The following is a 116,398-nucleotide window of genomic DNA, read 5'->3' as shown; positions in this document are numbered from 1 at the left end:
TTGTACTCGTGTCTTTCTCTCTCTGCAGAGCTGCTAAGGAACCACCAGAGAGGAGAGGGCAGGGCTGGGGAAGAATCTAGGTGGAAAGCTCACGAATACCATAGGGAAGGGAGACACTTATTCTAGGTAAAGTACAGCCCCATGCTCCTAATAATTAAAAACCTACAGCCTTAGAGGTTTTGTTGTGTTTTTTTAAACAAAGACATAACCCTATTTACAGCATAGCTTGAGCACATTCTTTTTGAATTATCTTGTCAGAGAACCATAAAATTAACTTTCTGCTAATACACTAGCCTTGATAAGATGCTAAGGCATTATAATGATGCCCTTAACACGGATACATATATAGATATAGATACACAGACAGATGGATATCTATACCTATGTTGGTTTAAGGCTTTATCATAGTGGTAGAATGTGTCAAAATTGGGCCTGAAACTAGTGGTAACCAAAGTTAAGAATGTTCTGTAGCTTAACCTAAACTGGACCTTTGGTAAAACTTTAATCTGGCTTTTGTAACTCATTTTAAAGTAAAGAAAGTTAGTAAGGGCTATGTGAATTCAGTCTCGAGGACAGAGTGAGAGGCAATCCTCCGAAGATCTTTTTGCCATTGTTTTTAAGAACAGGATTAAAGGCAATGAGATCAGCCACATGCTAAACGGCGACAAATTTAGAGACAAAAATCTAATTATAATAGTAGCTCATTAATGTTAAAAAAAATCCTACTTTCTGAAAGCAATAATATTTACTGAGTTCCTCCGATGTTTGGGGCACCCAATGAAGCCTTGGTCCCCTCCCTCCAGGACTGTTCCTGCGGTGGTCAGAGGTCAGTGGTGGATGACAGAAGGTGTCTGTCCTGAAGGAGTGGACACCCCAGCAGAGAAGGAATCTGGGGGCTGGAGGGAGTGAGGGCTGTGAGGGCCTGGGCGGGGGCAAAAAGTCATGCACCTTAATTGAACATTTAGTACCAGTTAAGTAGGGTTCCTACACATGAGGCCTTACCTGATCAGCTAGATATAAATTTGTTTGGTTCCTGCTGAAATAGACAGTACCCTCAGGTGGAAATGAAAACAACAAGTCTCCCTGATGCTGGTCTGTGTTGCTGAGTGTTTCTGTGGCAGGTGCATGTGTGTGTCTGTCCCCTCAAAGTCAGTGGTCAAAGCTGGTTGAATACCAACATCGAAGAATACATGGTATAGTGTTATTTAGAGGAGAGGGATCTGTTTGATTCTGTAACATGTAAAGCTTCTAATATGTCTTCCAAGAAGGATTCTGGCTCAGAGGATTGCAAAGGAGCATTAGGAAAACTAGAATTACAGAAAGCTGGGAAATACTTTGCGGAGTTTTCGTCACACAGTGGCCTTGAATTAGTGTGTAAAGAATAGTTTTTATTAAGATGAAATCAGTTTTTCCCTTTTGAACAACTATTTTTAAATCACCATTTGAATGGATGCCAATTCTTAGCCTGCAGGAGTGCCCGCATCTTGTTCCTGCCTTAGGGAGGGCGCGTCACCAGGTGAGAGGCGGCCTCCGAAGAAGCAGGCACGGCTTAGACTGGAAAGGTGGGCCAAGTGGAAAGGTAGTGTGATGGAACAGAACCTCCTTTTGCACAATCCGAGTAGCAGGACCAGGTATGGAGCATGTGAAGAACTCAAAAAGGTCCGGTAAGGACTTTATTGTGACAGCAACGAGATGTCAGTAAAATAAATTAGATAAGAGTGACATGTTTAGATCAGATTCAGAAAGGCTATTGTGGCCTGCAGCGTGAGAAGAGATTGGTTGGGGAGTGAGCACTCCAACAGGCAGGGAGAGCTGGAGACTGTCGCGATTATCCAGGGAGATGCGACAGTGGTCTGAGCTAGTTAGCGAGGTTGGAGAGAAGTGAATGGATTCCAGAGGGAGGGAGAGTTTGATGGGACTTGGACCCATCAGTCAGGGGCTGAGTGGTGGTTGTTCAGAGTTCTGACTGGGTGAAGGTGCCGTAGTTCATCAAGTCAGAGAACACAGGCAAGGAGCGGGTGTGAGGTTGGTGTGCGTAAGAAGGAAATAAATTCAGATCTTGAAATCTGGAATACTGAATTGCAGAAACGAAGTGGCATAGAATAGGAGGAGAGCAAAAACAAAAAAGGCTGATAGAGGACACAAAATTAACTTGAATGAAGACAAAATTCACAGCACTTAAATTGAACACTTAGTACTAGTTAACGTGGATCTCTACAGGCCTTACATGATAGTTAAGTGGAAATTTGTTTGATTTCTGCTAAAATAGTACCCTCAAGTGGCAATTAAAACAACAGCAAACCATACATCTCTCAAATGCTGGTCTATACATCAAATATTATATATTTACAAGCGGGGAGACCTGAGGACAGGCCCCAGGTTGACTGTCTTAAGGAGTTATTTGTGAGCTATAACCGATTCAAACTATTACAATACTTAAAGATGAGTTAGTGAGGATAAAGTTAAGTGATTTGGTCATACCACTGTTTCAAAAGAAAATTTGAAATTCAGTAAGTAAGAAGTTATCACAATTTTCTTTTGAAATAGTGCTATGACCAAATCATTTAACTTTATTCTGACCAATCTGTGTAAAATAGCATTGTCCCCTCCAGCCTCTTCCCAGCTTACTTTTCTCCATAGCAGCTATCACCCACTGATATGCTAAGTATTTACTTGTTTGTTTTTCTTCTGTCCTCTCTCTTCCCCTTACTCATCTAGGATGTTATCTCTACCAGGAAAAGACTTTGTTTTGCTTACTACTATATCCCCAGCGTCTAGCTTAGTTCCCGGCACATATATGCATTTAGTAAGTATTTGTTGAATAACTGTTTTTGAGTAAATAAAATGAATGTCAATTTGGAAATTCAGCTCTATCAGGTCATATAATGATAGACTATCTTAATAAAGAAAATAGACTGAAAAAGTTCTTAAACTACAGAGAAATTTCTGTAAGGTACTTTGAATGCACTATAGCTAATTTCACACATATATGTGAAATACACGAATATGTATACACAGTATAATGTACTTATGAATGCGACATAGCTAACTGGCCTTTAAATATAATCATATTTAAACTTTTCCATCTTGGCCACTTTTCTTACCAACGTTTAATCAAAATGTGTATTTTACATATTCAAGCTCCACCAAACGAGCTTTTGAAAACCAGTGCATTTGAATGAATAGAAATGTACTTAATTTTAAATGATACTGTTTTTGAATTAACTCTGGACTTCACCTTAAGGGAAAATTTGTAAATATTTGCAAATTAAAACTGTGAAGTCTCAGATGCTCTCTGAGTAAATGAGGCGGTGATATTTCAACAGTATTTTTATAACTCTGAAATAATCTTTAGAACTGTCTTCTTTTTTCTTTTCCTTTAGTGTAGGAGCACTCCAGCCCGAGTTTCTGGAAGATCAATACCCCCTCTTGTGATCCAGAGGTTAGAAGGTTAGATCAGTGTTCTTTCCCGCCCTGTTGATAGCAGGGTAACTTTAATGTTCTGCGTTTCCAGAGTCTCTGTTTACACAGTCTCAGAACCCTGAGTCTTGTGTGTGTGTTGAAGATTGCTCTTTCATCGGAGTGCACGCCCGACCCCCCAGGACTCACAGGTCTCCCAAAGCCTCCACGCCCGCGTGTGAGCTGTGAGCGTTACATCCACCCCTGTTTCTGAGGATGGCATCTACGTTTGGCGACGATCCTCTTGCTAAAGTTCACAAAGCACTTAAAAGTCAGGAGTCGCCGCCTAAGCCAGGCCGCGATGCCCTTCCCGGGGCCCTCGGTGCACGCCCCACGCCGACCACCTGGGAGCAACGGCGCGCACAGCCCACCGCACACTCCCCGCGAGCGGAGCCAGACGGCGGCGGCGGCGAGGCCCGGCCCCCGGGGCAGAGCGCCGCTACCCCAACCTGCTAGCTGTCTGCCGCCCGGTCTCCCACGCCTCCACCCCTCCCCTCCCCTCCCCTCCCCTCCCTTCCCCGCCGGTCCATCCCGGCGCCCGCCGCCGCCTCCCTGGGAAGCTTGTCCCTCGCCGCCCGCCGTAGCCCGGCGCTGCCCGGTCGCCGTCTCCAAGATGGCCGCGGCGCGAGCGGCTCCTGCGGCGGGCTAGAGGCGGAGGCGGAGCCGAGTCACTCCTGCACTCCGGGACTCCGGTCCCCCGCGCCAGGCTGCAGCTTACTGCCCGCCGCGGCCATGCGGGGCTCCGTGCACGGATGAGAGAAGCCGCCGCCGCCGCCGAGCTGGTCCCGCCGCCCGCCTTCGCCGCCACTCCCGCCGCCGCCATGGAGGAGCCGCCGCCGCCGCCGCCGCCGCCGCCGCCGGCGGAACCCGAACCCGAGCCGGAGCGCTGCCGGGCGGCGAAGTGAGTGGGGCTGCCGCGGCGGGCCCGGCGCAGAAAGCGGGTCTCGTCCTGGCCCGAGCTCGGTCGGGGGCCCGAGGGGGCGTGGGGGCCCCTGCTTCCCGCCAGGTGGTGCGGGAGCGTCCAGGCTGCCGGGCCGGAGGGGCGGGGTGCAGCCCTGGACGCAGGGCACGGCGGCCGGCTCGGCCCAGGGACCTCTGCCGGGGCGCCGCGGGTCCGGCCGAGCGCTCAGCCCGCCGGCCCTCCCTGCAGCTTCGCCGCGCGCCGGGAATGCGGCGGGGCGGGAGCGTAGCGGGGGCGCCCCTGGTCCTGCCGGGACTGGGACCCCCCTCCCCTCCCCCTTCCCCTTCCCCTTCCCCCTCCAAGGCTTCCGAACCGGCGCCGCGCTGAAACTACGCCCCTCGTTACTAAGCGAAAATGCTACCTCCCCTTCGCCCCCGCTCGAGTCTTTACTCGAGGTAGACGCTCGTGAAGCAGATGCACACTGGCTGTTTGCCCTTCGTTCTCCTCCTGCCCTCCGTTTGTCTCCCCCCGAATGTGCCTGCTGTCTCTCCTGTGAGAAACTGCATCTAGGCTGTGCAAACAGGTTGGTTTCTCTTTCTGAGGGCCCTTTACCGGCCGTGAGTAGTAGCGTTGTTCAGATTGTTGCTCACACGTGCACATCAAGTGAAGGATTGATTTGTCCAAAACTTTGCTCTCACAGGGAGCTCTAATATGGAACTTTGGTACCCAAAGCATTCGTTGCATTCTGTTCCCTAGGGGCTCTATTAATGAATTCTTATGTCATTTTTCTGATCGGGAGATGAAATTCACCATAACTAAGAATTTCCCTCTTATATGCCTCCGTTTGTATGTTCAAATGCCCTCTTACCCCTGTCTTTTGCATCCCAGTGTAAACTTGCAAACTGCTGCCCCCTGTCCCCTGTAATGAAAATATTTCCACATCTCCTCTTGCATCTTGCTGTCTTGCTCTGTAGTTGCAGGAATAAGGGAGTTAAGTGTCCTCTTTCTTTTTCCTCCTTAAAGAAATTTAAAAAGTCTGCAGCTGTAGTTAGAACTGAGTACAGGAACCACATTCGTGCTTGTTATGACCCAGTCGGCCCAAACAGATTTGTTTTGTTTTTATAAGCTGTGAAGAAAGTCGTTCTTCATTTTCCTTAACTCTGAGGTACTTCCGAGATACTCTTGTGAACTTTTAGGGAACACCTTCTCTAAATAATGGTACATGGTGTAATGAGAATTCATTTTGGTCCTTTGGAATACATCTCACATTTTTAGAACTTTTGTCAGAAAGTTTATCATATAAATTTGTTAGTAGATTCATATTTTGAGTATTTTGACTCCTTTAAGTTTTTCTTTGAAAATAATAATAGCGAACACTTACTAATCGTTTAAAATGTGCCATTTCCTTTGCTTCTATTAACCCATTTAATCTTGACCAACAACCTTATGAGGAACATACTATTACTGTCTCTTTTTAAGATGAGGAAACTGAGTCACAAAGTTAAGTGTTTTGTCCAAGGTTTCACAGTTAGTGCTGAACTCAGGTCTGGCTGCACATTCCTTGCTCTTAACCGCCATGAAGAAGAGAGTTGATTTCATTATACAAACGGGCAGATCAGAAGTTATAATTCTGTATAACTATAATTTGGGAAAAAATGGATGTGAACATCCTTAGGTAAAAGGAACAGAGAGAACTGCAAATGTGCTGTAAAAAATGACTGTTTCTCTAATGATAAAAAGAAACCTTGAGTTTTCAGCCAGGTTTCTGTCTTTGTTATAGTAGCAATAGGTCAGGATAATCGGCTTCATCCAACTTTAAGTGAACAGCAGTGTACGAACAAGAAGATCTTAGAAGTATTTTTCTTAGCAACATTGCAGTTAATTTTACAATAGCAAATCTGTAAAACATTACTTGACAAAGCTGTTATTTTTTCTTTTATATGCCCTCATTGTCACCACCACCTTTTTAATACACAGAGCTGACCTCTGACCAACTTACTGTAGATCATTAGTAAAAGATGCTTCAGGAGTTCTGCAGTTGTTTATTTGAATTTCTTTTACTTATGTTTTTAACCATTTTAAAGAAGCTCAACATTCATTTTCAAATAATGCTAGACGCCACATTTAACGCATAGGAGACCAATAATGTGACTTGTGCTACTAGGTTAACTGGTTTGGGGACAGACCAGAATAAAGCTCCATCTGCCATCTTTGTTCATGCACTTCATGTCGATGTGTCATTGATTAGGAAGGCTGATCTGATGCACAGGTCTTTTGTGGAAAGCAGGCCGGCACACGTTGGCCAGTGCGGCAGTGCGGCAGGTGGCAGCCCAGTGCATCTGCTCAGCGCGTGCTGACGTGAGAGTTATGCAATGACAGGGGAACACAAAACAGGTTGAGAAGTGATAGTGCTCTTATGGTTTTACTGCCTGTTGTCAGTGGTGGATACTTCTTGTCCTTGTTTTTGATAAATAATTCATGATAAGGATAGCAGTTGTTATTGTTAGTGATTAAACTTAGAAATAAGCATTCCTTATAATTTCTTTTTTAAGCTTCTGGGTCAGTTGTAGGAGGATCCTGAGATTATAAGGAGAGCTTTTAAAACTAATTTGGAACAATTTACTTTTGTGATTTCTTGAATCTGCACTTAAAAAAAACGCAGATCTTGGCTATTAAGGCTGATAGGAGACCCCTCCTATCTCCTGTAAGTTTTCATAAAAATGTTTATGTTAAAAATAGCCTCCTTGGGCTTCCCTGGTGGTGCAGTGGTTAAGAATCCGCCTGCCAAATGCAGGGGACACAGGTTCAAGCCCTGGTCCGGGAAGATCCCACATGCCGCGGAGCAACTAAACCCGTGCGCCACAACTACTGAGCCTGCACTCTAGAGCCTGTGAGCCACGACTACTGAGCCTGCGTGCTGCAACTACTGAAGCCTGTGTGCCTAGAGCCCGTGCTCCGCAACAAGAGAAGCCACCGCAATGAGAAGCCCGCGCACCGCAACCACGAGTAGCCCCCGCTCTCCGCAACTAGAGAAAGCCCGCGCGCAGCAACGAAAACCCAGTGCAGCCAAAAATAAATAAAAATAAATAAATTTATTAAAAAAAATAGCCTCCTTGTTCTCATTTATTGGCCCGTGTAAAGTACTTGTTACATGAAATAACTTTTTTAAACCAGTGACTTTATTTACTTTTTATAATATGGTTCTTATAAGTTCATTTGAAAAAATGGGTTTCACTACTAAAAAAGTACTTCAATATTCTGTCCCTCCTAGGTGATTTGATCTCTCCCTCTCCTTGAATGTCCCCTTGGAGCCTGCTTGTTTCAGTCTTGCCATTGGATGTCACTTATTCTCCTTAGTGAAACCCACCTTACCGTGCAGCTGCAGGCTCTCCCGGCAGCATCAGTGATGGGCGTGGCTTGAGACCCTTACTGGGGCAGATACCGTTGGCAGGGGTGGCTTTAGGCAGAGAAGCAGTGACCACACAGCAGTAACAAAGGGCTCCAGTGATAGCAGAAGCTCCTTCATGTTCTGAAATGGGGACAGCTCGTCTTTCAAGAAGGACTTTGTGGTTCCCTTTAGTTGTCATATTGTTAGAAGTTGCTTCTACTTCTTTCACGTGCGTTCTCTTAATGTCTTGTAAATCTTGTTCTGAGCCCTACTGAAATAAGGGGCTATAAAGTCTTGATTGTTTACTGGATACATTGCCTTAATAACTTCCTGTTACTTAATAATTCCTCACTCTTCAGTGATTATCATTTTTACTCCTAGCATGCTGTTGTTTTAGCCTTCGCATTTGACCGGGTGGTATGTATCGTTTATAAAGACACTTTGATGCCTCCAGTCAGTAGGCCATAGGAAATAATTTCTTTTAAAGAGAAAATGGGGGAAATGTTAGAAAAAGAGTTTGGCCAGTGACTGCTGTGGGTCTTTATAAGCTGGCATTCCCTGGGCAGCATAAGGTAAGCAAGGTCCAGGTACTGTGCTTCAGCTCCTACTTGGCTTTGTCTGTACCTGGTGGGTCAGTGTATTCTCTTGCCTGTAGAAAGCCAAAGTATAATTAAGAGATTGATTGGTAATCATGACATCAGCTAGGGAAGTTAGTTGAATGATCTTAGTGACTAATGTTAACAGACCAGGTTGGCGTGCATCCCTAACAGGCGTACCCCCTGCTTCTAGGATGAGAGGCAGGTGACAAGAGTCTTACTCTTAGGTTTTCGTTTCCCTAGACTTCACACAGGCTGTTGTTTTTTTCTCCCCTCTGGTCACTGACCTCCCTCAATTTGTTAGGTTATAGTGTGTTTGATTTTAATCTTCAGTCTTAACTTTAATTAGATTATGACAAACCTTGCTTTTCCTGCTTTACTTTGAGGTATATTGTATCCTTGTCCCTTAAAGACATCTGTTTAAAAAACCCTCAGTGGTAGATTTTGACTAATGTTAAGTCTCAGAGGATCACCTGTCTTCACCCTCCTCATAATCCACTCCTCTGACCCTGCCCCCGACAAAGAATCCTTTGGCGTAGTTTCTGAAAAAGGTGTGGCAAAGATGTCAGTGGTTGGTGCTTTCATAAAATGTTTTTTGACTCTTGTGAGTATTGTGTTCAAAAAAGATCATGATGGTATGTGGTTTTTCTGGATTTGTCATAAAATTAAATTTATTTTTATTTTTTTAATAAATTTATTTATTTTTGGCTGCGTTGGGTCTTCGTTGCTGCGCGCGGGCTTTCTCTAGTTGCGGCGAGCGGGGGCTACTCTTCCTTGCGGTGTGCAGGCTTCTCATTGCAGTGGCTTCTCTTTGTGGAGCACGGACTCTAGGTGCGCAGGCTTCAGTAGTTGTGGCATGCGGGCTCAGTAGTTATGGCTCACGGGCCCTAGAGCGCAGGCTCAGTAGTTGTGGCGCACAGGCTTAGTTGCTCCGTGGCATGTGGGATCTTTCCAGAGCAGGGATCAAACCCGTGTCCCCTGCATTGGCAGGTGGATTCTTAACCACTGTGCCACCAGGGAAGTCCGTAAAATTAAATTAAAAAAATTTAGACCTACACAAGAATTCTGTGCAGCTATTAAAAACCATGTTTTTAAGGAATATTCAGTGACATGGGCAAATGCTCATGATATAATTCCTTCTAGGTAAGTCTTCATACAAGTGGGACCTGAGTATCTACTTTTAAAGAGATTCTCAGGTACTTCAGATTTATACATACGCACCACTGTGTTCAATGAGAAAAGCAGATATACAACAGCATGTGCAGAAGATGGTAGCCAATATTTGACGTGGCTGCTCGGCTCGTATAGATCTCTCCACCAGCTGTGACTGTCCTGCCCCCTCACCCAACCCCGTGGCCTCCCCTCTCTCGATTCTAGCTCCATGGTGCAGGTTGGAGCTGCCCTCGGCTTACGCACTCCTGGCTATAGGGATGGGCGCTTGATGCAAGCCAGGCCATGCGAGTTCTTTCCTAGGATTTTTCAAATTGGAGCTGGGGGACAGAAAAGCTCTTTTTAGTAACTGAAATGTATACTGTGGAGTCCTGAGCCTAGAGCTAGCTCCCTGAAGCTGTAGTCACCATCTCATAGAGAACTCGTTTGGTTTCAGACAGTGACGTTGAACCCCAGAGAAAAGAAGAGACCAAAAGAAGTCTTTGGCTATTGTCCTTTTATGCTACATTCACCCCCATTTTTCTCTTGATTCAATATGTGAATTGATAAATTCTTTATTTCTGCATAAACTATTAATAATTTGAGTTGGGCTTCTTAAAATCCTTATACTTAGTATGAACCCATTAAAAAAAAAGTATATATGTGTCTAGAAAAAAGGTTGAAGGGATACATCCTACTTTTTTCCTAAAATTTTTTACAATGAACGTTACATGTTTTTACTTTACAATAAAAAGCTAGAGAGCCCAAATTCCTGTACATTTATAATTTTAAGTCTCTTTACTTTGCATTGTTCCTAAAGTTGAAATTGATGAGATTCTATATGTTATATAAAGAGACTATTGTTGCCAAATTTTAATTTAAATTTTCCTTTCTAAAATTTTAGTATAGATGCACTGTCTGAGCTGATGATATCCATTTGGTTTTCTTTAATTATTTAGTTCATCCTGGATAACAGAGTTTGTAGTTGAGATACAAGCAACAGCAGCAGTAACAGACAAAGGGCTTGCTCTATGGTGGCCTTTACAGTCGTAGAATTATGACTTCGATCTATAACTATATTCTCAACATGTATGTTATGTTAAAATACTTTCCCGTTTTTAAGAGGCATGGTTGAAACCACTGTATTTTAAAAGGAACGTTATTTCTCTGGAAAGTAGGTGTGGTAGGTACAGTCTTATATTTCCCACAGACCTCACACTCACGTATGGAGTACAAGCTGCCTTTAGATATTTATTCACTAATGGCATAGGCAAAATGAAAATTTGTTTTTGACCTGTAAGAACACTCATCTGTCGTATTTTGCAGACATCAGTAGAAGTGTTAGTCTCCTGGGTCATATGGCTGCCCAATGTTTATAAAGTAGCAGGGGAAGATATTAAGAATCTATTAGGCATTCTTTCAAAAGCGTTTCATAAGAGGATTTCATTTCAGCATAATTTCAGAAGAAATCAACCTTCTGTGGAAAAAAGTAGATGCTAAGCTTTAAAGCTGATCAGATTTGATGTTTTCAGTGGAGCCTTTTTTTTTTTTCTTTTTGCATGTGAGCAGGCTATTTGAGGATACTGCTGAACTGTAGAATGTTCTCAACAGGGCTTATTAGAGGACAACTAGTTTGGAGATGTAAAATTAATAGAAATTGTCAACCTTTTTAGTCTTTCAGTGGAAATAGTTTGGAAGAAAATTTAATACATGCATTAATTTTATTGTACCATTAAAATTCTGAAGTCTTTTTGTGTAGGAACATAAAAATATAGGTATAACTTGGTTTTCTCACAAAATTTTTTTTTTAATAAATTTATTTATTTTTTGGCTGTGTTGGGTCTTTGTTGCTGTGCACGGGCGTTCTCTAGTTGCAGCGAGCAGGGGCTACTTTTCATTGTGGTGCGCGGGCTTCTCACTGCGGTGGCTTCTCTTGTTGTGGAGCACAGGCGCTGGGCGTGTGGGCTTCAGTACTTGCGGTGTGCGGGCTCAGTAGTTGTGGCTCGCGGGCTCTAGAGCGCGAGTAGTTGTGGCGCACGGGCTTAGTTGCTCCGTGGCATGTGGGATCTTCCTGGACCAGGGCATCTGAGCCATGCCCTTCATTTCAGAGGTGAGAAAACCAGCCTACAGAGGCTGCAGCTTCCCCAGGGTCACAGCCTAGGACCCAGGTCTCCAGGCTCTCGCCTCCCGTTCCTTCTGTCACACTGTGCTCCCGTTAGTATCCAGAGCTAAAGGTGCTCTTCAGCTCAGGCCCAACACACCAACCATGGATGGAATACTATGTTTTCTGGATTAATTGGACTTTACAGGGTGGAGAAGTGATGAAAGATTAGCTTTCAGAAAAAGAAAAAAAAATGCAAAAAAAACACCCAACCCTGAAATCTCCCCCAAACTCATTGTACGCAACTTTTTTCCCATGAAACTTTATTTCAAGATCACAGAATAAAGAGGTGCCAGCGCTCAAACCGTTTTAGAGATCTTGTTATTTTTTTCTGTGCTCAGTCTTTAGGTCAATCAGGCAGTAAGATTATAATTTCTGTCCTGGGGTGGTGATGTTGAAACTCTGGCTGTGATTGTGATCTATGGTAGGAAATATGTTTTACAACAGTATGTGGGTGCTGTATAACTGAAACAAAAATTTACGAAACAATGTTTGACCTTGTAATATATGATATATGCTGATAATTCTTGTTTTGTTCTCTTCTACTAAAAAAATTGTTCATCATGACTCATTAAGTTGATTTTATTATCCACAAATGGGTTGTGACCCTTATTTTGAAAAACACGGCTCTACCAAAATTTTTAAAAGATGCTATTGTAAATACTTTGTCCTTTGTCCCTTGAGATTGAATCAGGAGAACAAGCATTGTGCTTATCCACTAAATGATAAAAAGGCATTTTGAAGAAGCTAGGCACGATTGGGATCCGACTGTTTCTTCTTTGAAAACAGCATTATTTCCCAAAGGCAAGAAGAAGAATGCATCTTATCCTTGTGTCTCAAGGTTTTTCTCTTGGTTGCTCATCCTTAAACACAAGGGTTGTAAAGATGAGTTTAAAATTTGGTATTAATTTTACAGTAAAATTTGGGTTGGAATATATGAGTACATTAGATAATTTGTTCATTTTTCTCTGAAACACTAATATGTATTTTAATTTTTTTTCAAGTAGAGCAGTCCTCAAGAAAAGAAAAAAAAGGAACTCATTCTCTCCTGCTCTGTGTGTGTATATGTGTGTGTGTGTGTGTGTGTGTGTGTGTGTGTGTGTTAGGGTACAGCAGTTTTCACTGCAGTGAAGTATATTTTTATTTTTTTAAAAAATTTATTTATTTATTTATTTATTTATTTTTTGGCTGCATTGGGTTTTCATTGCTGCACGCGGGCTTTGTCTAGTTGCGGCGAGCGGGGGCTACTCTTCGTTGCAGTGCGCAGCCTTCAGTAGTTGTGGCTCGCGGGCTTCAGTAGTTGTGGCTCATGGGCTCTAGAGTGCAGTCTCAGTAGCTGTGGTGCATGGGCTTAGTTGCTCTGCAACATGTGGGATCTTCACGGACCAGGGCTGGAACCCGTGTCCCCTGCATTGGCAGGTGGATTCTTAACCACTGCGCCACCAGGGAAGTCCCCAAGTATATTTTTAAGAAAAAGATGACCTGGGTGTTATATTTTGCTCTCCTTCTTTGCCTTGTTAATTCTTCCTCGTCCTCCTGGTCTTCTTTTAAGCATTGCTTACTTCAGGGTCAGCCTTCCCTTGACCTCATACCCCTTCACTATAAGTTAGATTAAGTCCTTCTGTTCTGAGTCTTCCTAGTTCCGGTGGTTTGGCCTCAATAGCCATCAGACTCCAGGAGGGCAGGGACATGGTTGTTTGGCTCACTTTTAGGTCTCAGTTCCTAGCACAGTGTCTAATGATTGGTAGGCTCTCCACAGGTACTTGTTGGATGGAGGAGGCAGTGGATATATTGGAGGGCACAGAGGTGTTGGTACTAGACAGACAGGCTTTGAATCTTACCTTTTAATTAGTAGCCTCTGATTTGGGGAAAGTTACTTAACTTCTCTCAGAGTCAGTTTGCTCATTTGAAAATCAAATAATAATAGCACCTCCTTCGTAGGTTGTTACTAAATTAAATGAGATAATGGCCTTTTATATAAAGGGCTCAGTAATTGTTAGCTCTCTTTATTAATTTCTTTTCTTTTTCTTTTTTCATTTAAAGTGAAAAGGGAGGAAGTCCGTCATAATTAATTTTCATAAAAAGCCATCAAGTATGTTTTGAGGCTAGGTACATTTTAAAATAGCTGCAGTAATCTTTATTCAAGAAACATTTGTTTTTTCTATGTCTGTTGAAGTCATAGGAGAAAGAGGATTTGGGGACCTGGCTTTTCCAAATTCCCTCTTTTGCTTCAACTGTGATTACTTTGCATATTGTTCCTAAAGGTGTTTGGAATTTTGGCGCGAGGGTCATAAATCATGCCACTAAAATCAGAAGTGTTAACACTACAGGTTGAATGACTCCTTTAGGTCATTAGGCACAGCTCAGTCTTTTTTCTCTGGAACTTCTTTTTAGTTGTTTGTTTAACTTGACATGTCTTTACAACTTAGATTACTACTGTTTTCATTTTTTTAAATGTTATGCATTATGTTTAAGAGTAATATTTTCCAAATTGGTCTAGCTGTTGCCTTAGAAAAGTGAATGAAATCACTTTTCTAAATCAGTTAGAAATCTCTCTGATTATAAAAGTAACACGTGTCAATTGTAGAAAAATCTGAAAAGTATAAAGAAGAAAATAGCCAGTCATAATCCTACCACCTAAAAATAGTCACCATTAACATTTTGGCATATTTCTTTCCTGGGCTTTACCTCTTTACCTCTGTGTGTGTGTGTGTGTGTGTATGTGTGTGTGTGTGTGTGAGATTTATATATTGGTTTGGCCAAAGAGTTCGTTCGTTTTTTTTCCTGTTAAGATGGCTCTAGCAGTGCTTAGTTGTCTTTAATTTCATTCCAGACAGTTTTGTTAGGTTGTATTGTGAGGTATACCCTAACATATCAGCATGCATTTAAAGAAAAAACTTATCAAAATTGGTGGATTTTTGTGTAGCCATTTTAATATTGCAGGTGGAAGGAAAAAAGCAACATATTCAGCATATTATACTTTATTATTTCAAGAAAGGTAGAAACGCAGCTGAAACAAAAAAAAAGATGTGTACGGTGTGTGGAGAAGGTGCTGTAACTGATCGAATGTGTCAAAAGTGGTCTGTGAAGTTTCGTGCTGGAGATTTCTCGCTGGACGATGCTCCACGGTCAGGTAGACCAGCTGAAGTTGATTGTTCTCATTAATTGAGAACAATCAGTGTTATACCACGAGGGAGATAACCGAATTCTCAAAATACCTGAATCAAGCATTGAAAATCATTTGCACCAGCTTGGTTACATTAATTGCTTTGATGTTCGGGTTCCACATAAGTTAAGTGTATTTCCGCATGCGATTCTCTACTGAAACGTAAGGAAAACGTTCCCGTTTATAAAACAAATTGTGACGGGTGATGAAAAGTGGATACTGTACAATAATGTGGAACGGAAGAGATCGTGGGGCAAGTGAAATGAACCACCACCAACCACAGCAAAGGCCGGTCTTCATCCAAAGAATGTGATGTTGTGTATATGGTGGGATTGGAAGGGAGTCCTCTATTATGAGCTCCTTCCGGAAAACCAAACGATTAATTCCAACAAGTACTGCTCCTAATTAGACCAACTAAAAGCAGCACTCGTCAAAAAGTGTCCAGAATTAGTCAACAGAAAATGCATAATCTTCCATCAGGATAATGCAAGACCGTGTGTTTCTTTGATGACCAGGCAAAAACTGTTACAGCTTGACTGGGAAGTTCTGATTCATCTGCCATTTTCACCAGACATTGCACCTTCGGATTTCCATTTATTTCTGTCTTTACAAAATTCTCTTAATGGAAAAAATTTCAGTTCCCTGGAAGACTGTAAGAGGCACCTGGAACAGTTCTTTGCTCAAAAAGGTAAAAAGTTTTGGGAAGATGGAATTATGAAGTTGCCTGAAAAATGGCAGAAGGTAGTGGGACAAAAGGGTGAATATGCTGTTCAATAGAGTTCTTGGTGAAAATGAAGAATGTGTCTTTTATTTTTACTTAAAAACTGAAGGAACTTTTTGGCCAATCCAATATATATATTACATATATTATATATATGTTTATATGTATATATATATAAATTTCCCCTCCATACATTTTATCTTTAGAAGCTGCCATATCATGAGCACTTTCCCATGTTTTAAACATATTTAATGACAAACAGTATTCCTCTTTATTGGAATACTGTAATTTAACTGTTTTTGAATTACTTTGACGAGAGTGTTATAAATCCTGACTCATTCCACTGGTGGGATCTCAGAGTTGCTTAAAGAGGCCCTCGGAAGCCTGTACCTGAAAGTATAATACATGGGAGAGTCCTTTTCCACAGGCCCTGAGGTGGCCCTTCTGTGTTGAAGACAGGCACCCTGGACTGTAGCTGATGCTAGGTGCTTTCAGGGAAGCAGCCGAGTAAAACAAGCACCTATCCATAGGTGATGGAAACCTTAAAGTGGGATGGAGTGATTCTTATTGCATAGTGCTGGGGGTAATCTGTGTCTGCCAGTGGGAGCCTCTGTTGTGTAGCAACTGCCGCCTGACTCCCATTGAGTGTTTCCTGATGTTTCTATTCCAGGAAGCTGCTTGTGCTCTTAATTAATTTAACTAGTCCTTTGTTGGACTTTCAGGGTGTTTCCATTTCTTTAGCTGTTATAAACAACAATGTTATGAACATTCTTTTTGGCTCAGTCTTTATGTATATCCAAGATATTTTATTAGAATAAAATCCTGGAAATGGAATTGCAATATTAAAGAGTATACCTATATATATTTTAGGTATAATCTGTTCCTCTGTAAGTACAGAATTTTACATATTGAATTATATATAATAGAGGCAACTATATAGGCAATTCACAGAATTTGATAATACAAAGATGAAAGAGAAAGAGAGGCCAATTGACCAATTAGGTGGGACCTGGTAGGTTCCCTCAGGTTTTTTTATTTTAAATTTTTGTGTAATATTTGCTGTTGTATAATATAACACAGACATTTATAATATATATATGAAATGTGTAGCATGATAAATTATCTAGAAGTGAACTTGCTCTTGTAAAGATCACCTGTGTGAAGAAAGCAGCATCCTAGAGACCCCTTCTGCCCCCCGCACGGTCACTACCCTCCTCTCCTCATTGCCCTGACACTTAGTGATATTTCACATCTTTCATGCAACATGATGTTCATGAGATTCACCTATGTTGTTTTGGGTGATAGTGGTTCTTTTATTTTTGTTACTATAAAGTACTTCATTGTGTAAATGTATCACAGGGTGTTTTTATTCACTCAGGGTTTTGCGGGGGTTTGTTTTTTACCATTGTAATCATTTTTAGGTGTTCAGCTTAGTAGTGTTTAAGTATATTCATTCACACTGTGGCAGATCTCCAGAACTCTTCATCTTGCAAAACGGAGACTCTGTGCCCAGTAAATAACAACTCCCCTCCCTTCTCCCCTACCCCCTGGTCCAGGGAGCTTTCTGGGTTGGAGATCTCCCTACCCTCAGATTTAGCTAGAAATAGGGAGGCCATGAATTTCACTTAAAGTCTGTTTGTGAGCAGACCTTTCAGTACATCCTTACACAAATTTGCCACTCAACGGTAGCTAAATTTGAAACTCCTTTAAGCTTCAGGTCCAGGCCAAATAGACCTCATCCACACTGAACATCTTTCCCGTCCCTGAACATGGCATCTTTTTTCTCAACTTCTTGCCTTTGAGTACATTGGTTCCTGTGTATCAACTGCCCTTTCCTCTCTTTTCTACTGCAGTCATTTCAAATGGCACTTGTCTTCTGAATATTCTCACACTCTCCTAGGCGGATACATAATACTTGTATTATGTGTAAGTGTAGCATAAAACATGCCCTGTCTTCAAGGAATTTATAATTTAGTTAAGGAGAAGAGATAAGGTAAATGGAAGCTTTATAATTCATGGTCTGGTGCAGAAGTGGTGATAAATATACATCTATCATCTACCTGTGTACCATCATTCAAATAGTATAACATGTTTTATATAATGATTACAATGAACTTGTAAAATAGATGTGCATTTTTCAGATGGAGAAAGTGAGTCTTTCAGAGATGTATTAGTTCAGGGGACTTCCCTGGCGGTCTAGTGGTTGGGACTCCTCGCTTCCACTGCAGGAGGCGCAGTTTCAATCCCTGGTCTGGGAACTAGGATCCTGCGTGTTCTGCAGTGCGGCCAAAAAAATAAATAAATGAAACAGACAGAGAGAGAGAGAGAGGGAGAGAGAGGGAGAGAGAGGGAGAGAGGGAGAGAGAGGGAGAGAGGGAGAGAGAGGGAGAGAGAGGGGAGAGAGAGGGAGAGAGAGGGAGAGAGGGAGAGAGAGGGAGAGAGGGAGAGATGTATTAGTTTAGAATACCTGGAGTCAGGACACATTCATCCTTGTTATGCTTCAGAGTCTGTGGTCCTCTATTTTATATGCTATCTCCTTAGGCATAAATGTGAAAGGATGTGGTGAATGATTTAAATAATAGTTTATTATAGCAGTAAAAGATATCAAAAGAATGATTAATTACCAAGTAAATTATACAGGGGTGAGAAGAGGTCCCTCTAGACTGAGGTGGGCATGATATATTATCTGAACATATTGTGAGCGTTTGCCATGTTAGTAAAAATATTAAAACATCATTTAAAAATGGCTCTATAATTCCATTTTATGGTTATGCTATAAACCGTTTAAGTTATGACCAGTTTCTTGCTGTCCTCGGGAGCACTGCAGTGAACCTACTGATACACAGCTCTTTCTGCTCTTCTGGCTGCTCTTGTAAAATCATTTCCTGAATGTAGACTTTGAAAGGAGTTTGAACACATTTAAGAGTTTTAATATCTACTGTTAAACATTTTCTTCTGAAAAGATTATATGAATGTATAGGCCACAAATAGTGCTTACCTTACTAGATTTCTAGCTTTGAGTATTATTATAAAAAGTCTTTGCTAATTTAATAGCCCAGAAAGGGTTACCTTGTTTTAATTTGAGTGTCTGGTTACTAAATAGGTGGAACTATTTTCATGTTTTATTGCTACTTAAATTTATTTTGTGAATTATCTTTTTGTATTCTTTGCTTATTTTCCTGTTGGTATCTTAGGGTTTTTCTTGCCAGTTTTAATGAGTTTTTTTTAAACATCTTTATTGGAGTATAATTGCTTTACAATAATAATGACTCTTATAAATTAAGGACAATTTTTTTTCCAGGTTAACTTTTAATATGTTTAGTTATTATTTTTTTATATTTTGAAGTTTTAAATGTTCACATAGTTAAATATTTTCTTTTAAATTTTCTTCCATTTCTTTAAAGCTAGGAAGTCCAACACATGTAATTAAGGGAAAATCATTTCAGACCCATTTTTTTCTGGAAAAATACCATAAGTACTATTTTCTATATTTTATGGAAAAATACCATAGCTTACGTAAACTGTAAGCCATAAAAGAGCTTATAATGTAGGTTTTATGTATTTTTATATCACTGTAAATCTTGTTCTAATAGCTATGCACATGGTAGATACTGCATAAGTATCTGTTGATGGAACGAATGAGTTAATTCAATGAATTATCACTGACAAGACTTTAATTTTACTGGTTCTTGGCACCTCTTCCTTTGTATTCTCTTTCTGTTCTCATTTTCTGAGAATTTGTGAACTAATAAAAGACAAAGGAGTGTCTTTTTTTAAGGCTCCGTATGCAAGATTTCTATTCCTTTTTGCATCGCTGGATACTACATCTTACATACCCGGTAAGAGCGCTCCTCTTAGAATTGCTCTCTGGGTGAGAGTTGATGTAGAACCTGTCATAAGATCCCTAATTCCCCTTGTTTTAGTAGAAATAGGATTGCCTTCTGTTCAAATCCTGCTCATTTGCTAGCGCTTCTTCAAATTATTTTGTTAGAATTTGAATAATAGATGATTAAAATAAGGTATTTTGGTTATGTAGAGATCTGTACCATACAGTTTCCCAAATTTTTTGCTGTTCAAAATTTCTTCAAGACATGAACAAGTGAGATAGCCCTTTTTTTGGGGGGCTAAAAGCTTGTACTGACCGTAAAGTATATATATTTGAATTCTTCAGCATTCCATTTCTAGGCTATCAGAAAGTACTCTAACTGAAACTGGGTTTTACATGGAGAGTAAGAGAACTATAGGAGTATGTATCTTGCCTTTACGTATTTATTTTTTAAAAAATTGCTTTCTGCCAATCAAGAGGTCCCTGGTTCATATCCGAGGTGTCCCCACAAAAAAAAAAAAAAAGGGGAAGGGAAAAAAAAAAGAAGTAAAATAAATTTATTGAGATATAATTCATATGGCATACAGTTCGCCCATTTAAAGTGTCCAGATGAGTTGTTTTAGTGTGCTCGAAAGTATGTGCAAACATCACCTGGTCAATTTTAGAGTGTTTTAATTACCTCAGAAAGAAACCTGGTACCCTTTAGCTACTGCTGCCTCCCAACCCCCATCCCTCCCAGTCCTAAGCAACCATTAGTCTACTTTCTGTGTCTGTATATTTGCCTGTTCTGAATATGTTATATAAATTGAATCATATAATACATGGTCTTTTATGACTGCTTTTATTTAGCCTAACGTTTGCAAGTTTCATCCATGTTGTACCATGTATGAGTCCTTCATTCCTTTATTTGGCTGAATAATAATATTCCACTAAATGCATATGCTACATTTTGCTTATCCATTCTTCACTCGATAGACATTGGGTTGTTTCCACCTTTTGGCTAGTATGAGTGATGCTGCTATAAACATTCAAGTGTTTATACAGTTGTTTGTGTGGGCATATGTTTTCATTTTTCTTGCATATATATACCTAGGAGTCTAATTGCTGGGTCATAGGTTTTTCAAACTGGCTGCACCACTTGACATTCCCACCAGCAGCGTATGAGAGTTCTGATTTCTTCACATCCTTGCCCATGCTTGTTATTATCAGACTTAAAAAAATTTATTTATTTATTTATTTATTTTTGGCCGCACTGCAGGGCACGTGAAATCTTAGTTCCCTGGCCAGGGATCGAGCCCGTGCCCCCTACATTGGAAGTGCGGAGTCTTAACCACTGGACTGCCAGGGAAGTCCCTTTCTGACTTTTTGATTATAACCATCCTAATGGATGTAAAGTACTATCTCATGGTTTTGATTTGCATTTTCCTACTGGTGGTGAGCGTCTTTTCAGGTGCTTGTTGGCCATTTGTATATCTTCTTCGGGGAAGTGTGTATTCAGATCCTTTCCCCATTTTTAATTGGTTTATTTGTCTTTTTATTATTGAATTATGTTCAGGTATATTTAAAGGAGAACATGAACATTGGAGAAAAATAAAAGATATTAAAAAAAACCCAAATGGAATGTCCGAAGATGAAAAATACAGTATCTGAAATGACAAATACACTGGTTGGGATTATCAACAGAGTAGACACTGTAGAAAAAATTTTGAACTTGTTGACATAGCAACAGAAACTATGCAAAATGTAGTACAGAGAGTACACCGACCAGAAAAAAATGTATAGAACATCAGCGACATATGGGATAATATCAGGCCCTCAGCATATCTGTAATTGGAGTTCCTGAAAGAGGAAAGCAAGGGGGGGAAACTGAAAAAAATATTTTAAGAAATATGGCTGTAAATGTTTCACATTTGATGAACAAACTATACACCCATAGATTCAAACAGTTCAATGAGCCTCAAGAAAGATAAACCCAAAATTATCACTGGAAAATCACTGCTTAAATCTCTTGTTCTTCCATGGTTTCTACCCTTGTATGCCAGTTTTATAAATAACTTTATTCTTTTTTTGTTAAAATAAATTTATTTCTTTATTTTTGGCTGCGTTGGGTCTTCGTTGCTGCGCACGGGCTTTCTCTAGTTGAGGCGAGTAGGGGCTACCCTTCGTTGCGGTGCGCGGACTTCTCATTGCAGTGGCTTCTCGTTGTGGAGCACGGGCTCTAAGTGCATGGGCTTCAGTAGTTGTGGATCGCAGGCTCCAGTAGTTGTGGCTCTCGAGCTCTAGAGTGCAGGCTCAGTAGTTGTGGTGCACGGGCTTAGTTGCTCTGTGGCATGTGGGCTCTTCCCGGACCAGGGCTCGAACCCATGTCCCCTGCATTGGCAGTGGATTCTTAACTGCTGTGCCACCAAGGAAGTCCCAATAACTTTATTCTTGTAAGTTTTTTCTTCTGCGTTCACGTCTCTAGTATTGTATCATATGAAACATTCTCCTTTTACCTCATTCACCAAACCATTGTGTTCCATGTTTGCTTAAATTTTTTTTCCTAGAGGCTTTGCCTTTATTGTATTTAGTTGTAGCCTTGATTATGAACCATTTATTTAAGAATTTTTCTAATTATTCCTAAATTAATTGGGCTGTTAAATTAAATGTTAATTTATTTTAATTAACCACTTTTACAAGAAGCATGGAGGACAGTGTCATTCCAAGCGTAAAACAACAGAGTGTCACAAAAGATTGAAAATTGCTGTCTTATTTGGTTAACTTGACATTGATGTGATTTAGAAGTCAGCTTTGGGCAAAGCCAGTGTATGTGGTCTGGAGGGTGGCTGTTATTCTTGCCTAGTGCGGGTGGAAGCAACCTTGTAGCTTGAGTATTGATTTGAATTACTTATGCATCTGATACCTTTATCCTTTGAATGTCTGTTTAGTATATGTCAGGATGAGATATTTTGAAAGGAGAACCCTGCTGAATGTGTGGTAAATATTGTCTAGGTCCATGCTTCTTAACCCTTTTTGGGTCGTAGACTACATTTGAGAATCTGATAAAGCTATGGACTCTTGACTCCAAAAATGGATGTGATTAAAATTTACATTCAGTTTCAAAGGACTCATAGTCTCTATGATGGAGATATAAAGTAATAGAGTTTTGATACTTTATTTTTTACATTCCCTATATTTTGTACATGTTGCATTTAATTATATACTGTGAGATACTTATTTCGGAAACTGTGAGTGGTATTTATATACTCATGGGCCTTCAGGCCTGACATTTCCAGTTAATTTCACATTAGCCTTATGTATTCAACCGCAGTTACCAATTATGTTCTTCTTAGTGAAGAAAACTATAAAATTAAAAATAGGAGCTTTTTTCTAAAATATTTTTAGGTCTGTTAAAATTATTTCCCCCAGTTTATATAGTTTTTAGTTAGAAGAAAGTTATATTTTTCATGAGACAAACTTCTGGTCTGTGTCTTTAATTACATCTTTGATGTTGAATAGTGTTTTATTTCTTAGATGTTAACTTGCCGTTTTTAAGGATTTCATAACTCCTCTCAAGTGAACAGTTCTTGTTTTTTTTTTTTTTTTTCCTCCTCTGTTGGCTCCTGGCAGGTGAATTGGTCTTGCTTGTTGGACTAGTGTAGACAGAATAGTTGTTTAGATTGACTTTAAGATTGAATACTTGAGAAGCCTTGTGTGTTATATCTTTATGCCTGTCTGCTAGTGTAAGGTGATACGGGAAATACTTTGACGAGAAAGGTCAGTTCACTCATGCCCTTCCCCTACTTAATGCTCTTTGTGGCTGCACCTTTCTTGTAGGATGAATCTGACTTAGCGTAATCTGATGACTGCCTGCCCCTTTGGGTGCTCTTGTTTGGTCTGCCCTCTACTCTAGGCCATCATGGCCTTCTTGTTGCTCAAATGAGCTGTGGGCTCTTCTGTCTCAGCCACTTTCCCCCTCCCTCTTCTGGTCAGTGCCTTCAGAGCTTCTGAGTTTCCGTTTAGGTGTTCCTTCTTTGGAGATGTAGTCCTTGTTATCACCCTGTGGGTTCTCCAGGCTAGATCCTGTCTGCTCGTATGCTTTGTAATCTTCCTTCACAGCATAATGAAGAACTGCACTTTAAAGACTTTTGTGTGTGTACTTACATGCTAAATACCTAGTTCTTTCTATAGGTCGAAAACTTCAAGAGGGAAGGAGTGGTGATTCTCTTGTTCACTATTGTATGTTTTCTCAACTCCTAGCACAGCGCTTGCCCAGTAGGGCCGATGGTGAATGAAGTGAAGGTCTAATGGTGTAGTTGACGCACATGCACACATAGTGCAGTATGAAACAGTTAATATGTGTTTTCAACTGTAAATAAATAAATCATTGGAATAGAGACCCAAGAAACAAAAAACTGAAAGGGAATGAAATAAAATAACATACATATAAAAATTTTATATCATTTTCTATCTCTTACACAAAATCCATTCTCAAACAAAGTTAATTGTTGTTAATTCCAAATAACTGGCCTCTAATTTAAAAGACCTGTTTTTCTTTCCCTCTAGTGGGTAGTTTTACACTTTTTTAGTCTTAAACACACACAGATTTACATGAAACAGAAACACCAGCTTGGTCTGTTGAGTCGTCTGTTAGAGGAATAGTACTTTGGTGTTCCAGGGAAGACAGGGTGTGGTTCCTATACTTGTTAGGGGCGGTAGGAAGCTACCTGAGGGAGAGTAGAGTTGAGTTACACCTTTTATTTGATATGCAGACATAAGCGGGCCAAACAAAACTCTCACTTTTCCCCCTCTCATTTGTATCATAAGCACGCTGTGTCTCCCTAGGCTGGAGTTCAGACTCAACGTCTTACCTAGGCTGACAGGTGAGGAAGTATAGACCTAGAGTGGCTAAAAGACTTCACCAAAGAAGGGAGCCCCAGAGCTGACCAGAGAACTCTGTCCCTGAACTGTTCCCAGGCTTTTTCTCCAGCCAGTAGGGACCTCCTTCCACAGGGGAGGTACTCCTCTGTGCCTGCCTTTGGGAGAAGGCAGACATCCCAGTGACCTAGGAGTGAGGGGTGGGCTGAAGTTGGGAGGGTCCCGGGCCTTGGGGTCAGACCAGGGCTCCAGTTCTGCGCAGACACTTCGCAGGGAGCAGACAAGTTACCTTTGCAACTCCTTTTCCTATTCTGCAACATAGGGATTGTGATAGTACTTGCAGTGGTGTTGGGAAGACCAAATGGCATAGCATTTGTAGATTGCCTAATTGAGCGATAGGTATTTGATAATGAGACTATGATAATTCTCATAATCAATGAGGATGGGCCTTCTGGGCAAAGTATCCTTTCCTAAAATGGTGCCATAGTCCTTAATCCATAAGGAGTAAATTAGATTATGTAGGATATTTAGTGTCTGGCAGATTGGTATTTGGTATGTAAGGTAGTAGTTACACTGTTACAATGAAAATTGTTCATTACTGTGTGACAAATTATATAGCTGATGAAAAACGTAAATAGAAATCTGATGCATATCCCAGTTTAAGAAGTCACTGTTTTAAATGGCATTTCCTCACCTACCATTTAAAAATTGTTTTACAACCACAATCTTGGTTATACTGATAAAGAATGGCTTAATTTTATAATTAACGTTACATTTTTCATTTAGTCCTGGCTCTTAGTCTTTTATACCTGTATAGTAACCCAAATTTCTTCAGCATTGTCATGGAACTGTTCCATATAATGTCATTATATTAATTAATTTTTAAATAAATTTTTTATTTTAGAATAGTTTAGATTTAGCGACAGTTGGAGATAGTACAGAGAATTCCCATATATCCTGTGTCCAGTTTCTTCTATTGTTAAATTTTACATTACAGTGTATATTTGTTACAACCAATGATCCAATATTGGCACATTATTATTTACTTAAACTCTGTACTTTATTCCAATTTCATTCATTTTTCCTAATGTTCTTTTCTTCTTCCCAGATCCCATCCAGGACACCACATTATATTTAGTCATCATGTCTCCTTATCCGTGTCTTGGCTGTTACAGTTTCTCAGACTCTGTTTGTTTTTGATGACTTGAACAGTTTTAAGGAGTGCCAGTCAGGTATTTTACACACTGTTCCTCAGTGTGGGTTTGTCTGGTGTTTTTATCATGGTTTGGCTGGAGTTATGGGTTTTGGGAAGATGACCATAGAGGTGAAGTGCCCTTCTCATCAGATCAGGAGCTCATGCTCTCAACATGACTTGTCACTGATGATGTTAACTTTGGTCACTTGGCTACATAAATTGTTTGGTTTTTTCTGTACAGATTTGTCTCTCCTCCTGGTTATTTGTATAGTAATTATTTATATCCATATGGACTCATGGATTCATGATTAGAATCCAGTGCTTTGTCATTTATTTTCTTGCTCAGATTGTTCCAGCTTTGGCCAGTGGGAGCTCTTTCGGTTGCTCCTGTGTCCTTTTAACATGATCCCATTGGTTTTTTGTTTTTTGAACACTTCCTCACTTGCTGCACTTACAAGATACTTCAAGCTCGTATTACATCTTCCTTGCCCCAGTCCTGGAATCAGCCATTTCTCCAAGAAGTCCTTGTTCTTTTGTTGATGCGTGGTATTGGAAACCAAGATCTGGTCTCCAGATAAATGAGCTCTTTCTGTGCTAGTGTCAAAGCAGAGGTGAGACATTTAATGTCCAAATTGTCCTAATTGCTTTTCCCACTTTTCTTTCCATTTTTCTTCACTGAAAACCCTGGGAGAGTATCTCATACGCTTGTATTTTTTCCTCGATTTATCCCTCAACAGTTGGAGTTCATCTTTTGGAAGTATTTGTGCGTCATAGAGCGTATTTATAGGAACTTTTTAAAATTTAAATTAGAAAAAAGATAAGTTAAGGCGATTCAGACAACTCACCTGTTTCCTACAGAAAGTGGCTCTTCAGTTACTCGATTTCTGAGAATTACATGGGAAGTAATGACATAAAATACTTTTTCCAGATATAAATTCAAATTAGAATAAGGGGATTTTTAAAATGTTCTCACTTATAAGAAAGAGAAAGTAGAGGGAGATCATAATTCTTTTTTGCTATCTTTAAAGTGTTAAACATTCGTCTTGTTTCTCTTTAAACTCGTAAATGTTTTAGGTGCACTTGGCATAGGAATAAGCCTCTTTGTTTGTTTTTCCTCCCAGCTTTGACGCAGGTTTTCATCTTTCACATGTCCCTGCCTTAGTCCCAGAGTTCTCTTTACTTAAGCCTAAAAACACCTTTGAATGAATCATCATTTTATGTTGCTTTTCTTTAAATATTTTTTTGTTGGCATTTCATTGTAAATTGCATCCACAATGAGACAGAAGTGGTGCTTATTTTCACTTCCTGTATTGAAAGAAGTGCTCCCTGCATCCACTCCTGAACAACCAGGTGCACCTAAGAAGAGTTTTTATTCCCTTTTGATTGTCTCCTTGCTAATCTGTACACATACAATCTAGTATTGATTTGCAAAGCTTTGAGAAAGATATATCAATAGATATACTCACATTTTTTGGAGGCATTAGAACTGGCAAAAATAAGAAAGCACACTTAAAAATGTCTTTCTTTGTCCCCTTTTTTTTTTTTATTAAAAAAAATTTTTTTTTTTTGTTTTTTTAATTTTTTAAAAATTTTTGGCTGCGTTGGGCCTTTGTTGCTGCGCGCGGGCTTTCTCTAGTTGCGGCAAGTTGGGGTACTCTTCGTTGTGGTACGTGGGCTTCTCATTGCAGTGGCTTCTCTTGTTGAGGAGCACAGGCTCTAGGTGCGCGGGCTCAGTAGTTGTGGCTCGCGGGCTCTAGAGCGCAGGCTCAGTAGTTGTGGCACACGGGCTTAGTTGTTCCGCGGCATGTGGGATCTTCCCAGACCAGGGCTCGAACCCTTGTCCCCTGCATTGGCAGGAGGATTCTTAACCACTGTGCCACCAGGGAAGCCCTGTCCCCTTGTTTTTAAGTACTCAACTGTTGGCAGTAAAATTGCAGAAATAATAGAAATAATCACATTTGTCTTTTATCTATAGCATGACTCATATGTTTTTAAATACCTAAAACTTTTCTCTCTCTTTTTTTTTTGTTCTAGTTCTTTTTGGATATCTTCTGGTTAACCAGAAGTGAAGAATAATAATATGAAGTCTTTAAAGCATTTTGTAATATTTGTTTATATGATTTTATGATTTTCTTTTCTGAAAGCCTTCATCTGAAAATATTTTTAAAATAGCTTATAATTATTTTTATTTCTAATGATGAGTAAAGTTTATCCATATGGGATAATTTTTCTTCATATATATATATATATATATATGTTTTCTATCTTTGTGTTCTATTTTGTTCGACCTACATCAGGACTGCTAAAGTATACCTTGTATAAATCTTTGTGTGAAATAAAAGACTTCTAGAAGATCTAAGCCAGGCAGGCCTTATACACTCATCTATCTAACCCTTTCCAAGACCTAACCCTATCCATTTCTTCTGTAAGACATATTGACTGACGCTCACAGCATCATGAATGCTTATGACTGATAGGCTCTCTCTAGAATACCTGTGATTTTCTGTTCCCATCAATTGAACTATATGCTTATCAAGAGTTCCTGGTTTGTTCCTAAATCTTTTTAGGTCTATTGTATGCTTTAATTGTAATTGCAGAATTTAGTAAACTATTATGCAGACATATGAGATGTGAATACAAAAGAGAATTGTAGTTTCTGTATAAACTAATTTGGAATGCTTTGGAAAGTCTCAAGATAGGTCATGAAAAGAAACTTACCATCAAATTAGGGATAGGAGAGAACTGTTGACGTTTAGGTAATCCAGAAAAATTACCCTCTGAAAATCTTTAAATTCTTGTTCCGTTTTAAAGAACTAGAGAGTGGGGATGGCAGATGCAGCGCTTTGGTTGTGGTGTATGTGACAAAGTTGACTCGTGACTCTTCTCAGGGACTCCCACCAAAAGACAAGAGTCGCAGCAGATTTAAACCCATTCGTGGGCTTAAAGGAAAAATAAAATGTTTAAGCTTTGTATGTGTGTCAGTTATCTATTGTAATTTAACAAACCACACCAAAGCTTAATGGCTTAAAGTAAAAACCATTTATTATCTGTTACGGTATTGAGTGGTTCTTCTGCTTTTCATGGTGTTGGCTTGGGCTCAGGGACAGCTGTAAGGTCCAAAATAGCCTCACTCGCACACCAGCAAGTTGGCACTGGCTGTCAGCTGGGATGGGAGCTTAGCAAGACTTTGACCTATCTGGTTTCTCCTTCATGCAGCCTCTCCACCTGGCTAGTTAGGCTTTGAAGACCATGGCAGTCTCAGGGTAGTTGGATTTCTTACATGGTGGCTCACATGCCCTGGAGTACAAAGGTGGCCTTCTTAAGGCTTAGGCCCAGAACTGACCCAGAGTCACTTTTGCTGCATTGCATTGGTTAAAGCAGGTCACAGGGTCAACCCACATTCAAGAGGAGGTGATTATACAAGGATGTGAATGCTGGGAGGCCAGCAAAGTAACAGCCAACACAGATGTTTCAAATTTTTTATTTGCATGTCTCATTTTTAATGCTTTTAATATGTATTTGAAAAATTAACTGCCTGACCATAAGTCCCAGTGATATTGGATAAGGCTTCCAATAAATGAAAGTGTTTGTAAGCAAACATAATAATTTGATTAAAACTTGTATTCTTACTATTAAATGTGGGAACGAAGGGATTTCAGCCCGTGTTATTCTGATTCCAGAACCATTATTCCTTATACCATACTCCATTGCTATTGTTTTGGTCAGTAAATAGTCATGTTACCACCTAGGGTTACAGTATCACTTAAACAACATTATTGTCAGAAGTCTATCTTTAATTCTTGTAGCCTTTAAAAATTTACATTCTTCAAATTATTAAATGTGATTTTATTAAAATAGAATTTAGATAATAATTACATCTGAAGTATCAAAGATAAAATTGTTAACCTTACAAATCCATTTATTCAGCAGACAGTTATTGGGCATGTCATCTGCACCAGGCACTGTTCTGGACACTGGAGAAACAGTGGTAAAGAAGACAGATGAGGGCCCTGCCTTCATGGAGCTTCAGGTCTAGTTGGGGGGATAGTTTCCTGTTCATTTCCATAGAAAATCTTGTTTTAAAATGTCTACTTCTGTTTAAAAAAAAGAATTTTAGTTAAAAAAAAAAGTTTGAGTGTCCATACTGAAAAATAATGAAGACGTGCTAGGTTTGTAAAGACCCTACACTCTGAATCAATGCAAAAGTTACATAGTGAATGTTGGATAAACTTGAGATTTGATAACAGCTTACCTGGAGGTAGGCTGATAAATGTTCAACTACCGGCGATAGTAAAGATCAGCTAAGTATTAATTGGCTCTTACAGTACACACCAACCGTGCCACCTCAGACTTAGCTTAGCTCCTTTTAATTTATACTGCAGGCCAAGCAAACTATTGTGTATAAGTTCTTTAAAAAAGAAACTTAGAAAATCCAACCCCTCTGCCTACCCCTCCTCCCTTTCCCACAGTAGCAAAAGCCTCCCTTTAATTATTACTTAATAGAGAATAGGTTAATGGGGAGGTGGAGGTGGAGGAGACAGCTTCACACAGGTGACAACTGTACTCATACGGAATAAAATATTTTATGTTTAAGGACTTTGCTAAAGAACTTTTAATGAAGTATTTTGTTTGTTTGTTTTTTAGGGCTTTTGCAAAACCACCGATGTTCTCAAGCTCATCTAATGCAACTTCATCATTTTATAGATGAGCTATTTCAGGCACCATGTGGTTTTACCTACTATGTCAGAGCAGAACTATTTAACCCCAAGTTATTTGAATTTTTGTCTTTCACATGTTTCATATAAAAACTACACTAAACCCCCTTGGGTTGAGTTTAAGACATGCTTTTCTTAGACCGGATTCTATGTCAAGTGAAGGGTACTTGAGCAAAGTTTTATGTTAAAAGAATGCAACATTGTTTTCTGTGACTGTCAGAAGTTTAGTACCAGAAAGACATTTCACATTTGTATGTTTTCAAACACAAGTAAGAAAAATGTTTCAGGGCAGCTGATGTAGACCTTGTACTACTTTCCCCATCCAAAATAATTGGTATCCATGGGAACATTCTGAACCAGTCAACTGACCACATTAGCTCATCTCACATGAGCTGATACAGAATGAGGTTTTGGATGCTTTCGGTTAGTTAACTGAAATGATGCAAGTTCTCTTGAGCTGACCACTAGTATTTATTTTCCTAGATTTTGTGTCTAAATGGTTTTTTTTAAAAGGAAAAAAAGAAATAAACTTTAGCTTGATTTCTCTTCCTACCCCTCCCCCCCATTATGTATTGTTTCTTAGCTAAAGCTTCCAAACTAAGTTGTTTTTCTCAGGCTGCTTTTTTTTTTTTTTTTAAACAACTTTATTGGAGTATATTTGCTTTACAATGTTGTGTTAGTTTCTGCTGTATAACAAAGTAAATCAGCTGTATGTATACATATATCCCCATATCCCCTCCCTCTTGCGTCTCCCTCCCACCCTCCCTATCCCACCCCTCTAGGTGGTCACAAAGCACCGAGCTGATCTCCCTGTGCTATGCAGCAGCTTCCCACTAGCTATCTATTTTACATTTGGTAGTGTATATATGTCCATGACACTCTCTCACTTCATCCCAGCTTACCCTTCCCCCTCCCCATGTCCTCAAGTCCATTCTCCACGTCTGCGTCTTTATTCCTGTCCTGCCCCTAGGTTCTTCAGAATCTTTTTTTTTTTTTTTAGATTCCATATATATGTGCTAGCATACGGTATTTGTTTTTCTCTTTCTGACTTACTTCACTCTGTATGACAGTCTCTAGGTCCATCCACCTCACTACAGATAACTCAATTTCGTTTCTTTTTATGGCTGAGTAATATTCCATTGTATATATGTGCCACATCTTCTTTATCCATTCATCTGTCGATGGACACTTAGGTTGCTTCCATGTCCTGGCTATTGTAAATAGAGCTTCAGTGAACATTGTGGTACATGACTCTTTTTGAATTATGGTTTTCTCAGGGTATATGCCCAGTAGTGGGATTGCTGGGTCATATGGTAGTTCTATTTTTAGTTTTTTAAGGAACCTCCATACTGTTCTCCATAGTGGGTGTATCAATTTACATTCCCACCAACAGTGCAAGAGGGTTCCCTTTTCTCTACACCCTCTCCAGCATTTACTGTTTGTAGATTTTTTGATGATGGCCATTCTGACCAGTGTGAGGTGATACCTCATTGTAGTTTTGATTTGCATTTCTCTAATGATTAGTGATGTTGAGCATCCTTTCATGTGTTTGTTGGCAATCTGTATATCTTCTTTGGAGAAATGTCTGTTTACGTCTTCCACCCATTTTTGGATTGGGTTGTTTGTTTTTTGACATTGAGCTGCATGAGCTGCTTATATATTTTGGAGATTAATCCTTTGTCAGTTGCTTCGTTTGCAAATATTTTCTCCCATTCTGAGGGTTGTTGTTTCGTCTTGTTTATGGTTTCCTTTGCTGTGCAAAAGCTTTTAAGTTTCATTAGGTTCCATTTGTTTATTTTTGTTTTTATTTCCATTTCTCTAGGAGGTGGGTCAAAAAGGATATTGCTGTGATTTATGTCATGGAGTGTTCTTCCTATGTTTTCCTCTAAGTTTATAGTGTCTGGCCTTACATTTCGGTCTTTAACCCATTTTGAGTTATTTTTGTGTGTGGTGTTAAGGAGTGTTCTAATTTCATTCTTTTACATGTAGCTGTCCAGTTTTCCCAGCATCACTTATTGAAGAGGCTGTCTTTTCTCCATTGTATATTCTTGCCTCCTTTTGTCAAAAATAAGGTGACCATATGTGCGTGGGTTTACCTCTGGGCTTTCTATCCTGTTCCATTGATCTGTCTTTCTGTTTTTGTGCCAATACCACACTGTCTTGGTTACTGTAGCTTTGGAGTATAGTCTGTAGTCAGGGAGCCTGATTCCTCCAGCTCCATTTTTCCTTCTCCACATTGCTTTGGCTACTCAGGGTCTTTTGTGTTTCCATACAAATAGTGAAATTTTTTGTTCTAGTTCTGTGAAAAATGCCATTGGTAGTTTGATAGTGATTGCATTGAATCTGTAGATTGCTTTGGGTAGTGCAGTCATTTTCACAATGTTGATTCTTCCAATCCAAGAACATGGTATATCTCTCCATCTGTTTGTGTCATCTTTGATTTTTTTCATTAGTGTCTTATAGTTTTCTGCATACAGGTCTTTTGTCTCCTTAGGTAGGTTTATTCCTAGGTATTTTATTCTTCTTGTTGCAATGGTAAATGGGAGAGTTTCCTTAATTTCTGTTTCAGATTTTTCGTCATTAGTGTATAGGAATGCAAGAGATTTCTGTGCATTAATTTTGTATCCTGCTACTTTAACAAATTCATTGATTAGCTCTAGTAGTTTTCCGGTAGCATCTTTAGGATTCTCTAGGTATAGTATCATGTCATCTGCAAACAGTGACAGTTTTACTTCTTCTTTTCTGATTTGGATTCCTTTTATTTCTTTTTCTTCTCTGATTGCTGTGGCTAAAACTTCCAAAACTATGTTGTATAATAGTGGTGAGAGCAGGCAACCTTGTCTTTTTCCTGATTTTAGTGGAAATGGTTTCAGTTTTTCACCATTGAGAATGATGTTGGCTGTGGGTTTGTCATATATAGCCTTTATTATGTTGAGGTAGGTTCCCTCTATGCCTACTTTCTGGAGGGTTTTTAATCATACATGGGTGTTGAATTTTGTCAAAAGCTTTTTCTGTATCTATTGAGTTGATCATATGGTTTTTATTCTTCAATTTGTTAATATGGTGCATCACATTGATTGATTTGTGTATATTGAAGAATCCTTGCATTCCTGGGATAAACCCCACTTGATGATGGTGTATGATCCTTTTAATGTGCTGTTGGATTCTGTTTGCTAGTATTTTGTTGAGGATTTTTGCATCTATGTTCGTCAGTGATATTGGCCTGTAGTTTTCTTTTTTTGTGATATCTTTGTCTGGTTTTGGTATCAGGGTGATGGTAGCCTTGTAGAATGAGTTTGGGAGTGTTCCTCCCTCTGCTATATTTTGGAAGAGTTTGAGAGGATGGGTGTTAGCTCTTCTTTAAATGTTTGATAGAATTCACCTGTGAAGCCATCTGGTCCTGGGCTTTTGTTTGTTGGAAGATTTTTAATCAGAGTTTCAATTTCATTGCTTGTGATTGGTCTGTTTATACTTTCTATTTCTTCCTGGTTCAGTCTCGGAAGGTTGTGCTTTTCTAAGAATTTGTCCATTTCTTCCAGGTTGTCCATTTTATTGATATATAGCTGCTTGTAGTGATCTCTCATGAGCATTTGTATTTCTTCAGTGTCAGTTGTTACTTCTCCTTTTTCATTTCTAATTCTATTGATTTGAGTCTTCTCCCTCTTGATGAGTCTGGCTAAAGGTTTATCAATTTTGTTTATCTTCTCAAAAAACCAGCTTTTAGTTTTATTGATCTTTGCTATCATTTCCTTCATTTCTTTTTCATTTATTTCTGATCTGATCTTTATGATTTCTTTCCTTCTGCTAACTTTGGGGGTTTTTTGTTCTTCTTTCTCTAATTGCTTTAAGTGTAAGGTTAGGTTGTTTATTTGAGATGTTTCCTGTTTCTTGAGGTAGGATTGTATTGCTGTAAACTTCCCTCTTAGAACTGCTTTTGCTGCATCCCATAGGTTTTGGGTCGTTGTGTTTTCATTGTCATTTGTTTCTAGGTATTTTTTGATTTCCTCTTTGATTTCTTCAGTGATCTCTTGGTTATTTAGTAGTGTATTGTTTAGCCTCCATGTGTTTGTATTTTTTACAGATTTTTTCCTGTAATTGATATCTAGTCTCATAGTGTTGTGGTCGGAAAAGATACTTGATATGATTTCAGTTTTCTTAAATTTACCAAGGCTTGATTTGTGACCCAAGATATGATCTGTCCTGGAGAATGTTCCATGAGCACTTGAGAAGAAAGTGTATTCTGTTGTTTTTGGGTGGAAAGTCCTATAAATATCAATTAAGTCCATCTTGTTTAATGTATCATTTAAAGCTTGTGTTTCCTTATTTATTTTCATTTTGGATGATCTGTCCATTGGTGAAAGTGGGGTGTTAAAGTCCCCTACTATGATTGTGTTACTGTCGATTTCCCCTTTTATGGCTGTTAGCATTTGCCTTATGTATTGAGGTGCTCCTATGTTGGGTGCATAAATATTTACAGTTGTTATATCTTCTTTTTGGATTGATCATTATGTAGCATCCTTCTTTGTCTCTTGTAACAGTCTTTATTTTAAAGTCTATTTTGTCTGATATGAGAATTGCTACTCCAGCTTTCTGTTGATTTCCATTTGCATGGACTATCTTTTTCCATCCCCTCACTTTCAGTCTGTATGTGTCCCTAGGTCTGAAGTGGGTCTCTTGTAGACAGCATATATACGGGTCTTGTTTTTTTATCCATTCAACCAGTCTATGTTTTTAGGTTGGAGCATTTAATCCATTTACATTTAAGGTAGTTATCAATATGTGTGTTCCTATTACCGTTTTCTTAATTGTTTGGGTTTGTTATTGTAGGTCTTTTCCTTCTCTTGTGTTTCCTGCCTAGAGAAGTTCCTTTAGCATTTGTTGTAAAGCTGGTTTGGTGGTGCTGAATTCTCTTAGCTTTTGCTTGTCTTAAAGGTTGTAATTTCTCTGTCGAATTTGAATGAGATTCTTGCTGGGTAGAGAGTAATCTTGGTTGTAGGTTTTTCCCTTTCATCAGTTTAAATATGTCCTGCCACTCCCTTCTGGCTTGCAGAGTTTCTGCTGAAAGATCAGCTGTTAACCTTATGGCGATTCCCTTGCATGTTATTTGTTGTTTTTCCCTTGCTGCTTTTAACATTTTTTCTTTGAATTTAATTTTTGATAGTTTGATTAATATGTGTCTTGGCATGTTTCTCCTTGGATTTATCCTGTATGGGACTCTCTGTGCTTCCTGGACTTGATTGACTATTTCCTTTCCCATATCAGGGAAGTTTTCAACTTGCCTAACCTGAGTGCTGCACTGTAGTGTTTATCAGAGAACACAGAAACCCTGATCTACCACATGTCATCAGTGCTCTCTGCTTTGCTGCTCAGGTTGTGCTTTCTGTTGTGTGTGCTTCGCAAAGCAAAAGCAGTGGGACTCCGAAGTCAGGGCAAGAGTTGCCCACTCAGCAGTTAAGCTTGTCACCAACTAGCACGTAAGTGATGCTTAGTTCTGCTGATTTGTATCTTCTAGTCCTTTGCTTTTTTCTCCCTGATCCTTAAGTGTTTAGTTTTAAACCTCATTTATGTTAGAAAGAATTCTCTAAGCAACAGGAACTGCACATCAGTTCTCTTTATTCGTGGTGAGAGCAGGAGCATGGTCGTTATGTTCTCTTCGTGAGTTTCTCCCAGTACAGATAGAGGAGAAAGATTACAAGGCTGAGGAAGAGACATATCCACAGAAGAGTGTTATGGAGAGTTTTTAAAAGGAATTTTAAGTAATTGAAATTTGAATTCCCTTCATACATGACTGAATATTTTCTCTACTTGTTGTCCTCCATAGACAAGAGTACACATCGGGAGATTCAGCTTGTAAGAATTCTGAGTCTGATCCTGAGGACTTTTCAGATGAAACAAATACAGAGAACCTTTATGGTACCTCTCCCCCCAGCACACCTCGGCAGATGAAGCGCCTGTCAACCAAACACCAGAGGAATAATGTAGGGAGGCCCACCTGTCGAGCTAATTTGAAAGGTAAGTCTTGTACTTAAAAAGATATATTTGAGAGGGCGTGGCATGTTTGGTTTATAATCTTTATGTAACATGTAACGATTGATAGATGCTTTTTCTACAGTAATGTTAGTTATTCCTCTTATTTTAAATTTGATTTTATGCTGCCTTAAAGTTTTATTTTTAAATTTTTGAATTATCACCATTAGCAATATTGTTAAGAAAAGAGAAAATAATTCTCCAGAGATAGAAAGGTCTGTCCTGAGTAGCTGTTAAAGTCAGTGTGTGAGGCATTTGCATTCCTTTTAGGACGTGGAAGAGGACACACGTGGATGAATCAACGTGCCTGTCCAGGATGGCTGCTGGTGTACGGGATAGATGCCCTTCTTTTATTCTTTGAATCTCTTAGGCTGAAACTTCTAGATTCTGTCTTCCTGACATGTTGTATTGGGCAGTTTGGGAAAGGCAGGGCCAGGCTTTCTTCCCCAGGATTCCCTAGGCGGCCTGAGACCTGTGCTCTGATGGTGATCGTGATGCTGCCCTCACGTACGGGGCCCTCGTTCCCACTAAGCACAGGGCCTGGATGGTGTCCCACCTTATAATCACGCACGGAATCTGTGTTTTACTTTTCTTTCTGTTTGGAATCCCAATGCCCAGATAGTGTTCTGCTCCTAGAAACTGTTCCTGCTCCTCAGACTGTTCTCTGTTTCCATTTCTTCCTTCCTCTGAGCACGTCACAGCTGTTCTGTTCTGAGGCAGAGGAGTTGAATCATGCTGACCTGCTTCCTTGTACCTGCTTTCTGGCATGGAACCTCAGGTCACTCAAGCCTTACGGTTTTAGAATTTCTCTGTTAAATTCAACAAACCACTTGTCCTAAAACTGATCTCATAGTTTCCTAGAATTCATCTACCTATTACTGTGCAAGATAGGGATATCATTCTTTATCTGCTCTGAGAAATTTCCCCTTATCACATGTTCTCCCTACTGAAAAGAGACTCATTTCCATTTCTCCCTTTCTTTACCTCATTTTCTTCCTCTCTTTCCCTTTCCCACACATTTCTTCCACACATTGATCTCTCATGGTTAATGCCGGCAAGTTCATTCTGTGTCCCTATCATAGCCCTTCCTCAAGAAAGAAGAAGGGTAAGAGAAATGGACTTTATTGTACTTATTTGCTTGAGTGAAGTCTTATCCAAGGAGGAATTCCTAAGTAATAAATAGTCTTTCTTTCCCACAGGGAAGATGATTTTTTTTTTACTTTCTTTTAAAGCTATATTTGTAGTAGGATGTTAACCTATGGTCTGCATTTACCCCCTTTGGAAAGTAATAGCTTTCCATTGCAATATATTATCTTTAAAATCAGTCCTTTTCCATTTTCTCAAATAAATTTCTCAAATGCCTACAGAAGTTCCTTTTGAAGCAGTATCTACTGAACCAATATTAGTTAATACATATTTGCTTCGTGGTGGTGGAATGCGATGATGCCAATAGGACATCTGCTTTGTCTTCACTTGTTCATACTATTTTAGAACCAGAGTTGAGAACACAGTCCCCCCATTTTATAGATTGAGAAAGTGAGGCCCAGGGTTTTAAAGCAACTTCTTAAGGCCAGAAGGCTTGAGATAGTGGCAGGACTAATTTTAGGTACTATTTTTATTTTTATTTTTATTTTTTGGCCATGCCACACAGCTTGTGGGATCTTAGTTCCCTGACCAGGGATTGAACTTGGGCCCTCGGCAGTGAGAACGCAGAGTCCTAACCACTGGACCACCAGGGAACTCCCAGGACTAATTTTAGAACTAGTTCTCCTGGTCCTCAGTTTGGACTTTTTCCCCAGTACAAGCAGCAGGGGTTAAGCGTCTCTGAATGCGGTACTTGACATGACTGTACGTCTTTAGTAATCAGTCAGAAAACCCGTCACTGGATACTTGTTGAGCTCTGCTGTCCTTCTGGGCTGTGTCAGAGATAGAAGGAAGAGGGAAGGTTGTTTCTTTTCCTCCTCAACCTCTTTCAGTTGTTTATTGCATAAAATTACAGAATTTTAGATCTGGAAGGGGTCTCAGAGACCATGTGAATTCCTGCCGTTTTGCAGGTGAAGAAAGAATGCTCATAAACCTTTTGATTTGTAGCTATCTAATAGCAGACCTAGGGCACCAAAGTTCTTAATAACTTATGTTTTTTCTTATTGCAAAAGATTACATGTTTGTCGTAGGGAGTTTAGAAAATACTGACAAAAAGAAAGAAAAATAACCATAAACCCAATATGCAGAAATAACAGCTTTTACCATCTTTGCCTTGTAGTCTCTTTACGTGCATATATTTGTGTTGTGATACGATAGCATGCTATATTTACTATTTTATAGCTGGCTTCCTTTTTCGTTTGATGATTCATGAACTTTCTGTGCCATAGAATAACCTGTGCTGTTCATTTTAACGGCTGCCAAATCATTTGTAGCAACGTTTGCCCGGTTATCACTCCCAGTTCTTGAGCGCTTACCTAAGCGCTGCGCTTAGCTGCTCAAAAGAGTTATCTTTTAAATGTCGTAATAACCCAATGAGATGCAGGTTCTATATATCATTATTCAACCATAAGGTTGAGGACGTGACACAGAGAGTTTCTAGGGCGTGTAGTTTTAACCGTCCCAGTCATGCATATACTAGAAAGCAGTATGTTTGCCGTCCGGTGAACTGTTTTTGTCAACATTCTTGTTCATGAACACCAAAAGAAGATGGAAAGGAAGCAACCATGTTGGGCAGGTGGGCCATGTCCCTGTTCGGGTGACGGCGTGCTTGTGTTGAGCTGGTAGAACAAACAGTGCTTGAGCACTCGCTGGTTGCAGCAGCAGAGCGTGGTGGACCGGAGCACAGGCTCGGTTGCCAGATGGCCTGGATTCCGATCCTGGTTCTGCCGCCTTCTGTGTATGCCACCTCCGTGTCTCGTTTTCTTCATCTGTGAGGTAATCTGCCTTACGGTGTTGTGAGGGTTTTACGTTCAGTAACTACCAGCTGTCGTTATTATTATTGTGAGCTAAAGGTTTCTTTCTCACTACTCGCCTTAAATTTCAAAGCAGAATTAAATAATTATATCGTTGACGGTACCCTTATTAATTGGTGCCCCTACTTTCAGGACACTGAGTCTCGAGTCACATAGTTACCGAGGTATGGAGCTGGGACTGCAGCCTGGGTCAGTCCTGCCTGGCTTTTCCGTTTCTTGTAGCCCTTCCTAGCTCCCTTCCTTCTTCTCACTCTGTATGTTGCCATCATAGTTACTTTTTCTCCGGGTCTTTCTTTCCTCACCTCCCTCCCTTTCTTTTTGCCTTTACCTCTCTTTCCTTTCTTCTACCTCCTCTTCGCATCCCCTTTTTTGTTCCTCCCTGCCATTCCTCCCTTATTTCTCCTTCATTCTTTCCATTGACTTGGAACTTCAGTGACTCCATAGGCCGGTATTGCATTAGATGATCGATAAGCCCTTGCTCATCTCCAGTAGGAATCACAGAGATGAGCAGGCAGTCCCGTCTTGTGTGGTAGAGCTGGGGTGGAGGGGAGAGAGGGGGGGCTTCTGTGGGTGCCCACAGGAGGGGATTGAGCAGACCTGGGCTTGGGAAGACTTCTGGAACAAGTGACATTTGTGCTACGGCCTGAAGGCTGAGTCAGGGAGACCAGTATTTCAAACTCATTTGTCAATCATAATAGTGTATTGGTCTCTCAGTATTTTCAAGAGATTTTTGAAATTAATTAGATTGGTCAGATTTATTGTAAAAGCTTTCCAAGGAAATATGAACTGACGCATTATTTCTTTCTCTCTGCAACAAGCAAAGGCTGCCTGAATCATACGATTCACTTTAGAACTGCAGTGAAAGTTGAACTCATCTTTTTAATTAACATCACCAATAATATTTTCGTTTTTCTGCTTATCTGTTGCTGTGTGACAACCACCCCAAAGCTTAGTGTTATGAAAGCGTCCATTTTATCGTGCTCACGGTTCTGTGGGTAGAGTGACCACTAACACTGTTGTCTTTAGTGATGGTAGCCATTGTCATGAGCTATTATATGGATATGATTCTTTAAATATTCTTATTATCCTAGGCTCAAAATAACCAACTACTGTTGTTATAGGCTTATTTTTTATAATTGGAAATTTAGTACCAGGCAACCTTCTGACCAACTGGTAATAAATTGAGGGTTCCCGTGAGAGAACTGCTCACAGAACTCAGGAACACACTTTACTTATGTTTATCACTTAAGTTGCCTCATTAGTGTAAATTGAGGTGTGATTGATAGGGGTTCCTTATGAATAAAAAAGACACTTCTATCAGAAAATTCCAAGGGTTTTAGGAGCTCTGTGTCAGGAACCTGGACAAAACCCAAATATATTTCTTATGTTAAAAAGCAAAATTCAGCCAAGTAAATTTGAAGATTTGATTGGCTTTATTCATGAATCAGGCAGCATTACATCTAGCAACTAGAAGGGTGCTCTGAGTGGTTGTGCAAAAATGGAAGGGATTTTATAGGAAAAAGGGTGAAGTAAGGGAGCTATTAGCAAAAAAAAAGAAAGTATTATTTTTTGACCAGACATCTTTTTTTATGGGAGTGGGGAGGGATGACAGGGGTTTTATCATGCAGATTACCTCTTCCTCTGGGGGACTGTAGAGGGCCTACTTGATGGGTTACTTTATTGGTGTTGACCAGAAAATTCTAGACTGTTCAATTAAAACTACATTTCTGGGAGAGGTTGGAACTGCAGTGAAGTAACGTATAAAATATAGGTTTGCCATCATGGGCTTTTAGCATGCGACTGACACCATTTGGGGCCTGTGGTTTTCTTTCTAATACTTACTACACCCTGATGAGCATTATCAAATACTAGCAAAGATATGAGGAGATGGCAGCTTTCTTCTTTTTTTTTTTTTTTAATTAATTTATTTATTTATCTATGGCTATGTTGGGTCTTCGTTTCTGTGCGAGGGCTTTCTCTAGTTGCAGCAAGCGGGGGCCACTCTTCATCGCGGTGCGCGGGCCTCTCACTATCGCGGCCTCTCTTGTTGCGGAGCACAGGCTTCAGACGCGCAGGCTCAGTAATTGTGGCTCACAGGCCCAGTCGCTCCGCGGCACGTGGGATCTTCCCAGACCAGGGCTCGAACCCGTGTCCCCTGCATTAGCAGGCAGATTCTCAACCACTGCACCACCAGGGAAGCCCAAGATGGCAGCTTTCTTACAAGGCTGGTGTGAGTATAAATTGTCTCAACCCCAGTGTGGAAGTAATCTGTTAATACAGTCAGACTGAGGTTGGTTATATCCTTGACCCAAGCAAACGCACTTTTGGGAGTAGACTTTAGAGAAGTTCCTGCAAATAAACACGAGAAGTTCTGCAGAAAGACCCGTGTCACTCATTGTGATTTCCTTTCATAATACGCAAGCGGGGAACCACAGACGGGGAAGTTCAAAACAGTATGTATCGTAGTGGTTGTCTGCGAGAGGGGAGGCCTGAGGAGGGGGCCTAGGGATGTAGGACAAAGGTGAGGTCACCACTGCCCGCAGTGTTTTATTTCTTTGTGCTGACGGACTTTAGATGTGTTTAAAATTATTTTATTCGACTCTTGCGTTTTCCTGATTTTGTTTCCCTGGGAATGTTAAAAGGTATTTTTGTTTTCAAAATGTTAACTTTTGCTTTTAGAAGCTGTGCTAAATATTAAATATATAACAATGTTATGATATCTAGGTAAAGATGGTCAGCTCTTTATTACCCAAAAAATACCAGCTATGTGACATCCTGACAGATGTAACGTACCAGTTCAGCTCTTGAATTAACTCACTGACCAGGATTGATTTCATACTTTGATGAGTAACAGAATTTAACTGTGGTGTTACTTCAGATCATATTTTTTTGGATAATGGTAAATAACTACCAAACTACAGCAATTAAGATTTTGATAAATTTTGGACCATAATGTGTAGCTACCCATGTGTAGCTGTTTCTCCTTAAGGCTGGTTTAAGAAGAGACAAACTATCTCATCCTTAAATTTTTGTTCTTTTTAATTAGCAGAAGGAAGTAAATCCAGTTCATCTCATAGTTTTAAGTAGGTTAAATAAGAATGAAGACACCCAGGCCAAAGCCCTTTTCAGGGTGAATCTGCCTCGTAATCATTATCAGCCCCATTTTGCAGGAGTAATGTAATACTGTAAGAGCCAGATTGCAGAGATAGTAATCTGTAATCTGGCATATACATGTGTGCATATACACACATGTATGCATATACATGTACACACATTAATCTCCTTATCATTAGCAAGTATCTCAAGGTGTGTGTGTGTATGTAAATGTGTGTGATTTTTTGCTAACGTAGTGAGATTAGCAAGTTTTATTTTTTTTAATATAATACTGCTATAAAATTGATCTGGTAAAATGGTTATAAATCAGATTCTATCTGTATAGTAAGAGAAATGTTCTTTGTGAACTAGAGTGGACTTAAATCTATATTTCAGTTCTTTAATCCAAACTCAGCCTGACTTTCAAGGTTCTAATTTATATTTCCAGTCTACCCATCTACATGTAGACTCACTATGCCAGCCAGACTCTCTTCTTTTCTGCTTTTGTGTCTTTTTGTATGTTTATTCTGTGGCTTAAAATATTCTCTTGCCTTCCTTGCTACCCTTATTTAAGATGAATCCATTCTTCAAGGCATTCAGTCAAGTACCTGGTCTTATTTAAAGCTTCCACGTATCAGTTAGCCCACTGTAATCTGTCTTTTATGGCACTTAGCATCTTAACCTTTCCTTAGTCAGACCAGCCCTGCCCTGTGAGCAGCTTGACAAGCGTAAAGGTGGTTGATGGCACAAACATGGGTTAGGGTCCCTGTCCCGACATGTCTCATCTGTCTGACCATCCATGTTCTGCGGGAATCTCCGTCACAGTGTTGTTGTAAAGATGATGACAATTTCTGTAAGCCCTTACCTCATACATGGGTAAAGCAGTGTTTGAATAGAGCAGTGTTTTCCCAAATGTGGTGTCATTCTAGCCAGGTTGAATCCGAGACACTGGGAGTGGGCCCAGGAATCTGTGTTGTAGCAAGAATCTGAGTGATTCTTAATGTTTACTAAAGTTTGAGAACCTTGAATTAGAAGATCTCTAAGTCCCTTCAGATTGTTGACATTGATAGCCTGGCACATCACTGCTCTAAAGATCATCTCATATTTAAAGTAAAGTGCAGATACCTGTTTCTGCTTTCTCATTTGAGAGGTCGAGGAGGGCCAGTGTTTTGAATTTGACATACATGTATGGAAGAATGTAAGAATTGTGAGGACTTGATAAAAAATACATTTTATACATATTCTAAAGAGCTGTTTCTAGGTGTGAATTGTGGGGAATTCAGTTGACGGTCTTATTCTGTTTAAACAAGTGAACCAATATTGCTTGTCATTTGTTTGCGTTCAGTTTCATTATACATTTTTTTGTTCTTTTCCTTTCATGTTTCTCTGATTTGGCAGGAGTTATTGGTGACTGGCCAAAGGAAACAGTAACTTCTTGGAAGGTTTGTTTTAACAGTACTACAAAGCCATACCACTTAATTTATAGCCACTTGGGAGCTCAGATGTTCATTAGTCTTACTTAAGTCATTATGAACTAGTTTCGTAGTACTGTAATTAGAACTTGTATAAAACATTCTATATACTTTTGATCCATTCTCCTTTACAGAAACTCTGTATTTGACTTTCTGTTCATTGCAGAGGGATTTAGTATTAACAGAAAACTAAACAAACAAAGATTGGTATTTTCTTTTTGCACAGTAGCTAGACTGGGGCTTAAGTCTATTTTAAATTTAAATTATGTCATTTTAATGATGTACCTATTTCCATTTCTGTGTTTTTTTTTTTAAAAACCAACTTGGTTTTTTGTTTTGGAAAAAAAAAAATAGCTTCTTTGTCCCGTCTTCCTCCTTTCCCCATTTGCTTTCCTTTATACACATTGTAGGTCCAAAGACTGAACCAAAATTTTGAATACAGAATTTCAAAAAATTGTGTAATATACCATTTTTTATGCTGTAAGATAGGCTTCACAGTATTTGTGTATAATCTACAAAAATTAGGTTTCTAAGCTTGCTAAAATTCGATTCTGTTTATACAGAAAAATGGGATTGTGGCATTTCCCCCCTTAAGTCCTTTTAATTGTTGGAATAAAGATCAAGGCTCAGAAGCTTCATCTCTTGATATTTTCATGCTTTGACTATTAGCTGCATGGTAAATTTAGCGTAGATTTGGACTTAAAGTCCGTAGCTCAGTCTTCTGTGTTGTTCAGGTCATCCCAGCTCCTCTCAGTTCACCCTTTGTTTCCCTTAGGACCTTTAAATCATGGGTTAGAAGAACATTTATAATTTATATAAGGAAAGTAATACTTTTTCACTGTTCACTTACTTTTAAGTTATAAATTATATGCAGACGTTCTCTGGCCTTGGTCACTAATGCTACCCTACATTCATTTTGTAAAGTCTTCTTAGAATCCTAAACCCCAAGCTAACAAAATAGTTTTTTGTTACATAAGTTTTTGATTTCTCTGACTCAAAACCATGTGGATGCACGTATTAGTTAATATAGCATTCTTTCCTAGGCCTGCATTGCCTCTCTTCTGCACACTTTTCTTGGATATTCTTGTGTACTCTCCTGGTATTAAACAACATCTGTATATACTGATAATTTCCAAATTGGTATCTCTGGATTTCTCTCCTGAGCTCAAGACTCATATATTAGTTACCCACAGACATCTCTACATGAATGTCCCATAGGCACCTCCAATTCAATATATTACAAAACAAACTCATTATCTTTATCTCCAGTCTTACTCCCTGATACCATGTATATATCATTTTGCGTTTCATAGTAAGAAAGTATAGTATGATTTGATATCTTGAAACATAAAATATAATGGAGTTAAATTTGGAAGTACTTGTTAGCTTTGCTTTCAAATAACCATTGCTTTACCAAGTAGAAATGAGTGATATATATGTGCTATATTAATAAAAGTGTAAAGAACACAGTTAAACAAAACGGCAAAGAGGAGGCAAAGGGCTGGCCTGGACACATTTTTTATAAATGAGGATTGATAAGTATTTGTAGGTAGAAACAATAAAACTGTGAAGAAATTTCTTTTTTAAAAAACTCGACTTTTTAAAAAATTAAAAAAATTTTTATTAAGGTATAATTTATGTACAATATTATATGTTTCAGATGTATGACATAGTGATTCACAATTTTTAAAGGTTACATTTCATTTATAGTTATTGTAAAATATTGGCTATATTCTCTGTGTCGTATAGTATATTGTTGTAGCTTATTTATTTTATACCTAGTTATTTGTATCTCATCCCCTAACCCTATCTTGTCCCTCCCCACTTCCTTCTCCCCACTGGTAACCATTAGTTCTCTATATCTGTGAGTCTGCTTCTTTTTTGTTATATTCACTAGTTTGTTGTATTTTTTAGATTCCACATGTAAGTGATATCACACAGTATTTGTCTTTCTCTGTCTGACTTATTTCACTTAGCATAATACCCTTCAACTCTATACGTGTTACTGCAAATGGTGAAATTTCATTCTTTTTTATGGCTGAGTAGTATTCCATTGTATGTGTTGATATGTATGTATACACACACACATACACATACACACACACACATCTCTACATCTTCTTTATCCATTTATCTGTTGAAGGACAGTGAGGTTGATTCTGTATCTCAGCAATTGTAAATAATGCTGCTGTGAATATCGGGGTGCGTGTATCATTTTGAATTAGTGTTTTGGGGTTTTTTTTGGATATGTATATCCAGGAGTGGAATTATTGGGTCAAATGGTAGTTCTATTTTTAGTTTTTTGAGAAACCTTCTATAGTGGCTGTACGAATTTACATTCCCACCAGCAGTGTATGAGGATTCCTTTTTCTCCACCTCCTTGCCAACACTTGTTATTTGTCTTGTTTCTGATGATAGCAATTCTGAGTGAAGAAATTTCTTGAATGGACTGTATAAAACGTTTTAAGACATTTAGAAGTAAAGTAGATTAAAACTACAGATAAAAGTTCTATTGTTTAAAAAGTGTTGCTAATTTAAAAGATAATAGTAATAATAGTTTTATATTAAAATATAACACAAATCCTTACAGACAGTAAAATCCTTTTTGATGGATCATAAAAGAAATTGAATATAATGTAAATCAGGTTGGAAGTGCTCTTGGAAATACTTGTTTTAAAATCCTTATTTTAAAACTAATTTAATTTAAATTGATTTGGAAATACATTGGTTTTAAACAAATTTTCTTTGGTGAATTGATTTTGGGTATGTTAGTCTGTAACCATATAAATATACTCTATTTCATCAAATCTAAAGGCATACTATAATATTATATACTAAGAAAAAAATGCTTATAATTGATGACACAGTGTGTTCTTACACTTAGAATTTTTAATTTTTATTTAAAGAACTCTTTTATACTTCTTGATATTTAGATAATAGATTTTTAAAAACCATTTATTACTATGGTGCATATATATAAAGGAAAATGTAAATGAAATATATTAGTGAATATATTCCTAAAAGTTATTTATATCACCATAATTATAAAACATATTCTAATTTCAGAGAAGTTAAAATACAAAATGTGTGTCCTAGATTCAGTGAGACAGTTTACCTTGAGTGTAGAGGGGACATGGGGACAATGCTATAGGCTTGGGCATCATCAGTGTATGACGTGGGTGTGAAGGAGGTCACCCAGGGAGAGGGAAGGTGAGACAGAAGAGACCTAAGAGAAGGGCTTTGAGAAGCATTAACTTTTTAATGGAGTGAGCCAAGTTCCCAGGAGAGAATTTGAAGAGGAGGGACTCAGAAGGTAGAAGAGAACCCTGAGAGTGCTGTGTGTAGAAAGCAAGAGACTGAAGGGGTTTAAGTGAGGTAGGGTGGTTCCTAGTGTCAGAAATGCCAAACAGGAAGGAAGATGTGTGTTCATGTCAAAGCCTGGGAATTAAGTTAATAGAACTTTTTACAGTTACGTGAAGGGAAAGTGTGATGTTTACTTCCTTTGCATTAATTTTGAATGACTTTATGTGCCAGTATAATAAACTAGGCAAATTATACTAAATTAGGCTATATGTCTTCAGTTTTCTTAATGTTAAATTTAAAATGTTATTGTTCACCTGTTTGTGGCGAAGAAGAAATCAAGGAATAGAATAAATTAAGGTAAACATTTTTGCTTATCTGTCTTTCAGTGTTTTATGAGAATAATCTTAAGGTGCCTTAAGTGGTCTTTCCTCAATCTACTTGATTTTACGAATGAGAAAAGTAACCCAGAGAACTTAACTGATTTGCTCTAAGTTGATACTTCAGTTCATGGCAAAGGCAGGAATTGGATGTGTTCTCTAAATCAGGTTTCTGTCAGATCTGCCATACTGTTTCTCCCTTCTTAAGTTTAAGGTGATAACTTGTGAAGATTTGACTATCTGGATGACTGCACTTTGTAGTAGAGAGGTAAGCAGATGGTTTTAGGTTAGTAATGAAGAATATTAGAGAATATGGCAAGTATTATGTAACAGGGAAAATGGGTAAAACCTTTTTAAAGATTTAGAGAGAAGTGTTTTGTGTGTGTGTGTGTATTCTCTTAATTTTCAGCATATGGTATGATTATTTTCTTCAATAACAGTCTGAAAATATAAGTACATGTGAATATCAGTCATTGAAATATTGAGAATAACTTTATATTTTAGAGTAACATAATGTTCTGCTTATTTTTTTAATAGAAAAAATGAATGCACCAAACCAACCTCCACATAAAGACACTGGAAAAACTGTGGAGAATGTGGAAGAATACAGCTATAAGCAGGAGAAAAAGGTCCGAGCAGCTCTTAGAACGACAGAGCCGGATCATAAGAAGAACGTCCAGTGCTCGTTCATGTTGGACCCAGTGGGTGGGTCTTTGCCCAAAAAATCAATGCCAGATGTGGATCTCAATAAGCCTTACCTCAGTCTTGGCTGCAGCAATGCTAAGCTTCCAGTGTCTGTGCCCATGCCGATAGCCAGAACTGCACGCCAGACTTCTAGGACTGACTGTCCAGCAGATCGCTTAAAATTTTTTGAAACTCTACGACTTCTGCTAAAGCTTACCTCAGTCTCAAAGAAGAAGGACAGGGAGCAAAGAGGACAGGAAAATACGTCTGCTTTCTGGTTTAACCGATCTAATGAACTGATCTGGTTAGAGCTACAAGCCTGGCACGCAGGACGGACCATTAACGACCAGGACCTCTTTTTATATACAGCCCGTCAAGCCATCCCAGATATTATCAATGAAATCCTTACTTTCAAAGTTAATTATGGGAGCTTTGCCTTTGTTAGAAATGGAGCTAGTGTTAATGGTACTTCGGTAGAAGGGCAGTGCAGAGCCCCTCATGGGACAAAGGTTGTGGGTTACTCAACTTATCATGAGCATCTCCAACGCCAGAGGGTGTCATTTGAGCAGGTCAAACGGATAATGGAGCTGCTGGAGTACATAGAGGCACTTTATCCATCGTTGCAGGCTCTTCAAAAGGACTATGAGAAATACGCTGCAAAAGACTTCCAGGACAGGGTGCAGGCACTCTGTTTGTGGTTAAACATCACAAAAGACTTAAATCAGAAATTAAGGATTATGGGCACTGTTTTGGGCATCAAGAATTTATCAGACATTGGCTGGCCAGTGTTTGAAATCCCTTCCCCACGATCATCCAAAGGCAATGAGCCCGAAGATGAGGGTGATGACACAGAAGGAGAATTGAAAGAGTTGGAAAGCAGTACGGATGAGAGTGAAGAAGAGCGAATCTCTGATCCAAGGGGACCAGAAACCAGGCAGCCCATTGACAACAGTTTCAACATCCAGTCACCGGATTGCGTAACTAAGAAGCTCGAGAGGCTTGAATCTGAGGACGATTCTGTTGGCTGGGGAACACCAGACTGCAGCACAGAAGCAGGCTTTAGTAGACATTGTCTGACTTCTATTTATAGACCATTTGTAGACAAAGCACTGAAGCAGATGGGGTTAAGAAAGTTAATTTTAAGACTTCACAAGCTGATGGATGGTTCCTTGCAAAGGGCACGTATAGCACTGGTAAAGAGTGACCATCCAGTGGAGGTAGGTTTCCGGTAGGCAATAGTATGATCTTGTCCTTAGTTCCACTATTACTTGTAAATTACAATGTATGTTGTGTTATATATAATATGTACTTTCATGGTCTTGATTTTTTTTTCATTGAAGTATAGTGGATTTACAAAGTTGTGTTCATAGTCTTGATATTTTTAAGGCATAAATGGTAGTTATTATAAATTGCAGATTTAAACGTTTCTATAGAGCACTGTGATAAAAGGGAAAGTGGATCTGTGAAAACTGTATGAAACTGAGTGAATTAAGTGTGTGGAGGGAAAAAAATCCAACGATTAAATATAGGATGGAGAAGGACAGGCTAGGTATAAATAAAGAGGGAAGAAAGCCATAATCATGGGTGACCACAAGCTGAATATGAGTCAGTAAAAAAGTCAACATGATGCTAAAATATTTTTAAATGAGTATGGCATCCAAGGTCATGGATATAGTTCTTTCTCTATTCTTTGCAATAGCTTACTTCCTTTTGAGTTGCATGTCCAGTTTTGGTCACTGGATTTTAAAGAGAGATGAATTACAGAGAAGGCCAAGAATGATCAAACGGGAAAAGTATACACTATTTGGTAAGGTTACAGTGTTTAGTGTAGTTGCTGCAAGTTTAAGGGAAGTATTATTATCAAAGACATGTTTCGATATGAGAAGATTTTTGTGAGAGGAATATGTCTAGTAGAGGAGTTGATTTGAAAATAGTACAGACTTGGTTTTAATAGCTTTATATCTCAGAAATTCTTTACCATTAAGGGTGGTAAAACTAGAAAGGGGCATACTGTTGGATATTGTTCTTGAGAGTGAAAGAGTATAAGCAATTTTTCTGTTGTGGTGAGTTTGCATGTTCATCTGGCTAAAACCAAAAGCACCCAGATCTTTGAGATCCCTAATTACGTGAGTAGGGCTGTGATTCTAAATTTTAATAGCTAAACACATACATATCGTATATACTTTTACTTATTTTAAACTTTGGTTTATTACACAATCTGGCTTGCTGTGGAGTCAGATGATAAAACTGAAGGTATTCCTTAAGATGGGAAACATCGGAAGAGAACCGGAATTTGCAGAATTTGAAGTTTTAATCTGATGGCCAGATTATGAATCCTTAGGAGAAGGGGTCAGGTGTTCCTATAATATAGCCGGATGTTTGCAGAATGAATCAATACTTTGTAGCTGTTAAGAGGTTAGTTTACTTTGAGTATTATTTTGATTAGAAATCTCAAAAATGAATTTTCTTTGAGCAGTATTTTGACTCTGTGAATGATTTTTTATGTACATCTTTTTATTAGGGCAAATAATGTTTTTCCCTCTTAGTCCATGAATGACTATTTTATAATAAGAATTTATTATAGTGCAAGTTTCAAAGTCAGTAGAGCAGAACTAGATATGTAGTAAAGATTTGGCATATGCTTCAGAAGGTGAATAGCTTACTTTAGTTTAGGTTTTTGGCTGGAGAGTGGTTAGGTTCTAACAAGGACACCTGTGGACAGGACGGGGTTGATTAATTGTTATTATGAAGCACTGTTTTTGAAGTAATAGTAGTGAAAAAGTCCTGGCATTATTACCTCATCTTTGGTTCACTGGTTCTCCTAGGAGAGAGGGGCTTATGGTGAGGGCTCAGGGAGACGTGTCAGGGCTTCTTAAAACTGCGTTAACGCTCGCTCTCCCAGACTGTCTTCCTCTCCCCTGAGGACCCTCTGTGGCAGTGAATCACCGCTGCTGAGCTTTGCATCCATTAGATGTGTTGGAACAAGAAAGAGATTGAGAATGAGCGCACTGCATTTTCTATTAGAACCCTTGCTGAAAAAAGATGATGAGGTAGCCCATAGCTTTGCATTCCTATCAAAGTTGAATGCCTTTGGTTTGACCAGTTGAGATTTAACTGAATGAGAAAGTTATCCTTGTTATAGAAAAAAAAGAAATACATACACATTCAAAGTGTGTGAATTAAAGATGTTTATTAGAATTATTTGAGATTGTTTACTTTTCAAAAAAAAAATGCAGTACAGAAGCCCCTCTTGTTTCAGATTTTGGTTTATAAAATGTTGTGTTTGTAAAATAATGAAAGAATAACCAAGAGCTAAAATTCTTCTGTATTGGAGATTAATCCAAACTAATAAAAAATAAGCCTCCAAAATTATAATTAACTCAATGGGAAAGTAAGACTTTATTTTTATTCCTATTTCAGGGACATAATTTCTATAAGGCGAAGTGTATGTATACAAATGTAAATGAATGTATGTACACTCCCCTTCTGGGTTTGTTTTGTTTTGTTTTAGTCTTTTTACTAAGTATGTCTGGGAAAGAGCCACAATTTTGAAGTCAAATAACTGGATTCCATTCCTTGATGCTGCTCCTTCTCACCACATATCTTAATGTCAATGACTTAATCTTTCTGACCGTAAGTCTTCACATCTGTAAAATGGGTATAATAATACTTCCCTACCTACCTCACAGGGTTGTTGTGAGGCTTGAAAAGATACTTGTATAAATAGTAAAATGCTATAGAAGTCAAATATAAACTATTTTTTTTAAGAAGTGTTGTTACACTTTTTTTTCCCCCCTTGAAACTTAACTGTAAGTCAGTAGGGGCTAGACAAGTCTGTATTTTTATTTTTTAAATGTATTTTACTTTTTAATCTCTGCCAAATAATCGTACATTTTTAAGGGCTTACATTTTAAGCAGTGGATAACCTTTTAGGTTTGAGGACAATTTTCATTCTTAATTGTTAGAAACATCTTGACCAGCTGGTACTGTAGATGGTGCCCACTACATATCTTCTGTTTTGCACAGTTTTTATGGCTTATGTGATAATATGAATGAATATAGTTGAAGGATTTTGTAGAAAAGAAGAATTATACTCGTGATATTTGATTGCTCTTATCTATGATTATATTTTTATTTCTTATGATTAAGTTACTTACAACTTGTGTTTATAACTAACATATCTAATATTTAATTCTCCTTGGCTTGTAAACATGCTTTATAAAACAATTTTCCTCTAAAAATTATTATTATATTTCAATATCTTTAAATTTAAAAGTGCAACTAGTGATACTAAAAAAATTCTGTTTGCAGATTGTTTTAATAATATGAATATCATAAACAGCCTTAATAGTTTGTTAAAAATTAGATAACATTATAGCTCCCTAACTTCTGTAAATTCATTTTCTCAGGACGTGTTTCTTTTTTTTTTTTTTTTTTGGCTGCATTGGGTCTTCGTTGCTACGCACGGGCTTTCTCTAGTTGCGGCGAGCGGGGGCTACTCTTCGTTGCGGTGCGCGGGCTTCTCATTGCGGTGGCTTCTCTTGTTGCGGAGCACGGGCTCTAGGTGCGCAGGCTTCAGTAGTTGGAGCACGCGGGCTCAGTAGTTCTGGCATGCAGGCTCCAGAGCACACTGTCTTCAGTAGTTACAGCACACGGGCTCAGTAGTTGTGGCTCACAGGCTCTAGAGCGCAGGCTCAGTAGTTGTGGCTCACAGGCTCTAGAGCGCAGGCTCAGTAGTTGTGGCACACGGGCTTAGTTGCTCCGTGGCATGTGGGATCTTCCTGGACCAGGGATTGAACCTGTGTCCCCTGCATTGGCAGGTGGATTCTTTTCTAATTTAATTTTTTTTATACAGCAGGTTTATTAGTTATCTATTTTATACATATTAGTGTATAATGTCAATCCCAATCTCCCAGTTCATACCCCGCCACCCACTGCTTTCCCCGCTAGTGTCCATACGTTTGTTCTCTACATCTGTCTCTATTTCCGCCTTGCAAACCAGTTCATCTGTACCATTTTTCTAGATTCCACATATATGCGTTAATATACGACATTTGTTTTTCTCTTTCTGACTTAATTCACTCTGTATGACAGACCCTAGGTCCATCCACCTCACTACAAATAACTCAATTTCATTTCTTTTTATGGCTGAGTAATATTCCATTGTAGATATGTACCACATCTTCTTTATCTATTCGTCTGTCACTGGGCATTTAGGTTGCTTCCATGACCTGGCTATTGTATATAGTGCTGCAGTGAACATTGGGGTGCATGTGTCTTTTTGAATTATGGTTTTCTCTGGGTATATGCCCAGTAGTGGGATTGCTGGGTCATAGGGTAATTCTATTTTTAGTTTTTTAAGGAACCTCCATGCTGTTCTCCACAGTGGCTGTATCAATGTACATTCCCACCAACAGTGCAAGAGGGTTCCCTTTTCTCCACACCCTCTCCAGCATTTGTTGTTTGTAGATTTTCTGATGATGCCCATTCTAACCGGTGTGAGGTGATACCTCATTGTAGTTTTGATTTGCATTTCTCTAATAATTAGTGATGTTGAGCAGCTTTTCATGTGCCTGTTGGCCATCTGTATGTCTTCTTTGGAGAAATGTCTATTTAGGTCTTCTGCCCATTTTTCAAATGGGTTTTTTGTCTCTTTAATATTGAGCTGCATGAGCTGTTTATAGATTTTGGAGATTAATCCTTTGTCCATTAACTTGTTTGGAAATATTTTCTCCCATTCTGAGGGTTGTCTTTTCATCTTGTTTATAGTTTCCTTTGCTGTGCAAAAGCTTTTAAGTTTCGTTAGGTCCCATTTGTTTATTTTTGTTTTTATTTCCATTACTCTAGGAAGTGGGTCAGAGAAGATCTTGCTGTGATTTATGTCAAAGAGTGTTCTTCCTGTGTTTTCCTCTAAGAGTTTTATACTGTCTGGTTTTACGTTTAGGTCTTTAATCCATTTTGAGTTTATTTTTGTGTATGGTATTAGGGAGTATTCTAATTTCATTCTTTTACATGTAGCTGTCCAGTTTTCCCAGCAGCACTTATTGAAGAGACTGTCTTTTCTCCATTGTACATCCTTGCCTCCTTTGTTATAGATTAGTTGACCATAGATATGTGGGTTTATCTCTGGGCTTTCTACCCTGTTTCATTGATCTGTATTTCTCTTTTTGTGCCAGTACCATACTGTGTTGATTACTGTAGCTTTGTAGTATAGTGTGAAGTCAGGGAGTATGATTCCTCCAGCTCCGTTTTTTTCTCTCAAGATTGCTTTGGCTATTCAGGGTCTTTTGTGTCTCCATACAAATGTTAAGATTTTTTGTTCTAGTTCTGTAAAAAATGCCATTAGTAATTTGATAGGGATTGCACTGAATCTGTAGATTGCTTTGGGTAGTACAGTCATTTTCACAATATTGATTCTTCCAATCCAAGAACATGGTATATCTCTCTATTTGTTTGTGTCATCTTTGATTTCTTTCATCAGTGTCTTATAGTTTTCTGAGTACAGGTCTTTTACCTCCTTAGGTAGGTTTATTCCTAGGTATTTTATTCTTTTTGTTGCAGTGGTGAATAGGATTGTTTCCTTAATTTCTCTTTCTGATCTTTTGTTGTCAGTGTATAGGAATGCAAGAGATTTCTGTGCGTTAATTTTGTATCCTGCAACTTTACCAAATTCATTGATTAGCTCTAGTAGTTTTCTGGTGACATCTTTAGGATTATCTATGTATAGTATCATGTCATCTGTGAACAGTGACAGTTTTACTTCTTCTTTTCCAATTTGTATTCCTTTTATTTCTTTCTCTTCTCTGATAGCCGTGGCTAGGACTTCCAAAACTATGTTGAATAATAGTGGCAAGCGTGGGCATCCTTGTTCCTGATCTTAGAGGAAATGCTTTCAGTTTTTCACTATTGAGAGAATGATGTTTGCTGTGAGTTTGTCATATACGGCCTTTATTATGTTGAGGTAGGTTCCCTCTATGCCCACTTTCTGGAGAGTTTTTATCATAAATGGGTGTTGAATTTTGTCAAAAGCTTTTTCTGCATCTGTTGAGATGATCATATGGTTTTTATTCTTCAGTTTGTTAATATGGTGTATCACGTTGATGATTCACATATATTGAAGAATCCTTGCATCCCTGGGATAAATTCCACTTGATCATGGCGTATGATCCTTTTAATGTGTTGTTGGATTCTGTTTGCTAGTATTTTGTTGAGGATTTTTGCACCTATATTCATGAGAGGTATTCGTGTGTAATTTTCTTTTTTTGTAGTATCTTTGTCTGGTTTGGGTATCAGGGTGATGGTGGCCTTGTAGAATGAGTTTGGGCGTGTTCCTTCCTCTGCAATTTTTTGGAAGAGTTTGAGAAGGATGGGTGTTAGCTCTTCTCTAAATGTTTGATAGAATTCACCTGTGAAGCCATCTGGTCCTGGGCTTTTGTTGGAAGATTTTTAATCAGAGTTTCAATTTCATTACTTGTGATTGGTCTGTTCATATTTTCTATTTCTTCCTGCTTCAGTCTTGGAAGGTTATACCTTTCTAAGAATTTGTCCATTTCTTCCAGGTTGTCCATTTTATTGGCATAAAGTTGCTTGTAGTAGTCTCTTAGGATGCTTTGTATTTCTGCAGTGTCTGTTGTAACTTCTCCTTTTTCATTTCTAATTTTATTGATTTGAGTCCTCTCCCTTTTTTTTCTTGATGAGTCTGGCTAAAGGTTTATCAATTTTGTTTATCTTCTCAAAGAACCAGCTTTTAGTTTTATTGATCTTTGCTATTGTTTTCTTTGTTTCTATTTCATTTATTTCTGCTCTGGTCTTTATGATTTCTTTCCTTCTACTAACTTTGGGTTTTGTTTGTTCTTCTTTCTCTAGTTCCTTTAGGTGTAAGGTTGGATTGTTTATTTGAGATTTTTCTTGAGATTCTTATCTAGTGCACCACCAGGGAAGTCCCAGGACATGTTTCTAATTACATACACAGTCTCTGAATAACAAATGGGTTGGTTTCTGAAGTTCACTTTTTAAGACAGTTGTTTTGATCTCGAAAATAATTATCTAGAGAAACTGCTGTAAATGAATCTCAGGCCATCAAATAAAACTTAGGAAGATCTAAGCAACTGAACTGACAAGGCCAGCCAAAATTTTATTCGTGGCAGCAAGGACAACATAATGTAAGAGTCAAAAATGAGAGAAAGCGTGTTTTTTTTTTTTTTTTTTTCTTTTTCCCTCTTTGTTTTTGGACCCAGAGAAGATCCTGGTTCTTTCTCATGCTTACTCATTTATTTCCTGGTTTTCTTATTTCCTTGATACTTAGAGCATCCCAGGATCTTGTTGTTCCTACTTATTTCTCCCACTTGGCTATAATATACATTCCTCTAATCTAAGCATGGTTGATCTCAAGTCTTAGGAATGAATGTGTCTGATAGCCATTTCATAATAGTTTGTGCTGGTGTCCCTCTATGATAGAGATTTTCTAGCCTCCGATTTCTACTCCTTCTCCATCAGATACTACTTGTAGAGTACCTTTCCCAACCTTCCTTAAAAATTAGTAAGAATCATCTCAGTCCAGTAGTTTCTAGATGTCCTTCCCAACAGTTACTGTAGCTGTGGGTTTAGTTATGTTATTTACAGTTCTATTTTAGGTTAAAGATTAAAACAAGAAACCACGTAAACATATATAAAAGATTTATCCTTCGTGTCAAAACTACCTCCGTGCAATTGCATTCTTTTTTTTTTAGTACACTTGTAATCATGAATAATTTTAGATTTTTTAGGGAACTTGCAAAGATAGTACAGCGTTTTCATATGCTCTTCATCCAGCTTCCTCTAATATTGACATCTTACTCGACTCTGATCCATTTGTCAAAATTAATATACTAACATTGGTACAAAATACTGTTAACTAAACTATAGATGTTATTTGGGTTTCTGTTTTTCTACTAATGTCCCTTTTCTGTTCCAGGATCGACGTGTCTTCCTAGTCTCCTCTGATCTGTGATAGTTTCTGTTTTTCCTTATTTTTCATGACCTGGATGGCTTGTAGAATGTTCCTGAATTTGGATTTGTCTGATGTTTTCTCATGATCAGACTGGAATACTGGCCTTGGTTATGAGAATCACAGAGTTAAAGCGCCCTCATGGCTTTATATTATCACTGCTGATGTTAACCTTGATCACTTGGTTAACGTGGTGTCTGCCAGGTTCTTCCACAAGTGACTAGTTTTCCCTGTCCACGCTCTGTTCTTCAGAAGTGAGTCACATTCAAGGAGACGGGAATTAATCTCCACCTCCGGGAGTGGGGAGTATCTGCAAGTAATATACTTGGAATTCTTCTGTGAAGATTTGCCTCTTCTTTCCCATTTTTTTATTCAATTGTTTATCTCAGTATGGACTCATAAATGTTTATTTTTTATTTGGGATTATAGTCCAATGCTATTGTTGTTTTTTGTTGTTGCTCAAATTGTTCCTGCTTTAGCCATTGGAGCTCTTTCAGGTGACTTCTTTATCCTTGTGATATGCTCCCATCCTGTGTGTGTGTGTGTGTGTGTGTGTGTGTGTGTGTGTGTGTGTGTGTGTGTGTGGTTTTGCTTTTTGAGCAATTTCTTACTTTTTGGCATCATCTTGTATTTCCCCTGTTCCAATCCTGAAATCAGCCATTTCTCAAAGGAGTTCTGGTACCTTTTATTGGAGAATCGTTTTTGGGAATGGAGATCTGGGCACGGAATGTGTTCATTACCCTTGGGGTGTCAATTGCTTCTAGGCCTTCTCAGTGATAGAGTTAGAAAATACAGGTATGTCTTCTAACCCATGTATACACACAGACCTGTAGTTACTTCTATATCTGTCTTTCTACCTGTCTGTTAAAAATAAATGTGAGTTCATACTGAGGTCTCTGGCGCTAATCCAGCACCACAGGTTTCATCCTAGCCTTGATTGTAACTTATTTCTCTTGCAGTGAGAAACCTGGCTCCCATTCCCACAGTGTATTTATATATTTGTGCAACCCTAATTGACATGTAAAGTAGTTTCAGAATTGCTAACCAGTACCCCTGTGAGGACTAAATTTACCAACTAGAATACAGTGTTGAATTGTTAAGTACAGTTCTTTTTGTCTTTAGCCTTAGAGTATTTAGACAGAACACAGGTTTCCACAGTTAGTTAGGCCAGCACCTTTTCCTTCACCCTCTTCAGTGAGGTTATAACATGCGTTTGTAATATAGTTAGGTTCGTTTATCTCAGTCTACATTCTGTCCTGGGGTCTCCTGGTGTCCTAGTTGATATTTTAAAATTTATATACTATAAAGGTCACTTTTTGTGTTGTTAGTTCTTTGGGTTTTGTGCATTTAAAATGTTAAATACCCATAAAATATCTGAGCCATAGATTGTGATATGGTTATTTTATGCTCCTCCCTTTTTGCTTTACCTCATGAAATTTATATATCTTTAGAGGAAGAAAAAGATAAAATGAAAAATTATATTTTAATGTAGTATACAAAAAAAATTAACTGTCTGACTGATTACATATTACCATGCATATTACTCCAAATTCTAGGAAGATTTTTGCTTACTTTATTAAATACTTTTTTTGAATTAAGAATGATCATGTAATTATTATAAGTTTAACGGCCAATGAAATATTGTTTGTCTTTGGATCTAACAATAATTATGCTATTTTTTCCCATAAGCACAAGAAACCTTGAAGAGGTTGTCTTTTATGTTCAGAATTGGTAAAGCATGTAGAAACTAGGAGATATATATATATATATATATAATAACAACTATCATTTATTGTCTTACCATGTGCTAGATACAACAACCAAATGAAGTGGCATTGTTGTTATTTCGATATTTTACAGATAAGGAGAGTAGATAACTTGCCCCAAATCACAGAAACTGTAGATTGTTGGAGGGATTCAAACCCAGTATTTGGGGATACCAGACTTTATGCGAATGGTTTCCAAACCTGGCTGCACATCAGAATTACTCAGGGAGCTTTTAAAAATACACATACCTTCGCCCTTCTTGGATATAGGGCAGGTCAGAATCTCTCAAGGTAGGACATAAGTCCTGACATTCTTAACCTCCAGTGTGCTTTATATGAATCCAGACCAGCACCAGTGCAGTTGAGAGTCAGCCCATTGGAAACACCTTAAGTAGGCTACAGTACTCCCCTACCTCCTCTTCAAGGTCAGTGTTCATTAATACAGTTGTCATAGTTAATTTTTATTTGCTTCAATCATCACCTGTCTGATTTCATTAGTAAAGTTATATAAACTTTTTTTAAAAAGCTGCCCTAACTCATTTTTATTTGTTATTTATTTTTTACAGTATGTAGAGGGAATTATTTTTTATTGAAGTATAGCTGATGTCTAATATTATTTGTTACACATGTACAGTATAGTGATTCACAATTTTTAAAGGTTATACTCCATTTATAGTTATTATAAAATATTGACTGTATTCCCTGTGTTATACAATATATCCTTGTAGCTTATTTATTTTATACATAGTAGTTTGTATCTCTTAATCCCCTTCCCCCATGTTGTCCTTCCCCCCTCCATTCTCCCCACTGGTAGCCACTACATAGTTTGTTCTCTATATCTGTGAGTCTGCTTTTTTGTTATATTCACTAGTTTGTTGTATTTTTTAGATTCTTATATAAGTGATATCATACAGTATTTGTCTTTCTCTGTCTGACTTATTTCACTTAGCATAATACCTTCCAAGTCCATCCATGTTGCTGCAAATGGCAAAATTTCACTTTTTTGGTGGCTGGATAGTATTCCATTGTATATATATATACCACATCTTTTTTATCCGTTCACCTGTTGATGGATGCTTAGGTTGCTTCCATATCTTGGCAATTGTAAATAATGCTGCTATGAACATTGGGGTGCATGTATCTTTCGAATTAGTGTTTTTGTTTTTGTTTCAGATATATTGTATATATATACAATATATATTGCTGGGTCATATGGTGGTTCTATTTTTAGTTTTTTGAGAAAACTCCATGCTGTTTTCCATGGTAGCTGTACCAGTTTACATTCCCACCAACATACACGAACTTTTTAATTGAATAAGTGGCAAGATAACAAGCACATGCTTCCTCATTTGCCTATAGGTTTTTTGTTTTCTTGAAGGAAGCATACTTAACACGAGGCAAAATAGGAAGTTGTACCATATTATTTTTGACTGCAGTGAGCCAGCTGAATCAAACTTGATGTAAGATGAAAAAGATGAAAGGTAGAGCAGAACTCTTCAGCTTGCAGCGGGGAACTGGATCCCATGACGACAGCAACAACAAGACTAGTAGCTGGTCTTGAATACTCATATATGGAGTGGGGTTGGTCAGGTAACTTGGTCAAGGTCGCACATCCAGTAAGTGGCAGGGCCAGGATGTGAAACCAGAACTCGCTGTAAAGCCTGCCCTTCATCATTACAGTATTCTGCCTCCCCAAGTTATATTTTGTCCCACACAGTGCTTTAAATATTTTTTGACTTAGTAGCTAACATTTAAAAAAATAGAAGATTTCACATGAAAATCCTGATTTTTGTTTTCCTTGAGATACTGGGAGGTCTGTTCACAGTGGGCCCCATCCCCACGTGGTAGCACCTGGTGTGCTCGCTCCAGCTTTGCACGGTTCCCCGTGATGTCTTACTCTCTTCCCGTCACCCGCCCTTGCGCACTCATTTACAGCCCCACCAGGCCCTGTAGGTGATATGACCCCCAGTATAGAAGTATAGAAACTAACTTTTGAAGGGTAACATAAAGACTGTTTTGATCTCATCCGTCATTTTATAAAACAATTTGCTTTCTTTTGTTTTACTCATTTCTTGAAGTATATAAGGAAACAAAGTTGCTGTTTATCCTGTACCTCTGCTCAGAGTAATCATTTGGTTTATATCTTCTAAACCTTTTTGTGCTTATATAAATATATATCTTTGGTATATAATGCAGATAATTTTTTTTCCAAAAAACCCCCATGTGATACTGCTGTATTTATTCCATGACTGGTGGGTACCCCCCTCCCCCCATATAGTCTCTGCTTTGGATCTGTCCATATTGGTGTGTGTCACTCTACCTCAATTCCGTTTGAGAACTACATGCTATTCCATTACGTGAGTGTTAACATCACTTATTTAACTATTTCACTCTTTTTTTTAATTCTACCCTCTGCCTCTGGCAACCATCAATCTGTTTTCTGTATCTGTGAGTTCATTTTTTGTTTATTTTTTATTTCATATATAAGTGAGATCATACAGTATTTATCTTTCTCTTTCTGACTTATTTCACTTAGCATGACACCCTTCAGGTCCATCCATGTTGTCACAAATGGCAAGATTTCCTTCTTTTTTATGGCTGAATAATATTCGTGTGTGTGTGTGTGTGTGTGTATGTGTGTGTGTGTACATACCACATTTTCTTTATCCATTCATTCCTCATTGGGCACTTAGGTTGCTTCCATGTCTTGGCTGTTGTAAATAGTGCTGCAGTCAACATGGGGGTGCACATAACTTTTTGAGTTAGTGTTTTCATTTCCTTCAGATAAATAACCATTTCTTTGAGATAAATAACCAGGAGTGGGATTGCTAGATCATATGGTAATTCTATTTTTAATTTTTTAAGGAACTGCCATACTATTTTCCATAGTGGCAGTACCAGTTTACATTCCTACCAACAGTGCACAAGGGTTCCTTTTTCTCTGTATCCTCTTTAACACTTGTTATTTCTTGTTTTTTTGATCATAACCATTTTAACAGGTGTGAGGTGATATGTCATTGTGGTTTTGATTTGCATTTCCCCCATGATTATAACCATTTCACTCTGAATGGACACTTATATGGTTATAAAAAATAAAACCACAAATATTCTTGTACATACCCCTTTATGAACATAGTCTGTTCTTCTTGTAAGAATGGTTAGTTAAAATGGAATTGTTAGGTTATAGGATATGCACATTTAAATCTTTCCTAGATAGTGCCAGATTGCTCCCCAAAAAGGTTGTAGTACTAATGTGTGCTTTCCCCCACGGTGTAGGAGAAATCCCATTTTCCCTCATTTTTGCAGCCATAATCAGGGAAATCTATAATTTCATTTTTATCTTTAACTTCCCTCATTTTTAGTGACATTGAGTTTGTTGTCATGTTTATTGCCCACTGACGTTTCTTTGAATTTTCTTTCATTTGTTGTGTTCATTTTCTGTTTTTTAAAATTATTGATCTGTTGGAACTATTTATGTTTTATGTATATTATTCATTTTTCTATTATGGCTGTAAATATTTTCTTCCGAACTGTCTTTTAACTTCATGATGCTTTTCACTGGAAAGAATTTAAAAACTTTTTATGTAGTCATACTGTTTTATGGTCACCTTATTTTATGTGTACTCCAAGATTATAAAAAATTTCTCCTATATATTTTGCTTATTCTTTTTACATAGTTAAAACAATTTTGTTACGGAAAATATTAAACGTATGCCAAACAAACAATAACACTATGAACCTACTCAAATCTGTATTCCAGCATCATGGTTATTAAACCGTGGCTAGTACCTACTACCGTTTGACACCTTCCTCTATCACTTTGAAGAAAATCTCAGATATCATCATATTTTATCCTTAAATATTTCAATATATTTCTCTGAAAGATGAGGGCAAGTTTTATAAATATACCACGATACCATTATCACACCTAAAGAAATAGCAAAAACTTCTTGATATCATCAGATTTCAGGCTCATGTTCATATTTCTACTGTACATTACTGTCATGGTTTTTTATTTATTTATTTATTTATTTATTTATTTTGGGCTGTGTTAGGTCTTTGTTTCTGTGCAAGGGCTTTCTCCAGTTGCGGCAAGTGGGGGCCACTCTTCATCGCGGTGCGCAGACCTCTCACTATCGCGGCCTCTCTTGCTGCAGAGAACAGGCTCCAGACGCGCAGGCTCAGTAGTTGTGGCTCACGGGCCCAGTTGCTCCGCGGCATGTGGGATCTTCCCAGACCAGGGCTCGAACCCGTGTTCCCTGCATTGGCAGGCAGACTCTCAACCGCTGCGCCACCAGGGAAGCCCTGTCATGGTTTTTTAAAAAAATATTTTACAGCTTGAATCAGTTTGCAAGTAATGTCTGCACATGGTAATTGTTCATTATATTTTTTAAGTCTTTTTAAATCTGTAGGTCCCCCTCCCTTTTTTGCCATATATTGATATTTATTGAAGAAGTTGGGTCCTTCATTCTGTAGAGTCTCCCCCAGTCTGAATTTTGATGATTGTACCTCCAATTGATCTTTTACAATGTTTCTTTTTTCTCTGTATTCTCTGTGAATTAACTGTATGATCTGGTGGCCTAATCAGAGTCAGGATCTTGATTGATTTGTTAATTGGTTAACACTACTTCATTAGGACACATGTAATGTCTGACTGTCTATTTGAGACAGTAGTGGTTGATGATCATTGCCTAGATCTCTTAATTCATTAAAGATTGAAAAGCGATGATATTCTAATTCTCTCATTTCTTCTTCTTTACTAGTAGCTTTATTAATTAGATATTGCTTTAAAGAGAAACTGTCCTCATCCATTATTTGGTAACCCAGTGAAATAACTGAACAGAAATGGCAGGATGAATATGCTTGATTCTTTCCCTTTTACTTATCATCTTTCAAAGTAAATGAGTTGATTTATTGGTGACCAACTAATGTTTTTTTATTAATATTTGAACTCATGAATTGAAACATATTTATGTTTCAATTCACTGACTTCATTATTGTAATCCATTGAAGTAATTATGGTAACTGATATTCACATTGTCCCATCTTTGGCCAATGGGGACGTATTCAAGTTGGCTTAAGTCCTTATTTCACGACCCTAGTGAATAGTCTTTGATATCTGATATAACAAGCTGTTTTAGGCTTATATTGTACATTTACTCCAGGTTGGGAATCTGGTGTATCTTCAAGGAACCCTCATTCCTTTTATTGGGAAATAGTATTTCAGGACCACAATCTGGGCACCAGCATTGCTCACTGGAACTGAAATGGTCCTTGTTTTAGTTCTTTTCAGTCGTCAGAAGAACACGCGCACAATATATATAATAAGTGCATACTGATAGTAACAGTTCAAATTCAGGATTTCAGATTTTTACTTAATCTCTTCTGACTTTTCTTTTACACTGAAAATTACCAGGAATGATAACATTCGAGTGTCATACACATTCCAAAGTACACTCACAGTAATCTCAGAATAACACCATCAACAATGTGGTTACTGAAAAACAGTTTAAGATTTTTTCCCCCATCCTTAAGGTGGTACAACCCTTCAGGGATATAACATCAAATTACAGTGTTTTAAAGACACTCGAATGATTCTTCTCATGGTTATGCCACTAATTAGACATACAGTTAGATCCTCTTCTTTTTTGTTGTTGTATATTTGAAATAACAGCTTTATGAGACAATTCACATACCATGAAATTCATGATTTTTAAAGTGTTTGGTTCAGAAGTTTTTACACTATATTCAGAGTTGTGCAACCATTACTGGTGTCTCATTTTAGAACATTTTCATAACCCCTAAAATAAGCCCTGTACCCTTTAGCTGTCACCTCCACAATCCCTCTATCACCTTCAGCCCTAAGCAACTGCTTATCTACTTTCTGTTTCTTTGTATTTGCCTATTCTGGACATTTCATATAAATGGAATCATACATGTGGTCTTTTGTGACTGGCTTCTTTCATTTAGCATAATGTATTCAAGGTTCATCTTTATTATCATATGTATTAGTGCTTCGTTCCTTTTTATGGCTGAATAATATTACATTGTATGGAAATACCATACATTTTGTTTATCCACTCATAGATTTTTTTAATTTAATTTTTTATTTTTAGGTGTTGCTTTTTAAATTTAATTTTTGCAAAAATTATGTAAAATACTTGGTTTTAAGAGAAAAATCTGTGGAATAATATATTTTTAAAGAAGCCTGGTTTCTCTGATAAGGATAGTTAAGCTGTAAAAAAATTGTTTTATTCTAACATGTTTTTAATATAAAGCTTGTGTATGCAATTTTCTTTCCTTATTTATTTTTAATATATGACAGGCTTATTTTTATCCCTTAAGGTTATCATTGTTTCATTGTCTTTATGTAATGCACTTAGTGTCTCTCCCACCCCCCCCCCCATTTTTTGGTTATTTGTTGGTTCCCCGCTGTGAGGTATATTATAATTATCCTTTTCTTTTTTTAACCCAGGTTCTCATTTGAAGTAATTTTCTTTTATTTCCAATGAAATGCTAAGACGTTTCATATGCCCTCCCTTCATCCCCAGATTTTGATAATTGTGGTATATCTACCTCGTTAGGTCATGTAACCATTATTGACAGTACTTTCTCCCTTACAGTTATCACTTAACCTAGTCTTAGTTCTACAGTAGTGGGTGGGTGGGTGGATGGTGGATGGATGGGTGGATGGATAGATAGAGATTTAGATTTAGATACATAGTTTTGGTCTTTTGTTTTAAGGCTCCTTTTTAGATCTCATATCAGAGTCCCTTGAGTCATTGTGGTTGGGTGACACTAGTTCCCTAGCAGATTCCTCAGTAAGGGCTCATGAAAACTGTGTTTCATGAGTTCTTGGATTTTCCTAACAGTTGCAACATATATACCGGAAAGTCTGTTTGGCTGGCCATAAAATATTTGGCTTATGTTTTTTTCCCCGAATAAATTTAGTATATGTTATCCACTGTCTTTTGCCATGAAGCATTGAGATTGCAAAGTCTGATGACAATATGATTTTTGTGTTTCCACTTAAAAGAACCTTGGTTTATTTATTTAATTAATTTACTTATAACCTGGATATCTAAAAGATTGTCTTTCTTTAAATTCCACTAGTTTTACTTGGTGCTGGTTTTTCCACATTGATATTTTTGAATACATGATGCCCTTTCAATATATAGTTTCAGGGTTTGGTTTTGTTTTTATCTTTTTTTTTTTTTTTTTGATTCAAGTGAATTTCTTTATGTTTTAATTTTTTCTGTTTCATTGGTTTGGTTTTCTTCTCTGGGAACCACTACTGTATGTATTCTGGATCTACTTTGCCTATCTTCTCTTTCACTTCATTTCAAATCTTTTCTTTTTTTTAAATAAAATTTTCCTCCTCATATTTCTGTGAAGGCATTATCTCTTTTGTTTATTTGCTCTGTGTTCCATCTAGTTTTTTATTTTTGAAATGATTTACAATTTTTGAAGAATTATTTTCTGAGTTCTTTCACTTGGTTTGTGAGTGTTTCTAATTCAAATTTGTGTCGTTCTTTTATATTTTCTAAGATTTTAAAAATTTCTTTTAGCATGTTTTGAGAATCAGGTCACTGTCTCATCTGCTTAGTGGGCATGTCTTTCTGGCATGCGTTCATTGTCTGTAGGGTTATTCTGCTCCTTATTCTCTCTCAATTCTCTCTCACAGTTATTTCCTTAAAATAACCATGTATTGGATTCTAACACAATCCTTTTTTCTTGTTCATTTTTAAACATGATATTTGTTTTTATGAACTTTAAGAAAAGAGAGAGTTAGGAAAGCATTTAGGTTTATGCTTTAAGCTCTCTCTTCTGAATTGGTAAGTAATACATCTCTTCTTTTTTGAGGTCTCCTGGCTGTGTTCCTCTCCCCCTGTTTCTGGCCCTTCTCTTTCCTTTACCTCTGTTGTCCTTTACTGGTCAGTTGGATTTCACCCCCAGCAGTTTCTTCTGGGTATGGAGCTTTGTCCTGGAAGGAAATTTTGACTGAGAGTTTCAAGAGTTTTAGGGGTGTAAACCACTTCAGCCCCTTCAGACCTTATTGCCCACCCATTGACTTCACTTAGGAATTGGTGCCACAATCATTCCCAATGTCAGGAAGCCCTCAAATAGAAGCAGTGAGCTTTCTATTGAGTATTCATTGGTAATTTTGGAATTTGTCCCTTTAGCCCCATCAGACACTCCGTTAATCCCCTCTGTTTCCCCTGTACAAATGCTGATAGGGATCTGGGGTACTGGTTGGGTGTGGCATGTGGGTATGAGGTATCACATAGGTCCAGGGACTATCTGTTTCCCTCCCCCTTTCTATTTTGGGGTTCATGAAGTTACCTTTCACCTAGTTTTATTGTAAATGTGTCTCATGGAGTTTTGATTTTGTTGTCTTAGTCGTTCTGTCCTTGTGGGGAAACTAAGGGAAATTGAAATCCTACTGTCATCACTGTCTTTTCAGAAATCTTTTTATCATGTTGACCTGTCAAATTGCCACTACTTGATCATTTTTGATTGACTAAAATGGTAATTTTATATGGTTTAACCTAAGGTATAGCTCTGTGTTTAGGTTCTAAAACATTTAGAATCTCTTTTTCAAAATATATAGGTTCAACATATATTTTTGTATTTACATTAATACTTAGAGTCGGCCCTCCATATCCACTGGCTCCTCATTTGTGGATTCAGTCAACCACAGATCAAATTGAAATCCATGGATGCGACCCCGCAGATACTGAGGGCCGGCTATACTGTGCCATTTTATGTAAGGGGTTTTAGTATCAGCAGGGGGTCCCGAAACTAATCCCCCATGGACGTTGAGGTATGACTGTACTTTTAGTTGCTCGTAACAGGCAAAAATTTCTAAAATAGCCATGTAATTAAAAAAATGATTAATTGCTATAACGTGAGGTTGGGATTCCCTGGTGGCACAGTGGTTAAAAATCCGCCTGCCAATGCAGGGGACACGGGTTCGAGCCCTGGTCCGGGAAGATCCCACATGTGCGGAGTAACTAAGCCCATGCGCCACAACTACTGAGCCTGCGCTGTAGAGCCCACAAGCTACAACTGCTGAGCCCATGTGCCCCAACTACTGAAGCCCACGCGCCTAGAGCCCGTGCTCCGCAACAAGAGAAGCCACCGCAATGAGAAGCCTGCACACCGCAACGAAGAGTAGCCCCCCACTCGCCGCAACTAGAGAAAGCCCACACGCAGCAACGAAGACCCAATGCAGCCAAAAATTAATTAATTAATTAATTAAAAAAATAATGTGAGGCATAAGTGTGTAGGGTAAGGGAAGGATGTATTTATTCTTTATTTAATTCCCTAAAATGCTCATTGGATTATCTGTTATTTTTCAACTTCTTGAACTGCCTGCCTTTTTTATATTCTGAATTATCGTAGGTAATTGGATATATTTCTCTGCTCTGTTGCTCTGTTTATTACTGTGCCAGAACTTTTCTGTTTTAAATACAGTAGGTTTATTAGTAAGGTTTGGCATTGTGTAGGGCAGTTCTTCCCATACATTCTTTCTTTTCAAAAGTTTCTGGGCTGTTTTTATTTTTGTACATTACTTTCTTACACCTGAACTTTATTTAATGAATTTATTAACCCACACAAAATGCCATTGCGATTATGATTGTAATTACATTGAGTTTTTATTAATGTCCCTACATTATGGAGTCTTTTCAGTTTGATTGGATTGTTCAGGGATTTTATACTACATTTAATACTATATTTCTCACTGGAATGAAAGAATAACAAATAGGCCATTCTTGCACCTTATTACCCCTTTCCTCTCTCCCTGTGTTTTATTAAAATAATTGGGAGTTTAGGATCCAGGTTTTTCCTCACAGTATGCTTTTTTATTTTTTTCAGTTTCCAGTATTCCTTGCTAAAACTTGAATTATAGTCCTTAACCAAGTTATCACCATGGAGTTGTATCTGCCTGTATACGTTCTTCGAGATTCATGGCTTCTCATTTCCTTGGGCATTTTTCTTTTTCTCTCTTGAGATCTTTATTCTGATCCAATTTTCATTTGACCAGACTCTCCTGTTCTTCCTCAGGTAGTTTTTTAGAGAAGGTAAGTGAATTGTACTTTGGGTTCTTCCCCATTCAAAGAGGTTTTTTCCCCTTCTTCTTTACACATTAGTGATATCTTGACTGTGCAAAAAGCTCTCCTCCACCTCTTCCTTTTGTTCTTTCTGGAACTCCTATTATTCTTCTGTTACAGCTCCTAGGTCTGCTCTCCATTTCTCTTATTTTTCACTCAAAATTTCTATTCCTTTTTCTTTTGCTCTGGGTTATAGTGATCATTTCTGCAGTTAATTTCTAAATTATTATTCAGACTTTGACAGCATTCATTCTATTTTCACTCCCTTTATGGAATTTATTTCAGAAATCTTGGTCTTTTTTTTTTTTTTCAGAGGACTTTAATGAGATCTTGCATTAGAGTATTTTTGTCGTTGTCTCCTGTGTCCTACATTCAATCACCGTCAGCTTTTCTGATTCTTCACGTTGGTGTCCCTAGTTCAAACTGCTGTCCCCTCTTCCATGCTCAGGAGTTTTTTAATGTCTGTTCCTCTTTGTCTGGATGGGGATTGACGCCCCAGGCAACACCAGCAGGAATGTGTCTCCTCAGCAGCCGTGTAGGCCGGCGTGGCTGCTGTTTCTCCAGGCAGTGTTGTCTTGCAGTTGTTGAGAAGGAGGGATTGTCCCTTCCCAGTGAGCCTGAAGCAGATGGGTCAACAGGCTGGAACTACAGAGAATGCCGAAAGAATTCTTTAGAATTTTATCCTAGAAAGCTTGCTGAATTCTGTAGAGCTCTAAATAAATATTTTTTCTGATGTCGTTCTCCACACCAGAAGAAACAAGCATTTATACTGCCTAAAGCTTTTAAACAGACATGTCTTAACCCTGACCACATTTATCACAAGTAACCATTTTAAAAATTATGCAGCTATTTTAGAAATTCTTGCCTGTTATGGGAAACTAAAGTATGTATTAATTTAAATGCAGAAATATGTGTTGAACATAAAAGAATGTGAGTGGGGGAGACCAGTTAAGAGTTCACTCAATGACAGGGAGCACAGATATGAGTGACATCTGGAGGCACAATAACTAAATTGGTGATGTTTTAAACTGTAGAAAAGTTGAGATTTTCAAATTTTGATGGCTTCAGTTTTCTCAATAGAAGGAGAATGCAAGACCTTTGAATGATTGGTCAGGATGATGTTGCCAGAGGTTTAAGAACACTGAGAAATCTCCAAATCTGCTGTTTTATGGGGAAAAGCATAAGGAGTTTGATGGGGATGACTGTGTGAGCAACAGTAGGATTCCTAGAAAACATCAAAAAACATATATTTGAGTGGGACCAGCCAGGTTAATTTTATGAATTTTTCTCTTTCAGCCTCCTTTGGTATAGCTCAGGAAAACAAATGGACAAAAGACTTGGTTAAACCCACTAGTTTTTATGCTTACACAAATGGCTACCTGGTTTTGTAATCTTTTCTCAAATTTAGTAATTCTCTGGTTTTGTCCGTCTAGAGATAGTTGTGGATAATACTGTGTATAGCCTTAAAACTAAATGCTCCGATTATTTGAAGTATGATAAACAAAATGTATGATGAAAAAGGTGAACTTGGTTCTTTTCCTACTATACTTTTTTGATAAAAATATTACAATTTCATTTTAGTTCTTGTTATGGTTTTCTAATACTTTTAGAGCTTTTTAGGTCTCAGTTGAAAATGGTGAATTATTCTAAAGATTATTTTTCCTGTAAAATTATGATTTTTATAGGTTTGTCAGCAAACTATAGAGAACAATAGTTTATAACTACAACTGTAGGAAGTTCTCCCGGATGCTCTTGTAAGCTTTGTTGAATTTGTGTTACAGTTTTCTGAATTTCCGGATCCCATGTGGGGTTCTGATTATGTGCAGTTGTCCAGGACGCCGCCTTCCTCGGAGCAGAAGTGCAGCACTGTCTCTTGGGATGAACTGAAGTCCATGGATTTACCCTCATTCGAACCTGCCTTCTTAGTCCTCTGTCGTGTCCTTCTGAACGTCATACATGAATGTCTCAAGTTAAGGTTGGAACAGAGACCTGCTGGAGAACCATCTCTCTTGAGTATTAAGCAGGTTTGTTTCAAAGACTGTTTAAAAATATTGAACATTTATTATATTTTTCTACAGGCTCAGCATTTTTATTTTTAGGATTTTCCCCCTGATTGTTGCCAATAGTGAAAATGAGTGTATGCTAGTGTTTTTAAGCTGCTCTGTTTAGGGTAATTTAAAATGTTCTTTTTTCCATGTATCCTTCAACGATGAGTTGATGATTCCACCTCTCTGTCTTCCACTTCCTCATTCTAAAAGGTTATGAAAGTGTGGTGCTGATATGACCCTCTATGTCCTATTACCATCAGTCTTTGAAGACTGGAAGCTTAAAATTCATTCATAAGAGATAGCTTAAATTCTTAAATTTTTTTTTTTGTTGTTATGTAAGCAGGTAAATGCCTGCAGTATGCAGGGGTGGGATGTGTTTGGACATTTTGCTTGCTCAGGCACTTGTATGGTTTAAGCAACAATGACAACTTCTGCTTTCTTAATTATTATTAATTTTGGGCGGGATTTTCTAGTGAGTTTGCTACTCCAAGGGTAACAGAGGAATGGTTAGAAGCAGTTGTATCTACCAGAGTGTGTGCTGAAGAGCGTTTATATTTATGCCTTATGATACGACCGTATTGACATTCACTATATAAAATAACCATTTCAAATTTTGGTGAAAAACAGTTACTGTGTTTTTTGTGGACTGTGCTTGTCCGTCCGCATGGAGTTTGAAGGGCTGGGGGCTCCCAGGCTCTGAATGGCAGGATGGGCAGAGGGGATGAGTGCAAGCTGGAGGACAGGCGGTGCGAGAGGTACGAAATAGGACTTGACGTTGTTTGTTTAGTTAGGTGAGGAGCCGGGCGACTAATGGAACTGGAGGTGGAGTCCTGCGCCTCACCATTATCCCTTCGGTTCCCATCCAGCACAGCCCGAGCTCTGCGTCCACCTTCGCTCTACTTCCTTCTCACCAGCTTGGTTCTCGTTACTCGCCTACTATCCACTTGGGCCACACTTTTCACTTGTCCTCCATGTTGCAGCGGTTATTTAGGAAGTTTTGGTGAAATACTTACCTCCCCTCCCCACAAAACAAATACATACTTCAGGAATATAAGCTGCTGAAACAAGGGGAAGTGTACCTTTTACTAACGGGGCTGTTGTGAGGATTAAACAATAATTTATGTTAAAACATTTTGAAAAGTAAAAAACCAATACTTAGATTAAGATAGCGTTACTAGAGTAAAAATAAAATAGAAATTTTGGCTTTAATGCATTCAGATTGAGTTGTAAGCACCTAAGTGACATCTTTAACGGAAATTTATGTTAACACTTTTTAATGGATTTAACTCTAGCCATCGCTCTCTTACTGTGGGTAATTATTTTAAAAACATTTTGAAGGGGATCTTCTCGTAAAAGCAATCCATGTTTATTTTAGAAAATTTGAAAAGTACGGAAAATGATAGACAAAAATGAAAGTTATCCTATTATTCTGCCATTCAGAGATAACCACTGTAACATTTTGGTGTATTTCTATCCATTTATTTTTCTGTATGTACATACTTTCTGCACATATAATTTAAAATAAAAAAGAAAGAAAAGAATATGAGTTTTCATCCTTAAATTTTTTTCAGAAATAAGATTTTAAATGGCTGCATTAGTGTTCTACCATATAAGTGCATCATAACTTATTTAATCCCCATTGTTGTTTTGAATAATATTGTGATAAATATATTTGTATGTAAGTTTTAGTCTGCATCTCTGATTATTGCTTGAGTATAAAACGTAAAAATTAACTAGTGAGTCATACATTTTTAGATTCTAGAAAGTTTGTACCAGTTTACTTTCCCTGTAGCAGCACCGTGGTTCCTTTTGTGTCTTGATAACGTATCTTAAAACTAGTGCAACTGTGATCTTGTTTCACAGTCCCTGCTGGTTAGAATTTGAGGGCATGAGACCAGCGTGTTATTGATGGAAGGACAGTAAAGGTCCTCTCATTGCACCTTCCCTCCCTTCTCACAGTACCTCTTGGGCCTACACATGGCGGTTTCACTCATCCTTTTGTTTTCTTTCATTTTTTTCCCCCCTTGACTTCTATTTAATTTTATCAGATTAATCTTAGGTTTGTTTGTTTTTGTGATTGAGTGTTTTGATGGTAAAAGCCACAAATCACGGTAGGTAAACTTTGCTAAATTATTACAAAGGCCACCAGACTCTGTGGTGTGTAAGTATATTTGAATCTTTATTATGTTTTTGGTTAAAAATGACCAGTCTCATGAGGAAATTTTTCTCTTGTATTCCTTGTCTTATAATGTAAACTAGTAGAAAAATAGATCTTTTTCTGTAGAATTTATTTTCTATAAAAATTTATGTGTAGAACAATGTATTTTAGCAAATCAGTTTTCTGCCTGTATATTTTTCTTTATGTATTCATGCTATACTGTTAAATACTTTTGTCTTCACTGATTTATTTTAATGATTCAGTTGAGATTACTGAGATATTTATGTGAAATGAACTGACAAAGACTCTGGAAAATATTTTAGGGTTTTCAGAGGCAAGGTTCTCTTTTCCTGAGCTTTTTGAGGATTTACGTGGAAAATGTGTGAAAACCGACAAATAATCTGGTGAGAATGTGTGAAATGGTAGAACTTGTGCCTGTTGTCTTGCAGCTGGTGAGAGAGTGTAAGGAGGTGCTGAAGGGTGGCCTTCTGATGAAGCAGTACTACCAGTTCATGCTGCACGAGGTCCTGGACCACCTGGAGGAGACCGACTGCAACATCGACGCCTTCGAGGAGGATCTGCACAAGATGCTGATGGTCAGGACAGTGGGGAGAGACGTCTGACTTGCGTGTCTTCTCGCACACACCGTGCTTGCCTGTGCTCTTCTGGCCTCTGTACTTCTGCTGCTGTTATTCCTTCCTGCTCACAATGTCTTCTCTCCTCCTTATCTGCCCACTGAAGATTTACTTTCGAGTTTTGTCTGACAGTTTTCACCTTTCATGTGCACCTATCTATACCTTCTCTGAACTCTTACAGGGTTCTAATTATAACCACACTATTTCATACTTAGTGATGTACCACCTGTCTGTCCTCAGGTTTCCCTAATTAGGCTGAAAGCTGCACAAGCCAGGGGCTGTGATTGAAGTGCTTTTGTCTTCTGTAAGGTTTGGTAGAGTGTTAGTAAATCCATGTTAGAGGCATTAGGGTATATGCACAGACGATTACTTAGTGTGGCAGGTTGATGAAATAATATAGGAAACAGCAAAGCTTGTAGGCATATTGTTTTTGGAATGCTTTCACCCTTGCTTGACATCTCATTGTGTCCTGCCTCAGGATGGCTGTAGCACCTCCAGACACCACCCTCACTTTCTAAAGAGAAAGGCAGAGGGGAAAAGTCTCCTTGCCAGCTAAGTGCAGAGCAGCAAAGGCTCTCCTGGAAGCCCCACCCAACAGATGTCCCCTACATCCTACTGACCAGACCTTTGTGTGGCCTCTTCACTGAAATGGAGGCTGGGAATGCAAAGATTTAGCTTTTCAGCCTCTGTAGTAGAAGGAGAGAAAGAAGAGTGTCGCTGGGGAGGGACTTATATCTGGCATCTTACGAGAAATAATTCTGAGTCTGAAATGATTTCCTAATCGTTTGGGAGAATACATAAAAGACCAGAATGTGTAAAATGTGGCTACATTTTGAAATACTGTATATATTGCTTATGTCAGGAAAGTCTTTATCATTGAAGAGTTATGGTAAAAAACAGCAAGGAAATTAATTTTTCTCTCTGTGGATGATTAAACCAGAAGTTTAAAAGGACAAAATGTGCTTTGCTTTCCAAACTGTCTTAGATGGCTTTACAGAGGCGCACGCCACACCTTTTACCATGTAATCGCTGAGGCAGGAAGGGTGAGATTAGGCAGGAAGGGTGAGAATTAGGCTGTGCCTTCCAGGTCATCCACCTCCAGTGCCCTAGGTGTGCCTGTGAGATGTCGGAAAGCTCAGTTAAGGGAAGTACGTACCAAAATTCTCAGCTAGTTAGAGCTAGAAATGCTTAGGATTTAGTTTTGACTCTGCTACCAATTTTCTGTGTGAGGCATCATCTGCCTTAGTTCACCTCCATAATTTCACAGATGAAGAACTAGAAATTATCAGTAGTTTTAAAATTGTGCCCCAAAGTGTGCTAGATGGATTAGTGCAGGGGCATATTTTGCGAACTGGTGGAGCCCAAGCAAAGTCAGTGTTTTTGTCAGGAAGGCAGGAGAGCGTGGCCTTCGGAGAGGTGGTCACGCCGTTTACTGCTCCGCCTGCCCTCCTTCAGATGCGGAGGGCCCGTCCACGGCGAGTGAGAGCTGTGGCCTCTTGGGGTGTGAATGGTCAGGAGGCAGCAGGGCATGCCCCCGTAGAGGACATACTGCCAGACAGTATCCTATCCTGTAAGCCGGGGAAGACCGCCGAGTGAGAGATGGGTTAAGAGGGCGAGGGGAAGCAGTGATCAGCAAATTATGATGCAGGATATCTGTGACTGAGGGGTCTTTACTCTGTGCTGCATCCGCCTTCTGACTCGAAAAACTGAGGAACTTGTGCATGCGGTTACTTCCAAGGAAGTAACTGGTGAGTGTTTGAGCCAGCAAAACCAAATTGAAGCTGTGAGCTTCCTTAGCTCATTTCCCTGGCCCTGGCCTTTAGAAACAACTAAAACAATAAACGTAATATGTGATGTAGGAACATGTGATAGACAGATTGAAGGAACTCACATAAAAAGAACTTAAAAGGAGTGAAAATATGAAAATGATGAACAAGATGTGATAGTTGTAGGAGACACACAGGGGAGAGCTCAGACTTGCACAGTTAGTGTTCCTATAGAAGAATAAAGGACAAAGGAGCAGAAAAGACTCAGTTTTCCATTCTAGAGATATTATTGGGTGTCTGCTGTGTGCCAGGCAGGCATCGTGCCTGGTACTGAAGCCTCAGTAAGGAGCATAAACTCCCTCTTGGAGTTTAAGAACGATGGGGAAAATGACTATTAAATAATTGTACAGACATAACATTACAACGGTGAAAGACAGCAAAGGAGAGACACGGGTCTTTTATGGACTCTCACGGTAAGATCTGAGTTCATGTGGCGGTAGACAGGTCTCTCAGGAAGGGGCAGTTGGAATTTATCTGAAAGTTGCTGTGTGTATTATAATCCAATTTATGTAGTAATAATTTGAAAGCTTACACAAAACAATACTGTATCTTGTAATTTGTGTAATAACAGATTATTTAAAAAAACATATAAACCAGAAGGGGACATACTAAATGCGTAATTGTTACCTCTGAGGAGGGAGGAAAGAGAGAAGTGAAGAAAGAACCCAAGGAGAAATTAACTTTGTGATGTATTATTTCTCATCGAAAAAATATCCAAAGCCAATATGACCAAATATTAACATTTGTTCATTCTGGGTATTATTTGTAAAAATATTGTAAAACCAGTTTACTTTCTAGTTAAAAAAAAAGAGAGAGAGAGATTAAAAGGAACACTTTACTGACAGAGAAGGGAGCAGATGCAAAGTCTCTGTGATGATGCAGGATAAGGGAAGCAGCTTTGGAACGAAGGTTCCCAGGAAAGCCTTGGGAAGGGACCACTGTGGCTGCAGTTAGAGGAACAGCCTGGGGGGATCCAGAGTCAATGGGAGAAGACCAGGCAGAGACTAGTCTAGAGGTGCACACGCTAGTCCCTGGATTACAGTGGAATAGCATAAATTTAGGAAAAAGCATAAGGATCCGAAAGAAACGAAGGAAGTGAAGTTGGCCGGACTCAGGGATGGATTGGATATGGGGGAGGTATCGAGAGTGATTGCTGGCTGTCCAGTTTGTGCAGCAAGATGAATAGTGAAGATGGTAGGTCCAGTGAGAGTTTTTAAAATCGAAGATACCTGAGACCATTGGAAAGCCTTCGGCGTTGATTTTGTTAAGGGAAAGAGATGAAAGAAAATCTCATATATATATATATATGTAAGAGAAAGGAGAAGACCGATGGTGTCAGTTTCCTCAGGTATCACGAGGAAACGGGTCTCAAAACACAAGTGCTGGGCTTAGCAGGAAGCACAGCTCCTCTACTATGAAAAAGGGAAGGATGGTAGGTAACAGCATGTAGGTTTCTGTTATTTGTTTCACGACGATGAGAGCTTTTATATCTAATGACTTAAAGTTTTTTTGTGAAGAGAGACGAGATCATCGGCTGAGAGTGGGTTAGGATGGGTTTTGGCAGTTTGAGGAAAATGGAGACGTTTCAAACTTGTGGTTGTAGAGAGAAGGAAAGTGAGCTGAGCAGAGGTACAAGTATTACCAGAAACGTGTGCCGTGTGGTTGGTGAATGTGACTGTGTAGAAGAGTGACTCCCCTCTGCCGTGGGACTCGTGGCCCTCAGCTTCTGGACCGTGCGGATGGGGAAGGGAGCTGGGCTTGTCTTGACAGGCAGGTGAGAAAAGGCAGGTGAGAAAAGGCAGCGTGAGCATTCCAGGCATGGCAGGGTGTAGGACGGTGGCAGGGACATGATCGTACTGACAGGAGCGCTGAATAAGGAGGACAGGGACCCAAGGAAGAGAGGAGTGAGTTGGAGGAAGAAGAGGAACCAGTGGACCGGAGTTCCAGATAAAGTGAAGAGAACAGTGTAGAGGGGGGAGTTGGGCAAACAAACTGGAGCGAGGAGAGGAGGTGTTAACATCAGTGTGTTTGAATTGGGCTTCGAGCGGTTCTGGTATTGGCAGGATCAGAAACGAAACCTTGTCAGAGAGGAGAAAAGGTGGTTGGAACTGGAGGCCATGGGGGAACGGAACTGAAATGGTGTTGGGGCGTCGTGCACCTGATGTTAAGTCACACAGCTGGTGGCTGAGCCTGGGATGGAGAGAAGACTGAGCCACAGCCTGGAGTCTGACGACTGACGGGTAGTTGAAAATCAGTAGATGATGGTGTGCAGAGGGGGCGTCGATGGTATGTCTGATGACATCAGTCTTAAAGGGGTAGGGTATGTCTTTTGTTTTGTTTTTAAGTAAGACTGTGTAAGAGTGATGGTTTGAAAGTAGCAGTGGGGTGCACGAGGATGCCGACTGTTTGCAGCCCTTGAGATATACTGTAAGATAGTTGCCCCTTGAGAGGGTTGTCAGGGAGAAGTGCAGCTCTCAGGACAGCCAGGTTTCAGGGAAGCCAAGGAGGTGAGGGAGCATTCCAGGAATGGAAAGGGAGGTCCTGGGCCCGCTGTACAAAAGACTTGTTTCATTTGGATGAGAAGGTCATAGACCCATAAGTTGCAGGTTCCACACACACAGCTGTATTCATAGTGGACCCAGGACTGGAGATTCATGCTGCACAGCCTGGATGGAGGAGGACCCAGAATTATCCAAAGATACAAGAGAAGGCAGTTTTCTTGAAATAAAGACCCCAGATTTTTGCCTACTGAAAGTTATTTTTGGATCTCAGAAAATATTCATTTCAGTGAACCCTAAGATGTAGCCTGGTGAAATAACTGAAATCCAAGACTAGAGAAAGGGTCCCGTAAACATCTAAGCAGGGAAAGGAAGCCACCTTCAGGGAGCAGGGAGAGTGGTGATTAGTCTGGCGTCAGTTTGCTTTATACTAACAGGACACACTGCGTTAGAAGGTAGTGGAGTAATGTCTTCAAGGTTCTGAGGGAGAGAATGTGTAACTTAAATGTTTTATACCCAGTCAAGTTATCCTTTCAGTAAAAGAATCCACAAACAGTGATGTTTCATAATATAACAATTGTTAACCTGTCTTGAGAAAATCTACTTGATAGTAAAACCCTGCTAAGCAACAGATAAATCAAGATAAGAATTGAGGACTGGGAAAGCTGTTGTAGAGGACTTGTGGTGGGCATAAACCCCACCTTAGAAAGATTGGGTATTTTGGTTATAGATCGTAATCTATATGTCATAAACCTTGAAAAATTATATCACGAAAATCTGGATGTTGGGAAGGTATAGTGGGAAGAAGTGTGCTCATTTCCTCCTCTTAACACATAAGATACCATCTAAAGTTAAAGTAAGTAATTAAAGAAATAAAGGTCCCAACCTCTTAAAGGAATGTTATTCACAATATATTAATAATGAAAATTTCTGTATGCTATTTTGATTTTTTTTAACTTGATCGTACTTTTCTATACAGTGCAAATATTGTAGTTAACTTTCTTAGTAACTTGCAGCAGTTGTGAATAATGTGTTAAATTGCTGAGGAGTTGAGTTATACAATTAAAAGAAAAATGCTATTTAGACATCAGTTAACAGTGATGCAGAATCTCGCTTCTCTCAGAGCTTCATGCCTCAGTGGTCCCTCTTCCACTCGCCCTTCTGATTTATAGCTTTCATGTTAACAGAGATGAAAGCTGTGGGTTGTTGAATTCTATTCTCAGATATCTCCTTTTACATTTTTGTATTTTAAGGTATATTTTGATTACATGAGAAGCTGGATCCAAATGCTACAGCAATTACCTCAAGCGTCTCATAGTTTAAAGAATCTGTTAGAAGAAGAATGGAATTTCACCAAAGAAATAATCCATTACATCCGGGGAGGCGAAGCACAGGCTGGAAAACTTTTCTGGTAGGAATCCTTATACGCCTGTCTTCCTTTCTCACTTGTACTCCTGGCTTGCTCACCAGTTCTATTCTACATGTTTGAGTGTTTAGTTACATGAAAATGACAATCATTCATATCTTTTGTGTGCCGAAGCTTTGTTATCCTTAGAGCAGTGGTTCTCAGTCAGGGGTGATTTGCCCCCTGGGGACGTGTGGCAGTGTCTGGAAACAGTTCTGATTGTACTGACTGGGAGGGGCTACTGGCATCTAGTGGGAACAGGCCAGGGATGCTGCTAAACATCCCACAATGCACAGGACACAGGACAGCCCCCCAAACAAAAATTATCCACCCAAAATGTCAATTTTGAAGTTGAGACATCCTGCCTTAGAGTACACCCTCTTGGTTATACAAAAGGAGGAGAATTTAAGGCCTCTGACAAGTGGAGTAGACCTGGAGACCTTTTGTATCAGTCTTGGTGGGCACTTCCAAAGCCTAACAAGTACGTATTTTCACTGATAATGTTTTGGGAATGTAATACTAATCACAGAATCTCTTTATAAACTGGGTATTTATATATGGTGAAAGAATTGAAACGTAAACCAAGGAAAAGCATTAGGGAGGGGGGGAGTGCTCACTGGTCTGTCTGTTCTAGGAAATGAATGTATCTTCTCGAGTACAGGCACCTGAGTGTTGAATGTGGGGTGCGTGGTGTTTGCTGGGGGCCACTCCCCTGCTGACTGACTGAGGACCAGGCCTCTCCTTGGCTCTAAACTCTGCTGCAGTTCTTTGGTGCTGCCTTCTCTCACTTGCCCCATCAGCCATTTTATTTCTTCATTTCCTTTTTATGAGTTCTTTTACACCCAGCTCATGTTTCCTTCCCCTCCCTTTATGTGCACTCTTTAGGACTTCAGCTTTTACAGAGTTTCCTTCTCACTTCAGAAACTCATTGTCCTCACCCTGACTCTCTTTGTTCCATGCTCAGTATCTCAGGATGTTGTATTCACTTTTCTGCCCTAACCACCAGTTCTTTTTATGTTTTCCTCTATCTTTATTTTGAGTGAACAGTGAACTTGCTCTTGTCTCAGGACTCATCCAGTCCTTCAGGCCGAGGTTCCCAGTCTGTCCTGTTTTCCTATTCAGATTGGCTCTCATAGTCAGCCTTATGAAAAAATGCATTCACTACCATTTTCAGCATCTCTCCCCCTCTTAATTTTCCATTGTTCTGCTTTGCCTGTAATTTCTTCTGTTTGCATCTTCTGTTCTCAGGCTGTCAGGCTTTGTTAAGGAAATTTTTTTAAAGGTTACTGTTTCATTTCACTGCCATTTCTTGTTATATAATTTCTTTGTACCCTCACTTTGTAACCTGTCAGTCTTTTTGTTTTTATCTTTTGCTTGTCCTTCAGGTTCCGTTCAGTGCAGTCTCTGGCCTTCAACTTCATATTCGTGTTCTGAGAAGCTCCAGAGCTTTTTCATTGCCTCTGCTGTGGGACTGTCCACCTGCACTGTTCTAGTTCTGGGCGTTTGTTGTGTTAGTGCAACATTCTGCTTCATACACTATTTGTCCCAGGTTCGGTCAGTCTCGGCATTAACCCTGACTCCTTTCTTTCTCTCACACACCACCTCTAATTCCATGTGGCTGTCCCTTCAGAATACATCCAGAATCTGACCTCTGCTCACCGCTGCCTATTTCCCCTCTTCCCAGCCTGTTATTTCTTACTTGTATTGCTGTAGTAGCTCTCTTAAGTAGTCTCTCTGCTTCTGCCCTTCATCTTCTATGGTTTATTCTCAGTGATCTTGTTAAGATGTACATCAGGCCATTTTTACCTCTGCTCCAAATATGCCAGTGGCTCTCCTCCTTACTCAGCTAAAAGTGAGAATGCCTAAACAATGGCCCATAAGGCCTGGTACAGTCTGACTTTTCATTCAGTCTTTGTCCTCATCTCCTGGGTTCTCCTGTGCTTACTCTGCAGCCACAGGAGATTCTTTCCTGTTTTTCACAGGCTGGGCCTGCTCTGGCCTCAGGCTCTTTGCACTTGCTGGTCCCTCTACTTGGACTGCTCTTTACCAGTTATTTCCATGACTCATTTCCCCACTTCCTATAGGTCTTTGGCCGAGTGTTACCTTCTGCATATTAAAAGTTGAAATTCCTACCTGCAAGTACACCTTAGCTTTCTTCCCTATTTTATTTCTCTCCATAGAACTTATTAGTATCTGAAATACTGTATATATATTTTTAAATTTTATTTATTTATTTTTCTCCATTCACTGGAGGGATTTTATCTGTTTTGTTCTGTACTGCTTACTCCATAACAGCTACTGAATATTTGTTGAATAAATTGATCCTGAATATCCTTGTATACTACTGCTCTTAAAAGCATGTTTCCAATCAGGACATTTTCCCACTCGGTTATTTTTAAAGCCCACCCTCTTTGCCTACCAAAGGAAGATCACACAGTTCCATGACATCCAGGGCCTTCCACAGCATGGCCCGGTTACCTTCCTGGTCTTATCCCCCGCTCCTCTGCTCTTTCCAGGTTGACAGTTTCTTTTCACAAACATGCGTCTTGCTTAACACATCGTCATGCCCTTTGATCATATTTATTGTTCTTCCTGGACTTTCCTTCCCCCTCCTCCATTCTCTTCCTGTCAGAGCCACTCTTCCCACTGTTGTAGTTGCTGCAGTTCTGCATTGCCCGCAGAGCCCATTGAACTCATACCTTCAGCTGGGTTTCATCTCGCTCCTCGGACAGCTCCCCTAGCAGTTACCTTCTGCCCCATCCGATGTTGGTTGTAGACTTACCTGCTCTGTTTTACTAGGTTATAAGCTCCTTTTCATCATAGAAACCAGTAAGCTGCCGTTGAATTTTTACTAAGCTCATTTAGATTTATTTTATACGATTGGGTTTGCATTTTAACCCTAGTATTTAGATTGTATACTTGATGAGAAGCATCAGCTGATTAGAGTAGTTCATGTTTATTGACTATGAAAGCTAATTGTGAGGGAAGTTTTTAAAAACAATTGCATTTAAGGAATTCACTTTATTTCTTACTCCAACATTTAGTTCATTAAGCTTTTAAAAAATATTTTGTTGTAGATATATGTTTGAGGCCATTTTATACCATTTTGAACATTTGTTTAAGATGAAAATAATATGTGTGATAATTACATAGCTACTGTGAATGTAATTTAAGATTTTAAGGTTTATAATGAAAAACTGGTTGTGGAACAAAGGTACATACATTCCATAATAGAGATTTCTACTTTTTTCACATTAATCATGATTTTATATTAAAAGAAAATTCTCACTGTCATTGATTTTTAAACTATTAAAATAATAGCTGAATCTTTGAGTTTCTCATTCAAGAATTAGAGTGAGTGAGGACAGTTTTTCTTCTCTGGTTTACTTTTGTTGTTTTTGTTCCCTTAGTGACATTGCAGGAATGCTGCTGAAATCTACAGGAAGTTTTCTAGAATTTGGCTTACAGGAGAGCTGTGCAGAATTTTGGACCAGTGCTGATGATAGTAGTGCTTCAGATGAAATAAGGTTGAAGTTGCATTTTCTTTCCTCTCCCATTTTTTATTTCATGTAGTTTTAGTCTTGGTAATGAGCCTGAAATGAGCCTTGTTGAAACCAAATCATGTTAGACTTGAAGAATTTGGGTAGTAGACATAAAGGGATTTATTTCTTACTACTGTATTGTCTTTTTATATGATCTCTTAGTTATGGTTTTATGTCAAATTGTCTTTGAAGGTGATTTTTATTTAACCTAATAAAAACAGTGTCCTTAGAGAAAATGTTGTTTAAGTTGACTAAAAATGAGTAGAGTAGAATTCATTCACATGTTCTGGAATGTCTTTAATTAAATAATTGTTTCTGTCCTTTAAAGACTCTGTAGCAGTCCATGAATACATCTAATTGATATTTGGTACATTTTTATTGTTTTTATACTAAGCTTATCCCTTCTGTTGAACTTTAAGCTTGAGTACCTGAAACCACGGCTTGCACATCTACTGCATTTCCTCCAATTCTGTGCAGATGGCATTGAGGATGAACCACGTTAAAGTGCTGTTTTTGTGGCATATGTAATACTCATATAGCTATTTAGTGGCCAATTATCAGCAATATCCTATGAGTCAACATTAGGAAGTGCTCAGGCAGAACTAACTTCTCTAGAGATGTTTTCTCTCACTTTCCAAAATTTGATAAAAAACGCATTTTTGGGTTTCAGAACACTGGGATGTCTTTATGCCAGGATTAGAGAAAGAAGTGACCACATAGGCTCTCACCTGGGAAAATACCTAATAGCTGAGAAATGGGGTGAATTAGTTTGTAGAAGGTCTTGCAGTTTTGAACGCTAACATGGAAGATTCAAAATGTGAGAATTCAAGAATTAAGATGGTGAACTAGAGAATGGCTCTGATAATGCTCTGGTTGTTTACTAGGGATGGATCTAGACGTGGGTTCATGTGCAGTGATTTGTGGGGCTGACTTGTCCTGGCTCCAGAGAGGCCACGTGCCTTGTGCACATCTCTTCCCAAGTTATAGCTCAGTGATGTCCTGTTGGTGGATTGAAAACACCTGTGATGGGAGTATTCACACCATGAAAATTGGCAAACACCACACAAGACAATATTTTTGGGGGAGCAGGTTGTTAAACGTTTACTGGTTCACTGCTATTATGTATATATTCCTTTTTAGTTAGATTATGAGCTGGGAGTCAAGAACTTATTTCATACTCCAAGAATTATCTTAATGAAGTCTTTAGAAGATTGAGCATACTCTTATTTGGAGGTTATTAAGTGTGCCTTACTTATTTAAAAAATACAAGTACTTTCTAGAAAGCTGTAGGGAGCAAGCTTTTGAATATTTTGAATCCATTCCCAATAATTGCTTGCTTCTAAAATCTTCGGTCTTCATTAACGTGATTTGGAACTTGCTTCATCTGTATTGTTGTGTATTTCTTGGCATACCGTAATGTATTCTAACTGGATTTCAATCAACTTGGCAGGAGATCTGTTATAGAGATCAGTCGAGCACTGAAGGAGCTCTTTCACGAGGCTAGAGAAAGAGCCTCCAAAGCACTTGGATTTGCTAAAATGCTGAGAAAGGTGAGTTAACAATCCTGATTAATTATTATTTTTTCTTATTTTTCTTTTATCTTATTTTTCAAAAAGCTAACCCTAAAGAAGTTTCTTTGTAACTGTGATCCTAGGACCTGGAAATAGCTGCAGAGTTCATACTTTCAGCCCCAGTTAGAGACCTTCTGGATGTCCTGAAATCAAAACAGTACGTTAAGGTATGTATTTAAGGTGGCATAATTATTTTACCTTTCTTACTTTACTCTAAACAGGCAAACTTTTTCTTAAAGGTCTAGATAGTAAATATTTTAGGCTTTGCAGGCCATATGTGGACCCCAGTTTTAAGACTGTCCCATAATTTCCCAATGCAACAGTTAGAAAAACAACGTTTTTCATACTTGACTTAACTAACTTGCTTTAAGAATGCAGAAGAAAAACCCCAAACATTTACTCATACAATATAATTTATCAAATTAGTTACACATATATATTTAAAATAATGTCTATAAAGTAATGTGTTGCTTTTAAGTAATTGTTTTCTCACCCTCACATTTCCTGAAACAATTCAAACTTTCTACATGAATCTTTGATGTCAGTGTCCTGGCCATCACTAGACCCACTTTTTTTTTTCTTTAATTTTTTTTAATTAATTAATTAATTTATTTATTTATGGCTGTGTTGGGTCTTCGTTTCTGTGTGAGGGCTTTCTCTAGTTGTGGCGAGTGGGGGCCACTCTTCATCGTGGTGCGCGGGCCTCTCACTATCGCGGCCTCTCTTGTTGCGGACCACAGGCTCCAGACGCGCAGGCTCAGCGATTGTGGCTCATGGGCCCAGCCGCTCCGCGGCATGTGGGATCTTCCCAGATCAGGGCGCGAACCCGTGTCCCCTGCATTGGCAGGCGGATTCTCAACCACTGCGCCACCGGGGAAGCCCTAGACCCACTTTTTGAGTCACCATCTTTGCTCCCATTTAAGCTGTTTGAGCTTAGTACTTTTAGAATCTGTGTATGATGTCACTGGAAGTTTTATCCCACATGTGTTTATGTGTGACTTGCACAACGTAATCACATATGTACCCCTTGTTAAACTGATCTTTAAAAGGCTTTGTACAGTGCCCCTGTCAAGAATAATTAGTGGATCTGTATTAACATTTTTTGCCTTTCACTGAGTCAGGTGACTTTCTGTTTCAAAGACATGGTGCCGGCATACTCCCCTGGGATTCCGCTCCTGGTGCTGAAGACCCTAGCCACCAGTGCCCACTGCAGTGCATTGCTCTGTGGGGACAGCTTTGCCTAAAAACTGCACTGCAAAGTGGCATTCACTCAGGTTGTTTCAGGCTGACATTCTTCCCCTGCTGAGTGTTCTCTTTGTTGTTGACAATAAAGAAATTGGAGGATGCCCTGTACGTGGACAAACTTTACCAACCTCTCCCCCAGTACAGTCACACTCTCCCTCCTCCGGTCCCATTGAACTGAGTTGCAGTCGGCTCTCCGTAGCTGCGGGTTCTGCAGTCGCTGATTCAACTAACTGCAAATTGAAAATAGTTAGGGAAAAAAACATTCCTGAAAGTTTCAAAAAGCAAAACTTGAATTTGCAACATGCTGGCAACTATTTACATAGCATTTACATTGTATTTACAACCTTTTACCTAGCATTCACATTGTATTTGGTATTATAAGTAATCTAGAGATGATTTGAAGTGTACGGGAGGTTGTGTGTAGGTTACATGCAAATACTACGCCACTTTATATAAGGGCGTATATATTTATATTTTGGTATCCGAGGGGATCTCGGAACCAGGCCTCTGTGGATGCCCAGGGTCGATTGGACTTGCCGTTCCCCTCATAGCTCTAATTAAGGCCTTTCCCACATCTCCTTGCCCAAACCCACTTGTCTTTTTCTAGTTTTTTTTTTTTTTTTCTATAATATACTATGTTCTTTAATTCAAGATTTTGGATTGTTTCTTTTCCAGGTACAAATTCCTGGCTTAGAAAACTTGCAGGTGTTTGTTCCAGACACCATTGCTGAGGAGAAGAGTATTATTTTGCAGTTACTCAATGCAGCCGCAGGAAAGGACTGCTCGAAAGACTCATATGAACTACTAATTGACGCCTATCTGCTTCTAACCAAACATAGTGACCGCGCTCAGGACTCAGATGGCAGCTGGGCCACGTGGGAGGCACAGCCTGTCAAAATTGTGCCTCAGGTGGAGACTGTTGATACCTTGAGAAGCATGCAGGTCTGTCTCACTCCCAGTCCCTGCCCCACCGTTCCCCCGCTGCCTGGAAGCAGCATTGCTTACGTAAAATACTTTTAGGAAAAGGAATTGTTAGCAGCTCATGAATGATTGGTTTAAGCAGTCTCAAGTATCCACTTCCCCAAAATAGACCTTGATGTTTTGATAGATAGTTTTGTAGCATTATTGTACTAAAATATTCGGGCAAATTCTTTAAGTATGTTCAATTATACCAAAATATTTGAAATGTTTTCTTTATATCTTTTCTTACTCCAGCCATGTATGTAGTTAGATCCAACCACCCCTGATCTGAAAGGAGTTATCTACTCCTTTAATTTGTAGTTCCAGAAAGCCCAGTTCTCCAAGTACTCTGATTTATTGGCTACTTAAGTTTTCATTTTTGTAGTCAAGGTTGTCACCTGCCTACCTAACAGGGATCCCATGACAATCTGTGTAGCTCAGTAATTAAAACTGTAAGAAGCCTCCTCATGCCTCTGTGTTCAGCTCTGGAACAGCGGTGGTGAGTGCACCTGTGCACCTTGAACTCAGCCTGACCAGAGCTGGGCACCCCGGCCAGCTGTCCCCTCAGCTCTACGAATCTGCCTTTTCTCTGTATTCCCTGTCTCAGTGACTGGTGCTCTGTCCACTCAGTTGTTTAAACCAGGATGTGACAGTTCATACAATTTCAGCCTCCCCCCCCTTCCACTTAGTCACTAGCTCCAGCACCGAAGCCTTTCTAGTACATGAGCCTTTCTCTGCATCCCCAGAGCAGCTGCCATGGTCAGACCTTACCAGCCCTTTCCTGGACTGTTGCAGGGCCCTCCTTGCTTCAACCCTCGCCTTCCCTCCCTCCAATTCTGTATTTGTTTGCTTGTTTTGGTACTTCCAGAATGATCCTTAAAATTCGTACATCTCATCACAGGTCTACTCAAAATACTGCAATGACCATCACTTAAAGAATACAAATCATAAAGTCTTGATTTCTGTTTCATGCAAGGCCCCTCATCTCATCCCACTCTTATTCCTGCATTTTCTATCTCCACATGCTGCTTCAACACACACAGACACACACACACACACACACACACACACACACAGACACACACTTTGCTCCAGGAGTAATGAATTTCTTGGAGTTCTAGCATACTTCAAAGACTTCATGCCCACTTAATTCCACGGGACTCCTCCCCATTGCGCTGGAGAGCGGAACCGTCAGTGCCCACTGCAGTGTGCTGCCCCATGGGAGCAACTGTGCTTGACAACTACTTTCTGATCAGATGGTTGCTGGCCTGGTGGCCCTGAGGTTGGTGTTGTTTTGGGACTGGGGGTTGAACTAGAGTGGAAAGCTAAGTGGGTCTGTGTTTAAGCCCTGTGCTTGTTTTTCCTCCCAGGTGGATAATCTTTTACTAGTTGTCATGGAGTCTGCCCATCTCATAATTCATAGAAAAACTTTCCAGCAGTCCACTGAAGGACTCATGACTCTACGCCAGGAGCAGACATCCAGTCAGCCCGTCATCGCCAAAGCTTTGCAGCAGCTGAAGGTATTTCACCATCAACTCTACCGTAGCTAATTTATTTATGTTTGGTGTAATGCTAGGGAAGAATCAGTTTGTTGTAATTTAAGTCACTCCAGGGACTTGAACTCTTAAAGTGTCCTCCCCATTCTCCCTCTCTTCGCATTTTTCCCATGTCTAAATTAAAAATTTCCTCGATCTTTCTTGGAACTGTGTAACATTAGAATTGGAGAGGATAAACATTTGAATCGTTACATGACTTCTTAATGGTCACGTGGTTGGTCAGTATTGGACTTTTAGGTCTCCTCATTCCTAATCCAAGTTTATTTCTCCTTTAGCAATTACCAGTATTTACTAGAGGCACCTTAAGTCAAAAATGTGTAATTTAAAAGAAGAGTTATTTATTCTTTCATTTAACAGATGATTCAGTCAAATTAATTGAGAAAGCTAGTTGCAGACAGGCAGAAAGGCCTTCAAGTTCATGACAAGGCAGAGCCTTGCCTTCTCTGCCATTATTTCCCGTTTTCACCTGCTTCCTATTTTGCACTCCATTTATCAGTCTTGGTCTCATGCACACTTTCCCGCAGCCCATCAGTCTTCTCAGTCACATTAAGGCTTGACTTCTTGAAGAAGAAGGACTTCTTGAAATTACAAGTAGTTTTGATAAACGTTTGTTTCCCTTTTGTCAATCTGGTTTGTCTTATTTATCTATAAACATTCTTTCTTATAGATTGTCACCCCACTCAGATACCAGGGCAGGGGACTTTTGTTTTTTCTTTTAGTTTGAGTTAATGAATTCTGGAAAAATTATGTAAGATATTGATTATTCTTGAGCTTAAGGAATTTGTAGCCTTAAGGATCTAAACTGTCACACTAAAGTACAGAGGAGGGAGAGATTAGATCCTCCTGGTAGCATCTGGGAATTGCTGCCATGGAGGCATTTCAGCTTGGGAGTATTTCAAAAGATGCAAATTGGGAAGGGACCAATAAGAGAAACATTTGGGCACTGGTGTCTGTGGACCAGGGTTATGAGAACGCTCACTGAATATCAAGCAGTCTGATTTGGTTGGATCTTGGTGTATACAGTGGAAAGTAGTGAGAGATGAGGCTAGTAAAATCAGGTGGGCAAAAATCAGGCTGTTGAGAGATTTTGGATTTCATCTTCTAAGCCCCAGAGAATTGTCGAAGATTTTGGAAGACTATTTTGGAATACTATGTAGAGGAACTACCTGATAGAGACATGTGTACATACGTGTGTGTTTAAGGGTGGGTGGAAAGGGAACCCAATTTGGAGCTGTTGTACTATTAGGGAAGACTACAAAGCTTGAGCTAGGGCAGGGTTTCTCAACCCCCATACTGGTGACATTTTAGGTCAGTCCATAATTCTTAGTTTGGGGGAGCTGCCCTGTGTGTTGTAAGATGTCTGGCAGCATCCCTGGCCTCTGCACAGTAGATGCCAGTAGATTTCACAACAACCTCCCCAACCCCATGTTTGGACAACCAGAAATATCTCCAGACGTTGCCAGTATCCCCTGGGGTGGTAACATTGGCCCCGGTTGAGAACCCCTGAGCAGGGAGATAAGAAGGGCAGTACGACTAATAACACTGTGGAGGTCATTTGGAAATCATAGTTCACTCTGTGGAACTGAAACCTTACTTACTCTTGAGCACTCACCGAGGTGAGAAAACAACTGGTGGTTGATAGGCAGAAATATCGAAGCTGTAAGCCTCTATTCAAAGACCACCTTGTAATTAGGCATTATATTTTAAATGGACTGTTTTCCTCTTGTATTTCATAAGTTTTTAAGAATACCTAATACAAATAAAAATGAAAATACTAAATTTTTTTCTATTTTTGGTCATTCCTTTTGAATAACCAAAATAAATATGACTGGAATATATTACAATGGTCAGTGTCTGTGTGATGATGAAAGAAATCTTCCTCTAAAATACAATAAGTATTGTGTGATTTGTTTCACTTTGGATTAATTATGGTTTGGGATTCCTTAGAATGATGCATTAGAGCTTTGCAACAGAATAAGTGATGCCATTGACCGAGTGGACCACATGTTCACTTCAGAATTTGACGCTGAAGTTGATGAATCTGAATCTGCTACATTGCAGCAGTATTACCGAGAAGCCATGATTCAAGGGTACAATTTTGGGTTCGAGGTAGGTACAAAACAAGAGGAAAAACCCAGTACAATTTTGCAATTGCTTTGTAACTTACTTACAGAAAGCATTAGGAATCTTGTACAGCAAATCTCATGATCTCATTACTGTAATCACAGCTTAGTCAAGAATGGCATCTTACATCCCTGTTGAATATCAGAAATGCTGGGTTACTTTTAAACTGTCAGATATTTACCCAGTTTTTATTTTGTGTTAACAGCTATCCACTTACATTTAAAAACCTTCTTTAAGAGATGTTTAATATCATAAAAGCATATTCTTAATTTCAACTTATGAGGAAGACATTTGTGAAATTGCATTTTAAGACATTATTTTCTCTATAACTCTTCGCACTCTTTTTAGAATATGTGAAGTTCATTGGCTTTTGCTTTTCGTTTTTAGAAAAATGACATTTAAACAGCATTATAGTGTTTAGGTATTTGTGTAATCGTTTTCTTCTTAATTTTGATATACGTGAAATCTTCTTACAGTATCATAAAGAAGTCGTTCGTTTGATGTCTGGCGAGTTTAGACAGAAGATAGGAGACAAGTATATAAGCTTTGCCCGGAAATGGATGAATTACGTCCTGACTAAATGTGAGAGTGGTAGAGGGACAAGACCCAGGTAATGACCACGTAGGATGGCTCCTTCATGAGCCATGTGGGGTTGTTGATACTTCATTCTTATATTTTATGTGGGATTTCTGAGCAGATGACACAAAAAGCATTTTGAACTCTTTGGTGATCAGTTTTTTTCTTCCTTTTTTAAAAACGAACCTATTTACATAGAAACCCCCATAACTCTTGGAAAACTTTTTCTTTTGTAGTTGTTCCAAAATGAGTTATCTTTAAGCAGTTCACATTCTCCCTGGACAGGTCTTCCTGATTGCTAATCTTCTTTTCTCCTTCATGAAATTTATGCCCGTTATTTAGTGTAAATGGAAAAGAAATTGGTAACCTGTTCCTTTACTAAAAAGCTATTTGTCTTTCTCAAAACATGCTGTAAACTTACTCAACACGAGGCAGATGATAGAGACACAAATGTGTTTTGTCCTAGATGGTAATTTTCCAATCAGATTACTTTTCAGTATTGTATAGACTAAAACGGCTATGGCATCTTCTTGATTGTTTTGTGACTCTTGAACTTTTCCTTGTGACAGGTGGGCAACTCAAGGTTTTGACTTTCTGCAAGCCATTGAACCTGGTTTCATTTCAGCTTTACCAGAAGATGACTTCCTGGTATGGGATATTCTAAAGTGTTTTTCCTTAAAAAACACAAATAAGTTGATCACTCTCTAGTTCTGATTGTGTATCTTTTTATTAATTTAAAAGCGGTTCTTAAATATTTTCACATAATTGTAATGATAATGCTGAGAGGTTAAAGCACTAAAAGCAGAGTAGGACATTCAGTGCTCTTTTTATAACAATATTGTTCAGCTGACCAAGTCAGCGTACAGTTGTTTGTGCAGCCTGGCACTTACAAAATACGTGTCAGTTTTGTATTTTATAAAGTGCTGCTGCTTTTTAGCAGCTTAATGAAGAACAAGGAATAGCTGTTTCACTTTGGTATTAGTCGCCGTGCGGCATGCGGGATCTTAGTTCCCCAACCAGGAGTTGAACCCACACCCGCTGCAGTGGAAGCACGGAGTTTTAACCACTGGACCGCCAGGGAAGTCCAGTGTGCGTCAGTATAGAGCATAATGGCAAATGTTAAATATTATCACCAGTATCCAGATAAATTCCATCAGATCAGAAAGATGTTGTTCAAATGTGAATTCATTCATTTTAGCCTCCAAATAGTAGAGGTGATTACAGAAGTCCTTTGTTTGTGTACATCATTGCACTATGGGGAGCTGATAAAAAATGGAATTGTATATTATCTTAAATTATGTACGATTTATGTTTATACCTATTTTCTTTTAAACTAACTTTGAAAATATTTACTTAAGGATAGCCTGTTTCTCTTAAATATACCGAAAACCTAATTTGTGCGACTTATATAATTGAGTGTACATTTTTTCTCTTTTCCTTTTCCATTTCCTTTGGTTTCTAGAGTTTACAAGCCCTGATGAATGAATGCATTGGCCATGTAATAGGAAAGCCGCACAGTCCTATTACAGGTTTGTACCTTGGTAAGAAAACAGAGCGCCTCTCCTAGAACCTACTGGTTTGGGTGAGCACATTGTCTCATCATTGCAGTTATTTAAAATGCTATAGAGGTTCTTTAAGAATATTCAGGAAAATGACAATGAAAGTTACAGGAATGAGGTGTATACGTAGAGAACTCCACAGTAGTCTTTCTGAATTTAACAGGAAGATTAAAATGCAAGCACAAGGTGGTCTGTGCTTGTCCACAGTATTAAACTGCAGGTTTTTTTCTTTTTACACCAACACTCTCATTCTGTTCTCCCCCCTAAATTCTTTTCCTCTGGGGAGGAGAGACTTGGAGAAATAGCTGTCTGGTAAGAAGCAAGGCCTTTCTTGCTGCAGGTGGGTGAGTATAATTGTTCTGCCCTTCCTTCCTCACCTTTTGAAAGAGAATGAGTTTGTTTTTTTCACAGCTTTCCCAAGTACCCATTCCTCACTAATGTAGAAAATTCCTAATTGGTCCCCCCCCCATTCCTATTTGGTGTTACTTAAAAAAAGAAAAAAGTTAAGTTCTGCTATAATATACTTATATTACAGTTTTCAGTTCCAGTTGACATGTAGCTTTACAGTGTATGTTGAAACTTTAAAACAAAATATGTATCAGAAAACGGCTGTCTTACCCTATTCTTGAGATAGTAAACCAAAGCAAAACTATATTTATATGTAATAAACAACCAAAAATGAAAACTTAGAAATTTTAAACATTTCATTTACACAAAAGAAAATAATTCAGAAATGGTAAATTTATTGAGCAGCAGCTGTATCTTAAAGGGTACTTGCTAGCTACTCAAAGTTTAGTAGACCAGGTCTTAATGCTTGATTTCTTTATCTTTAAAATTCACCCAGTTTATACCTCTTTTTCTCCCAAGGCTGCTATGAAATGAAAGTTATCATTTATAAAACTATTTGAACATTTTATATAAAACGTGCTATATTCTCATCAATCTTTTGATTAAGCGTATTATCATAAATACTTTGTTTCTGATTTCCCAAAATGTTTCTCTAAGAATACATGATAAATAATTCAGTAAAAATTACTTCTTTAAAGTATTTTATTACATAAGGAATCATTTTCATTGTAGAAAAAAATTACAATGTAGAAAATGTATGTAGTAAACATACATGTAGAAAAATATTACAAAGGGAAAAAACCCTCATACCCACATAGTTCACAGGTAGTCACTGCTGGCATGTGAGCCGCTGACCCTGCCTCGCCCCACACTGCGGGTGGCACAGTCGGTTTGCAGCACTCCCTGTGGGCACGAGTTGGCCTTCGTCCTCTCAGCCACTGGGATGGTGGAAACTGCCCTGGACGGAGAGCCAGATTGCCTGGCAGTTGAGTGACCTGGGGCTGCTCATTGAACATCTTTGAGCCTCCCCTACTAATGCTTAAAATCAGATGCTAATGAGGGTTCAATAATGTAATGACATTTTGTGAATTGTAGCACTCTGCACATGGCAGGAGTCATCATTTGGTTCTGTGCTCTTTCCTTACGAGAGGAATTAATGAAAGTGAGAGCACATTGTCGTTGTTGCTGCTTACTGTTTTCTCTCCCTCTGCTGTACCCTCATACGGATGGGTAGATAGACACTCTGTCATTGTAAGCAGATGGTGACAGTCTGGTATAGAACCTTCTATATTTTCTGTATACTCATATAATTACACGGATGCATTCTACCACACCTTTCTTTATGCCCATATAATCACACAAGCACAGATGTCATTGTTTTTTTTCCTGCCATTTACTGTATAAAAATTGGATCACATTGGATATTAATCTCTGACAATTGTAGAAATCCCTCCATGTCAACAAGTATAGATCCAATTCATTCTCTTTAGTGGCTACGTTGTGTCCATTGTGGATATTCTACAATTCTTTCCACCATTTCCTTATTTGTTTGGTTAGTTTTGCCATGAAAAACATCTCTATGATAAATGTTCACCACTAGTGAAATTTGAGCATCTATTTTACGTTTATTGGCCATTTGGATTTTCTTTTCAATGAAGTAGCACAGTTTTGTAACAGATATACATACTCTTAAAAGAAATGTTCTGTTTCATGAATGAAGAATGTTAAACTTGTGTGTGTGTGTGTTTTTTAAAAGTATTTGTTTATTTATTTATTTATGGCTGTGTTGGGTCTTCGTTTCTGTGCGAGGGCTTTCTCTAGTTGCGGCGAGCGGGGGCCACTCTTCATCGCGGTGTGCAGGCCTCTCACTATCACGGCCTCTCTTGTTGCGGAGCACAGGCTCCAGATGCACAGGCTCAGTAATTGTGGCTCACGGGCCCAGCTGCTCCGTGGCACGTGGGATCTTCCCAGACCAGGGCTCGAACCCGTGTCCCCTGCATTGGCAGGCAGATTCTCAACCACTGCGCCACCAGGGAAGCCCCATATGTGTGTGTGTTTTAACAGAATGTCTTTATTTTTATACCTTCATGGGAAAATTTTGTAGTAATTTTTGACTCAGTAGTTCTCAGTACGTTTGCTGAATTAAAGACATAAGCATTCTCACCAAATCATTTTTGTTTTTTCTTTTTGCCTTTGAATTTGCCTATTGAATTACTTCCATTTAGGGTTGTAATAGTTGAGATAATGAGCCAGAGATACAAATTGCCTGGATTTCTTCATAACAATTACTTGATTTTTGTTTTGCAAGTTTTCCCTTCAGATCTCTCCGTTTTTGGTACTCCTCTCTCTCCTGTGTAGTGTTATTAAAAGTAAACAAAAACCATGAAGAAGGAAGTATTTTCATTTAGGATAAACATATTTAGAGTAAAACATACGTAGACTAAAATTATTAACATGTGAAGAGAAAATATAACATTTTTAAAATAACTAGGGAGGGTTAAAACAAAGTTAAAAATCAGAGGAAAACATGTTAGGGAGAAATAGACAAAATATATCATATTCATGACTAGTTACATTTAGTCATTGGGGAAGTAGAATTGTCAGCATTTTTGTAATTGCTAGGTAAGGTCTCTTTTTAAATTTTGGTTAAAATTTTATCTAGTTTTTAAACTTTGTTTTAAATCGTATCCATATTTACCTTCTACCAGAATATTTAAAAGAAGAAGAGAAGAAAACATGTTCTGAAAAGAATAATCAATTTAAACCAGTGTCCATCCTCCTGATTTGGTTTAAAGGAATTAAATAAAACTCCCAGTACTCACGAAAATGACAGTGACCTCTCCCCAGCTCAGGACCTATTGAAGTATCACCCCTGACCAGAATCTTTTTAAAAGTTCAGACAACATAAAGAACTCCTTTTTAGTGGAGAAATGCCACATAAACCACATTTTCATCGGTCTCTAAAATGTGTAATATAATTTTATTAACTTTCAGAAAGTGACATTTTCCCAGCACCTGTGTATGTAGTACGATTTTCTTACTTACATAAATGGTTTTATTTTGATCACCAGCAAAAGCAAGCCACCTCCCATTTCCACTGAATTGCCTGGTTTGACAGTTTTCTGCTGACCCCTTAACAAGTTGCGTTTGTCGCTCTTTTCACTGGCAGCCATTCATCGGAACAGCCCCCGTCCTGTGAAGGTACCACGATGCCATAGCGACCCTCCTAACCCGCATCTGATTATCCCAACTCCAGAGGGATTCAGGTATTTGGTGCTTGTCTAGTTGCTCGCTTTATGGATTCTTCTCTGATGTGCGTTCTGACGCTCCAGGAGCTGCTCATGCTTTTGCTCTGATACCAAATACTGTTTTCTGTGTTCTTGTTTATACATTTTAAAAAGCTCTTATTTTCGTTATCTTGAAGACATACCACAGTGCCTTAGTTACAAAAGAAGACTTGCAAGTTTGAAACAGACTTGTACCTTTCAAGATAACTTAGTTTCTCAGCTTATTTACAACCTCAAGCTACTAAATGCTTTCCAGCTTTGGAATAATTCTTTCCTTTCCTTTCTTTGAAAAATAACTTTAGGAAAACAAATTTGAGTGTGCATAGCATGGTAAACATTTGAAAAACGGAACTAAATGTCATTTTAAAAGTGGAGAAAAAACTGGAGTGATCCTTCCACTCTTGACTTTTAAGTGTGTACGTAACTACGAAGCAACTTAAATTCTAAAGTGAGTTCGGAAACTCTAGTACATTCAAAATACTTACTTGGAATGTGGTGGCATTTCTGCATCTTGAAGTAGTGAGCATTTTTTCTCCCCTGTATAATCAGTTTTTTAAAGTTTATTTTTTTACATTACTTGCTAGGAAAGGACCACAGTTATTGTTAAAAATAATTAGTTCGAAATTAGTTATTTTTCTTTTTCGTACCTAGACCAGAATCTCAAAGAACAGTTTGCATTTTATGTTTGAAAATTATTTTTGGCTTCCTCACCCGACTTTATCTTTAATGGAAACCACGTGAGAGCCCATCCCCTGTGTCACCTGTGTTCCTGAAGCTCTTCTTCTCCTCCCAGCACCCGGAGCGTGCCTGCGGACACGCGGAGCCTCAGCGGCCCCGCCGCTGCCACTGTCACTGCCACCGCCGCCAGCGGTCGCCCCGGCCCCTCCGGCAGCGACTCTGCGCCGCCCAAACCCATCAGCAGTGCCCATGAGACCAGGTAGCCCCCCGACCAGCGTCACGTCTCCTCCCCCCCGCCCTGGTGCGCGGCCGCCGCGACCTCAGCTTTGGGGATGTGTCCCGGGACACGTGGGGCCTGCTTCCCCGCGGTGTGTGACGCTCAGGGGCCCTCCTTGGGGGGTCGTGGTCCCAAGGCTCCAGCACAAGTCGGTAATCTGCCTGATGTTTACATTCCTTTGGCACAAATGTTAACCAAAATGACCAGAGTCTCTGCTCATAATAACTATGAAAAGAGTGTCAGAGGAAAGAACCCGGTCCACTGATAGGAGAGTTTTGGCAAATAGTGCCTTTCCTGAGGAGTTTCTGAGGAGTCACTCAAAGATGACTTCTAGGTAATACCATTAGGTGGTGATTTGTTTTTCTAAGAGGATTACTTTTCTCACTCGGTTTCCTAATTTATACAGTTGTTGATTAGAAGTAGTTTATAGTAGTGGAAAAATGAGTTCATGTGGTTTGTATCTCATATGGAGACTAGATCATTACTGGAGAGAGCTGTCAGATGTTTGGCAGGCTCCAGAAAAATTTAAGTCTCTTGCATGAAGCCTTTTGTAGAAGTACTGAGGCTGTGGCAGTTTTTCCCATTCTAGCTGGGTTTTTTTTGAGGGGGGGGAGTGGGCAGGGAGGGTAGAGGATTTCATCAAGGTCTCGTATGCTGAATGGAGAAAGGACATTTGGTGGCTCTTAATTCCCCCCTTGTGCCTGGTAGAATGGACACCGTCACTATTCTCATATTCCCATAAGGATGATGATCGAGTCGAACAAAACTGACCAAAAAAGATGAAATTTTGAAAGAACTCAGTGCTCTGTGTCCTGCTCCTAAGGAAAATATTAGTATGTTGGCAGAGACATGGCACGTGCTTTTAGAATTTAAAGTAGACTAAAATATTTTTAGACTTAGTTTATAACAGTCTAAAATTTCTACAGATATTTCCATTTTGCTCATTCACTAAAATAATTAATATTCCTAATTTTTAGCGACAACTGTCTATAACCTAAAAAAAAATGCCGAAGTACTTTACAGCTTAAGCAGTCAACTAAAAAAATTAACAATTAACATTGAACAAATTCCCATTTACCCTCTTTTTCTCACGTTTAGAACATTTCATGGCAGACATTTCCACATGCGCTTCATGTCCCTGCGGGGGGTAGAAACTGTCTTTTTTTATTAACGCAGTAAGGGAAGCGATGTGCCCTAAAGCGCAGTCATAGTTGAGGGGAACACTCAGCCAGAACTGTGGTTCACACGCAATTTCTCCAGAACTGGAGGTTTCGTGAACTCTGGTTGAGGCTTTTATAAGTTGGTGGTGTGTGCGTTGAATGTACTTGAGTATAGAAGTTAAAATACGTGCGGTCGGCCTCTCCCCGGGTTTTGTCCCCCAGGCTTTTCATTAAGTAGTTTCTCAGCATGTTTTGAGCAGCGTTTCAGAAGTGTTCTTCGTTTATGCTTTAGGACGATCCTTGAGATTTAGAAATTTTACTTCCGTTGTAACATGCCATCTTGAAGGCCTTCGTTCACAGAGGAATAAAGTGATCTGTCCTTCGTGGCGGTGTGTGTGGCCGTAGGTGCAGAACAGCAGAGCCGTGAGGGCGTGCAGAGCCGCGGGTCGTCAGCCTCCCGGCCGCCTCCAACCTTAACCCCGTGGCCCAGCCTCCCGCGCCTGTGCAGGGACCACACGTGCCCCTCAGCCGGGGTCTCCGAGCAGCCCTGGGCCGTGAACAGGCTGTGAGGAGGCAGGGTGGTACCTGCGCTTTCTGACGTCGGCAGGCGTGTGTGCAGCCCTTGCCTGTCTTAGAGATACGTCAGCCACGGTGAAATTTTACTTTGCCCCACAGCTTCTGATAAATATTTTGATTCGATACAGCTTGACTTAGGAAATAGTCTGGGCTTCAGTTATTTTACCGTTGTTCAGAAAACATTTTTGCAGTTTCTCACTGCTGCCTCTTACTGGTCTGCAAGAGCTGATTGTTCATTTTTCAGGAACCCTGCAAGCCAGTTGTTACGCCACGGAAATTGTTGAAGTCTATACCCTGCCGCTCCCCCTGCAAATGGTTGTTAAACGTTCACCCGTGCATCACTTCATCTAAGTGTGTTTTCTTGCCTGTTACACTGGCAAAAATGTGAGGATGTCGAATTGGCTAATCTTCTCTCTGGGAAATCAGGAAATTAGAAATGTCGAGTGGCTTCTCCGTGGTCCCAGGCTTTGGCACAGCTTAGGAGTGGGGTGTGTTTCTTCACTTCAGCATCAGTGATTTTTCCAGGAAACAGTGCCAAGACTCTTTGATGAACTAATGGCAGTGGAAGGTGTCCCCGTCACTTCAGACTTAACAAGTACTATACCAGATATGAGAGTTTAGGGAAATAAAAGAGCAGTGCATACTTCATAATTTGTGAATGTCTGTCCAGTAGACCATGTTGCTTTAAACCTACTCAGTCTATAATAAAAAAGAGCATAAATGCTACCATACTTCATTATATCATTCATTTAAAAAAATATGCACTAAACTTGTTAATAAACTAACACTGTATTTATTTTGGATGATTTGAATTATAATTTTAACACTTTCCCTTATTTAATTCTGGGCTTTATTTAATCTTCATGGATTCATTCTGGATGGCTGAACACTTTATTCTGGAAAAGCAGCAAATTAACTTTGCCCTTTATACGTTAAGCTTCCTGCTCTTCTGCACTTTTGCTTGGCTACTGCTTGAGAAATTGCTAGGTATTCCCTTACATTTGCTCATTAAGAGATTTGAGCTCTTTGAATCATGTAATGATTTTAGCACTTCAAATAGAATTAAGTACATAAATATAATGTGATGACTTTAAATCTTAGCCACGTTTGGCTCATACTTTTTATCCATCCTGGGCTTAAAGTATGGAGCTTTCAGCACATGTCAATAACACTTCAGTAAATACTCTTTTATTTTTGTTGTCGTTGCTGTTTTTAACATAAAGCGATACATGATGCAGTCAGGTTCTCACGCGTTCTCCTTCCAAACTCCAGGGACAGGTGTCTCCGTAGGAGCACTGCTACTTTGGGAGAATAATTCTTTGTTTGGGACTGTCCTTTGTGTTGTCCTTTACCCACTAGATGCCAGGTGTTCTTGGGGGGGGAAAGTTACCCCCAGTTGAGAATCCCTGCTCTGGAAGAATCTCACAGATCTTTCATTTTGAGTTCCATTGAATTGATAGCTTAATTTTCAAAAATATTAAAACAGGGGTTCCAGCGTCCCTGAGAATGATCGATTGGCTTCCATAGCGGCCGAATTGCAGTTTAGGTCCCTGAGTCGTCACTCGAGCCCCACCGAGGAGCGAGATGGTGAGTGTGTAAGGTGTCACCTGCATCTCCAGTCAGCCTAACCGTTTGTCTCAGTCCACCAGTTTCTGCTGTTAAGGCCTTTTAAAAGAAATGACGAAAAGGAGTGACAGAGCCTTGTGAGAAGGATTAGTGCTGAACACATCGGCTTTTTAATAGATGCCTTTTTAGCTATATTTGCATCTTTTCTTTTTGTTGCTAAATAATTTTAAAAAGTTATTATTCCTGATATTTTAATTGTTGAGCACGCTTATTCACTTTAAAAATATAAAGTGGCACTGTGCTTGTTGATGATATGCTGAAGTTTTATTATAATGCAGAGCTAGGAGTCTTTGCTCAGAAACCACATGGTTGCTCCTGCTGTAGCTCTGCTGGGCTCCTGGGCAGGGCCTCGGGAGGGGGGCCCCCAAAGAATCCAGTTTCTGCTCAGTATTCTAAGGTCTGTTACTTGTGGAAAGTTTTTGTGGTTAAAGTCCTGTAACTCCATTAACAACTTTTTAGCTTGGTGCAATTTGCTATAAATGATTGTAGAGACAGCTTTTCACACTCACCTCAAACAGAAATTAACCACCAGGAATGACAGGTTGATGGTAACTAATCATCGCTACTCACCATTTCAGTCTTGCTCTGAATTAAATAAGCTTATTTGTTTTATAAGTCTTAATTTGTATGAAAAAATACTTTCTGCAGAACCAGCATATCCAAAAGGTGATTCAAGTGGGTCAACTCGAAGAAGTTGGGAACTTCGGACACTTATCAGTCAGACTAAGGGTAAGAGAAAGAATGTTGAACTTAACACGTTTAAGCATAAGGTGAGCAGTTTCCGCTAAAATATGCTTCAGCTTCTGAATTATTAGACCTTCTACGTTAATGTTTTGTGATCTTTTTTATACCTCTGACATCACTTTCTGTCTGTGCTGTGTTTGTGTCCATTTCCTATTTTTTATAAACTCCTTTGGAGCAGGACCATGTCTTACTCAGTTTTGTATTCTTTAAGCAGTGTGATGGTTCATTTTATATGTCACCTGGGTGGGCCCTTAGCATAATTCTTTATACATGGTAGGAATATAATAAATATTTGCGGAATGAATAGCCATGTATGTCTTATGCTAAGAAGCTGAGAGAAAGCATTCATCTTATAAAGCAGTCAGTCAGTATGAACCAGAAGTCATCAATATAAACCCGAAGAATAAACAGCAGAAAAATCCGTGGTCTAGCACAAAATGCTTTCACATATTCTTCGTCACAACAGTCTTGAGTCATGGGCAGAATAGAACCTGTTCTCTTTCTGTAAATGATAAAAGTTTCTGAGGGGCTAGATAATTTGGCCGAGGTCGTCGTAAATGAGAGCTGGGACCAGACTGCACTCCTTCTGCCTTCCGGCCATGCTCTTCCCACCACAGCTCCCCTTCGAAAAGTGTGAGACTGGGCAGCAGAAGCACCATCACCGGGCCTGGAGCAATCAGGAGGGATTCCAGGGAGGGGTGAGGCTTGGGTTGGCCCCTGAAGGAAAGAGGTCTGCCTCAGGCCAAGAGGAAAAGTACCCAAGGAGAAACCCATCTGGAGGCCCAGTGACTGAAGAATAGACCAGCCGGCCTGACCTGGATAGCGTAGATGTAAATGGAGGTGGAACTGAAAGGGTAGGGGAGACCCGATCACGGCCACTCTTCAGCGATGGGCTAGGTGATTAAGGCCTTACCCAGAGATGGTGGGCAGCCCCGGAAGCCTCTTGAGCTGGAAAGCCTCTTATGTTCAGGGAGTGCGAGGGTGGGGGTAAGGAGGGCACTGAGGAAGCTTGACCTGCCGGCCTGAACTGGGGAGGAAAATAGGGAGAAGGGCTAGAAATGCCGTTGTAGTCATACGGTGTAAAACAAGGTACTGGACTAAGGTGGGATTTTAAAAAAGCCATGGAACCAAAAACAAGTGTGATGCCACATTTGACAGGCCTGGGCAGGTTAGGTGTGGTAGAGGGTTTGGAGTTCGGCGGAGATTTCCTCAGCTTGAGCCTGGTGACAGGGAAGAGGGTCTTCTCCAGGGGCTCTCACATAACCAGTAGTTCCCACGGATACCAGGTCTTTGTGATAATTTTCAAAACAAATACTTTGTAGTCAAGTAAACTTGGGAACTCTTGGGAGAGTTATAGTTGACACTGACGTATTAAAGACTGGGAAATCTTGAGAAATGTTTCCTGTTAAAAAAAAAAAAAAGAAGTAGGCCTTTCCCAGAAATATTTGACAGTGGAGTCCATGACCTCACAGCTATGAAATCTTATTCAGTGCTGAGTAGCCTCGATGTGTCATGTATTGAGGTAAGGGAAACAAGGACCCATGTGTTTCAGAAATGATTGTAGTCAGACGCTGTAGTGGGACCATTAGTAGTCAGACGCTGTAGTGGGACCATTAGTAGTCAGACGCTGTAGTGGGACCATTAGAAATCCTGGGGATTTCTCTTCTCAGAGTAACCTTTCAATCATCCCAGTCCTCAGTGATCTCTTAGACAGAACATTCAGGCTCTTAGATGGCTAGTGAGGGTACAGTATGAGAAATACGGTAGTAGAGATGTACATAAAGAAAGCAGTGCTTTTCACGTTATGGGTTTTGACCCTCTAGTGGGTTGTAAAATCAGCACTAAAAAGAAACTGGACGGAGTCCTAGTCACATGTAGAAAGAGTAATAGTGTTTCATGAAACTGTAGTTTTAGATATCTATATGTGTAAAAGATATTTCTTACTGTAAATCATGATAAAATATGTTGGAGAAATAGAGATAGCTTGATGGGAAAATAAGGAATAATAGTAACAATAGCTAAAATTTACTAAGTATTTTAATGTTCCTAAACATTAAATGGGCTAAATGCTTTATGTGTGTGATTTCATTAAATTCTCACAGTATCTCTGAATGAGGTATTATTACCTTCATTTCACGGGTTAGGAATTTGATGTATAAAGAAGTTCAATAACTTGCTGATTGTCAACCACCTAGAAAATGGTGAAGCCAGGGTTTTATTCCAGGCATTCTGATTCCAGAGCCCTTACTCTAGAGAAAGGAAAACTTAATTTCCTTCCCAACAGAGACGCTTCCTGGAAGAGGTGTAGTACTTCTGCAGAGCTCTGACAGCGAGAAGACAGGAGAGTGTGAGCAAGGGGATGGGGTGAGAAGCGGTTTGGGGTGACGCACAGAGGCTTTTCAGCTGGGCTGGTCCAGAGCCTGTTGTAGGAGAAGTGAACCGGGAAGGAGCCTGCATGCACAATGGCCTTGGACTTCCGGTAAACAGGTCATGATGAACCGTGAAATAAATTATGCAGGAAAAGAACACAATCAGATTTTATGTTTTAGTAAGAGAATCCTGGTCACTGAGAGCGGATTGGAGAGAGGAGACAAGGCGGGTTGTTCCTGCAGAGTCTAACCATCGCTCTTGCCACAGGAGATCATTGATTCTGTCTGAGTAGCTTCTGTTTTATGTGCATATTTCTGTAGTGGGTGATATACTCTGAAGTTGCTAGGTTTTGGTGGACTTTAATTCACCTGCTGTGTATCTGAATAGATAATGCTGTGCTGGAGTGCTAATGTCTGTTGCTCTGTTTTTATTATTATTTGCTGGAAATTGACTTGATTATAGTGGTTGGGACGACTGAGTTTGCACTTCTCCCTGCAGATACCGCTTCTAGGCAAGGACCCATAGAAGCTATTCAGAAGTCAGTCCGACTGTTTGAAGAAAAGAGGTATCGAGAAATGAGGAGAAAGAATATCATTGGTCAAGTTTGTGACACCCCTAAGTCTTATGACAATGTTATGCACGTTGGCTTGAGGAAGGTGACCTTTAAGTGGCAAAGAGGAAACAAAATTGGTAAGGAAACTAAAGAACACGACACAAAGATTGTCTCTGTTAGAAATAGCAATAGTTACACTTCTTTAGATTAAGTCTTACATGGTTGGTCCTTTTCTCTTAGGGAGGTGGCAAATATACATTGTATCTTTTGCAGAGGGGTTTGGTTTTTGTTTCATTTGTAAAGTGTTTTCTAAGAACAATACAAAAGAGACTTTAGAAGGAGAGTTTTCAGTGGTTCATTAAATGGAATCGTTTTGCCTGATAACTCCAGAAGTTGCTAGTGGAGAACAACCTAACTTTTACCCATTTGTTCTAGTCTGTATTCTTTTTATCTTATTCCCACAAGATCATTATTGAAGCGAGACTGGATACAAATTAAGAGGGGACAGTCTTTTCTAAAACATTAATTAATTTCCAAGTGAAACAGTTTCTTGTAAAATAATTAGTGATAAGATTGTGCGAGAGAAGGAGATGATTATGTTTCAGATCTTTCCCCCATTTAAATGCATTTATCTGGACTTCCCTGGTGGTGCAGTGGTTAAGAATCCACCTGCCAATGCAGGAGACACGGGTTTGAGCCCAGGTCTGGGAAGATCCCACATGCCGTGGAGCAACTAAGCCCATGCGCCACAACTACTGAGCCTGCGTGCCACAACTACTGAAGCCTGCTTGCCTAGAGCCCATGCTCCGCAACAAGAGAAGCCCGCGCACTGCAACGAAGAGTAGCCCCTGCTCGCCGCAACTAGAGAAAGTCTGTGTGCAGCCACGGAGACCCAACACAGCCAAAAATAAATTAAAAAAAAACCAAAACTCTCATTTAAAAATAAATAAATAAATAAATGCATTTATCTGTTGAGCATTTAGGTCTGAAGAAGCAAACAAAGTTGTAATACAGGACTCTGGGAGCCTCAGGACATTGAAGTTTTCGTAGAGCTATCAGAAGAAAACACTGAAAAGAATCAAGTCCATTATAAATTGTATTAATTCTTGTTATCAGTCTTATTCGGCCATATATCCCCTGAGTTTAATGTCCCAAAAGGTGTGTTAGTAGGATATCCCACTAATATCCCACACATCTGGATGTACAGCAATGAGGTGCATTGAGACGACAGTCAGGCTTACTCCTGGCCACTAGCCTTGCCCGCCCACCTCACCCAGACCTCCTTGAGGGCCACAGGGGCTCAGAGGTGTGCACTAGGGGGCTTAGTACTCACCTTCATGCCTCTTCTGGGATTTGCCAGTCAGTTCTACTCTATCCACAGGCATTTACAGGTAAGACATAGTGAAAAGATCGCCTAAGACTTCAGGTATTACGGTTATTAGGGAACATTCAGAAATAGTTTAGATCTTGCTGTAGTAGACTATAGTAAGCATGGTTATAGGTATATGAATACAGATTTGGAATTGGAAGAGATTATTGTACGTTTGAATGAGTTACAGTGGCCTGGCTTTGTTGGCTGAGAGCTGCTCGTTTGTTCCCGTTCACAGGGGAAGGGCAGTATGGGAAGGTCTATACCTGTATCAACGTGGACACCGGTGAACTGATGGCTATGAAGGAGGTGGGTGCTCCGGCCCTCTGGGGGCCTTTTTGTCTGAGGCCTCTGTGTGGTAGAGATTTGGAAACGAAACTTGTGTTTATGAGGTTAGAGCTGGCCTAAGCGCTTCCACAGTGAGTCGTCTAGGCCTGAGGTCTGCTTCTTAGCATTTACACCACTGGGACCAAGAGGGGACTTGGGGTGGGGGGGATTTGTGATAAGGTTCAGAAATGAACAGCTTTTTATCTGCTGGAGGTAGAAAGCAGGAGCAGGGAGCGCCTGAAGAAGGCCCTGGCGGGAGGCACTGAGGGCCGTGGAGGGTGAGGCTAGAGCCGCGGGACCGTTGGTCCCCGAGTGGCTGTGAGGGGGCAGCGGGCACATGTGGCCCCCTCCTCAACGCCTGCGGCATCTCTCCATCTCCCCTGTGTGGCACTTACCCGTGCTGCTTTATGACCTCATTCCCGCATGGCTGTAAACTTCGTGAGGGCAGAATCTTATCTCCTCTTTTTATCTTGCCCAGAACCTAAACACCTGTGATTGCTTCCTGAATGTTTCATGTTTTGGTTAATTCAGTCTGTAGTTATGAAAATGATCCCATTAGCTGTTATCTGACCACATATTCTAAAGCAAGCGTGTTTAATTCAACAAGGAGAAGGAAGCCTGGCAGTGAAGTCACAGACACACTGACCTTGGTGCCATGGGGCTGGACAGTGGACATGTCAGCATCCGGGCCCTTGCATTCAAAGTCGGCGTCTTTCTAGCTTGTGACGTTGCCAACAGTAATCAACAGTTTTCCTTTTCCAGATTCGATTTCAACCTAATGACCACAAAACTATCAAGGAAACGGCAGACGAACTGAAAATCTTCGAAGGCATCAAGCACCCCAATCTGGTTCGGTATTTTGGTGTGGAGCTGCATAGGGTAAGCCAGCTTTGATCACACTGTTTGGTGTGAGCGGTCAGTGAGGGCACAGATGGAGTCCTGTCCTACATCACAGGTCTTCTCATTTCAGAGCACAGTAACTTTGCCTAATTATCAGGAAATCTCCATGAGTTACATCATTTCTGCCTTCTCTCTGAAACTAGAGGAGTTCTTCCTAAAATGTAAGTTGTAGACTGTAGTCATTTAACCCGACATTATAAAGCACTGAAACCCATCCTGCCAACCAGAAGATTTCTCTAATGCCCCTTACACAGCTGTGTGTCGCCTTTTTTTTCCTTCCATTTTTTGCTGAACCACTGTTGAGTACATTGTTCGGTAACATTTTTTCTTTTATATGTATTTAAGGAACCATTGTGAAATGAGAGAAAATTAAGACCTCAGATTATTTTCCCCCTTGTGTTTAGAGATAAACACTTTGAGGGAAAGAGGACAACTTGGAGCATCTTGGTGGAATATGAGCTTCTGGGGAATTTGGATATTGGTGATTTTTTACGTTTTTCACAGATAAATTCATATCTGAAAAGGATGTGTTTCAGTACTTAATAATATATTTATAGGGACAGCCCTGTTGGTCCCTGTCTGAGATTATATAGCGGACTGAATTTCAGAGGATTATAGACGTTTATCACCTGTGAGTTGGAGATGTTCTTATCCCAACTAGCTGTATAATTCCAGACAGAGGAGGCAGGCAGAGACACGGCTGTAGGGGAGTTAGAAATGACCGTTTTAAGACGAATTCAGTATTCAGGATGGCAAGTGTAGCATACCATTAGAAAGAAGAGTCCTCTGGGGTGTGGCCAGTGAAGCGTTCCAGGTTCTTCACTTAGTGTCCACGTAAACACAAGGCTGCATTTGATTCCTCCCGCAGGAAGAAATGTACATCTTCATGGAGTACTGTGACGAGGGTACCTTAGAGGAGGTGTCGAGGCTGGGACTTCAGGAGCACGTCATCAGGCTGTATTCTAAGCAGATCACCGTTGCAATCAATGTCCTCCACGAGCATGGCATAGTTCACCGTGACGTTAAAGGTAATGCCCACACTCAGCTCCCCGCCGGAGCCAGCTGTGCCCAGCACACGGTAGCTGCCCCCACGTCGCTTCTTCTGGTGCCCGCACATCACTTCTCTACAAAGAAATACCTTTACTTGAAGTAGTCTTCTGTAAAGAACCCAGCATTAAGAAACTGTGCAGGACACATGTCTCCGTCTAGGAGTGTATAAGTCCGCTGTTCTGTTCAGCACTGCTTTTAGCCAAATCTATTACCCCCAAAATGAAACTTGCTATTTTAGAGGCTGATTTCGCCTGCCCTGTGTATTTACTAGACATTCGTGATCAGAGCATCCTTTCTTTTCCTTGTGTCAAGAACCTCGTGTAGTTATATATGAACGTCGTGAATATGTAAAGTGACGGTGAATCAGGAATGCCGGTGTAAGTTATGATGTGCAGCTGAGCTTGGGGAGGGTTTATTTACACCACCCTCCTCCAGTGTAGAGTTCTGCTAAAGATCGATTTGGTCATGCTGACTGACTAAAAGTGCTGTTCCCTTCTCATGTGTGGTGAGTGGCCATGCTTCTGTCCCAGAACTGTCCCTCTTGCGTTTACCTTAACCACACCGTGCCCCTGACCTCTGTATTTGGGAGTCTCGGGGATAATTAGAGTGACAAATTAGCTTTGTCTCTAATGGCCCTAGACTGAAGGATTCCATTCTGTCCCATAGTCTGAGGCCAGCCTAAACAGGCTGACTCTAGAATGGCCGGACTTCAGACCAGGCATTCGCCTCAGAGGGGGCTGGGTTACCCATCACCTGCTTTGCTGGGTGGAAGAATTGTCCGCACTCTCTAAGGCGGCTCCTCCTGAATCCCCAGCGTACCCCAGTCTTGCTGCCCGCCCGCCCGTCCACCGCATTGCTTTGCTGTCTGGGATCATTCTGGGCATTTGCTTAAATGGCTCTGGGTCAGGCCATGGCATTGCCTGTTTCCGGTTGTTCTGACACAAATTCCACACTCATGAAATGGTACCTTCATGACGTTGGCCACGGCCGTAAAGAGAATCCCCGAGAGTCCTTGAGTCAAGTCCGTCCATGTGCATCCTTGGGATATTCTTTGTAGCTCATCGTGTCTGAGAGTGTGGGCCTGTGAGCTAGCTGCAGAATCATGCAGTTAGCGCCCGTGTGCTCCCGGGGGGACCACCTCCCTTGGGAGCACTCGGGCTGCGAGGACCGACAGATTGCAGCTCATCGTGTGGCTGGTTGTCTAGCGTGAGGGGCTCTGGGTCACTTTTGGAAGGAGGTGCCGTCGACACGTAGCGCTGAGCTGTGTGGCCCGGTTGGAGTGGCCACGGCCGGTAGCCTCTGGAGGAGGCAGAGCCTCCCTGGGAGATGAGCGGTAACCCCGGGTTCCAACTGGAGTACAGGCCGGGCCTGTGTACTGCTTGCGGAGATGAGAGACAGTCACAGAACATTCTTTTCAGGCAGTCTGAAATCAGTCTAATGGTGGCCTCGGATACAGCTCTGCAGACCAGCAGCCTGTGTGCCAGGTCTTGTCTACACGTTGCTTTCTGTTGCAGGAGCTGCTGACCGTATACAGACTCTTAATTTTCAGGGACTGCCGCCACAAGCATTTGTGTTTTATGTGTACTTTCTCTTTAAGTATCTCCCTGGGTTTTTAATGTTAGAATTTATGCGTGTATTTCAGTTCAGAATTTATTGGTCAGAGCTGTCTGCACTGATACTAAAATTTCTTTGCTGTGTATTAACATTTGTGAATAAGGCTTAAAATCTTTCTATGATTACACTTTGCAAGTGAAGTTTCATAAGTCTTTATAACTTTTGTAAATCAAGTTCCTGATAGTTTAGGTTACCATGTAAACTTTAAAATGCCTGCGTTGTGTTTTAGAGGCTCACAACCGCTTCTTTCTTGTTAGGTGCCAACATCTTCCTTACCTCATCTGGACTAATCAAGCTGGGAGATTTTGGATGCTCAGTAAAGCTTAAAAACAATGCTCAGACCATGCCTGGTGAAGTGAATAGCACGCTGGGGACAGCAGGTGGGTCCGGCTAGATTTGTCTTTGCATTGGGGCTCACTCCGGTGTGCTGGGACCCCGGCTTTCCCTTTTCTTCCTGGTCAGCGGACGTGGAGAGCAGGTGAGGGCTTCTAACCGGGGGGGTAGGGGCCACCCCTGAAAGCGCTTGTCAGATTGGGAAATTACATTTCTCCCTTAGACTTAAAGGAGGGAAGAAGGCCTCTTTTCTTCCCAGAAAAACCTTGTCATTCACGTTGGGTTTATTAAAACTATTCTAGTCAAAACAACATGTTTAAATGGTGATTATTTGTTTTGATTGTTTAGAAACACGGCATAAAATTTTACATCCTCCTTTGCAGGTTAAATTTCATATTCTCATTGCAAATACAATTTATCTGAATATTTGCACATTCACAATTGTCTTTCAGAAGATAATTTGGCTCCTAAAATGTCCATCTGAGAAATTGATTTGAAATATTTATTTTCAAGTTTTGATGTTTTTTAGTATGTAATTCAGAGAAAGACCCCCCCCAACAAATTAGTTGTTTCTTCTATATGGAATATTAGGCGATATTAGTGTATTGCTTGGCTCTAGTACTACATGGTGCTATATTTATAACCCATTCTTATCACCATATCTGTGACTTTTAAAGCATACATGGCTCCAGAAGTCATCACTCGCGCAAAAGGAGAAGGCCATGGGCGTGCAGCCGACATCTGGAGTCTAGGGTGTGTTGTCATAGAGATGGTGACTGGCAAGGTGAGCAGAGCCTGCACCGGGAGAGGGGGACTTGAGGAGGGCACTTTACATTAACAGAGCAGTAATTGTGGTTTTACTATCATTATGAATACTGTGGACACATTTCCTGCAAAATAGAGAACATGACCTGTCAAAAGATAAGTAAGTTAAGACAAGTGACAAACTGGGAACCAAATATTTATAAGATACATGACTTAGAGAATTCCTCAGAGGAACAAAAAAAGCATAAAGCTCAAATTAAAACACAGAGAAGTAAGCAGCTGTGAAGAGAAACATGAAGTTGAAAACTTACGTCTGCACAAAGACTGGCACAAGAATGCCCATATCAGCTTTACTCATAATTGCCAAAACTTGGAAGCAACCAAGATATCTTTCAAATGGATAAACTGTGGTAATCTACATGATGGAATATTGTACAGCAACAAAAAGAAATTGGGCCATGAAACGACATGGAGAAACCTTAAAAGCATATTGCTAAGTGAAAGAAACCAATCTGGAGAATTCCCTGGTGGTCCAGTGGTTAGGACTTGGCACTTTCACTGCTGAGGGCGCAGGTTCGATACCTGCTCGGGGAACTAAGATCCTGCAAGACTGGAGGCATGGCCAAAAAAAGAAACAAGCCAATCTGAAAACACCACGTACTGTATGATTCCAACTATATGACATTCCAGAAGAGGCGAAACAATAAAGGCAGTAAAAGATCAGTGGTTGACAGGGGCTCTGGGAGAGGGAGGGAAGGACAAATAGGTAGAGCACAAGCATTTGCAAACTGTTGTGTATGACATAGTATCTGAAAATTGATCTTCTGATGAAGATACCAGTAATGAACAATTATACAAATATATAGAGGCACAGTGTGTATGTGGGTGTAGCCATTACTTATAAAGCAAAAAAGTTAGAAACCTCTTAAGTGTTACTAGTAGGAAATTATTATACAGCTATACCTCGCAGCTGCTGAAAATAAGTGCTTAGTAACTATTAGCTAATATTATTTCTATTAGCATTAACATAGAAAGATGCCCATGATATCTGTTATTTCAGTCAAGCCATGCATCAGAGAAAGAACAAGTTCTCACACTGAAGAACATATGTCTCAACAACTAAACGATGGTACACAAATTAGAACGCTATACAAACTCAGTTCTTTCCCCCATGAATCTCATTTCCCTGTAATCATAATAAAATAATCTAAGCTTTACAAATTATCAATAATTTGATGCCGATTATTCAACAAGGTAGCATATTAAACATCCCTGTATGATAACTGTTGAATTTTGTTTGATTGACATTTTTATATTATTTTATATGTTACATTTTTTATTTACATGATGATGGCATCTAGATAATGCTGGACTAATTGGACACCTAAATGGGGTAGGCAGACTATGCTCACCACCTGGTTTTGTAAATAAAGTTTTATTGGCACATGGTCACACCCATTCATTTATTATATTATAGCCTAAGGCTGCTTTCACGCTACAGTGGGAGAATTGAATAGGTGTGACAGAGACCATATGGCCTGCAAGCCTAAAATAGTTACTGTTTGGCCCTTTAAGTAAAAGTTTGCCAGCCTCAATATGTATCAACATTGAGATGCCTAAAAAGAGATTGGGCAGTTGCATTTCTGTGTGGCCGTGTAGTAGTGAAACCTGATTTTTTTTTTCTGTTTTTAGAGACCTTGGCATGAATATGAACACAACTTTCAGATTATGTACAAAGTGGGAATGGGGCATAAGCCACCAATCCCTGAAAGATTAAGCCCAGAAGGAAAGGAATTCCTTTCTCACTGCCTAGAAAGTGAGCCCAGGATGAGGTGGACGGCCAGCCAGCTCCTCGACCATTCCTTCGTCAAGGTTTGGCAGATTGCTGTATAGTCCTCTCCTTGTTTAAATATTTGAGTTCTGTTCGCATCTGGCACTTAAGGAAATTTGGAAACTTAAATATAAAATATCTATATCTGAAACGGAAAGGAACTAAATGTATTATGCCGGGGAATTTTGTATGTTTTTTCTTTTGGAAAATGTTCGTCGAGGTTCTCCTCCTTGATCCATGTGGATGGTTTGAGGTGTACTTGGGACTGTTAAATGGAATTTTAAATGGGACTGGATGAAAGACACAATTTTCCCTCTTTTAGAGTACGCAGTCTCCTTGAGTACAGGTTAGTAACAACTAATCTCTGCTGGGAGAGTAGAGACAGGGGAGTAATGACTAAGTATTATGTTAAGAGCTGTGATAATGGTATATATGCCATGTTGTAGGGTCACTGAAAAGAGGAATTTAATCCAGTCGGGTAATCCCAGCTATTACTGTTTTTTTTCTTTTTCTTTTTTTTTTTTTTACTCTTTTTATTTATGTTATTTATTTTGGGCTGTGTTGGTTCTTCGTTGTGGTGAGCAGGGGCTACTCTTTGTTGAGGTGCGCGGGCTTCTCATTGCGGTGGCTTCTCTTGTTGTGGAGCATGGGCTCTAGGCGCGTGGGCTTCAGTAGTTGTGGCGCACAGGCTTAGTTGCCCCTGGACATGTGGGATCTTCTCGGACCAGGGCTCGAACCCGGGTCCCCTGCATTGGCAGGCGGATTCTTCCCTGGTGGCGCAGTGGTTAAGAAAGTCCCTATTACTTTCTTTAGAGTGAGATGCCTGAGCTGTTTGGGAGGGTTTAGCCAGGTCGGGAAACGCAGGGAGAAGTATGGCGGACAGAATGGAAGAGACATGGAAAGGCTCACTGCTAAGAGGGTAAAGCAGCCAAAGAACTGTGTATAGGTACATACTGATGGAGCACAGGATGTGGAAAGTGGCAAAACATAAGGCTGGGAAAGTAAGCAGGGACCACATGAAGGGATTTCAGTTTTATAGTAAGCATGACATGATTAAATTGTGTTTCAGAACAGTCACTCTGGAGGTGAGAGACTAGTTGGGAAGCTGCTGACACAGCTGCTGGGTTGGGAGTGGGAGGTCAGGGGTGAGTTACCAGCCGTATACAGGAGTTAGAATGGCCGTGAATGAGTAACTGATGGGATGTGAAAGGTGCGTGACGGGGAGGAGTCCAGGACGGCTCCCAGGCTCCGGCTTGTGTCACCAGGTTATCGACATTCCATTCGCCAAGATAGGTAAAGAGGGCAGCTGGTGGAGGGTTGGGTCGGGAGATGATGGTCTCTTTGGTAGATTGAGTTCGAGGTGTATTTGGAATATCTGCTGGGGGATTTTAGACAGGCATTTGGATATTTTGGACTGGCACTCGAGAGAACTGTGATAGGATACGGATTTGAGAGAGAGAAATATTGCTGGGAGAGCATTTAGAGGAGACATGGAATGAGAGTGGAAACCTGGAGAAAACGTTTACAGGGTCCTGCAGAGGAGCTCCTGATACAGGAAAGGAAGATGCAAGAGAGGGGTCACATTATTCCTGGGTGAGTGAAATTAAGTAATCAATAGCTGGATTTGCTGCATAGATATTAGGGATTTGTAATTAAATAAAAACGTATTTATTCTTTATAAAGTATATAAGCAATTTTTATTGACTTGATATTGTACAAATACGTTCTTAAAAATGCTTTCAATAGTCAATTCGTAGAGCAGTAACTTAGCACTGACATTTCATTGCATTGATTACACCTTTGCTCTGTGCCAGGCACGGTGCTGGGAGCTTCAAGATGCACTGATTATGACTTACCTATGAACCTTACATGTGGCATGAATAGGGTTCAGCTCTCTCCTGCCTTCCTCACAGGTTTGCACAGATGAAGAATGAAGCTGATCAGTCTGTGGCCTAGTAGTGTGTGTACTCGGAAAATTCTCGTAATCACTACTGTATGTAATATTTACATAAAGACTGTGCTGAGAAGCAGTATAAGCCTTTTTAACCTTCCAAGACTGAAGACTGCACAGGTGACAAGCGTCACTTCTCCTGCTGCTCCTGTTTGTTCGATGTGGCACGGGGCCCTCCTGAGTGATGGTGTCCACGAGGTAAAGAAGCTGCATGTTAAGTGCCATTACTACTGTACACGGACCATCGCCTCCGTCACCTCTGTTTCTCGGGTGACTGAGAACCGTGACATCAGTGTAGTATTTTTGACCTTTCTAGGTTCAAAAGCAGTTGTAGTGTTATCAGGCGTCCTGGGCCTTGTTAATCTCTTGTTTGTCGAGTGCACTGACTGTGAAATCTTACCTTTTGTTGTTGTTGGCAAGCCGCAGGTTTGTTATGCAAAAGGCTGATTAATGAAATTTAAGAAAAAGGTTCTTTTTTCAATAAATGGTTTATTTTAGGAAAGCTCAGTTATATTGTCTTTTAATGGTTATCAGCTTCAGAGCCAACACATTATCTGATACAGAGGTCTGTCCTTGTCACTCATGTGTTCCTCAACAGAAGGGGTACAATCAAGTGTGCTGAAGGTGGGCGCTGGGTTAGGAGTTCCTTCAGGGTCTAGAATCTCCTCACTGCAAAGGGAAAGACATAAATGAAATAACACTAAGGATGTAAGAGGCCCTTTTAAATCTTTGTATATTAACTGCAAGTTTATAACAGATAAAAGTTGAAGCCTTGTTATCACATGTTGGGGGCTCAGTTTATTTTCATATCAAGATGTATAGGAACTGGGTCAATGTAAATACTGCTGAATAATCTCTTGACAAGAAAGCATCTTTTTCAGAATGTAAATATTTCAGCAGTTAGTTTTCTAAAATAGCCCAAATTATATGTCATTGATGGTGTTCTTTTATTTCTTTCTGCTATTAAATTTTTTTTAAAGATTGACCTTAAAGCTTCCTGAAATCTTTTTAGAAGATATCTGACTCATTCCTTACACGTAGCAGCTGACTCTGGACAAGTCATTGCTCAAGCAGGTTCTGTATTCACCTTCCCTCCAGGGTAGTAGATCCCCTCGCATAGAAATTAATGTCCTTGAGAAAGCTGGCATCACGGAAGGATTTGTACAGACACTTAGAATTTTTTTTTTCAGTTTTTTAAAATAGCTTTTTGAGGTATAATTTACCAATATGTAATATTTAAAGTATACAGTTCAGTGATTTTTAGGATAGTTATATAGTGTACAGCCATCATCATAATCCACCTTAGAACAATTCCATTACCCCAAGAAGGAAGCTCGTGTCCATTTGCAGTCACTCCTCACCCCTACCCCCAGCCTTAGGCAGCCACTAAGCCACTTACTGTCTCTATAGATTTGCCTGTTCTGGACATTTAATATAATGGTCTTTTGTGTCTGGCTTCTTTCACTTAGTATGATAATTCTAAGGTTTATGCTTGTTACAGCATTGTGTTAATTCTTCATTCCTTTTTATTGCTGAATATTATTCCACTGTATGAATATGCCACATGATTTAGTTATTCATTTACTACTTCCACTTTTTGGTTATTATGAATGATGCTGCTCTGAACACTTGCATACAAGTCTTTGTGTGGACCTATATTTTCCTTTCTCTTGAGAGTGGAACTGCTGGCTCATATGGTAAATCCATGTTCAATTTTTTTTTTTTTTTAATTTTTATTTACTTATTTATTTATGGCTGTGTTGGGTCTTCATTTCTGTGCGAGGGCTTTCTCTAGTTGCGGCGAGCGGGGGCCACTCTTCATCGTGGTGCGCGGGCCTCTCACTATCGCGGCCTCTCTTGCTGCGGAGCACAGGCTCCAGACGCGCAGGCTCAGTAATTGTGGCTCACGGGCCTAGTTGCTCCGTGGCATGTGGGATCTTCCCAGACCAGGGCTCGAACCCGTGTCCCCTGCATTGGCAGGCAGATTCTCAACCACTGCGCCACCAGGGAAGCCCCCATGTT

At 39.5% G+C, this 116,398-nt stretch overlaps 1 protein-coding gene across 6 annotated transcripts; it reads left to right on the top strand.

Moving 5' to 3' along the window:
* The first annotated feature begins 3,998 nt into the window (after nucleotides 1-3,998).
* MAP3K4 (mitogen-activated protein kinase kinase kinase 4) lies at nucleotides 3,999-115,361 on the top strand. 6 transcript variants are annotated; one of them, XM_036871698.1, is made up of 27 exons: nucleotides 3,999-4,360; nucleotides 35,956-36,146; nucleotides 47,901-49,264; nucleotides 70,741-70,938; nucleotides 73,570-73,716; nucleotides 79,333-79,490; nucleotides 82,895-83,011; nucleotides 84,477-84,576; nucleotides 84,681-84,764; nucleotides 86,518-86,784; nucleotides 88,173-88,322; nucleotides 90,306-90,467; nucleotides 90,959-91,092; nucleotides 91,628-91,706; nucleotides 92,521-92,599; nucleotides 96,135-96,231; nucleotides 97,046-97,189; nucleotides 100,430-100,530; nucleotides 101,218-101,298; nucleotides 104,182-104,373; nucleotides 105,844-105,914; nucleotides 106,695-106,811; nucleotides 107,701-107,860; nucleotides 109,754-109,876; nucleotides 110,507-110,613; nucleotides 112,287-112,466; nucleotides 114,339-115,361. In XM_036871698.1, the coding sequence occupies exons 1-27, from the start codon at nucleotides 4,212-4,214 to the stop codon at nucleotides 114,357-114,359; spliced, it is 4,773 nt and encodes a 1,590-aa protein (XP_036727593.1). In that variant the 5' UTR covers nucleotides 3,999-4,211; the 3' UTR covers nucleotides 114,360-115,361. The 6 variants fall into 6 exon arrangements, with proteins under 6 accessions (XP_036727593.1, XP_036727592.1, XP_036727591.1 ...); XM_036871697.1 differs by having other exon boundaries at nucleotides 70,696-70,938; nucleotides 92,521-92,587; XM_036871696.1 differs by having other exon boundaries at nucleotides 70,696-70,938.
* The last annotated feature ends 1,037 nt before the right edge of the window (nucleotides 115,362-116,398 follow it).

The sequence above is a fragment of the Balaenoptera musculus genome, chromosome 12 (genome assembly GCF_009873245.2).
Source record: "Balaenoptera musculus isolate JJ_BM4_2016_0621 chromosome 12, mBalMus1.pri.v3, whole genome shotgun sequence".
Lineage (NCBI taxonomy): Eukaryota > Metazoa > Chordata > Mammalia > Artiodactyla > Balaenopteridae > Balaenoptera > Balaenoptera musculus.
The sequence above is the reverse complement of the archived record's forward strand: the minus strand, read 5'-3'. Positions and strand labels throughout refer to the sequence as shown.

What these genes read in the sequence shown, in the direction of transcription:
- MAP3K4 (XM_036871696.1), top strand. Translation starts at nt 4,212, where the DNA reads ATGAGAGAAGCCGCCGCCGCCGCCGAGCTGGTCCCGCCGCCCGCCTTC. An exon ending in TACCAGAAGATGACTTCCTG is followed by an intron (nt 91,707 to 92,520) that starts GTATGGGATATT and finishes TTTGGTTTCTAG; the next exon opens with AGTTTACAAGCCCTGATGAA. An exon ending in TAGCACGCTGGGGACAGCAG is followed by an intron (nt 109,877 to 110,506) that starts GTGGGTCCGGCT and finishes TGACTTTTAAAG; the next exon opens with CATACATGGCTCCAGAAGTC.